Source organism: Melanostigma gelatinosum (assembly GCF_949748355.1).
Source record: "Melanostigma gelatinosum genome assembly, chromosome: 2".
NCBI classification, from domain to species: domain Eukaryota; kingdom Metazoa; phylum Chordata; class Actinopteri; order Perciformes; family Zoarcidae; genus Melanostigma; species Melanostigma gelatinosum.
Window position 1 is genome coordinate 13,521,145 of NC_136635.1, and position 144,179 is coordinate 13,665,323.

At 41.8% G+C, this 144,179-nt stretch overlaps 4 protein-coding genes and 1 long non-coding RNA gene across 8 annotated transcripts; all 5 read left to right on the top strand.

The window, feature by feature from the left end:
* Positions 1-9,996: 9,996 nt before the first annotated feature.
* Positions 9,997-30,759, top strand: LOC306791539. The gene is made up of 3 exons (XR_013772760.1): positions 9,997-10,068; positions 28,396-28,457; positions 30,709-30,759. It is a non-coding gene; the product is annotated as an uncharacterized lncRNA (long non-coding RNA).
* A 10,764-nt stretch (positions 30,760-41,523) lies between these two features.
* tcf12 (transcription factor 12) lies at positions 41,524-63,971 on the top strand. Of its 3 annotated transcripts, none has more exons than XM_079295048.1 (13): positions 41,524-41,731; positions 46,124-46,223; positions 46,507-46,646; positions 47,184-47,325; positions 47,515-47,585; positions 50,471-50,615; positions 54,599-54,672; positions 56,736-56,927; positions 59,269-59,383; positions 59,479-59,641; positions 59,980-60,224; positions 60,784-60,936; positions 61,564-63,971. In XM_079295048.1, the coding sequence occupies exons 1-12, from the start codon at positions 41,663-41,665 to the stop codon at positions 60,924-60,926; spliced, it is 1,599 nt and encodes a 532-aa protein (XP_079151174.1). In that variant the 5' UTR covers positions 41,524-41,662; the 3' UTR covers positions 60,927-60,936; positions 61,564-63,971. The 3 variants fall into 3 exon arrangements, with proteins under 3 accessions (XP_079151174.1, XP_079151175.1, XP_079151176.1); XM_079295049.1 differs by having other exon boundaries at positions 59,995-60,224; XM_079295050.1 differs by lacking the exon at positions 56,736-56,927.
* Positions 63,972-72,471: 8,500 nt separating this feature from the next.
* On the top strand, positions 72,472-100,479 carry cgnl1 (cingulin-like 1). The gene is made up of 19 exons (XM_079283751.1): positions 72,472-72,587; positions 75,296-76,970; positions 77,146-77,240; positions 78,977-79,082; positions 79,573-79,674; positions 80,129-80,265; positions 81,000-81,138; positions 81,702-81,914; positions 90,728-90,934; positions 91,076-91,180; positions 91,267-91,419; positions 92,390-92,560; positions 94,870-95,031; positions 95,120-95,209; positions 97,775-97,858; positions 98,072-98,196; positions 98,590-98,698; positions 98,794-98,957; positions 99,072-100,479. The coding sequence occupies exons 2-19, from the start codon at positions 75,348-75,350 to the stop codon at positions 99,223-99,225; spliced, it is 3,939 nt and encodes a 1,312-aa protein (XP_079139877.1). The 5' UTR covers positions 72,472-72,587; positions 75,296-75,347; the 3' UTR covers positions 99,226-100,479.
* Positions 100,480-105,967: 5,488 nt separating this feature from the next.
* myzap (myocardial zonula adherens protein) lies at positions 105,968-124,088 on the top strand. 2 transcript variants are annotated; one of them, XM_079287792.1, is made up of 14 exons: positions 105,968-106,090; positions 106,777-106,851; positions 115,773-115,865; positions 116,591-116,755; positions 116,853-116,945; positions 117,048-117,161; positions 117,253-117,417; positions 117,792-117,917; positions 118,680-118,808; positions 118,890-118,984; positions 119,645-119,750; positions 120,948-121,031; positions 121,255-121,361; positions 121,465-124,088. In XM_079287792.1, the coding sequence occupies exons 1-14, from the start codon at positions 106,019-106,021 to the stop codon at positions 122,267-122,269; spliced, it is 2,229 nt and encodes a 742-aa protein (XP_079143918.1). In that variant the 5' UTR covers positions 105,968-106,018; the 3' UTR covers positions 122,270-124,088. The 2 variants fall into 2 exon arrangements, with proteins under 2 accessions (XP_079143918.1, XP_079143919.1); XM_079287793.1 differs by having other exon boundaries at positions 117,265-117,417.
* A 1,521-nt stretch (positions 124,089-125,609) lies between these two features.
* polr2m (RNA polymerase II subunit M) lies at positions 125,610-129,670 on the top strand. The gene is made up of 4 exons (XM_079287821.1): positions 125,610-125,925; positions 126,705-127,295; positions 127,430-127,652; positions 129,020-129,670. Exons 1-4 carry the CDS (start codon positions 125,816-125,818, stop codon positions 129,161-129,163), a joined length of 1,068 nt encoding a protein of 355 aa, XP_079143947.1. The 5' UTR covers positions 125,610-125,815; the 3' UTR covers positions 129,164-129,670.
* Positions 129,671-144,179: the final 14,509 nt, after the last annotated feature.

The window sequence follows — 144,179 nt, forward strand, 5'->3', positions numbered from 1 at the left end:
ATTCAACAAATTCATACTTGTTCAATCTTATTTATTTTATTAAAAAAAAAAAAAAAGAGTGTTACATTTGTGTTTAAATGTTACAGAATGAGCACAATAGCAAGGTGTTTCTAATATTTAGTCTATCCTCAGTGATTTTAAATCTCCATAAAGTTGAATCAACACCTCTCTCAACAGAAATAGATCATTATAACCTTCGTGACAGCAGGATTTATCGCTGTACTGTTGCATTAGTTAATAGTTTTTAGAGAGATGTACCTAATAAACTGGCAGACTGAGTGAATGCTCCTCAGATATTCAGCAACCTTGTTTACTAGTTTGGTGCTGGGCAGGTTGTGTACATTTGAGTTATCTGAGCTTTTCATGATGCTGTGTAGCTGCCTACACAGACCATCGACTGAATGTGTGGCTGTAAAACCAAAACAGTGAGTTGCTAAAATAAGATGAAAAGCTCAGTAGAGCTGCAGAGTTGGGTAATAATTCTTTGTGGGGGGATTTTAAACATTACGCACACATTGATTGTTCATATATAAATATTGATTGTAGCTTTGAGGATAATGTGTGAGAAGGGAATGGATACCATGTTTCCTGATGTTGTGCATCTTTGCCACAGAGTACCGAACAGCAGAGCAGCACTGGTTCTCCCAATTCATTAGACCTAAATTACAGACATTGTCTTTGTGTTTCAGCCTTTTGTCTCTTGTGAGTAATCTTATTGTGCTGCCTGTCTGTGCTCGGAGAAGAGAGGGGACCCTTGAGCCGCGGTGGGAGATGCTAATTAGACGAGATGACAGCCAGTGGCCCAGAGAGCAAACGCTGACCATTGTTGCATTCAGTGTGTAAAAAGACCTCGGTTGGGCTACAATATGTCACATCGCTGTTGTCACAGCACCATTTAGACCCATGTGCTGTGAGTAACACAAGTAGACGTTAAACTTGTAATGCAAGTTTCTCTATTGCAGTAAATACAGAAAGTGAGACTATTGACTATATATTTACCATTAAAGAGGAAATGAATCTGCTGTGTGCGAGCAGCAAAACAACTTGAAACTTATCTAACTGGAGCAGGATTGCTGGTTAGAGAAATGTCACGGACTTTCTGGTTAAGTATATAATTCGATTTCTTAATGAGAATTGATTGGCAGCATGACAGTTGAACATGTATTAATAATAATATAAAATTGTCACCTGCATTGTCTACAAACTGTGTAATTGATCACATCTCAGATTGGGCATTGTTTTCCCTTCACAGATACCTGAAGGCCCCATCATGCTGCTTTTTCATCATTTTCCTTTGGTGCTGAAGTGCTCAGTTTGAAATGAACAGCCTTAGTGACACATACGAAGCCCCCGTGAAGCTGCATTGAACCTGGTCAAGGGGAAATCAATAGCTATCGTCTTTCTGTTAAGCTGTTTGCTGAGCTACACTTTGTCTTGAATCAGAGAACTAGTCCCCGTGTTTTCATCTGTAATCCCAGGCGTGTGCTGTGCAGATTCTACTTCTGCTTTTACTGGAGTTGTTTGTTTCAGTCGTGTTTCTTTAGTTTTTCTATGCCGCATGGAGCCACCTCAGCGCATATCATTTCTTAGATTTTAAGATACTTTTTTTTTTTTCTTGATATTAAAAAGTTGTTTGTTGCTTGCTGTATTATTATTCTTCAGAGCATACACAATTTCTTCAAATCTGATATTTTTTTATTTGAATTTAGAAATGAACATGAACACGGTATTGCATTTTACTGAGGCAGATGAAATTACAACAGGGACAATCAATAGCTAACATTATTGTTTCAAACAGCAACAACAATTGAGGCATCAAATATTTTTTCAGACTACAGCTCATAAATCAGATTCCAAAGATCAGATATTATACTTTTCAATATATGCCAGATGGTCTTTGCTGTTGGTTGGAGTTATTAATTTAATTTGTCTTTATTTGTATCTGTCTGACTTTTGAAGGGTAGATGTTTTCTTTCATTTAAAAATGAGTTTTTTTCAAGTTTTGGTGCTCAGCTGCCGAATCAGGAAGTTGTAACTTGCTTTTTGGTACATTTAAGCGCGATAAACAGTGTTTATTGTGAGTCATGATTTATATAAAGCAAACTAAATGACACCATGGAAAAGGTTATTTTTCTCTATAAAACTTAACCTTTGAAGAGCAACTTCTAAACTGGAAAATACATAGTTAGGTTGTAAAATTCTGCCCCTATTTAAGACAATATGTCATTCAACATTTTGTACTTGAATTAGACATTAATCAAACTTTAGATATAACGTAAGCCTCCCCTTCTGATTATCTGTTGCAGTTTTTCTGTCAGCTTGTATGCAGATCACTTCTAAAGAGTGTAAGTCGATTTCAGGATTTGATTTATTTGTCAATTAGGGCAGCAAGTAATGATTCTTTTCATGGACTTTTTTCATCAATTAACCCAGCAATTATTTCCTTGATTAATCCTTTGTTTGTTTTAAATGTCACAAAATATGGAATTCACATCTTTTTTTGGCCAACCAACAATCCAAACTAATTCTCAATTATATTAAACACATTTTATTTTTTTGCTTGACTAGTGACAACTCAATTATCAATATAATTAGTGTAGTAATAAGTCATTTTGGCAATTTTCACAAATTTAAAAATATTTAGTATTGTAAAAAAGGTCATTTTTTGACTCCTTTTCTCTTGCAAAGTGACATTCAGGGAGCAAAACACGTCTTTGTCTCAAGTGTAGGATTTTCTATATTTGATGTTTTAAACTGAAAACAGAATGTGAAACTCAAATAACATTGACACTGCATAAACGTGTGTATTTAATGACCAGCATTGTATTTGTCATTGTGATGCAGTTGTTGTTCTTCATCGCGCCTCTATCTGAGACAGAAGCAGAGAATGTAGATAAACTGTATGTACATTGAACTATGTGAGTAACCTTTACTTGCTGACTGAGGCGTCCATCTCTCTCTCTGACAGGTATGGATGAGCGGACCAACCAAGCATCTTGGGCCCCAGGTGGCGAGTCCAGTCCCTCCTACGAGTCCTCCCGGGTAAGATGACCCTCACCTTAACGCCTCTGAATGCCTTCTGCTTCACAGCACATCATTTAACACTTATTACATCAAACCGGTACAATCACAATGTTTTAGTCTCACCTTATCCAGACTACCAGTCATGTTGTATGACTTAAAATAGACACATTTCTCTGTGACAGCAATGACTTGTTAATGTTCTCACGTAGAGGTCTCTCTGTAGACATTACAGTAAATTGTATTTGTCAGTGCAAATGGCACCCAGTTACTATTTGATGGCTCTTATTAGATTCAGTGTAACATGGTTCCACCCTCTTCACTATATTAAGAAAACTGATGCAGCCAGAGGCAAATACTGTATATATATATATAAAAGACAGCAAGAAAAACATTCAAAAATAGTGTTTAGACAGACAAGTATGAGTATATATATATATAATTTATTTCATTTTATTCAGCAATATGCTAGGAGACGGTTTGTCTTTTGTTCACCCTGAATACTTGACCGCAAAATTGACCGCATAATGCAATGTGAATTGTTGCTATTGACCTAAAAAAGCTTTATTTTATTGAACAGGCACAATGCACAATAAAATGATCGCACCAAAAAGTGCGAAAAATGTGTAATGCATGTGTATAATAATAATAATAATGATGATTGAAATTGATGACGAAACTGTGCATATTAAACTGCATCTCTGTTCTATTAAAGTGAGAACATCTCACGGTTTGTGTGAGCAAGTGTGAACAGCTCTCTCCCTGTTTGTTTGTCCCTCACACATTGGTTGTTCTCGATGCCCTGTATGAATTTCATTTAATGTCAATCTCCTGTCACTTTCAATTAGATTTCAGTTAAATGTCAGAGCCACTCGGGCTGCGTTACCTTGTTTATTTCTCTGTGCCCTTCCCGAATGAACATCTACAGGCTATGGTAACAAAGGCAGCTTGATTTGAATTATAAGACAGAGGCGCTTGAGATATCTGTGCTCCAGGTGCATATAAATGAGTGTTTCTGACATTGCAAGGCACCGCATCAGCCAGCAGACAGCTGTTTGCACCACATAAGGAGCACTAAAACAAGCACATGCCACATTCTCACACACACGCACGCACGCACGCACGCACGCACAGACACACACACACACAGACACATACACACACACACACACACACACACACACACACTACATACACTTATATTATAGGTGTTATATTATTATATTATTGATATCTAATTGGTTTATATAGCCTACACATTATGACATACTGTATATTCTGAGCTGCATTTCTTATGCACCTCATAGTCTACAATAATCAGTTTAAATCATTTCAGTCTTTTCAACGGAAAATGCATTTTAAGACTGTTTTATGAAACAGATATGATGCCGCTTTACCAGATACACTGCAAAATTATATTCAGAGAAAAGCATTTTATTCCCATTATGGTTGTCAATCATTAACTGATGACCATTGGAGTTTTGTGTGACAGTAAAAACAAGCCAGCCAACAATATAATGACTTTTACTCACGCGATCAATGGATTTTCTTTCATGTAAATGTCATAATTCAGTTCATACTGTCTGCCTACTATATTTATACAGAGTTTATAAAGACAACAAACATAAAGATAACATCTAGTACAGGTATATGTGTCAAAAATGACATGTAGTCATTGTGAAATGTTTACTATAAAACCTGAACAATTATTTATATACACACAGTTAATTGATGATTGTTTGATGGTGCAAACCTTTCATTTTTCGTTGGAATGCTCAGAATGCGAGCATCATGTCCATCTTGGTATGAAAGGTTTGAAAGCAAAAAAGCCCTCCATGATCCATCCATTATCTGCAAGCACCACTTATACATATACAGGGTCGTGGGGGGCTGCAGCCAATCCCAGCTGACAATGGGCGGAGACGGGGTTCACCTTGGACAGATCGCCAGACTATCGTCAGCAAATATTCCGTATTTTTTATCCCTGTAAAAACTTTACGTGAACTGACGAAACGTATAATGATGTGTAACGTAAGTGGGCAGACTGGCTTAATACAAACCTGTGATAACACCGTTCAAGACGACTTTCTGTATTGCGAAATGAGCATACGTCTTGTGCTGAATTGCAATTCCAAACCATGTTTTCCCCCCAATTTATAAAAAAGAGGGGGGCTGAAAGTTATTGCTGCACACTTTTGGCAAGACGCTCAAATTTACACCAATCTTTAATCGCAATATTAAATCGCCATTTTAATCAGATATATTTGAAAGAACTAATCAAAACGTGAGAAAGCTAACTCCTAAGGACACTGTGCTGTGAATGCTGGATGTTGAGAAGCTGACGCTCATCTGAATTGCTTGCTTGAACAATATTGAATAATCGGCCCATAATGTTTGAACGATGTGGAACATTGTAGTTTTGAATTGAGTTTCCAGCTAAAAGTATGAATAGGTAGAGAAACATGTTATTTATGTCCTGTATGTGTGTGTGTGTGTGTGTCAAACTGCACTAATTAGCTCATCTCAATCAGCTGTGTGTCTCCAGCTGCAATCAAACGTTGCCATGGTGATGGTAACAGCTAAGTGACTCCTGGGTCAGACCATTTTACTGAAATTATGCTGAGGCGCCCCTTCCCAAAACATATTCTCATGAGCCAAAAATGGCGCCATGAGACCAATTTTATATTTGTTAGAAAACTGTCACTTTCTGCTTTCTGAAATTTCTGGTCTCAGTTTCCATGGAAGTCAATGCGTGACATCCTTTGCACTCCTGTCAGTTTCAGGCTCACAGTGCCAAATGTTTAAGTCTGTTTGCTTCCATAGCTACATTGTATGAAAGAGAATATAATTTCCTACCGTTTGAAGCTAACATTATGAATGAAGGGTAATAATTGTGGGAATGAGAGCGAGATCATTTTTTAAGATCGTAAGGCTCCTCTAGCACTCTAAACATTCCATCCCACACAAACAAATGTAAACAACTAAGATAGTTTTATTAAGCGTCAAAGAAAGTTGAATAAAACCCAGAATGTATAAAAGATTTGGACATTTTTAAGGTTTGAATGGGGTTCCTACTGTAGCTGAAAGTGTGAATGATAAGGATAAGAGTGACTGGATAAGAGTTGAGAATGCATGAAGTGTAAAAATGTTTCAGTTCTGAACATTGAGTCCATTCATTTGAATGTGGAAAGTTAAATGCATTCAGTAATAATAGAAATAGCTGGAATGTCCTAATTAAGCTGAATGTTTGATGTTTGAATTAAGTTTCTCTGTTGAAAAATACAGAAGAATATAAGTGTACTTTCAGCATTCACGCCCAATGAAAGCTTCTTGTAGATCTACTTTTGCATATTTGCAGAGGTGATCGTGTCCCTGAGACTTTAAGAGGACTTCTTCTCACTCTCTTCTCCTTGATTATGAAAGTGTCTGGTAAAAGGCTAACAGTGTGTGTTACATTGCGGAACAAGCTTGGGCATTACTCTCGTCTGTGGTGAAAATATTGCCCTTAGTCATAAGGCGATTTTAGGAGTTTCATTCCAATGAGAATCAAATAATTGATTAAAAAATGAGAGCTATTTCACAAAATATACTCTATTCACAATATCTGTCCAAGGCTCTCGGAAGAAATCAGTGCTTTATCTTTCAGTCTGTTACGAAGGGAATTCAGTCTTGTCCCTGAGCTTGTTTGAGCGGGTGAGCTACGAGTGTGTGATCAGTCAACTGTGAACAGTCCCGAGCCCCGCCGCGCTGACCTTGGCTCCCCGCCAGCCGCTGTATCCTGGGCAGCTGTGGCTGTAGGCTGGCGGTCTGACAGTCGGGGCTGTGCCCACCGCCACCGCACGACAACCCCCACTTCCCCAGTGCCCAGCCCCGACTTGATACCCGACCCCACGCGCATCCATCAAGACCATATCATCACTTCCCAAGCTGCCACATGCAGCCACATGCTCACCTGGGACGCAGCGCAGAGTGTTGAAGAGATTACTTTTTAAACGTCGCGGCGAGTGATTGGGGGGAAAAGGCCTGCACGCTGCCACAGTAATCTGACAGTTATTTCACCAATAGTGCCAACGTTGCCCTGTGGCAGCGATGACAGCGTGTGTTAGTGTCTCAGATGTAGGGCACTAGTGTTTGGGAATGATGAGGGATCTGTTATTGATGATCCAACAGTCCCAGATGTTTGCATTGACACACACACACACAGACACACACACAATGAGCCTGGATTGACAGTGGTGGTCATAACAATCGAAGACTTGTTGGTTCATGATCAAGTGGTTTGACTTTTTGGGAAACACAGTTAGGTGATACAATTAATTACCACTCTATGATTTGTCTAAAGGCTATAGCCAGGGCTAAGAGTGAAAACAAGGGGACACAGCCAGATCTAAAACTCACTAATTAACACGTTATATGTTTGTCTAATCTGGAAAAGAAATGAAGCATTTAATGTCAATTTGGCATTTTATTTTTTGGTTGAAAGCAGTTGCCTGGCAAAAAGCGGAGGCACATAACCCCAGTGAAATGGCAAATTCTTGTTTTTTTGCTTTTGTACCTTTTGTAAACAAAATATAACATGTTAATTAGTTAGCTTTAGAGGTGCTGGTTATAGTGTTTTTGGTAATCGTTGGGGAGAGCCAGGCTAGCTGATTCCCCCTATTTTCAGTCTTTATGCTAAGCTAAGCTAACTGGCTGCTGTCTCTAGCCAAATGTTTAATGGACAAATACAAGAGGGGTATCAATCTCCTCATCTAATTCACTGTCAGAAAGCAAATATGTGTATTTTCTAAAATGTTGAACTATTCCTATAAGTCTGTAGTTTGAGATGTTTTTTCGCCTGCTTACGTCAGCTGTGTAAGTCTGTGTGTGTTAGTTTGCTAGAGCCTCCCTCACAGAGCTGTTGTTGTTATTGAGTCTGTTCATGGTGTGATTAACAGTGTGTGCGGCCTGGCAGCAGCACAATAGGGAATCTCTGAGGATTCCCTCGACACAGCACAACACTCCACTGCCTTTGAAATTACTCCATCACCATCCACTCACAAAAAAAGATGGATCATAAGATTTACTTTTTTTTTTACTGTATGTTGAATGCAAAGGGTATGAGTTGGTGAACATAGCTCTATAGAAATGCAAGCCCTCTGCTCCTCGGTCCCCCTGGTGGGAGTTAATGTAGTTTGGGGAGATGTATTTGACTGAAGCACAGGAGGATTTTCACAGGGTTTGGGATTAGCACTGTAACAGACTATCTTTTATTACATAGGACCCCGAGTTTCAAAAACCATACTGTGACCGATATTTAGACCTGAGCCCCCGAAGCTGATAACTGTCATGAAAAGGCTCTGTTAAGCTGAAGGAGAAAAAGACAATTTCTTTAAACTGCAGGTACCTGGGAATGATATGGGATTGCATCTCTCTGTTTATTTCTCTTCTATGTAACAACACCTTCTTATGAACTGGTGATATATATAAACCTGTTATCGTAGAGATCAAATCGTAGAATCAAGAAGAAAACTCAAATGTCAACACAACTGAATTTTCAAGGGTTAGATGTTTGTTTTATAGACGTATTGTTCAGTTGTTTTCTAAGAGCTAAAAAACAGCACAAATATTTACATCACCCTCTTTATTGGTGCTGATATGTTGTTGGCAATATGAAGTTCATATGCTGAAGAATTTAGTGGTAATGTGTTTTAATTCCAAAACTCGTGATAGTTGGCCAAGAGATGGTTTTACTATGGTGTAAAAAACAATCTGTCTCTTTTAACAACTAGCCTATAGAACCTGTGTCAACGTCATGATAACATCACTGTGTTCACCGGATGCAAAACAAAGGAAAGACTGGATACAAACACAAATCACATCAGAGTGGTAGGCTACAGTCACACATAAAATGTCATCGTGTTGTTGGGTGCCAGAACCAGAGGAGTAAGGCTCCACCTTGAAATGTTCTCAGATACCTTTGTGATGAAAAACTTCGATTTGAGGCTCTAGCGAGCTACAATATCAATGTTGCTAATAATTGAGCTTTACCTTCTGCTTACGTCAGCCATCATGACTGCTGCACTGCAAATGTGAGCTCTCGCAGAAGGCCAAACTATTTGAGAGCTGGAGAGAAAATGTTCAGCTAGCGGTAGCCGCAGCAGTGAGTCTTTGGCTGCGGTTAGCAAAAGCCAAACTATGAGCAACATTTTCTCTTCATCTCTGAAACACTTGGCCGATATTTGTCAAATTCTCGTTTTGATAAGTCTGTCTCCCTTTTTTGGGTTGCTGTGCAGTGTAGGCAGCTGTAGCCAATGCTGGAATAGCAACTGTTTCTGCGGGATAGTTATAGGCATCCAAAGATGTATGCGCCCTCAGCTTCTCTTTATCATGCATGCTTTGATTTCTCTATCAGGTGTGTAAATGTCTGGCCATTGAGTGAGGATATAAGGGTCAGCCAATCTGGTCCCGGAGAATGACTGTACACATTCAAAGAAATGTTTCTTCAGCCATCATTGAAAAACAAGCCAACACAACTTGCTCCCCAGCGTTAGCTAACGTGGTGAGAGAATTATTCTGCCTCCTCCAACACTCCCAACAAAAAATGGGAAATAATAATAATGAATTCATATCAGCTCAAAATACTTTACAAAATAGTAAGAGGAGAGAAGTAAAATGATATGATAAATATTACAAGTTAAATAATAGAAACAAACAATTCCACTGAATAATTGTCTCTACATGGCACATGATGGGGTCATAAATGTATACGTGTTATTAAAGTGAACCAACAGGGAAAATGTCAGTCACAGAGATTTAAAGATCTGTTTTTCTTTCCTGGCTCTTTAAATGTATTAGCATAACTAACCAGTTGTGCTCTCCTCTTCCTAATTAGTGCAATGCCATCTCACTCAATTAGTGAAGTTGCCCGATAATGTGCTTAATATTCTGATCTCTTTCCCCAGGGTTTCGCTGACAGCCCTCATTACGCCGATCATTTGAATGACAGTCGATTAGTTTCCCATGAAGGATTGTCCCCAACACCTTTCGTGAACTCGAACACAATGGGTAAGTAAGTGATTCTCTTCAACTCACATGGCCTTTGGTAGTGGAAAGACATTCTGTTTGAAAATTGCCTGATTGAGGTTAAGGCACATCATGCATCTGGAGGTAGCAGTACTGAGGCTTGCCAGGCTGCAGGGCTATTTTTTTTCCATCTCCTGCTGTCTTTATTTCCTCCCTTAATCCCCCCCTCCCCCTCTCTCAGTATCTCCCTCTTCCTCCTCCTGTGATGACCCTCCCCCAGACTAGAAATCACGCCATCAGTATAGCTTTCTGTCATAAGAAGCCGTCTCCGAGACATCAAAACCGCCCTCAGCATCTTCTATTGGCAGCATGGTGACTTTAGGGTGCAAGGTTAAACAGTCTGTTGTAGCAAAGACCTTTCTTAATATTAAACATTTTAATGTTAAAAATCTAATGTTGAACATTATGTTTTACTGTAGATTATTTAATGTTCAATATTTCTTGCTTGTCCTTATTGTTTGCTTGATTGAACCACCTTTTAGTTTCCTGATATAAATGGGAAGAATTCTATATCTGCGTTTTATATTTAATTTTCAGAGCAGCAGTGATTCCCTTTTATTGTAGTGTTTTCTTCGATAAGTCGTCAAGTACCCTTTCATCAAAACCATCCGTCAAGGTCCATAGTTGTTAGTTATTCGTGTAATTATATTCGTTCATTATATAAAAGTGAAAATATATTTTTCTTGCCAGACATAATGATTCTGGAGTTGTCAATGTTTAGGCTTGGTCTGTCTTTTCAGTATTGTAGGTTTGGTCGAGTTAAATTCTTCCATCATTTTGAGTTGCAGAAGCTGCCTATTTTTAGCCATTTAACCGTCACTTTTAAAGCGATCTATTTTGACTTCTCTGCTCTCTGTAGATCTAGTTTTCACACACGCTCAATTAGAACATGTGGTGTTCAGGTGTAACAACTGACTCAGGTTGGCGGAGGTGTGGCTGCTGGTGGTTTATTGGCTTTTGTGACAATAACCACACAAAAGATTGCCTATTTGTGTCTTTATTTCCTCCTCAACACACATATGTGGATATTCTTTTTTTTTTAACATAACTTCTATTTTGATAATGATTACAAAAATACCACTTGCAGCTACATACGGTACTCTGGTATTTCTGACTGAGTTCTCTTATAATAACAATTAAAAGCTGGGCGTTATCCAGCTCTTTGGCCTGGGATCATTGTGATGTGTAACCACTCGACAGTTTTATGGCCGCTAACGACATCTCAGCTCATTATGCAATGACCCTGGAGACGGGATTCCAAGAAAAGCGATTCGTTCGCAAATGGTAGCTGCTGATTTGAAACAAAATGTTATCTTTCTTGTAATTGATCACAATGTTTCAGACACAAACGCACACAATGTAATTATACGTTATACATTAAACAGCTGCAGAATATGGATGTGATCTGTTGCAGTGATATGTCAGATTTAGACAGCGTGATTGTAAACTTGGAAATGCCTGAGCTTCTCTCAGGCTCGGAATTCAAGATGAGTTTGGTCTCAATACATTTGTTTTCCACAGTGATATCGGGGACTTGTGTAGATTCATGGAGTTTTCAGCACTTTATTAAATCGTGTCTGAAGTGTTGTTCCTCATAGTTACACAACAGTTATACTTTAATTTATCTTGCAGTAGTGATCGCAATGGTTGAATCCAGTGAGTCAATACAGTTTATAAACTGCATCTCAGCATCTCTGGTTGTTGTTACACAGCATACAGGGTAGTTTCTGAACCAGTCGTTCCGTCAGGCGTGTGGAAATTGTGGTTGAGATGTTAAGCAAGTTGTTTTTCCCTGAGGCTGTATGTGTTGGACGATGAAATACTTGTACTTGATTATCAGGGTTTTTCCCAGCTCAAAATGAGGCGGAGGTGGTACCATCCTGATCATGTGCACACAGTGTGTGCGTACAGTGGCAACATGCCTTCAACTGGCTCAAGCAAATACATGACCACAATTTATTCTGCTGAAGAAAAATAGTATTTACACAGATAGATCTGCCCCTGTGTGTGAAGCATGTACAAATGTATTTTAAAACAATAGTATTTTTAGTCATCCCCTCACACTATCACTATCATAAGACAGTGTCTTGTAACACAATAGAGTAGGAAACAAGTTGAATAAAAATACTACGTTATTTCCTTACATTTCACTGGTGGCGTTGTAGTTCAGGCGCATGGAGCGGCAGGGAAAATGACTTTTGTTGTCTTTTAGAGATTTCTTTTTCGCTGTGGTTGCAAAGAAGTTACCAGTGGATACACTGTCGCGCCCGCTTTGCTGTGGTCCAGCCGAAAACCAAACAGATGGCTCTTTTCTTCCTCTCTGGCAGTTTTAGCAGCACTGTGCTGATTACAATACAGCGCCAACACAACGGCATGAAGACGCAATTGCAGTTACAAATGACAGAAATCCAACCGAGTGCAACACTTGTTAGAAAATAGCAAAGACACCCGTCAGAGTTTTGTCAAAGGCTGGAGGTTGGACAAAATTAGTTGGAGACGATCGCCTCATAATTCTCTATGCAGGAAAAAGTTACTTTGTAATTCTGTTACTTAGTACACAATCCTTGCCCCAAAGGATAAAATGATGTCATGTCATGATAGGACTTCCTGGTGTTTCTCCGTCTCACATATGTACAGCCCCTTAATGCTATTAACACTGTATTGTTTGTTAGTAGATGCAACTGTAAATTATATTTAAATGTAAGCATTGGAAACCAATGTAGAACATGTTGGATGAACATGTAAGGGTGGTAGTGGCCGACAGTCAGCTTGGTGTGTCAGGGCCCTTAGGACCCCTTCCTGTTTCTTGCCACCTATTCAATGTATTGTTTCCTGAAGGGAGATGCTCAATTCATAACCCTAATGACATACTTTCCATGTTTACATGGTTTAGTTCATCAGCACAGTAGATCTAAACTGTGATTTGTTCTTAAAAAAAATGCAATGCTGATGAGAAATTTTCTTTGAGAATAAATACTAAAGTCTATCGGTCCTCATTTCAGTGAAGTCATTTATCTCCTGATGATCAAATAATACTGCTACTTGGCCAAATCGCTTCAAGATTGAATAACATTTTTATTTAAAGATGTTTTTATTGAACTTAAGCCTGGAAAGAAAAAAAACCCCACTTCTTGAGATCCAATTTGAAAACGGACCTCTGTGAAAGTCTGATCCTCTGTGCTGCATCTAACATGTGCCCACCAAATGTCAAAACAATCGTAATAATGTAGATCAAAGAAACCAATATGTAACTATGTAGTGTTCTGATCTTGTACTGTATATTATGGTTTGCATCTGGTTTAAATGTGGTGTAGTCTTGAAACACTAGACCAACAGTGGACCTCTGTACTGCTAAAGCTCTCAGCTACAGCTCAACATCTGGAATAACACCTGCTAATAATACCCGATCATAAAAACACTGGACAATATCAATAGGCTTCTCTGTGTCTATCCTTGTGGTAATGCAAAGCTAATCATCAGTTTTTGTATAGTATGTGGTTTGAGTTTGAAGTATTGTACATGCATTCATTTATAGAGTGGTCTCACCGATGTCACGATCTCCTTAGTTACGAGGTCTGTCCGCCATGTTGGAGTACATACAGATCCTACATGGCGGCGAGTAAACAAGGAAGTGCGGCGAAAATACCATACTTTGAATCACTGGATAGTGCATCAAAGGTTCGCTGCCTGGCCAAATTGAAGGTTATTGGTAACTTGGATCCCTATACGATGAGTGCAGATCGTTTCAGTGCCGATCCTACTTATCTTCCATCGGTAAACTACGCCAACATCTACACGTATCTCGTGAACACCCCCAGTCCTTACACAAGTAGAATATGGGATGTGTGATTCTATAAAATGGTATAGAATTTGCAGGGTTGAGAAGTCCGGCAGTCCAGTATAATATCTCACTTTTTCATCATTATTTTCGAAACATTCTGAATCAAACATGGATCGTTCATCGGAAAGTTCCTTTTTCAAATTCAGATTTTCCGAGAGTCGGCGCTGCATCTCAGCTTGCATTGCTGCAATCGTAGCCCCACCGAGGTCTGTCTGGTTGGCTTGGTTATTCTTATCCTCGTCCTCATCCTCTGCTGCTGGTGGGCTGTCATATGCATGATCCGACGTTAAACTCATATCAAGCAATGCTGAGGCTGCGTCTCTGTGTTTCGCCTGTTGTACACGCTCGACACGTCTCTGGTACCGACTGCTGTCACGGGCCGATGAAGCTTCGGTAACCTTCTCATGTCCAAGTTTTAGAGACGGAGACCAGTCTGGATTATCGGCATCTTGGAGAGTAGAGGGTTTACCTGAAACAGTTTGTAATAAACATTGAAATACAAGTTTACCGAAGTAGTCTTATCGGATTCATTTATATTTCCTTCATTAAATACTGTTCACAAACTAATTTGTAAATAAAATCACTGACCACTTATAAAGTGATCCGCACATACTCTAGTGTACGCCAAATTCCATTCCTTTATATCTCGAGAGATGCGTGACAGCCATTTCTCGCGACGTCGCTTAGATCGCTCCTTCGTGTCATTTCCTTGATGTGTAATGACCGCTGGCAAACGAAAGAATGATTTCTTGTCTCTATCAGCTCTGCTGCCACAACCAAAGACAGCACAAAAGTTCACCACCGATAGGTTATGCGACTCAGCCGTGCATGCCAGTGGCTTTGTGTGTACTCCAACATGGCCGACAGCTAAAACTGTGACGTCACACGAGACCACTCTATACTGTCAGTATTTTTGAATGTGCTCAGAATGACGTGACTCAGACACGCTCACATGGGACAGTGAAAAACATGACTCACATCAGTGTGTGTGTAGCTACAGTACAAACATTTAGTCAGAAAAAGACAGCTCTCGGTTCTATGGGTTTGAAGGGGTTATATAGTCATCGCACTGGTAATACAAAAGGGGCTCACAAGAGAAGAGTGAGATGCTGGATGAGGTTTTGGGTGAATGCCGGGAAACCACCGATCTGCCCCTGATGACACTGTGCTCACCAGGGGCCGACTCCCATGTTAGTACGAATCAGCTGGTCTGGCCCTCACGTGCATCTTAGCCCCGCCCTCTTGTGCCACAATCCTCTTACTAACCCGCACGTCATCCCCTGCATGCTGCCGGACAGGTGGCAGCCACATTGTTCCTGCTTATTATAGGGCACTCTGGAACATATTTTCAGTCTCAGCCATGTGCGTTCCTCTGACTCAACCGCTCATTAGGGCTGCACGATATGAGGACAATGTGCGATAACGAACACCCTACTTGTGCAAAGACAGACTCAGGCAGAGCAGAGAAAAGTCTCGGAGTGGAGCATAAGTAGCAACGTCGCTTGCTCTCGCTCAATATTGCAGTCTTTCGCGATGTGTTTATCGCACAAGTTGACGTTGTGATGACAAGGAAAAAAGATTCAGGGCAGGGTCACACATGTGCAAATATATATGCAAATGTGGGCAGTGCCAAGTGGGGACAACCGCATATACACAAGTTCACTAAAGTTGAACTCCTTGTGATGCAAATTTGTGATATTTGTGAATTTGCTTTGCCACCGGAAGCAAATGTTTTATTGATGCCTTCCCTCAGGGCACGGGTTCAGTCAAAGAGACAGATAGACAAACAAGAACTTGTCCACCTCCAGATGTACAGTCTTAATTATGAGAAGCAATCGGTGGGGAAACGACTTCGATCAGAGAGAAAATCAAAAATCGGCTCGGCCTTTGTCTGCTCCCCTAAAACATCCTGTAAATCCACACCAGCTGAAATTATATTACAATTCTACTGTAATCGTATTGATATTGTAGTGTGACTGAAGTATTTCTACGTAACTGTTGTACATCACTGATGAGCTATTTAAATTCCCATTATATGACTTGAAACCCTGATTCGGTCAGACTCTCAGACACACCTCCAACTGGTTACACATTTATCTTTTAAATTCCCACAGTTGTTTGTTCTTCCCAATTGTTTCATGTTACTGTGCAGCTGATGACTTCAATGGATGTAATTCACTGAACCTCTCTTCCTTCTAGGTGGTAATGCTTGACTTAAGGTCTTCTGCAGGTCTTGTAGGGTTATTCCTCACTCAGTTGTTCTAATTGTGAAGCCACAGGGAGAACCAACAGTTCACAGCCCTGACAAGGAATGGATACATCTAATTACCCGCTCAGATTCTTTCTTGTGGTGTTAGCTCGATGAGCAGAAGCCAGTGGGGGAGGTTGATTTCAAGCAATCTGGGCAATTAACACAGTCGATGAGCTGAAAGAGCTGAAAGAGCTGCACTCTGCACTTTTACTTCTCGCTGTATTATGACTGGATGTGTGTGCGTGTGTGTACGCTGCATATTTGTCATTATGTACCAAATGGACTGATATTGTTTTCTTCCAAGTCTAGAAAGCCTTTTGATTCTCAGGCCTGTGCTTTAAACGTTGCTGTAATTAGCAAGACAGGGTTGACATAGCTTTTCACAGCTGTCATCAGACACAGTTTGTGGCCTTTTGTCGAAATAAGTAGGATAAAGTCTTATTGGGAGATCAAAAGACCTATTATTCTTCCATTTGATTTATATTTTTTCGGCAAAAATGAATGCCTTTATTTGAATGCGTACATGTTTCAAGTCACCCTTTCTTCACAGACTTGCTCTCTGTCTACTGCAAACTCCTCTTCATTTCAACTTAAAAACCGAAAGTGTGAATCACTTTCTGATCACTTTTAGAAGTTGCAGGAAAAGCAATTGTCTGGATTTCTTTCTTTCTTATTCTGTGACACACAAACACACATTTTCTATTGGTCCTCATGAAGTTCAGGAGTGAGAGATATAGCCTCTGTCTCTTGTCTATTACATGCCCTCTAACATGCCCTTTTTAGTTCACTAAATATAAACAGATGGTTGTTTCATGTTGTTTCTCACTTCTTGTCATCACTCGTGGTGATCAGTTCTTTCCAGCCATGCGACTGAGGGCATATAAAAACTGCTGAGTCGTACTTTCATCCTCATGTTTCTTTGTTGTGCTTCATATTACTCATACAGTTTTAGCCCTGCATGAAAACTAATCAGCGTAACGCTCTCGCCAACACACGCATGCAGCCGCACGCATCCTGCTCCCACCCGTCAGCATTCACACGTGGCCTTAATGTGACGACCTGTGTTTTTCTCTCACCCACCGCTGTAGATCACTTTTCACTGGGTGTTGCCATAGCCGACAGTAAAATATTTCCAGCTTTAAAGACTCTACATGCTTATACAGAACATTGAGAGTCTCAATGGACTACTTTCTGTTATTGCTATATAACTGCTGCATTGCTGTGGTCTTAATTACCATCAGTCAGGTGGAGTTTTCTGTTCCCATGGAGCTGATTATTCATTAAAAAAGAAATGTCTAGACAGCTCAGTTCTGATGTTGCAGTTCTGATACATTACAGACAAACTTGTGTTGTATTATAATGTATTTCAGACGTCATCCTACCTCAGTCTCATGAGGGCCTCATTGGAAAATTTAAAATTAAAGTCAGTTTAAGCTGTGCATTTATGGTTTATTTGACTATATTTGTCTAAAAAATATTTATTTACTGAGAAGAACCAGAGATGTGTCTCATGTGACCAAATAAAGGATCCACAATCTGTGTTAATGTTGCATTCAAGCGCTAGGATTGGCCAGGCGTCCGTGCTCGAGGTCAATACCTAACCTTAAACAATAGTTTAGGTGTTAATATGACTAGCATGCAACCTTTCAGGAGTCTGTGCTGCTTTGTATCTTGTGTTTTTACAGTTAAAAAAAATCTTTTAAAAAACCTCAGAAAACTTTATTTTGTAATGTTTACTTATTTCTTTCATTGCAGTCCTTTTGTTGTTGTTTTACTCGCAGTATGCTCCTAACCAACATGTTAGTCGTAATATGATGCTTTTGCAAATACCTGATATCCATATTATTTGCCTGGATTGATATCACGGATGTCCTGAAATGGTAATCACATGTTGTGTATTTGTCTGTGCTCTCTTGGTAGTTTAAAGCCATAATGCATGCTGCTAAAGGGAGCGTAATAATACCCTGCGGGAACCTACAATTTGCATCATATTAGCATTCCGTAAGCGTTCGATGGTGCAGTTGATTCCCCTCCTCGTTTGCAAAATGTATAAACAAAAATCTTTTGTTTTCTGTTGGTTTTGCTTCTTTTAATACTTTGTGGGGTTGTTTCGGTGACATTGCATTTTTTAATAATACAAAAAAGGCATCATACAAGCATGCTACATTGGGTAGTCTTTTGCACTAGAACAGAATTAATCTCTTTTTCATTTTTCATTTCTAATTGTTCCTCAAGGCTTTTGGTGAAGTGTGAAATCCCACATCACATTGGCATCCCCAGTGTGTTTTTACTGGGGCAGGTGTCATGTGCTAATGCTCCGTCCCGTGGGGGAACCTTCTCAGAACCAGGCTGTGATTGTGGCCAGGTGCTGTTCAGGTGTGCACTCAGTTTTCTTTGGGTCACAGGTGCTGCCAATGCTGCTCCCTCTCCCCACTCTGTCATTCACTCCTGTACACACACACACACACACGCACACACACACACACACACACTGCAAGTTTTCACAGTAGGAGCCTGATACTGTACTAACTTTTTGCACATTCACTTTATCAAAAGTGAAAAAAGGTGATATGTATATGTGCGGTTTACAGAACAGTGAGCAGAGATGGAAAGACGAGGCGATGTACAGTTTAGTGGATGGAGCCGGTCATTATGCAGAGCTGCAGGGTGTGCTTATCTATTACCGCGGTCAGTAGAGCATGAAGCGCTGAAGAAGCTGAAAGGGTGCAAATCCCTTTTCTTCATCCACATGCCGCCCACATCTCCCCACACATCCCAGCCCTCCCCGCCCTCTTCCTTCTTTCAGCCCGCTTCGGCCCTGCCCAGCCCTTGCCTTGCCTTCCCGAGGCCCCGGCCCCCAGCATGCGACTGCCGACGCTGCCCATCTGCAGAGGATCAGCTGTAGTCTCTGGAGGGCTGTCTCCCCAAAAAGGAAGGAAGAGCCTGGCTAAGGCCAAGCTATGATGACATAAGAATTCATCATGCACCACGATTGTATCTAGAATCAGGCGTCCCTGTGTAGAACGTTTGACTGCATTTTACGAAAGAATGTCTGTTATGTATATTGATTTATTTTAAGGTCCAGGATAAGTTAATTGTGGATAATTGTGTACATGTGCATCTGCAGATGTTTGCACATCAAAAAGAGAGACAATTCTGTCTTTAAAAATATATATTTGTGGCTGAAAATACATTTTTGAGTAATGGTTAAACGAAGTTAAGATAAATCCAAGTTGGCCTACTTGTATATCCCACATCTCGCTCTCTTTTCCACTCTCTTTGGTTCTTTCTCCCCTCCCCCTTTTCTCTCATTTCTCTCACCTCATGCTGCCTGCAGCTGATGCCAAGAAGAATATTAGAGATTATTTAATACAAGTGCGAAGCTAATAGGGAAATGATTCATTCAGAAGAATTACTGTGAGTGGAACAATTAGAGTCTGCTGACTTCAGCGCTTGCCGCTGGCATTGCCGACAGTTTTGAAAATCTATTCTCTGCGTAGCTCCGATATACACCAAAAAAAGCCAGTGACCATTGATTCTTAACATTATCTGTCTTCTTTGCAGAAAGCAGTACTTACTGTATAGAACTGTAAACACAATACCTGTGAGTATGTGTGACTCATTTGTGGATGGTTGGAGACATGATCTAGCAATCGTATTGCAACTTTGATGAATTTCGCAGTGTTAGCACTGACTTTAATACCTCTGGAATTTCCAGATGTTGTGTTGAGAGCATTAAAGCTAGGCTTTAAGCTAGTCCGTAATCTTACTGCATTACTGTACACACCTGTTGCACTTTACAGCTGATCCATAGGGCGTTTATAAGTGGTTTCTACTTTGTGAATTCCTTTATAGATTAGTGTTGTTGGCCTTTGTGCAAATGAAAAAAACACTAAATAATCATTGAAAAATCACACCACCGACTGTCTTTTCAAGACGGAGGCACATTATTGGTTCTCCAAGATGTACATTATATAAGAGGATAAAAGAGAACAGTATGGTGTGAAATAAAGAGATTGATATGTACAGAAGTGTATGAAAGTTTTTGCTGTGAAACACAAAGTTTTTGCTGTGTCACCGTGAAACACAAAGTAAAAGCATTAGGTGGTGGTCTGCTTGCATGTTTTACAAATGCCAACTTCATGACTCATTTATTTTACAACAGTCGTGGTGTGAACCCAGGTTGAGCACAGATGACTGGATCCCTCTTTCTTTTTCTTGACACGGAGTAACTCTACTACAACATGGAGAATACATGAACTTGACCCCTGAGTCCTGGACAATCTCTGGAACATGGACAAGTCAGGTTTTAGGGGAACTTTGTCGAGTTTCTCTCACCTAAGGCATCGACTTTGAAAACACATCAAAGGTTGAGTCCTTTGAGAAGAGCCTCAGAAAACATGGCCAACAGTTTTTGTTTAATTCTCGTGCTCACCACTCCTAACCCCCGCCTCCATTTTTTCCACAGTCACAACTGCTCTCCCATGGCGTCCTGTGTCCATGCTGGGTGTGCTGGCAAACTAAACACTATATAATGTTACACTTCTTTCTTGTTGCACTGGAGTGGATTGTGATTGGTTAATGAAACGCAAACACTTGTTTCGCCTTTACTCCAACTTGACAATGCCTGGCACAGCCCCCGAGAGCGTGATGTGTGGGAAGTGTAGAGAGAGGCACGGCTCTGTGAGACTTTTCCATCACAGCCAGGAATATGGGGGTGGGAAGGTACATTTATTTTTGTCAACTTAAAATCAACAAAACTCTTTTAAATGGCTGCTATGCTTTTTGCCCACATACAATGACATCCCCACCGAAAGCACTCATCAAAAGATTTATCCCCTTCAGGCTGTTTTGGTGTTTTATTTAGTGCAGGCTTATGTACTTAAAGGGTTTTCTGTGTCAGGAAATATGCCCACAGTGCTTGGAGCTGGATCAGCATTCCTAACCCATGTGTGTATCCTTTTCTTGTCCTTCACCTCTGTTGTTTCACTGTTCAACAGTTGTTTGGCATCTATTAACGAACACACCACGCCCCTTTGATGTCACACACTGACTTGATTCCAATATCCGACTGGGGGACATTTCTTCAGCTTGTTAAATGCGCTCTTGTTTCCAGCCTTCTCTCAATCCGAGAGGGACAGTGCTGGTGAGCTCACATGTGAATGTGTGGGGGAGCATGTTGGGGGAGCATGTTGGCCCGATCAAAGCGGCATCCATTACAGTGTTGGTGCTCACATGGTGGGAGACGTTATTAGGTAGCTCATCGCCTTCCTCCTCAGAGAGAATGGATGTGTGATTATGAAGTCATCAGCCATGAACCACTGAGGCTGCGGAGGAGCACCCCTCCTCATGGGTCCTCAGGGTGTCATTGATTGGTGACCATGTGTTTGTGCCTGATAGACTGTGAAATGGTGTGTTGCTGCACGGCTGTGTCACACCTGCGTCCCACCAAGGTGATTGATTGGTTTGGTCATGTGGAATGTTCCCATCTGGTCTGCAGTAATGCATTTTTTTTCTTATTCGTGAATAACAAGCGCTGGCAGCAGAATCGTTGGGCTCGGAAAAAGGCAAAGGCCGAGCAAAAACATTTCCCCCTTTACACCTCCCCCTCTTTCCTTTTTACCGACTTTGAAAAAAATTCAAATAGACCGAGCCATGGCGCCTGATTATCCCGGGAGGGGATAAATACAATCAGGAAACCCACATCTCTTCTCTCACACGGAGATGGATTTTAGGAGAAAATAAACTGTTTAGTTGGTGCGAAGGGCAGCAGCTCCTGATTTTGAAAGTTTTACTTCAGGGCTAAAGATTGTGCAGTAAAATCTTTAATATATTTGATCCCTTTCCAGATTTCTAGTCTCATCTAAAAGCAATGGAGGTAAGCGTTCCCTCCCCCAAGACTTATGTGTTATTTTGTTTCTCACTCCTGCATTCCTCTTGGTTTGATTTCTCTTAATCATGGTCCCTCTCCTTTAATTGATCTATTTATTCCACCAAATGGCTAATTACACATCAGGCTGCATGAGCAGATGCATTTATCATCATAGAACATAATAATCAGTGACATTTCAACAAAGAAAAAAATAAATATGCAAATAAGAACTCATTAACATTTGCTCTTGCTGTTTTGAATAATGTCACTGCTGACAGGGCTGTATGCAGAAATTAATGTCAAGCTCAGGGCAGGGGAGACATGTTTCCTCCGTGTTTTGTGGCTCCATCATGTATCTCCGTCCTATACTGCTGTTCCTTCGGATGGGCTGTAGACATTCACCCCCAGCTAGGGAGGGAGGAAGCTGATGTGGTGCACTACCTCTCCTCCCTGTTTCCTCATCTACTCTGACCTAACCTCTAACCCAGCCAGCTTTTATTTACTGTCAAACAGAACCTGGTGGAAGCATCAAACAGCTTTGACAAGATGGATGTACACAAACTCTTGAGAAAAAGAAACAAAAGGAGGCATTATAAAAGGTACGAGGCAAAAGTGAGTGAGTGTACATCTGATTTGTCCGTGTGCTGTTTCTTGTTAGAGGAATGTATTCGTAGCCATGGAGGCTTTACTTCCAAAGTGTAAACTTGATTTTTTTATAGGGTAGAGTATCCTGTTCGTGATTCGATTATCACAGAATCAGGGCCTTGTATTCCCTCCTTTTCATGGAAATCAACAGAAAAACAACAAAAAGCTGTGTGAAAGTATTTAAGTCTTAAATAAAGATTTAAATGAAGATTTATAAAAATGTTTTTCTTTTTGCCATAAATTAGTGCTGATAGGGGGTCCGGTCCATTAAGAAACAGGCTCTTAACTTGATGGGATTAATGTTTCGTGGTTAGGTGCCATGGAAGACGTCACATGGGAACACGGACACACAACAGCAAACACATGTGATCATTTCACACGGTTTCTAAACAACATTTCCTCATCCTGTATCATGAGTTTGTTTTCACGGTCTCATGACTTTCCTTGGAGCGAGATAAATGGACTTGTTTTCGGGATGGAAAACAAGTCTCTTGGAATGCATCGGAGAGGCGGTGAAGCACGCTCACTAATTGGCTGTTTTTGTGGCGAGGGTTTTGAATTGATCCCTGGAGGTGCTGGTCACTACCTCTCACATTATCAGAATAAGGGGCTGCACTGCAGCCCTGTGATCAATAAGGATGCACACTACCAATGACTTCACTAACCCAGTGTGTTTGTGTCGCTGAGGTTGAACTAGATTGAATATTTGAAAGGAAATTTGTAATTATTTTAAGTAAAAATTGGATTGAGGATTTTTCTACAAATGAATTACTTATTTGAATTGAATGGTTTGGTTTCTGCAATTAGATATTATATATTTATTAGTTTTACTACTACCAATTGATGTTGGATACAACAGACTAACAAATTCTCTTACATTTTATCTGAGAGCTTGTCTGACACACGCCACTCATGAATTCTTATTGAAATAATTGTTCAACAGTAAAACTATCATATTTTGTACACACCGTGTTAATAAGTAAGTTAGTGGACACGTTACAATGATAAACTATTGCAAATCGAACAGGTGCACTGGTGCTTTCTATGTGCTCGGTGAAGGGCCGTGTGGGGTGTTTTGTATGTTTGGTGTGAGTTGAACAATCTCAATATTAACAGTTCACATTAACACCAAAGTGCTTTTGCTGCAGAGTTTGTTGAGAAGATGCTCACTGAACAATATGTCAATCGTGTGGTCTTAAACACTTGTATTTTATATGTGGTTACTGCAGAATAAACGCATGGAAGCTTGTGTCTGTAAGGTTTTTGGTTAAAACTTGTGCAGTAGAAGAAAACATCTGGGTGAAGAAACAGTGCTTCTTTATGTTAAAACTGTGGCTTCGTGCAAAGCACCTAACCCCCATCCTGTGTCGTGTAGCTGTGTAACGGGTGTGTGGGACGGTTGTCAATGTCAGTATATGTGTATATGTAAGTTTTGCAAGAGCTCAGCAGGTTTCATCCTGGGAAATAAAAAAGTGGAACAAGAGACCTGGAGCTGCTCATCCCAACCAAACTGAGCAAAGGTAGAGATACCCAGAACATGTCAGTGTAACACTTGTACAATTTGTGCTGTATGGCTAGAAACGAAGAAGCATGACAGCAGTCTGGAGTATGGAGAAAACAATGAAAGACTAAAAGCACGAGATTCTTTGGTCTGGTTAACCAACAGCTGATGTCCAATACAAAGTGTTATATTTAGCAACAACTGGGCACAGCGCATCAGTCAGATGTCACCAGGTTGTGCTGACCAGACACACGGCCATTGTTAAGTATCCTGCTTCAGAGTGCCTTAAATTGGGGCAATAATTTCTGTGCTAACAAAACCTTGACCTCAGGCATTCTAGGCTTAGTGTTTTATCAACACTGTATGTGAAAGTCCTTGAGTGGCACAATAACAGCAATGCTTGGATGCCTTTAAAATCGATGGATTTACTTCACGATAGCCGTTCACAGACGCTTCCTAAAAAGCTTGACTGAGCCTCTGCCAATGTAGTGACAGTGAGAGAAAACCTGAAGCTAGAACTGCTGCCAAAAGTTTCAATGTACTGCCTCGATATAAGATACTTTATATTAGGTATTTCACTTGGGATTGGCGAAACATTGTGTGATTAACTTGACACTCCGATCTTTTTCCTTTTTTGATTGTTTGAATGTAGTTTGCACGTCCCTTTTGTCTGATATTGTTTTTCTCCTGTGGAAGATTAGCAACTAATGTGATCCGTCCGCCAGGAATAATTCTGTTGAATATAAATACTTCTGCAGTGAAATGTTTCACAGTCAGTTAAATTGTCACACCTCTGAGTTATATGCTAATTAGCAGCTTCACAGAATATTTTAATCAGAATTTATGGAATTTCTTCCCTCATTAGATAGATTTTTCCTTGCATTGGGGTTGTTCTGTGTGTACTTAAATTGATATTACTGATGGTTCAGTAATTAAGCCACTTTGCTCATGATGCTTCTTTTCATTTTGTGTCTTTTGCATGCATTGCTGTTCTAAGGCAGATAATGACTTTTGCTTCCACTCAATCACTGCACTTTAGACTCATTAGTAGGCCTGTGACACAAAAACACACCCGCTTAGACCCGTGTAGCCCTGCTCAGAACAAATGGGCCTACTCAAGAAATAATGATAACAATAATAGTGTTGCTCTTGTTGTGAGGCTGTGATCACACAGGCCTGCTCAGAGGAGGGAAAACAAAGCATTTGTAATAACAAGTCTGGAACTCATAAAATTAATTCTGCTTTTTTTTGTTTCGTTTCTCCTGCCCTCACAGTAGGAACCGTCTTTGATTCATAACCTGGTGTTGCAAGCCTAACGACTTCAATCCGGGAAATTTGTGATTGAACAACTTGTTTTAAGGTTGTTTTTTGGGGGAAATACAGTGACCTATTTTCCTCACAATGAGTTACCGTCTGTGTGCGTCAGAGAGGAGATTGTGTCACTGCATGATAAGGGTATATCTTATTCAGCTAATTTAGGCTCCTGGCTTCAGAACCGACCAACCCAGCAATACCTTCCACTTGATAAATCACTTTGTTCTACTTTATCTCACCAACATAAATATGCATTCTCCTGAAATTTGAAAAGCAGTCCCGCCACGTAGTTGCAAGCTGTAAATTTCACAAGCAGGGGTTGTTCTCGGGTCGTTTCTTTATTGTTAAGTTTAAGAGGCTACAGGATTTAAACTGGGGGGCAGCATCTGAATGGGGGGGCTGCCAGGTCACACAGGTGTGTGAGGAGATGGCGTTTTTTGACAGACTTTTCCCTGTGATTGGATACTTTGATCTGGTATGCTACCCCAGCTATGAACTTATGGTTTCATCTTCTTCGAATCTACAAATCATAAGTAACACTGACCTTTACTATACCACATTTAAAAGTAAATACAAGTGACTATCTTTCAGAGACATTGTACGTAAATTGGGGCATCAACTTTCCATTCATGTGGATAAGGAGCCTTTCAATGCTAATAGCAGGCTTTAATCATGTATCAGGCTTTAATCAGGCTTTAATCAAAGAAAATGACTTACAGTGGTCTTGATCGATTCCTCTAAATACACGAAATGGACAACAGTAGCTCATTACAGTCATCATTTTAAAATTTGTATTTGTGCCTTTTAACACTGTCTGTCAAATTGTAAATGCTCTCTCCCCTATTTAGCAAATCCAGACTGGTTACCAGTAGAGGAACTTGGTTCAGCCAGTACTTTAAATGATAACAAATATAGTTTTATTACATTTCAAGTCTATTGTGAATTCTTGGAGAGATGTATGCATGTGGGAGACAGTAAGGAAGGACATATAATAGACATATAATAGACTGAATCAAAGCTTGGACTTTGCATCCATTTGCACAGTGATGCCGAGATACACTCAAAGCTTTGTTTATAAAAGAAACAAGTTAAATTTATACATTGTTGATGACTCTCTGTTGGAGGAAAATGTACAGCATCAGTCATAGCAGATGACATGTCATATGTGACATTGTTGCATGAACATAAGCAATATGATGGCTGCAACTGTTTTTCTCTGTCATTTTATACGAGCATTTTCCTTTTGTAACCAGTAGTGTCCTAGAAGATGCATTGGCAAGAAAGCGGCCGTATCGCAATGCTTACAAATGCAGTAACTATTTACGCATGATATTTTGCTCAGTGGTTCCTCGGTTATACTGTGCATTTCTGTGTATTTAGGCCTCAGTGCTGATTGAGTGATTGAGCGTCTTCGTGGACTTTCTTTTGTCAGGCTCCACTGCTCCACTGGCTGCTTCTCTGTCTCATAGAGACATTCTTTCACAAACACATCTGTCTGCCCCGGTGGGCCCTGAAACTACAACAGTGACCATCAATTATTCACACAAGACACAGTGTGTGTGACAAAACACATGCTGCCAATGAAAATTGAACTCCTTTTCCTGAGCATACATGTTAGGAGTGAAAATGAATTCCACTAAACCACCTTTAGATATTAGACCTAAATACAGAAATTAAAATTCTCTGTCAAAGGAGATGTTTCATCATGCTGCCACGATAGTGAAGGTTGGTGGTAACCGACAACCTAATCCTATTTCCTTTTGCAAGAGCGATGGCTCAGAACTGTATCACATTATTGTTAGAAGAGAAGCAGCTTTGCCAGTTTAACCATCTCCCCTGATTTCCTCAGCTTCCTTCGTCTCTAGAGACGGTCTGCACAGATGCAGAACAACTGTCTCCTGCAGGACTGCGCGGATAAGCACAAGTGAATTCTCTTAGATGTGCCTCTGTTCACCTGCGCTTGTCAAAGCAATGTTCAGATCACTCATTGTGTAACAAAAGATACAGGCTATGCAAGCATGAACTCACATTTCTTTTACATTTTCCCCAGAGTAAACAGAATTTAGTTCTGACGCTTGTGTCTGTGCTTGTAATATTTGGAAGTCTGACAAAAAATAATGTCCAGCGCTGGTAAAGTTATTCATCATTGTCCGCGAGGAGCTCTCATTTATTTGTTTATTTGTTTTTCCAGGGGAGTAAAACTGCTGAGTTTGAATATTGTGATGTGTATGATTCATGTGTGTTGTGTGTTGTAAGTTTTATTTTCAACATAATGGCTGCTCGGGAACATTCCTTTGAGGTGTGCACATCGAATGTGACACTTATAGAAGGACTCCTTGACAATTATCACTCTGTATTTATTGTTTTCTATTCTTATCATATTTATGGGGTTTTTTTGCATACTGACAACTTGGTGACAAATAACACAGTTTTACAGAAGTGCAGGATTTGTTTTTTCGCTTTTCTTAAGATTCAACTTAAGATTCAACTACTTTGTTGGATATTTAGTATGTAATACATTGTTAAGGGATCTGAGGGAGTCGCATTTCTATGAAATGCGACTTATTTTCCCCCCTTTTACTTCTATCCAGCATCAGATGATATCCAAGTGAAAGAAAACAAACAAAACTCAGTAAAAGTAACCACAGTTCTTAGTTTTTACAATGTAGTTAAAACACTCCAGCCCCACAGACACAATGCCGTACAAATAGTTGTCAATAAAGTAGAAAAAATTTACAACAGCAAATGAAATCTTGCACCAAGCATTGCAAAACAAAACAATCAGGACTGCATGTGGTCTATTGTTCTGTGTTAAACCAGGTGCGTGTTCAATGTCATAAAAGTTCAAACGATTGCTGTTTACGGTCCTTTGTGTGTTTTTACAGGTAAATCAGAGAGGGCTCCATTTCCTGGCTACGGGAGGAATCCTGGAACATCGAGTGGCCAGGTGAGTTCAAAGCTGAGCGACAAGCAATTTTGATGAAATAAATCAGCTTCTGTCTTCCCCAAAACCAATGAAACTGGTTCCAAACCAATCAAGCAACATGTTCTAAATTGTTCTATGTAGTCTTCTCCTTGCATCAGTGTATCAAAAAGAGGGTCTAAACAAAGCGCAACAGATCCAACACTTGAGGACACTATAAAAAACATGAATTTACCCCTCAGTTTTGACTGCTTTTAAATGTTGCTAAAATTAGACCTTGCCTCTCTTCTGCTGATTTCAAAAAGAGAATCCATCCTTTATTTAACCAAGGTTGGATTACGGTTCAACTTGGGGCTGCAGATCTTCATTTCAAAGAGTTTACAACGCTCATCAAGATGTATTCCCACTTGAAATGTTTGAAATACCTTTTGAGAAACTGAAAGTGTCTTGAACCCTTCAGGTATTCATACATCCACCATTAAACTAAAGGGGGCAGGGATTCTTCAGTCATAGCTCCTCAGATCAATCTTTATAAATTTCCTATAGTATAAATTTCAGTTTGTTTCATGAAAATGGGTTTTTGCAATTCATTGTGAAATAATCTTACATTACACTACTTGATCTCACATCGTTAGAACATTTGAAAAGATACAGTGTAAATATAATAAAGACACTTCTTTTTGATGAAGGCATTTTTAGAGGGAATGCTATTTCAGACTCTTTTAAGAAGATTTTCAGTAGGAACAGAGGGGGGGGGGGGGGGGGTGTACAGATCAGCAGCTGCAGAGATCTGAGATTAATGGATATTCTCCGGTCATAGAACACAAACAGGATGACGGAGAAGCATCGTAAACATGATCGTCACTGCACCACATTAGTACCAATATTGTAAAATGATATTAACACCAAAGTGTACAATTAAATACAAGAAATGGATGAAAGGAGAAAATCTGCAAAGAATGTGTGCTGGGAACAGCCACAACATTATAAGGATGATATGCAATAACCAACAGAAGAGTTACACAGCACAACATTTTAAACTTTGTATTGTATTATTGCCTAATAGCCCTATTGATTTAATAGACAATATTAAATCAACAATATAGTAATATATAGTTAAGCCAAATAAGACAACAGACTTGTCAGGTAAAAATATGTCAAGATCTTTACATCACAACTGCAACTTGCCTGATATATTTCTGAATATTGGTGTCTCCTACTTAACAAATGAAATCTCAAGATGCAAAGGTTTCAAGCTGCTTCAATGAATGACAAAGTCTTTGATCTGCAAGAGTTTGATTCTCTGGTTCTTGCATGAATGAAACTAACGCTGAAGTGTTCACAAAGAGAGTCACAAGTATGGTTCGTCCCTGTATCGCTACAATAGTGTAAAAGAGGCCAGAGCCAGTGTTGCTGCAGGGATTCAATATCATTGAACAAAGGCAACAGCAGAAGTGGGCCTGTTGTGTCATGTGAATGCTGTAGCACCAGTGACACATTCCTGAACCTGACCTGATTCATTTTAACATTACATTTGTGTCATGTTGCCTCTGACAGTTTTTCATGACCTACATTTTAGGTCAGAGAAACTATTTCTTTGATAGAGCATTTCATACATGTTCTCTTACACTGAATAGAGTTTATTTTTTAATTGTTTTGGTCTCGGGGGTTACTGTGTCAATCCTCAGCCTGCTGATTCCGACATGGGGCGAGTTTACGAGCCAAATACTTCACATCGCTCTGCTCGCTCACATGATCCCTGCTCTGCTGGTCTGCAGCCGATTACACTAATGAGACCAAGCTCTTAATTGGACTCTTAGCCCAGTTTGTCGGTGTTGCAGAGGTTAAGTAGATATTGGTGATAGGATGCTGCGGGGAGTCCGTCCTGTGACACAGAATACACAAGAGTTACATGTCACATGTCACCTAATAAGTGATATGATGTCAATTAAAAAACTATTTGTACATCCATTGCAACAATGTTTCATGTCTCATGTTTTATTTTGATATTCTGATATTTGCTATTGACAGTAAACACACCTGTGCCTGTGTGCTTTGCTACTGATGTATTATTTAGGACAAAAATGTCTTTGAAGTTGAATGTAGATTGCATGATATAAATAGAGACAATTAAAACAATGTAGTTGATGGGGCTTGAAATTACTAGCTGACTACAAGATTGTTATTTTTTACGACAAACAACTCAGGTAAACACTCTCGAAAGCTGGTTTTATCCTTTCATTTTAAGCGTTTGTGTTTTTGTTTTCTCCGTCAGTCTTCTTCTGTAAGGTCAGACGTCTCGTTGGCAAAGCCTAGTCCAGTGACTCCATCAGGGAAGTCAGCAGCTCCTTTCTACTCCTTCACTGCAGCCAATCCTAGAAGACGTCCCCTGCAAGATCCTCCACCCACCGGTCAGTGCCATCTCGATTATGATCAGAAAGATGCCCTGAAAATGATATCATATTGTTTTCTCTTCAGGGACAAGTGTATGCAATATTCAAAATATTCAGAACCTCACAAACAAAATCTAACCGGATACTTCCTGTCGACCCGGTTTCACTCAAGTCTTAAACTTTCTTTTAGACATGAATGAAAAATGACAACAATATGTTCGCAGTCATATGTAGTCGTATATTAAGTGGATAAACTTGCTTTTACCAAGTGCCACTCTAGATTGAGTCTATTGTGGCATTCACAATTGGTATCTGAAGTTGTAATTTTCTTTTAAAGGTTGTTTATATGACGATTAAATCACAAATAATACTTTATACAGAACAATACCACAAAGTAGGTTTTTGAAAGTGATCTATGGCTTGTTTACAACACATTCATAGTCACCTGTTTTTTGTTTGGACAGCGAATGACTGGATGTGCTTTCATCTCTCCACAGATCCTCTACAAACAAAGAAGGTTCGCAAGGTCCCTCCTGGCCTGCCTTCATCTGTGAGTGGAAGATCATCTACCTCTCATAGAAATAGATTTCACAGTGAGCTTACTTAAGCAAACACATCTATGCTATACTTACGCGCCCTCCCTCTCCACACTTGCACACAAAGAGCGCTCTTGACTTCAAACCCTCACTTCTTGGATGGGAATTTGGTTGTTTGTGTGGCTGTGCAGTGACACCAGAGCTGCCTGATAATCTAAGACTGACCCTTTATGCTTGTTGTTTAACATTAGAATGAACACGTCTCTGTAGGGCACATTTTTGTCCGTACAGTTGTTGTCTTTGTACGCGTGTTTGTGTGTACATGCATGAATGTGTGTGCACGCGGTGATTGATTTTCAGTGCTGCCCTGTCACAGTCTAGCCTCCTCACAGCCTCTCCTGGGAGAAAGAGAGGCTGTCAGAGCAGATCCCCAGCTCTGCTCTTTTGATGTTTAATTAGTCATTACGCAGCCGAACAGGAGGACAGACAGAGACTAATAGCACAGAATATCTGAAATTTCTATTGGTAATGATCCCGGTGGAGCAGAAACCATTAGGATGCAGAGAAGTGTGGAGCTCAGCTTGCATTCGCTTAGACAGGGGGTATTGGAGTTCAGTAATATGCATAAATCAGTAAGTCAGATGTTCATTGTTAAAACCCTGGTGGATTGGCAAAGGTTTTATTAAGCCTTGCCTTAAATTCCTAGAACTGGTACCAGACAATGATTTTTTTCTTTTCTTTTCAATAAGAAGCAACTGGTTTACCAAAATCCCACCGTTTTATTTTCTAAAACAATGAAAGGGTTTTTCTTTTCTTATTTTTTTGTTGAGGGAGTCTGAGACAGGATTTGCCTCTCAGAGCGTTGATAATCGTCACCTCTGCTGCTGTTCCTCTGAAATCAAATATGGAACAGGCCGTGCAACATAAAAGGCTGGCATGTGTTCTGTTTCTGGATTTGTATTTGAAAAGAAGTTTGTCAGAGCATGAGGGAGAGAAGCAGTCTCTGACAGCAGCAGGAACGTGTTCTGCCTTCCTCTTAAGTAAGTGATATATTTGCGGTCTTGTCAGACGGAGGGAGGGGGGCAAAGAATGGTTGCCTCACGGGTTACATCTCTTTGTTGTGTAAATGTCGCTGGGCTTTTATTTGACAGTACTTAACACATGAGCGCAGGTGCTGTTCTGTGACTCATAAGAGTACAATCAAGCAGTACAATGCTCGATGGGGAAAAACAGTGAAGGGGCATGGGATAAAATGCAGCTTCTTCTTGTCACTCAGTGCTGCTCAGGAGATAAAGCCTGCAGCTCGGAGGAATTGTCCCAGTTAGTCTTTGATCCCATTTGAAAGAAAAAAGGTGGTGGTGTTGAATAACGGGCTATAGGTCTCTTATAACCTGCCGACAGAGAAAGGAAAGCATAGAGCTGTTTTTTTAAAGGTGGTATATGTGGAAAATGTTTGAGTGGGAGGTTGTCTGGCAGCTTTTAGGAGGTGTTAGGATATTGGTATTAGAGGCGTAGGTGAGGTATGGTGGCATGAACTATTCGATGGTGTAAAGAGCTACTTGTGGCCCTTGAAAATGTGTAAAGTGACTGTTTCAGATTGCTGTATGTCTAAGGATGGTTATCAGCCAAGACCCATGTTTCTGTCTCTGGCACCGACACTGGAAGCAGTGAGGGTGGTGTTGAGGTGTCGAGGGAAGGCGCACCTGGAGTCAGAGCATACTTTGCCCGAGGCAGCTGTGTGAAGAGCCTGCAGCGTACCTGTAAAGCATGAATGCAGCTGCAGATGCCACTGAAAGCTTCTGCTTGTGTAAGCAAGCGTGAGAGCCTCACCAGAGACCTGAATAGATACTTGATTTAAAAAAAAAGAAAAAAAATGTGCTTCCTATCATTATGTCTACTGCTGGGAATTTTCTTATTTATTTATTTCAGTCTCAAATCCCCCTTTTTCCTCCAGCTTGTATTCTCGCTTCTCAGTCTAAAAATAAATGTTGTCGTTTTGAATCAGATGAGCAATGTAAGTTGCAAGCCCAAGCATGATGTGTGTGTGTACACTACATGATGGAGCTGAATCAAAATATTTACGGGAGCGCATCCTCTGTGCATTTAGGATTTGACACTGCAGTGCACCAGGATGTGAAGGCTATCTAGACAGCCCAGCTGGCAGATTGCAAACATTTAAATGTTTCTTCAACTTATATACAGATAACACAGCCACACAAATACCTTCCTCTGAGGTCTGCTGGATATGTGCTTGCAGACATGGGATACTGAAGTTTTGGTATTAATTGTGTGACGCATATGCCTAACAAATCCTTGTTATCCGCCATTATTCTAAAGATTGTTTAACTTAGTTTTTCCACCATGCCAAATGTAGGAGTGGACCATTAAAAAAAACGTTGCCAACAACTTTAGAGTATAGCTTAACATCTCGGTGTGACAGACAAACGTCTGAAGGATGCTGATGGGCAGCTGCGTGGGCACCTGTCTGACGGGAGGACTGGAGACGGAGAGAGAGAGAGAAAGAGAGAGAGAGAGAGAGAGTTTTGTGGCTTGTGGGGGAAAGTTTCATCTTGTAGGATATTTATGGGAAGCTGCAAGGGCATGGTGTGTGTTTGTGTGTCAGTTTGTTTGTGTAAATAGTGTTTTTTTCCCTACAAACCCTTGTCAGAGGCGCAGCAGCTTGATGTGACACTTCCTCCCTGGCTGTGGCGATGATATGGCTGCAGGATGAGAGAAAGAAAGTGGTGGGCTGAGATTCAGCTGCCCTCAGGGACTTTTGCAAGCGAGAATCCTGCGTGTCGATGACAAAATAGATTGACATTTGCTTTTGACAGATCACTCAGACACCCTTGTTTCTGAGAGATTTGTACTGTGTGAGCTGTAAGAAAGGAAGCCTGCTTTAGGCTAAGATGTTCCTTGCAACGCTGTCTGGTGCATGACATTCAAGAGATATATTTTCTCTCTCTCTCTCTCTCTCTCTATCCATCTGTCTGCAACAGCTCAAAGAGAAGAGATCATTTTATTGTACTACATCAGTAACCTAATGTCCCTTTTGATGTGGAAGCAGCTCTATTTTGTTTCTTCTCTTTGAACCACAGCAGGCCAGAACATAGTATCAGGGCTTGGTGAATAGACTGTGGATGAAATGCATCAGTAAAGCCCCATGTAAACAGCCAGGATCACCCCAGGCCTCTATCAGTCTCGAAGCAAACTTTGATTTTAGAGCCAAACAGCAGAATGGTGTAAAGCTGCACATACACACAAATTCATAAATGTACATGCACGCATTATATCCTGGAAAATCCACACATTTTTCAAAAAAAGTGTATTTATAACTGTTAATGAGTCACGAGGCAGAGTCTCCAGTCATTATTTCACAGTGCAGCCAGTTGAGCAGTGAGGAGAGGAAACATTAGGCGATGCAGTTTTTGTGAGTTCAAGGATGTTATACTGTTTTGAAACAGCAGTGCATGTTCTGTCGAGCAACAGATTGTTCACAGTTTTTATTAGGGCTAACCTGGACCACAGACATTCTTTGTTCACTAACACTCATTATTCACTTGTGCTTAATTTGATCAAAATATGCAGAGAAGATCAGTTAAAAGAAAGTTGAGAATGAGAAGAATGCTCATTGTACAAATGACATGTTGTGTAGTTTGGGTGCTAATATCGGAGTGCCAGAGAAACCTGATATTGACAATGAAACAAATGTACGGTGAAAGAGTTGCTCATGCTGCTGAAACACACTGAAAGTCTCTGCAGCTTTGTTTTTTATCTGCCTTTAGATCAGTGTTTTTGTTTTTTCTGCCCCACTTCCACTGAAACCATAGGCAGCAAACAAGCGCAGACAAGCCAAGTATAAGCTTCCTGCCCAGTTCAAGATGACACACCGGACATGTAAGTGAGTGCTGGGTCTGGATGTGTAAGGAGGTCCCAGACAGTGTACATAGGCTGTCACATAGTTGAGCCCTTGTACATGACAGCTGTTATGCAGAACTCAATTTGTTGTTTTATTCATTGAAACTTAATCATCTGTAATGCTGCTGTAAATGATTTCTAATTCATTTTAGGTGTGTGTGTAAATTCTTAGCTGTGGTGTGTGATCTATATCTAGAGGAATAGGTTCTTTTTTCCAAATGTACTGTTCTACTTATTGTATGATGTGTGTTCTACATGTTATTACTGTTTGCTCTGCCTGTGCAACTGTCAGGGGACAGTACTTTAGGCTCCGACCTGACCCGAGTTAGTGAGCTCCCCAGAGATGGCCTCATCAGATGGCTGATTAGATAGACACCCCTGGTTTGACAGGGATGATGCTGAACAGTCGCGGCCACCTCTGGGACCCTGGCCTTTGTGTTTATCTTTGTTAGGGTTGCTGAAATTTACCACTGACATTAGAGGCTGCAGATAATGGATCAGGCAAACAAGCCAGAGGCCTGACCCCTTTCATCTACCAGGAGAACAAGGAGTTAAAAGGACAACGAGTACGACAATAATGCGCAGATTAAAGCCATTATACTCACATTCTGGCCTGTTGTAAATTACTCATGTAGGGCTTGCGTGAGTTTACAGCATTAATGCAAACCTTGATTTCAGATCGCTGGCAGGCTCAAGAACACAGCCTGTCAACAATCGGTAGAGTGTTTGTTATTTAGAGACCATCTGAGCCAGGCTGCTGCGACCTAGAGAGTACATCATCAAACCACAGGAGGTTGATGCCGTCCAGGAGGTTCTTAACTCCAGGGTGGTTATGTGTGATGTGATGTGTGTGAGGGATGAATCACACCAGTCCAGTGTAATGGTGACAAAGTGATGGTGGCAGTGGGTGACCATCCTGCTCAGTGCAGGATGTGTCAGTTCGTTGTTTCCCTTGTTTTGCTATTGCCCAGTTCCTCTTTTCAAATATACATTTTAACAGCGCCAGTGAACCATTGGAGCATTTTCATGTAGTTAAATTTAAAATGGTTTCATGAAAACAGTGTTCGTGTCTCTGATATGAATAGATAGAATATAAATAGATCACGCAGACATTTCTTTAACATATTCCCAGGGGTTTACATTTGTGCTCCACTGTGCTTAAGTACAGTACATAACTGTACACACGGGCCTGACAGGAGTACAGAGTTGTGAGCAGCCCGAATGAGCTTGTCGTCAGAAGATTCTGTAAAAGGCCACGAAAGTGATAGAAAGGTCAGGTCTAATTCACCGACAAAGGAGATGAGAGAGTTTATTCAAATGGAAGGCAAATTCATCAAGCTTGAACAGTACATGACTTCATCATATGGACTTCAATACGGTGTTAGTATCACTGGGTCTTTTCTTGAATCAACCTGGCCATTGCTTTCCTCACTGCCCTGCCAGGTCACTGCCAGACCAGAACAATCACTTCTCATCATTTGAGGTCAGCTGAAATTAAGCCGTTGGAGATCCTCACTCTCCCACAACTGAATCTCCATCTCTTTCTTTCACATGTCTCTTATGCCCTTCTGTTTTTCATTGTCACATTTAATTCTACAATGTGAAACAATGGAAATATGTTTTTGTGACTATGAGAATGTAAACAAAGGGAGCTGTTTGTCAGGAAAAGTAATGTTTTCAGGGTTTTTAGTTTTTCCAGCAAATGGTTTAGGACAGATGTCCACCAAATGTGCTAACTTTTATTTCTGACAGCTTGGGGGATGAAAGCAGTTGGTAGATTTTTTACATGAATTTACTGCCGTCAGACTTTAAGAGCACTTTAAATAGCCATTGTTTGAAGGTTTCTGTGCCCAATTATTAATCTGTGTATAGCTTTCTTGCAGTCTTTTAAGTATGATTTAAAACATAAATGCATGCAACATGTACACCAAAGCAAAATTATAACTGGCAGGAACGGGAAAATGTTGCTGCCTAATGAATGCCACCATCAGTACTGTCATTTTATTTTTATGGCATTTGGACATTTTTAACCAAAGCGTTTCCATTGTGTTTAAAACTGTATAATTATATCTATATATATCTATATATATATAGATATAATTATTATTATATCTATATATATATATATATATATGATTAGAACTGTATTTCTGTCACAAAACCCATACAAAATAAATTCAGTTTTCACATCTCAAAAAGTTATTTGTAAAAATCAAACACATGGAAATAGGAAACCTGTGTTTCTTGTTAAGATGACAGAGTAATAAATAATATCATGTAAAACAAATGAAAGTCATGGAAATTGGTTCGATTTGTTGGTAAAAGTTGTTTTCTTTTTCTCCTGTTGCCTGTTGTTAAGCTGAACATGTCATTTCAAACGCAGGCCCCACATCCCAGAATATACTTTTTTTCTGCTTACTCTCTTACAACAAACTAACGGGCTGGGTCTGCTTTATGAGAGCAGGGAATAGAAAGAGGACGTTGTGTTTCAACTCTCAAGGAGGTGGCTGTCACTGAAGTTCATTTCAATTTCATATTTATTAAAGTTTATTAAAGTAATGGCGTGTATGTGGATCCAAACAAGCTCAACATTCTCTCTGTTAGTTCTCATACGGGGAAGCTTGTCCACATCAACCACCGTTAGTCAGTCAGTCAAGAGTTTAGTAGTGGCAATGAATTTATCGTTTACAGCTGTGACACCGCTGCATTCTTCCACAGCAGTCGTGTGTAAACTCAGATACCAAGTGATGCATTATGGTCCAGACAAAGAGGTTTCCCTTTCTGCTTCTTCTTCTTCTTCTTCCATCACAACATCTCCATGTCTACTCGTGGAGAGAAACAGTGTTGTAGATGTGTCACACGGGAGTGAAGTCACAGAACTGTTAGTGATTGAGTCTCTTTTGCATGAAACAGTTCATGATCCTAGTGATTATGTCCATGACATCTTCATGTTGCACTCAGGGCCTGTTGTAAGGTGTTGAAGTCGGTCTGGTGCATCCCTGCACTGTAGCTTAGGGGTTAAGACGCCAACCATGAACCTCAGCATCCGCGGTTTGAGTTTGCTTTGTTACATCCCTCTCTTGTGTTCCCTCTCATTTCCCAACTGTCAGAAATATTTGCTTAAAAATACAAAAAACAAACAAAAATATATGTGACTCAGCTGCATCTGATGCACTTTTACTTTGATTACAAAAATTAACAAAGAAATCAAAATCCTGAAACCTTTTCACTGACTTTTATTGATCAGCCATTTAGTAATTGGTGTTAACAATGTGAGGCACATTTGAACAGTGTTATTTGAACAAGTGCTTTTAATAATACAGTTTCATCATTATTTTTAAACTCTTTTTGTTGTACAGCGATGAGGAATTTCAGTAATCCAGACTCACTGTTCAAAGATGAGGCGTTTAACAACACTGTCAGCTCATCGTCTGGTTCGATACATTCTACTGGACTTAAGGTTCAATATTCAACATTTCTGATAAAGATCGAATGGAAAACAAACTGGAAAAAGCATCTTCAGCCATGAAGTAAGCAAAGACTGATTTACAGGGTATATCATTATGATCTTTTAAATAGTCTCATATGTTTTAGTTGAATGTGCAAATGAATATGAATGAAATTAAAATATAAACATAAAAAGCGACAATGATTAAACATTTAAGAAACCTTTGTAAGAAACACTTCTAGATGAGACACTTAGAAAAACATTATGATCTGATCACACAAAATTTCATATTGCAAGACTTATTGAACTTCGATCAATTATTCCTCTTTAATTGGTTAATCAGTCTATTTTTCAAGTTGTTATTGGAGCTTACTTTGGCACGTTGGCTGTTAAGCAGGTATTAAATGTATTATATGTGTCATTAAGAAGGTCTTGAAAAGTCTTACATTTGGGAGGGTGGGGGTCTGAATTCCCCATGTATCCCCCCCCCCCCACACACACACACACACACACATACACACTCTCAGATGCAGCCCTCTCTAATTAGAACCAGTTTCTTAGAGGAAACAATCTTCCTGTCTGATGAGATCATCCCTAAATCCAGTCCTGAGATGGGGGTGACCTCAGCCTGTGGATTTGCTCTGTGTTTTTCAACACCCAAACAAATCCCAAGAAAAGCACCTTGTGATGACTCGCGTGTCTTGAGAGAGGCTAGTGTGAACAGGTGGGTGGAGCTGAGCCCTCCTCTCCTAGACAAGAGGTAAAATATGCCCATGAATAAGCTATAAGCAGTTCCTGTTTGCAATGCAACCATGGGTGTACAGATTGCTATCTCTGAATTGCAAAATTGCAAAATTGCAAAATGATAATGATTCTCAGAAGTTATGGAGTTATAAGGAGAGTCTTCTTTCCTTTGATTACTAAGGGGATTTATGGATGCTAATCTGTGACGGACATCGGGGATAGTGACATCCTCGAAAAGTCCCACTAAATCTAAACATATGTTCATCATGTCTGTGTGTTAGACTGCGTTATGACTCTGAGAAGGAGTGCAAATGTTAACGCAAATTGTGGCAATCGGGTGCTGGTGGTTTTAAATGACCTGACCGGCCTCTATGCGCGTGAGTGTCACAGCCGCTGCTGCCGCTCCAGCTGCTGACTGTGTAGGTAAACAGGCCAAATCAGCGGGCCAAACGACAATAACTACGACTTCCTGTTGTTTTCACAGCACTGGCATGCACCTGTCCCTCTCCCCTCACGCACTATCTGTGCCTCACAGTCTGAAAAACTCCAGGACTGAGTTTTCTGTGAATTGTGTTATGATCGTTGATTCGTTCAGTTTAATTACTTTAAACCTTTTCACTACTCGACAAAGTCCACTCACTGTGTCTCCTGCAGAGTATTAAAAGAAATGGGCTGCCAGTGTCCTGAGTCAGCCAGCACTGGAATGAAATGTGCGCATCATTTCCCAAATGAATGCCCATCTCCTCCTGCTTTCATGTGTTTTCCTCACAACACATGGGCTGTTTGTCTGGACTTGTTTTAGGCCCCTTCAAACACTTCTATCATGGCCATTTTCCTGAAAGCATCAACTTGAAACGGCGCAGGATATAAAGCAGTAACCGCATGTAGAGCCAGTGTTTTGGATGAGTTTAAAAGAGTCCTAGAGAAGAAAGGGGGATAAATAATGACAGTACTAACAGGTAAAGCATAATAAAGCTCTAGTTTTCTTAGGGAAGTGGAAGCTTTCATCTCTCTATAACAATAATGTTCTCAATGAGTCTAGGTCCAGGCCTGTGTTTAGTCCAGGAAGCTTCGAGTGGCAGACTTGAAAGGCTCCAGTCAGACTGTACAGACCTGGCTCTCACTAGAATATGGTATCTATCCTCTCCTCCTCTCCTTTCTTCTCCTCTCCTTTGCTCTCCCCCTCGTCCCCCTCCTCCCACATGATAAAGGTAATGTGGAGCTCTGTGGCTTGCAGTGACAGTAAACCACGGTAAAATGGCTGTCGATGCTCGGCCCCCCATAAGGCCCCCTGGGTTTAGGAAATGAAGCATTATTTTCATGTTTCTACGTCACGAGCCAGCCCCCTTTGCAGCTGTTGCCTGCTTTACAACTCTGTGTTTAGCACATCTCAGCTAAAGCACTCACTGTGCCAACACTCTCATATTTCACATTTCATAAATACAGTTTGTTCATCTTTCTTTTCTCTCTCATTCCCTGGATTTATATTCATGGATATTGTTTTTTGCCATACATGTTGAGCCTTCACTTTCTCTCAGTTTCCTACTTTGTGTGTGAGCCATGTGCGAGAACAGGGATCTTACAAAAAGCCATATTTTTACCTCCCTGCCTGTAGACTCGTTTAGTCATCACAAAAACAAAAGAGATTAGATGCTCTGGATTAAAACGTGTGGAAGATAACACTTATTTATGCACTCATTTGGACGCCTTTTAATTCCACGTATTAATGAAATCCGGCTTAGAATTTAATTATTTTAGTTCCAGTTTGTTGGGGTTCCCCTGCAGAAAATCTACAATTTTTATGCTTGGAATTAATTTTCCCCCCTCTTCTTCTTCTTACTAAATCCGCTCACACATTTGTTTTCCGTCCCGCCCACTTCCCTTTATCTTTTCTACACCCACCTCCCCATCGCCTCCCCTCCCCCCCGTCCTTTTCCTCTTTGCCTCAGCACTTCGAGGCTTAAGAGAGGGACGTACCACATGGGTACCACTCCCTTCTGACAGCCACCCCTTCCCACAGTGTGGAATGGCACAGTCCTGCTTTGCATAAATTTCCTCTGAGTGGGTCGTGGTTGGAGGCCAGTACTGGAAGAATTATTAAACCCTTTTGAACGGCTTGGATGTATGTCCAGAGAGACAGCTAGCGTGCCGCTGTAGTGTATGTGCATCACTTAAACTGTTGAAGATAGAATGTATTGCGCCTACCCTGTCCCAGGAATGGGCAGTAACTCTTTAATGTATTACTACAACGGAAAATCGGTGAGTAGTCTCTTTGGGAATGTGTGTGTGTTAGACGGAGAAGAGCTGGAAGAAGTGTGTGTGTGTGTGTGGCTGTCGGTGTCAGTGTGCTTGTCCATCTGATTGATTGTCCATGCCTCTATAATTGTAGTTTTTCATTTATTTTTAACATAAAAGCACTGTGTTCCTGTCTATGTGTGCATGTGTGTGTGTGAATGTGCCTGAGGCTCCCCTCTCTGATTTTCCATTACATCAGTTAATGCTGTGTGACAGTACAATTTAACTTTGTTTTAACCTTATTCTAGCACTCTTTTTATATATGCTGCTTTATAGCTGCGTACAAGCAAGTTAATATGCTAGGCAACACATTCAAAAAAAAAGTTATGCCATTTTTAAAAACTTTTTCTCATACGCAGAAATAAAACCTTTTGGCAGAAAGAGCCTTGCATTTATTTTGACTGGCTTGTTGCTTCAGCTCCGAGACTGTTGAAATAATAACAAGTGGGATTCTGGGAATGATTTAGGGAAATAGGCTGCCTGTTGAGGTTCGACTTTCCTGTTTGCAGATTGAGCTTTAAGCACGAGTGTTGCTGTTATTCCATCTGTTTTTAATCACATTGGCATTCTTGACGCCACAGGGAGCCTAATGGGATTTCTGAACTTCTCTTTTATTTTTGTTGTTCTGAAAATGGTCAATGTAACTGTTAAAACCAGTGGGCTTACAGTATGAATCTGCTCAAGGACACAGTTCTGACGATGACTGAATGAGGTCTGTAGTGCATTTCAGTAATCCTTGTGATGATCCTGTCCTAAGCAAACTACACAGACAGATTTCCACCTGTCATTGCCTGTGCTGCTTTTGTTACATAAAGGGCACATGAAGGAAAAATGAAGAGCAGTCTTTTTAAGTTATTGTATTGAAAAGATAATCTTACTCATGCTTGTTTTTCAACTTTTCCTGATAACCTGTTATGCTATTTTCTCTTTGTTCCCGCTGCATAAAAGATGACTTTGATCTTTTTAATACTAAGTATTAACAGGCTTGTGTTATAGTTGATGATGTGGAGAAAATTGATAGCATGTGGGAAGAACGGGCAAACTTAATGATCAAAAGCACTTGTTAAATCACTTTTTTTGTTCCTGTTCTTTGCGAGGAAAAAAGAAAGGTGCCGCTCAATCTTTGCATCAACTTGAGCCACATTCATTTGCTATAGTGCAGAGGTGCATAGCGGGCTCACCATCTGGAGCACTGGGAGAATTCACAGTGGGCCATTGGCTTGTGAGCTGGTGGCACAGAACCAATACAGATGGAGCAGCTCATTGATCTTTGTTCCATTGAGAAAGAAAGAAATGTAATGAAAGCCCTGCAGAGATGTTAGGAGCATGTTATCCTTGTTTTGCTGAACAGAAACAGAAGGAAAGTGGAATGTCATACAATTTGATCTGAAAAATGCAAAAGAGACAACATGTGTTCTTTGAGGCGCCTGTTGTTGTTTTGTAGTGCAACAGGTTCACACTCAGTGCCTGAAGCTAATCCTTACGTGTGTTGCACATGCACTGAAGCATGCATGCTTATGTGCATGTGAAACACAAAGTCGGTGTGGGGGTGTGTGTGTGTGGGGGGGGGGTTAGTGTGGTGGTGTGTTTGCGTCTCTGTGTTTGTGTTGGCCTATCATATACTCTATTCTGTATTTACACATCACACATGTTGTAAGTGGTGAATGAGGTTGCATTGATGCCAAAACCAAATTTTTGTGGTTTTAACGACTGGAAGGCGTTATTCTGCGAGCTGGTTGTGCTATTTTTAGAGTACCAGCTTCAAAGAAACTGCTCTGCTGTCAGAATGTGCAGTTGGTTCAAATATATTACTGCTTAGCTTAAGATACAGAAAACCATACGTGCTACTACTTGTTTGACTACAATTGTGCATCCAAATACATATTTATGTGCTTTGGCTTTGGTTAGTAAGATATATTATATATCGTTACATTAAATATAATTTTCTTCTTGTTCTATTTCTACTTGTGAGCTGTCTCCTACCTGTGGTTTAATGTTTACTTGTTAAATATCTAGATCTAGTCATTTGTTTTTGTGTTATTTATATTCCAGTTCCATGTAAGTACCGTAAATTAAACAGGGTTTTCAAATTTGAAATAATTGTAATTTCAAGAGCTCTATTATTATTATATAAGGTATTGCCTTTCCTTACGAATACACTTTTAGGACAGTAAGATTTTTTGAAGTGAAGTAAAAAAAAATAAAAAATACACGTATAGCATTGGTAACATCTGCATAACACATTATTCCTCATGTCAAATTAACTTTATCGATCAAAACATCTCACTAGTGAATGTTGGTCTTTTTCAAGGCAATAGTTTTAATGTCACAGTTTAACCAGTTTAACCAGTTTAACGCAATACTGAGCCCTTTTTTTCCAGATAGAAATGGCAAGTATTACACAAATGTTGGGCAACGCCCCTCCAAGCAGGCTGAGCAGAGCAGTTGTTTGAAGAGGCGTTGTGTCTGTCGTGCATACTAAGCAAGTGTGTGAGATTTGGACTTGAAACTAAATTCCCCCGTGTTGTGGTTCGATTCCAAATAATGACATACAGCACTTTGAACTCTTCTCTTTGAGCTTCTTGGCCATATGCCTTATTTTCCTAAGTTTTACTTTTTGGGGAATATCCCTTCTTTTCCAGTTATTACGTTACATCCTTAGTGCAAGTTGACAGCTAGTGTTTTAACACTAAATATTTTGATCAGGGGACGAAGGTGTACAGGATATATTCACTTCTCAGCCAAGAACTGAACAAATAACTCAATACAGCATCTTTAATCTGAAGCAGGTTCTTTTTCACCAACAGCTCAAACTGTTTCTACCATCACTAACTTCAATCACAAGTCCTCATCATGTCACATTCACTTATCAAGAGGGGGAAATGATTACCCCATTGTTTGCCTTACGAATTTGTTAATTCGGTGTTGTGTAACACAGGGATACTTGTTATACTAGTGAGCCTGAGTTTAAGAAATGTGAACTGGGTACAGAAGGGAATTTATTTTTTAATAAAACAATACCCGCTTATGCTCAAACAACTAGTGTAGGTCTGTGTTGGTGTGCTGATCCGTGTGAGTGACAGCTTTTAATTAATGGTCTTGTCAAAGGAAACCCAGGTGGGCCGTCTCTTCCATAGGCTGGCCGAACGAGGCACCCAGTGTTCGGGGATGGTTTATTTATGCTTTGACTGGTTAGCCCAGGGTAAAAAGGACAATTAGCATTATCCACCGCCATATGCTGCACATTGAGCTTCTGACAGAGGCAAAAGACAAAAGCCCGGGCTCCTGACCTGAGATCTCCATGGAACTACTATCAACCCTGGGCACATGTGTAAACCAGAAGACCCATGAGAGCTCCAGCCCTCCCAGAGCACTTTAATTACACTCCCAGGCAACAACACGCTGGAGTCCAGCTCACTCAGCAAAGCCACACAGCACTGCGTCTCACTCAGGCTGCACTCTGTATTGATACTGTGTTCACATGTGTGCTGCGTGTGCGAGCAAATTCATTTATATACTTTGGTTTTGTGGCACATTTTCCATCAGCGCTGTGTCATAAAACAAGTTAAGCAAGTAAACAACCTTTGTGGCCGTCATCACATCCGCAGCCATTAGAAACCAAACTCTCTTCCAACGCGGGCTGGAAATGTGCAGGTGGAATCGAGCTGGCAGGTCTGGCTCTGATTAGGGTCATCCAGTCCCGTCTGTGGGACGATGAGTTTGTTTAGACCTTCTCTCCCGCATGCTCCGTCTTTCTCCCTCACCCTCCCTCCCTCCATCTGGAGTGGATGAAGTCAGGGACCACATCACTGGTGTTTGGCCTCCAGTCTCTTTGATCCTCCCGCCTTGCTTGGCACACACACAGCTGTACCACAGCATGCCCATTGTGCCTCTCCTCACACTGTACCACCACCAGCTTGCAGGTAGAAATAAGAGGAAAGCAGAGCAGGCTGTTTTTGTAGCACTCATTTGATTTCTGCCTCTCTGGGAATGCTGTAATTTGTCAGGCATTTAGTCTACGCATGTAAGCGGGTGTCATTATATTTCCATTAGAGGTTGCTCTGAAATGCAAATACCCGTGATAATCCTCTCCTCCTCTCCCCAGCTTGATTGCTTGCTTGTCATTAAAGTGTGTTTGTGGGTTTTAGAGCTGTATATGCAGTACATGTTTTTATCACATACTTTTATGTACCCAAAATCTTAATTGTGATATTTAACATGAATTAAGATTCAAAACACGACTTGTTTTTTTAAAGGTTTCAGCATCATCATTCTTCACAATGGTGTTACATTATGGCGTCACTGTGTGGTGGGCCGTAGGCTATCTTAATAATCACATTTATGTTCTCACGGCAGGTGTACGCACCATCTCCAAACTCAGAAGACTTCAACAGAGATGCACCTTCCTACTCTTCTCCTAAACCCTCCAGCAGTATGTTCGCAAGCACGTTCTTTGGTAAGTTCAAAAGCATGTTTACAATCCGAGTCTTACACCACAGGTCTCAACAATTCTACTCTTATATTCCAATATTTTATCTTTTTGTTTTGATTCGATTAAGTCTTTGTGTTACTATATAAAATTGAGGTCTATGCAAAGTATGAAGTTTTTCATGGGGCTTGTTTCTGAGAACATCATTTGTAAATTTGTCATAATTTCATCATCCGTGTCAGTTATCACAGTGACATGCAAAAGGCTAGTTTACAAAAATAAACTGAAATGATTCGTGTGTCATCTTCAGATGGCACCCACAGTTCGTCTGACCCTTGGAACTCGTCCAATGGGATCAGTCAGCCCGGCTACGGAGGAATGCTCGCCGGATCTTCATCTCACATGCCACAGTCAGGACACTACGGCAGCCTGCACTCACACGGCCGTTTGGTAAGCAGCACCTCTCAGCTGGTGACATAGCTAATATTGTAAGCATATAAACGCAAGTGATAAATGATTGTTATTGACTTCATTTTGCATCACATTAACAAAAGAGATCTAATGTGGACAGCATGCCAATTCTTTTTCAGCCCTCCACCCGCTCGCTAATGTAGAGTGTGTGTGCGTCTTAAGTTGTTGTCTGGATGTTATCAGTGAAGACACTGCTGACCCTTTTTGTCAGTGTTTGATCTCCGCCTGCCTGCCTCAGCTGGCTGGGCATCACAGGGAGCCTGCAGATGCTGCCTGCCCTCTCTTTATCTCTGTCCCTCCTCCCAGTAACTTTTGCTTTATCACAGTGCGGGAGATGTCAGGCTGAATATACAATTCAGGGAATAAATAAGCTCTCTCTCTCTCTCTCTCTCTCTCTCTCTCTCTCTCTCTCTCTCTCTCTCTCTCTCTCTCTCTCTCTCTCTCTCTCTCTCTCTCTCTCTCTCTTTTGTGACTGAAAAAAATAGCTTTTTTTATACATTTTTTTTAATCTTCCAGAATTACCCTGCACACTCAGTCTCTCCAGACATCAATGCCAGTCTTCCTCCTATGTCCAGCTTCCACCGAAGCAACCCCAGCACTTCACCATTCGTCACCGCAGCGCACACCACGTCCGTCAATACAGTCGATGTAGTCATGGGTAAGTTCTCGTGTTAACAGCTCAGCTACCTGCGCACTGACTAATTCAATGCCCCCGATGTAATCGACACTTGAACATCCATTCTGTGAAAGTAGTGAGTCAGGCAGTTGGACAGCTGCTTTGTACACCGTGACCACTCGTCATTTGTCTGAGTTTGCTGTCACAAAGCCTCCCTCTGTGTTTTCTTAGCTGCTGCAAACCGGGGGACCACCAGTGGAACCTCACAGACTGGAGATGCATTGGGCAAGGCTTTGGCCTCGGTGAGTTACAACCTCACATTTAACTTGGACTTCAGTTTATTCCTTCATGCCATCAATGAGTGTGTTTCAAAGCGCACTGGTATCCTGGTTTTGGGTGTTGTCCTTGTTCAGGATATGATGTTTGCATGGAACGAGTGGAACCTGGTGATTCATATCACTATGTATGTGATTCTAACAGTATTCAAGTTTCTGATAATCACCATCTTAGTCATCATGTTCAGCACCAACAAAGAACATATCCTGGTTTATTTTGGAGTTGTCCAGGTAATCAGGTTTCTCAAAACCAGGATGTGGGGTTTACATTGGCAATATGTGACAGGCCTACTCAGAAAAACCTGATCATAGCCAGGATACCCGAACACATGTAAACACACTCAATCTGTCTTCAGCATTTGCTGTCAACCACACAGAAGTCTCTGCACCTCAAGTCTGACCTGCTCCCAGAGTCTCATGTCTTCTCTGCACTTCCCTCAAATTATTTTGGATTTCTCTGCAAAATAAAATAATGGTCCGTTTTCTGTCTCTAAAGAAGTTGACCTCAGTAATCATGCAGGGAATTAAGTGCTATACTGACTGCTGATTAAAAAAACGTTTGTAGTTGTCTTTTTGTCCTAAGCCTGGATAATTGTGGGCTTAAACTAAGAGCATCCAAGAAAGGGAATTGTACATTGGAAATGCTCTTAAAGCCAGTGGATTACACTTCACTTTGGAAAACCAGCCCTGAATATCTGTGACATCCTGTCATGTATCGTATTAAGTGTTTCATTTGCTGTAGCAAATGTGTCTCGCTTACTTGCTTACACACATCAGCTGATCGATTCAGTCTCTTTCATGTACAACGGAGCCCTAAAGCTCCATCATATCATAGTAGCAGTATAAGAGAAACTACGGTATTTAACAATATACTCGTTTCTAAATATGATTGGAGAGCGCTTCAGTCAGTCCTCATTTTCCACCTAAGATGGAAATTTGCCCATTTATTAAAAAGGAAATCAACAGTTTTAACATTTAACCTTGAACCTAAATTTGAGTGAACAGGTATGTGTGACAGAGCTGAGACACAGGGAGTGACTCTTTGAACTGATCAAAATTACAACGTCTTAAATTGTATATAAATGTAGAACGTATCCTTGAAGTTAGCATAAAATAATGGGCAATACTTATCTTATCCCAGGACTTGCCTTCACAGGTCCCCAAACGGTCTAATTGGAATAATATTCTGTCTCTGGGATTGTATTTGTATTTCTTTCCATATATCAGATTGAATATCAGATATATCAAATTTGTTTTAAATTCCGCTTTATTACATGCTGCTTCTGAATCTAAAAGTCTACACTTTCAAACAAATGTCCTTAGATTCTGTTAAACACAATAATAATTAAGCGTAGACATAATTTGTGCATTGACACTGGTATTGGATTTTGCAAAATCCAATACCAGTGTTATTTTTTACACGCCCCAGTAGAAGAAGCTTTACGTTCAGGAGGGATATCTGTCATCAGTGTAAAGACAAACTATGAGAGTTTGGGGATGCTAATAACAAATTAAGTCCTTTATATTTGCAGACTCAATTCTATTAGCATGACAAAGCGGGAGTGAAATGGACCCGGTTGGACTGGGGTGGGGGTGGCTGGATGAAGCAGGGGGCACAGGGGAGTTTATAACTGCTGTGGCTCAACTCCACGGGCCGCCCTTTGTAGAGCTTTTGTTCTTCGCCCTTTTAAATTGGCCGTGCTTATTGGCCCCGTGCCGCCTGCGGGAGCGTGACTGATGATGAGGCGGGGCTTTCATTTATTCCAGTCAAATAAGCCATGTTTCATTTTGAATGCAGCGTTAGTAGCCAGTGCGTGAAAAGAATAGAAAGTCACATATTGTCGGGTCAGAAGTCGCGGTAATAAACAGCTGGCTTTTGAGAAACTGAGAAATATTGGGATATATCTGTTCTCAGAGTGTAGAAGAGCAAAGATAGTGTTTTCTCCCTTTCGACAACAGTCAATCCCTCCTCCTCTACTTCAATGTAACCTCCATCCTGATTCTCCAAGTTGATTGAAAAAGTTAAGCCCAGAGATCAAGATTGAATCAGGAGATTATTAACAATGAGTGCATTCTATCATCCCCGCAGAAGTCAAACGCTTTCCTGCGAGCTCAATTTGATCTTAACTTGGAGGAGAAATCTCTGTGGATCTGCGTTTTTTTCTCTCTGCTAATTAGTCAGGATCCACCAGTAATACCCTGAGTTCTCTGAGACAGGACCCATTATGGCACAATATCCTCTTATTACAGGAGGGGGGAAAACAGGGATGTGAGGGATGTGTTTGTGCTTTAATCCAGCATTTGTTTAAGCAAGTGAAATCCCTGTTCAATCTCCTCGTTCCGTTGTGATTCACATATCATCCTGAAACTCAAAGCAGCAAAGGATGCAACAACGACGTTAGTGTAGAGAAAACACTGAAGTAACTCAACCTTTACTTGTGGCAGAAAACCAAGGCATCTGCACAGTTGACCTCTTTATAGAGTTTACAGACATACAGAAATACATCATTTGAATCATACTAGATTATGATATATGGTTGACAATACAGTATCTGGTGCAGCCCTTTAAGGTTTACTGTCATTGGCTGAACAGGGTAACAACCTGTTACATTTGTTTATTTACTGAATCATGAAGATATGAGCATTTCAGATACATTTATCTTTTTTCCTGTAGTGATGAGGGGGATTAAACATTATAAGGAGTCGCTGTAGTATTCATATGTTACATGCACAATACTAATGTTTTTTTATAAATTGACAGTAAATGTTGACTTGAATTAAAAAGACTGTTACACATAAGAAAAGCATAAATGACGAATGCTGCTTTTCTCCCTTGCTCTCTGCTCCTACAGATCTACTCTCCTGACCACACTAGCAGTAGTTTTCCATCCAACCCGTCGACACCTGTGGGTTCTCCTTCACCTCTGACAGCCACAGCAGGTGCCGCCTCAGCAGGCACTGTGGGGACTGCTGCCGGCCCCCCGTCTGGAAGGCCAGGTAGAGCACCATTGTCGGATTTTAATCGCATGCACACCTCCTATGCAGCAACACCGGATATTAACAGTAGAATAGAACATGTACTTCTCTAAAACTACTTTATAAGTTTCAGTGACAGACAGAATTACTCGAGGCCTCGACCTGGAATAGCCAAACTAATTCAGAGGCTTTCATGAAGATTGCTTTCTATTAATTTAATTACTTTTACTATGTGGTGCATTAGTTGGATTAATTAAACCTAAGCAGAGTAAAGTGTGGAGTTTTCCCTAAAACTTAATTTAATACCCCTTTTAGTTGTGAAGGAGCTCTCATCATTCTCTACTCATTCTCAATGCTTTATCTATGCCAGGGCAGTTAATGGCCTTATAAAAAAACAAAAATATGAATCCATTGTAAAAGAAAGCTTACATTCGTCTGACAAGTATTTGAAATTGTACAAAAAACTACGCTTTTTAATTTCATTAAATGTATTTGTTGTATGCACAACAAACATTAATCTCACGCAAAGAGAAGAGATGCTTTTTTTAAAACTTTTTTTTGATGAATAACAATTCAGTACATTTATATCTTGTATTTATTTGTTGTATTTTATTTGACAAAGTTAGGAAAGCAGTGTTTAAGTCAAGCCTGTTGTTTCTGCACACATAAGAGAATGATCCCAGTCTCTTCCACACAGTGAGGCATACAGCTGATTAATTAAACTCGGAAATCAAATCGGTGCTCGGTATCATCCGATACCCAAATCTCAGGTATCGTAAAAGGTCGGATGGGTGCATCTCTACTTAATACCAACTCTACGTTGTTTAGGCTACTTGCTGCTTTCTATCTGCAGTCCCTGAGCTCACAAAGGGATGAGAGTTGCACTAAATGCATGAAATTCATGTTGAAGGTAAAAGTTACACCTGCACCTTAAAATTGGCTGGTTCACTGTCCACAACACAAATCTTTATTTTCCTGACCGAGGGAGCTGCTCCGCAGAGACACCCTGTGACATCGTAGACCAGATTTGGCTCTCAGATTTTTGGAAGGTCCTTGTTCATGTTCATGAATTAATATCTAGCTGAAGTGTTTTTGGAATAACATTTAAGTGTTGACTCAGACAGGACTTTGTTTTTAAGTGGTGGGAATTAAGTTTTAATGACAAGCCCTGGAATGACAGTGTAAATTGAAAAGACTGGGGCTGTGGCTTTGACGGTGCATAAGGATTGTAAAATGTTGTAAAAAGCTTTTGAGATGTATTTTTGGTGGTAGATTTATTATTACATAATCCTTTTTTCCACACAAGTGCTTGGCAGTTTGTGTTTTTTGTCTGCATTTTTGAGGATGGACACGCCTCCGTCTGAATTTTATTTTTTATTGTTCAACAAATGCAAGAGGACAAACCCATACAGTTCAGAGAGCAGAGGAGGTTCCTGTTTGTGAGAGACTGGGTTTTCACAGTAAGAAGAGACATGTATTAGAAGAATATGGATTGTCAGACGTGTTGACGGAGGTGAGAGAGTAATGGAAAGTGAACGAGGGGAGACAGTAAGGGAAAGCCCAGCGTGTTGTTTTAACGGGCAGTTGTGTCATGTGCTGTAATGGAGTGGTGACAGCTGTCTCTACGTATGCCCCCCCTCATCCTCAGCTGTTGCCCTGCCCCACGGACAGCTGTTGTCCCCACCACACACACACACACACACACACACACACACACACACACACACACACACACACACACACACACACACACACACACACACACACACACACACACACACACACACACACACACACCATGCACACAAGCACCCAGACCAGGCTGCAAAAGGCCTCGTTTATCTGCCAATGGATGAAGAAGGGTCGCTGTGACTCAGCTGACGATGAGGATTATGACGGCCTCACCAAGGGAGATCCCCACCTTTTGACCTATTTACAGTACAGCATGCCACCACACCTGGCAGCAAAACAATATCATTTACAGTCCAGTTTATGTTGTTGTATGCAATGTTACTAGATGTTCGAATCAGTGTTTTTATTTCACATAAGTAGTCAAGTTCAGTGTTTATTTTAATTAATGTAAGAAATGGGAAAACACATCCTGCAAAATGAATACTTCTGGGATCGTAGGAAATGGATATTGTGTCGCTAATTATTCACTCTCATTATGCTTCTGGGGTTAGAAAAAGAACGATACTTTAAAATTGGCACCACATTTTGGCTCGCTGTTGAAAATCCATTCATCATTAGGATTACGCCAATAAACAGAACATAACTCAAGACTGGTTTGTTCAATTAGCCCTCTCCTGTGCTCATGGGAAACGGAGAACAGAGCTCATTTTTCATAGCCGCCAGCCAGCCGAGGCTCATGTGAAGCTTCTGTCTCACTCACCTGGGAGAAAGCTGATGTTTAATTTCCTCTGTCAGAGTCACTTTTAATAGCCTGTTAATTCAAGTCTGATTTAGGCTGTGAGTGTAAAGAAACATGAAAACTCCTGTACAGAAGTTTAGTGCGACATTTCATGGGAAAGAATTAAGACAAAAACATATTTCAAACCATTTCTTGAGTTTGTCAAAAATATACATTTGCTTTGTTTTTATGTCAGCGTTATTGTGCTGCTGTTGAAAACCATGGTGTTATGTTATTATGGGTTTTGTCTGACTACATAAGCCTTAATTTGTCAAAACAAACAAACATTGAATTCGTCTGCGCACACATGGAACCCAAATACCATTCTACCCTTTGTAGCCTTGCTATTATAAGAAGAATGAGTTTTTTAAATTTACCCTACAGGATAGATAACCAAAAGAAAATCTCCATCTGCAGAGTGTGCTGCAGTTGAGTCCATTTACCGGGATGTAGGTTGGGTTTGGCATCCCTCCAGCATTATAGACACAAGAGGATCTCTGTGTTGGAAAGATCCACACACATCCTATCCTATGAATAACCTGGAAAGGTGCATTGTTGTCCGCTGAGGTTATTTGATTGTATAATGCATTGCCTCCTGTTGCACATGGCAGGCAGGTTACATAGACGATTGAGCTTTCGAAAAAGAGAATGAAAGAAACTGGAAATGTGATGAGCAGATTAGATTCCGTGTCCTTTGCACTACTTTACACCAGATCAAATCAGCTTGATTTGCTTTCCTGTTCTCGCCTGTAGATTTACTTTTTGGCTCAAATAAATGAACAAAATCCACTGGGAAAGGGAAATTGTAATTTCAAGAGCAGAGTGCCTTATACTTCTCTATATTTAAATTACATGATTAAAATGCAAGATTTTTCATTTTGAATGAAAAGAGGAAGAATTCAGCAGAATATTTGGCTCAATGGGATGTGTTGTTATAAATGAAATAATGGAACCCAAATGTTTCCAGATGTGTATGCTGTAAAATACATTGAGACCAACTGACTGGACTGCCATTGCATCACTGGTCAAATCAGTGTTTGACTGACAAAAAACGAACTGGAAAATGTTGTGGAAAACTAAGAGCTTTATTGAACCCAGATGTTTGGCATATTTCCTTCATCAAATCCCCTGATGAAGGCCATGAACTGAAAGAATACTCAACCACACCACATTTGATGTGTTTCGAGACTCAAACTTTCCTGGAAAGAGGGAGTGTGAAGGAAAACTCGTGTCTAAAATCAGATCTCTCAATTTGTTCTCATAGCTTTGCTTATAAATGTGCAGATGCAGCGTACATTTCAGGGTGGAAGTGGGTATTTAAACAAACCCTCCGCTGGCTCGCGTGTCAGGATGCAGTCCAGCCATCAGGAAGTGATGCAACTGAGTCGTAAAAGATCAAAATATCCCACATACAACAACAAGAACCCAGAAAATCAGGATGTCAGTGTGTTATGACTGCGTATTATTGTGTGTGTCAGTTCGCTTTTGTCTTGGTGTACCCAGTGGAGCAGGATACAGCCATCAGCCATGTTAATATGAAACTGCATCAGAGGATTGCTAAAGCTTCCTTAAGATCTCTTCCTCTCTTCATCAGGTACCAACCAGTGGTCCCGTGCCGGTGGACAAACACCCTCCTCTCCAAATTACGAGAACTCTCTTCACTCACTGGTAAGCTCCCTGTCTGCCTCCCTCTGATATGATGGATGCTCACTTTGGATAAGTTACATGGGAAGGACTGAGCCAGCATTTCAGGCAGATTCCTGCTTGACAAATGTTTTGCTGAGGAAGGTGGGGGTAGAGAGATAACCAAACTGAACAATACCTGTCCCTTGGGGGCTTGCCATCTGTCCTCCACTCCGTGGGCCAGGACTAGGATGACAGTTGGGGGATGGGTTTAGTTCAGGTTGCTGGTGTTGGGGTGGCAGCTGTTTGCTGAACAATTTCTCCGGGATTCCTTCGCTGCCATGCGACCAGAACTGCAGATCACCTTTCATCCAGCCTACTACCTGATGCAAATGTCAGGCATTTACATTTCCTGCTGGGAGGTTTATTATTGCTAAACACATATATGCTATAAATGTAGCAATACAGACAAATAATACAAAACTGTGTTTGTTCCAAACCACCACCATGGTCTCAGTCAAAGCAAGATTCAAGGTTATTTTCTAAATGTTCTCATTGATCATTTAACTTATTAAGCCATGTGTTTACTACAGTAAACATATTAAAACCCATACAGGGTTTTTTTTGTTTTGTGCAATCAATTAAAAGAGTTTTCGGGGACATGCTGCTGCAGAATCCACGCTCATTGTTTGAGACTGCCCAAAATGCAGAACACGACACGACAGTTATGTCCCACATGGTCCCAGTCAAACAGCCAATTGCATGTGAAGAGGGCATTGAACATCACCATGTATCTCCAAATGTTTAGTCCGGACAATAGAATATTCTTTTATTTTATAAATAACTTTATAAAAACAAAACTGTAGATAAAAATAGTATTTTTCAGTTACCATTTTTCTTTCGGTTACATGAAGCTTCCAGTATACTGAGCAGTTTACTGCTTGTTATTTGTTAGATATAAACTACGGTAAGCATCAACTTCTTGCTTGTTGAAAAACAACAACTTTTGGATAGGTGACCCTAAAATCTGAGTGAAAATCACTTTATATTTTTCAAGTCTAAGCTGTAAAAATGGAGTGGCTCGTTGCTTCATTTCACGTGAGTGAAAGGTACAGCTTTATATTATGAATATAACAATGCACAGTAATATTATGCATGATATTTCTATCACCTAAGGGTGATACTGGACAATAGTGAAGGCAGCCTTTACCAACAATGACATTTATTTCAATAGAGAAATACAACGTTACACTTGGGAGCCACCGCTGTACATTTTTGTGATTTGTATTAATATAATGTGGAGGATGTGAACTTTGTGTAACACCTCCTACAAACCCCCCAAAAAGGGGAATAGACCAATACTGTAGACGTGGTTATTAAATATGCAAACATCCTTTCAAAGAGACTGGTCAGCATCTGTTTGCTTCCTTCCCAATCCTGCCCTTCTTGTCTGTGTGTCTTTACAAAAACAATCTCTATCCACAGTGTGTTTCTAGTATTTATAGAAACTGATCTTTTTTTCATAATCCTGTCTTATTCTTATTTGACTTTGCCAGAAAAACAGAGTTCATCAGCAGTTACATGAGCATCTCCAGGATGCCATGTCTTTCTTAAAGGATGTATGCGAGGTACTCCTCCGACAGAGTCTTTACTCATTACGTGTCCCATGCGTCTTTGCATTCCTCATTTTGTTTTTGACTTGCAGTCCACTTACCTCACTGTGTAATGCAGTTTCATCTTTATTGCCTTTGTTGCCGTATTGTCATGGTAGCGGTTCCAGCTTGCAGTAATCAGCTTAAGTTATTCTTAAATATTAAATTCTAAATTAATTGTTGAAGCACCCCTGATGTGCATCTGTCAATTCTTCAGTTTAACAGAAATGAAGGCATTTGTTTGACTTTTACAACTCAAGCTGAAACAGCTCAATTGATCTTGCATTTGAATTGCCTTCTTTATCTTGTGTTTCAGATGTTTTTTTAAGTCCACACCATACAATCAGTGTTTTCAATGTTTGTCCGAATGTGCTTATACTAAGCTTCGCTCTCCTTCTTTTCATCTCTTCTCTCTCTCCCTAACCCATCACTCTTCAATCCCTCTGGTCTTCCCAGTCTCGAATGGAGGATCGTCTGGACAGACTGGATGATGCAATCCTTGTTCTGAGGAACCATGCAGTGGGCTCCACCGCCAGTCTGCCCAGCGACATACACAGTCTGCTGGGACAGGCACAAAATGGGCCAATAGCAGCCCTCGGAGCAAACTTCCCTGCTTCTGCATTGGTTTCAAGTCGGACAGCAGCGATGGTATGAGAACTTCCTACAAGTGTTTACATCTTTATTTCTGTATAGATATTACAAAACGCGAGGGAGAAAACATTGGTGTAATCCTTCATGTTATTTCAAACTTCACAACGCCACCTGCTCAAAACAGGTCCGCTGTGTAAAAACTAGACATTTTCCTCACTTGAACAGTTGAATTTACCCTGACATATTTTCCATAAGTGTCATGGCCGGCCTGAGGCTCACCCTGCTCTTGAGAGGAGCTGTATGTACAAGGGGGAAATAGAAATGAGAAAAACAGGCATAATCGAGTACAGTTTGGTGTAGGAAGTGTATATATGTTGCTCTAAATCTCTTGAGAAACAGGAGAATGCAGGTCTTATTATGAATCATGACTTCATCTGAAGTATTTCATTCTAAAGAGCCAAGAGATTTGAAAACATCTGCTGTGGAAATTAAAATGTGGCAGCTGGTCCAACTGTAATCCAGAGGTGATTGGAAATAATTATTTTCACACACAAACAAAATCAATGCTGAATCTGTTCTAAAGAGTTCAGATTACGTATCTGGAAAGACACTGGATGGAAACGATGAAAGAAAAAGGTCATAGAAAATGAATCATAAACATGAGGAATCATTTTTATATCACTCATTTTAAGTCCTCTGGTGAAAACGATGTCCTCTAGTTTTGCTCTTAGACAAAGATAAGCAGCAACTCCTTCGACTAGGAAACTGTAACCAGAGAATATTTGGCATTTTTGCTTGAAAAGTTAATTAAATGACGCAGATTATTAATTTGTCAATCGATTTCTTTCAGCTGTAACACTGTTATATTTTCCCTTTTAACCCAGTCCAGGCATTCAGCTGATGAATATAGATATTTTCTTCTGATGTCCAACTAATTTAGTGCAACAAAAAGGAAGAATGAATCGTGTTTTCATTGAGGCATAAAGATTTCTTTGTGTTTTGTTGGCATGATCATCAAAGCTGCACTGTATTTTGGTCCGACTTTTAATCAGGATGTTTTATGTCCCTCTCTGGTCTGTGGTCTCAAATCTCATTCGTCAACTTCAATATATTTTGAATCCAGTTTATTTTGAACACGGTTGAATGTTTTGTTGTAAGGCTCTGTGTTTTCACTCTGGTGCTAAAGTTGTTGCATCTTTCAGAGTGACTTATTTTGTCCCCTAACAAGAATTCCCCTGTGGTTGTCAGAAGAGCTCAGTTTGATGTATTTGTTACCGAGAGCTCGGTTGTGGCAGTGATGTTGACCGACTGCGACTGTGAGATAGAACATACTGTGTCTGCACTAACACAGCGCTTCTTGTGTGGGAAGAGGTCCACTCAGACAGAGCTCACCAGCCACGGCACAGCCACAGGCGTTTTACTCCGGCTGACACCCTACCCTCTACCCCCTTCCACCCCTTTTCATCACTTCTTTTTAACAACCCAGGAAATCTGAATTGCTGGAAACGTGTGTCTGAACCCGCAGCCTCCACCCAAATAGAGGTCCTCAGCTGTATGGTAATCAGGCCCGGCCATGAAAATGGCAGCGTTCTTTTCTTGCCAGAGCCCGCTTTCCCTCCTCCTCCTCCTGCAGACAAAGGGTTGTTTGGACACCTGTTGAGAGCACAGCAAAGATTAGCGTAGTGCTGAGGAAGGGGAGGGTCTCGGGGTGGCGGGGTTAACAGAGGCCAACAGTGACTGGGGATCACATTCCTTTAAGAAAAGGAGGGGACACCCTCCACCCTCAGTGACAATTTCCCCGCCTTTCTCTGGTTCTCAGAGGGGAAATCAAATAGCTCAAGAACATGTGCTGAACCTCAGGAAGGAGGGACTTTGTGGTACAACTCGATGGGAGTTGACCATTTTTATCTTATGAATGTGGACTAAATAAGTATGAAATATTCAGACTGCTGAGTGGGTTCAGTTGAAGGATTTGTCTTATTTTAAACGTGAGAAACAGACGTGGTTGTAGTTGTGGTTCCAGAGAGCTGAGCCTGAGAATGCAACCCGTGGTTATGTTTTCTACAACATACATGTGAAGCAAAGTGGTCAAGCAAGTCACCAAAGCAGCAGTGTTGGGAACAACATGCTTTCATGTACTATTAGACACTGAACATTTTGTTTGCAAAATAAATTCCAATATATACAGGCTGTCAAATAGTATCCTATCTAAATGTTAAAACTCTTAAAATCCTTGACTTGTGTGGATCTACTTTACTACAGCATATCTATCAGAATATTATCTGCCATGGCACCTGAGGTTTATTCATCTTTGGCTCTTACTAATCGCTGTTCTCTTGCTCAAAATGATAGTTTTATGCATTGTCTTACAATGTCCTTCCTGTCTGTGTTGCAACAGGGTGGTGCCCACGCTGACGATGCTGCCAGTCTGAACAACAGTCATGGAGGTCTTCCCAGCGCCGGCTCCACATCCAGCACAGAACTTTTGGAACACCAATTGGAAACCTTCAGAGGTCCAATGCGCACCCCTCAGTCTTGTCAACTCATTATATGACTGACAGTTTATGTGTGTGATGTCTTACCTTTGCGTTTACATTGTCTACCGCAGGTCTTGCTTCAGCCCTGGCTGGCCACTTGCCTGCTGCTCTGGAGCTGAAGCTGGAGAAACAGAACAAGGATGACATGCATGATAACCTCTCTATCGATGACAAATCAGCTGATGAGAGTGACAGAAGAGATATGAGGACACCCAGAGCAGGCACACGTACGAGGTAAGAACATGTTGAGATACAAACAAAGTACTTCTAACTGATGTTTGGTTTATTATTGGACTTAAAAAATGGCTTAAACCAGCACAAATCTTGAGGATTTAGTTTTTTTGTCCAGCAATTTACTTTGATGTTTTCTAAAGATGAAAAATGCAAAGAGAGGATAAGGCCTGAGCAGTAGCCCCGACATTGTCTACAATCAGTGACATGAATCTGTTCAGATAGGGCATTACATACTATGGAGATTTAGTACTTTTTATCTTCAGACTTCTATTCTCCTTAGTTTGTCGTGTACGTATATGTTTGTTTTTTGCTGTTGCGTGATTTTAACTGTAAATCAGTTCTTTCTCCCAAAGTATCACTGAGGACGAGGACCTCAACCCGGAGCAGAAGGCCGAGCGTGAGCGCGAGAGGAGGATGGCTAACAACTCCCGTGAGCGCCTAAGGGTGCGAGACATCAACGGGGCCTTCAAGGAGCTGGGTCGCATGTGCCAGCTGCACCTGAAAAGCGAGAAGCCCCAGACGAAACTGCTCATCCTTCATCAGGCTGTGGCTGTCATACTTAACCTGGAGCACCAAGTCAGAGGTCAGCGTCCAGCTAATGGAAGCTTTTCCGTAGCAATATTGCAAATAACTGAAATGGCCACGCTACATCACATTTACTCAACACTGATTCTTTAAAATGCTTCACATAATATTCCTCCAGGCAGTAATTCAATTGTAGTGTCACATCCAAAAGAGTATGCTGTAAATATGGAGGTATAAATAGGAGAACTGCAGTAAACAGCTGCACTCTGATTTCCAGGGAGCTATTTCGCTGACATAGCTGCCAAATATGGATAATCAGCCAAGATATCACAACACTAGAGAAACTGCTGAGAAGCTGTTCAAGAGTGAAAATACGCTGGCTGATGGCATTCTGCTTTGCTGTAGCATTATATTTGTAGATATTAATATTGGTATGTCAAAAACGGTGTCACAATAAAGCCTGTTAATGCTACATTCATTCACTGAAATGCTGGATGTGCATGTAACTGTTTACACTTATGATGTGGTATCAAAAACAAAAAAAGAAACGGATCAAACTCTCACTATTTTCAGAAAAGTGGCAGAAAAGTTTGATTTCTGTCTCTCTGAACCCACAGAGCGGAATCTGAACCCCAAAGCAGCTTGCCTTAAGAGAAGGGAGCAGGAGGAAATGTCCGGGGGCACCGGTGAGGCCCAACAAGCCAACACAGGGCTCCATCCAGGCCTGACTGACGCATCTAACCCCATGGGCCACCTCTGAGCAGCAGCAGGTACTCTCAGCCCAAGGGCTGCAACCAACCGTTGTTCTCAATGTTGATTCATTTGAGGATTGTTGTCTCAAACAATTGATTATCAATCGTCAGTCATTTTTACCTGATACTTTCTGTTAACTGATGGAATTTCTTGTAATTTGTATTATTGTCTTGTCTTTAGCAAAACAAATTGGATTTTATAAAAATGTTTTGATTCCGTCATAAAATGGTAAAAACAATTGTCCGTCACAATTTCTGGACAGTGTCGTCTTAAAATTGCTTGTTTTTTCAACCAACAGTCCAAAACCCGAAGATATCCTGTTTACAATAAACATAAACCAATAAAAGCAGAACGTTTTTGAGAAGCTAGAACTTGGTAATATTTGGCACTGCTGCATGATAACAACTTGTGATTAATCAATTAGTTGCAGGTAAATTCATGGTCATCGATAAAATGGATTAATTGACCAATTGTTTCAGACTCACCTCTTCTATAAATATGTGAAACAGCACCAACTGCACTTTAGAATCAACCATTGGTCATACTTTTGAACCTAAGGTATATGGAAGTTGTTTTGTGCCTTGTCTGATTGTTGATGTGCACCTTCACCTCTGATCAGCGTATTTCCCCCTTCGTCTCTCCAGATCAAAGCGATCCACATCATTTCTGTCCCGTTTGAGTCGGTGACCTTGCTTCCCAGTGACAGACAGGACTCACAGTTTGTGACACCAATCGAAGGAGACAGACCACTTGAAGCAAATCTACGAGACTGACACAATCGAATCCAAAAAAGATTGAAGAAGAGCCAAGCGTCCAGCTCCCTGTGACCAGTTTCCATCTGCAAATTTCTCCCCACCTCAAAGATATAAAATCCTCAGCACATATCACTGTCTGCAAGAAGAACAATCCGAGACTTCGCGATCTCCTCCAACCGTTAGTGGAAATTGCCTTGTGCCTAAACTGAATTGACAAATGCATTGTAACAGCAACTGTTTTTGTTTGTCTGTTTCTTTTTTTTCTATTTATTATGTTATTGAGCTATAAAGTGTACGTCTAAAGGGAAAGTTGAGCAAATTTAAAGAGAAGTATGGTGCTTTTCAGTTGATCTACAGTTTGCCAGGGTCACCATTAATACTGAGCACTCCACCCTGGTAAATATTTGGCGAGTCCGAGATGAGAGGAAAAATATTTAGGCACTGAGAAGATTAATTTATTGGCCAGTTGAGAGGGATATTGATACCCAACTGAAAATTATCATTAGTTGTTAAAAATGAAGACGCACGTAAAAAAAGGAGGATTTTATTTATATTTATATTTTATTAATTCTGCCACTGGCCACATGTGTTACCAAAACTACCTATGATTGTTTCTGTGTAGTTTAGATCTGCTTCTGTGCTGCTAACCAGCAGAATAATTGGCCCGACTACGTAAGCATGAACAATATTGTCTAAAAGGTGGCGGATGGCAAACTCAAGGTTTACTGAAAGCTCAGATGCAGGCGTGGTCTTTTTCCTTGGTAGTGAACAGTGAAAATAAAGTGAGCAAACTATTTGCAAACCTCAGCATTCCCTGCATATTGTTGGTGTCTGAACTAAAAGAAAGCGGACTTCTTTCCCCGTCCCTTTGCCATATAGTGTTAAACGTAAGCCGCGACATATTTGAGCAGATTCTTGTCTTTGTTCGGCCTCATTTACATGCTCCTGACGTCAGCACTGAATTTGCTTGTTTTTGTCATTTTCCCGCCGCCAGCTAATCCGAGATTGCTTGATTAGTTTAAAATGAAAAAACCAACGACGACCACACTTTCTCCTGGCCTGATGAACACGTCACTTCTTTTTCTTTCTGTTAATATTTCAAGACCCTACAGTTCAAATGCAGTTATTCAGTAGAATTGTATTGATGCGTATTTGTCTTGTTACAAGTTATGTCTTAAGGCTTCCAGCATTATAATGTCCAGTTTCAGTGGAGAGAACGTTTTCATTTATGTTTTCATCAAACATACAATAAGCCAGACTTGATATTTATATGCATTTTGTTGAATATCATAGAACCGTAGCACAATATTGAACAAAAACACTTAATAGGTTTGTCTTTTTTTGTTTCAAGACATCATTCATATCTTTAATTTGTTTTCCTATCTGGGTGCATGCTTTATGTTTGTCTTTGGTCTTAAGACTTGCTTTATATTCCATTTATTCCTTTGTATATTGTCTTCTATCATTATCTACACCTTAAACAAGGTTGCCACATTCAGAATTAATATTCTGTACAAAAAATGACTTAAATTAGAATAAAGGATGCCACATTAAGAGTTTACACGAAAGATTTATGATTTAAAAACATTTTTGTGAAGAAGAAAACAACAAACCATGTTGATGTATTTTCTGACTGAATGTGACCTTGTTCTTCACTTTAGTATTCATGAGCTTGTGTTCATGTTGGCAGACTTTGATTGAGGGAATAGTCACTTCCTGCTCTTATTCTTAATTTCCTGTTCTTGCGATGTTTCTTTTGTCCTCTGTTTGCCGAGTTAGACTTTGCTGTATTCCAAGATGCTTTCCCTTGTATAATATACAAGAAAAATCAAAAGAAAAAGAAGAAAAAAATTGGCTTATTTTTCACTGTAGTTAGTCTTTTATACAATAATACTGTAAGAATATTTCTTGAATTCTAAATATTACTCTTTCTAGATTTTTGAAAGCAAAAGTTTTGAGTAAAAAGTTTCTTATTTTATTTTACTATATTAGATAGTAAAACGTAGGGTTATTTACAATAGCCTGTCCATTATTACAATAAATATACAAATGGCATCTCAAGAACAAGCTGAATTGTTGCTCGTAGTCTAGTCCTTCAAAAGGCTTCCGGATTCCTAAAACGGCGACCGTCATCTTATTTTTCAGTCTCTCGTTGTTGATTGATAAAAGATTTGTTCTTGTTTCAAATGAAAAGGTATTGTCGATGCACATCAAAAAAAACTGCGGCAACGAGAATTTGAATTTTCTGTCTTTTTCAACAGAAAAACAATGTAAATAACATTTATGTTGCAATAAATGTGCCATCTTTTTAAAAGTTGTATGTCCATTTATTTCTCTCACTGACAAAACACATTTTTTCTGTTTCTGCTCCATCTTTGCATTTTTCCTCTCCATAGTTTTATTTTTTTTAAATACACAGGAAGGTTAAAGTGGGATGAGCTCAGAAACGTATCGGGTTAATTTAGACTTCCACATTGTTTTTATTTTTTTAAGACATTTCTACAGTGGATCTCGGCTAAATTAGTGTTTTTTAGGATGTAACTCATTTTTGAAAATAATATCAGTGGACCATCTGTATGACAAGTACTATGAATATATGTTTCTATTTTTAATAAAGTGTGATAGCAGCTTACTGAACATGTGCTGTGGTCCTACTTTCATAACATTTAGATTCATTGGGATTGAAGAACAGCTATGGACAGGTCCTGTATGAAAGCTACTCCAGCAAAAATGCACCAAGATTCAAAAGGGGAAATTAAATGAATGTTTAGAACACTTCATATGTTTGTTAAGTAAAGTTTCTTTTAGAGTGTTCATTTTATGTTTGCTTATTTTTTACATCTGTTTTGACGTACATCATGTTAATACAGAGGCAATAAACACAAACATAAATAACAAATTGATGAACTGAAACTAGAGTGGAGGTATGGCAGTGATGCAGACATTATGAAAATAACAAACTATTGCCTTATGTATGTTTTTGGTGGAAGAAGCTTTCAGTCGACTGCAGTTCTCAATCTTACTTGTGCTTTGCCTGAATTAATGAATCCCAAAAATGCTGCTCTAAACCTGGAGGAGAGTCGTGCTGTAAATCTCAGACCCCCGTTACATCTGCACAGAATTATCCTTGCATGCAGATGTGAGCATGAGAGCACTATTAGTTTTAATATGTAGTACAATCAGCTATGTACTACAGTGGTATTATTAGTTTTACTATGTAGTACAATCAGCTATATACTACAGTAGTATTATTAGTTTTAATATGTATTACATCCTGAGAGGTCTGATTCCAGCTCATTTTGCTGACAGAGGTGACACTCTGCCGACTGCTGTTCTGCTTGTGGTGAGCTCAGTGATGCAACATAAATCATGCATGTCATTTTTCAATATTCTCTGCAGGAAGAAACAGAACGTGTGAGCGTGTTGGGCTGGTGGTGGAGGGTGGGCATGTTTTCTGTAGAAGTGGGACCACCATGTCTGAAGGCTGACTTCCTGTCATGGCTGCTGGGCCAGCTGACAGAGAGTCCTCGGCTCACATCCTTGAAGCTCGACCAAAGAGCCTGCTGCTCCTCCTGCTCTCAACAGTAAGATCATCCGCCTCTCTGCTAATCTCAGGATGCATGCTGCACTAAACATGCTTTTTGTCTTCTCTCCACTTTGTTGTTTCGATTTCTTGATTGAATAATCACACGGGTTAAAAATTAGCTTTTCTTCAAAGGACATTCCTATTTTCTCTATACTTATTATTTTTTCATGGGAACTTCTGAAAACTAGAATGATAAGAATATTGCAGACCGGTAAAATAAAGTGTTACCCTTTTGTTTTTGTTTTACTTCCTTTATTTTACAGCTGCATAGCAAACAGAGGCTACAGTAACATTTCATTCAAATACAGTCAAATTAGCAAAGCAAAGTGTTAGTAAAGCTCTGTTTTTAGAACCTGCATCTCAGGCTTTCTTTGATGGGTTCCTTGAATGTTGTGTTAACTGTGCCGTTGCATTTTGTGTAATATCTGTGCAGAGGAGCGTCAGTGTGGATTTGTTGTTGCAAGAATCTTTGGCCAGGAGTCGCCTCTCTCCATCTCCAGTGTGAAATAAATACGAGATCAGGTGCAGTTTTCCGAATGAACATCAGCATCTGAGAGTTCTGGTTCACCTGCAAAATGTCCACTGAACGAGGCACAAAAAGACGCATCTCTATCAGATGTCTTAGTGGAGGGGCCTTCTACATGACAATACCCAGGGGCCCATTGTCTCATAATCTCATAATACAATCACAGTGTCTTTTGGACAAGAATAGTAACAGTATTGGTCGTTGTGGAGTAAAGGACATAAACAGCCTCTTGGTAAGTGCTGTTGCTGAACCCAGTTCTGATATTTTTCAGTGTTTTAAAAGAAAGGAGGAAGTTAAAACGATGGTTAGTGGGGTGAGTCTTTAAGACTCGTTTGTCCCTTTTGTCCAGGGGACAGTAGCTCCTTGCCTATGGTTTTTTATGCATTTTGCACCACTTTGTTCTGAGGTGTTGTACACATATACGGTGAGGATGCTCTTAGTACCAGCATAATGAAATTGCATTATACCATAATTAGTCCAGCGGCATAGTAACAAATACGAAACCAATTGTTCAAATTGTTCTAAAAGCACCAAAATTGGCACACAAGTAGATTAATACATTCTGAACAATTTTGGATATGGAGGCATTCAAGATTCTCCCCGTAGCACATTTGGCGGCCATTTTTCAAAATGGCCGCTATTTACCATTAGCGTCATTGAATATGTACCATAATTTGTCTTTTTGTGGATGCTAGAGGTGATAAGTGTGCTAGAGGTGATAAGTATTGTACAATTACACATACTTGTGTGCTTACCAATTAGAATGGCTACCATTTTACAAGAAAAATGCATATGACCAGTACAGCACCACCAATACAGAAGATGATGCGCACCCTGGAAGCTTCGAAGACTGGTGCAGTCAGAGAGAACAGAGTTATCCGCAGTTTCAGTACTGGTCAACAGTCTTGGCACTGGAGCTGTCCACTCTGATCTATGTGCGATCTCTGAGAGAAGCCAATTTTAGCATGTACGTGGATGCTCTGACAGAACTGGTTCCGTGGTTCTTCGCACTAGACCACACGAACTATGCCCGCTGGATACCAGTGCATCTGCGGGACATGGCAGAACTGGCAAACAAACATCCAGATGTCTTCACAGAGTTTAGCAAAGGACACTTCACAGTCCAGAAGACCAAGAGGATCTTTTCAGCAATCCCTATTGACCAAGGACATGAGCAGAACAACGCGTATGTCAAGGGTGATGGAGGAGCCATCGGTCTCACAGACAATCCAACTGCACTGAGGCGCTGGATGGTTGCCGGACCAGAGGTTGCTAGAGTGATTGTGGAATTTGACGACTTCAATCTGCATCCACACGACCAAGAGGAGAAACGTCAACACGAGGAGACACCAAGTGTGCAGAAGACTTTTGCCAGAGATGTGCGCTCACTCGTGGCCGTCATTGAAGAGCTGGGCAACCCTTTCGAGGAGGACAGTCAGGACTTGCTGGTGCTCGACACAAAGGAGATCGCAGACCCTGCAGTCATAGAAACAGTCCGTAACGCCAAGCAGATTGGCCAAGACCAGTTTGAAGCATTCTCAAAGGAATGCATCGTGGACAGAACCAAGTCCATTGAGGTGGCAATCCACCGGAACAAGCTACCATTGTTTGCGACCAAGAGAGGACCCAAAATAACCAAAGGAAAACAACAGGTCAAATTTCTGAAGAATGATGTTGCGCTCTTCGCACGATTATATATCAGCTGCCAGACCCGTAAAGGGAATCTAGAAGAGTTCTTCAGGCATGAAAACCAGCAATGCCCTCCAGCTTTATCTGACGGAGGGAGACTGTACCTAGGGAGCAAGAGTGACTTGCTGGTGTGCCTTGAAGGCCATGCTGAGCCTCAGTCTGAAGCGCCTACTGTCACTGCTGTTGTCCTCGATGGAGCAGTAATCGTACAGATGTTGAAGCCGGGTACTGCCAACACGTTCGAGGAATATGCACAGCAAGTGTTCATCCCATACGTTGTACAACAGCTCCAACATGTATCACGTCTTGACCTTGTGTGGGACAGCTACAGAGCAGATTCCCTGAAGGCATCAACCAGAGAACACCGTGGAAAGGGAGTACGTCGGCGTGTTGTCGACTCGGCAGTTATACCAGGAAATTGGCAAAGTTTCCTGCGAGTTGATGGCAACAAAGTGGAGCTCTTCAGCTACCTCTCCACCATGCTTGCAGAGTCCTTTCAAGAAGAAGGCAAGGAACTGGTGGTCACTGATGGGGAGCAGGTGATCTGTGTTCCACACCAAGAGGACGTCAACTCACTCGCCCATGCAACCAAGAAGAGGCAGACACTCGCATGATGCTACATGTAGCACATGCTGCACAACATGGTCACCACCAGATACAGGTTCGAACAGTAGACACTGACGTCGTGGTCCTAGCAGTGATGGTAGTCCAGAAACTACCAGCTGGAGACAAACTCTGGGTAGCCTTTGGGACAGGCAAGAACTACCGCTACATTGCAGCCCATGAAATAGCTTCCTCCCTTGGTCCAGAGAAGACATGTGCTCTTCCAATGTTTCATGCCATCACAGGGTGTGATACTGTGTCAGCCTTCGTCGGACATGGGAAGAAATCTGCCTGGGCAACATGGAACACGCTGCCAGAACTCACTGATGCCCTGCTGAGTCTGGCAAATGCACCCACAAGCATCCAAGAGGATACAATGCATGTCATCGAGAGGTTTGTAATACTCCTGTATGACCGCACAAGCAAATGCAAGGACGTCAACAAGGCGAGAAAGAAGCTCTTTGCAAAGAAGAGCTCTGTTCAGAACATCCCGCCAACCTACGCTGCTCTGGAGCAGCATGTGAAGAGATCTGCCCTTCAGGGTGGTCATGTCTGGGGCCAGGCATTGGTACCAGAGCCCGTGCTCCCTCCACCAACAGACTGGGGCTGGCATCGGAGTGATGATGGGCCCTACACACCACTCTGGACCACACTCCCTGAGGCATCCAAGACCTGCTATGAGCTGGTGTCTTGCGGATGCAAGAAAGGCTGCAGAAAACGCTGCAAGTGCAAGAACGCTTCACTGCAATGCACTGGTCTGTGTTTCTGTGAAGGCGAATGCCAGTAGATTAGGACAGAAAACTTGTTAGCCAACATTATGATCTGTAGACATTCATAATCCTGGTGACCAGATTTGAAAAGTTCAGAATCATAGTGTGGCAAAATCTACGTTATTGTATTACATGTATGTACTGCAGGATTACACAATACTGAAAGTTATTGTATTGGCAACTGTTTATTGTGTCCACTTAGATTTGTTCATTTATATTAGATCTATCCATAAATGTATAACTGTAAGTACTGTGCCTAGAGACGGCTTCTGGTCGACTATATAACTACAATTTGACCATACTGTAAACTCCCCGTACTCTGTGTATTATTTTGACTACCATTCCATTGCAATTTTGCCAGCAATTTGAAAAAAAAATTGAATTTTGAAATAAAGTATTGAAATCTTCATCAAATGTCTACTTTTTCCACAAAATGGCGGCAAGTTTGGGAGCCATTTTTGAGAAGATTCATCTAAATATCTGTTAAACAGTTATTGATGTTAATTCTGATGTAAAAAAAGGAATTATGTAAAAAAAAAGGAATATGTAAAAAAAAAAAGAAGGTAAATGGCGGCCATTTTGAACAATGGCCGCCATATCTTCCACATGGCTAATCTTGAATGCCTCCATATCCAAAAATGTTTAGAATATATTAATCTACATGTGTGCCAATTTTGGTGCTTTTAGAACAATTTGAACAATTGGTCTGCTATGCCGCAGGACTAAATATGGAAAGATCTCCAGATGTCCTAAAAAGAAAAGGTCTATTGCTGAAAAGAAGAAAAAGAGGAAATTGTAATTTTGTTGTACTCCCTCTGTTGAATTTCCTGACCATTGATCCTGAACATATGGAGGTCCACGACCACTTTCATTGTTTCGGAAACTTGTTGGCTGCACACCAGTCCACAGGGATGAAGCCTTATTTAGCTGCCTTATTCAAAATAAATGTAGACCCTCTAATGGGTTTCATCTGCAATCTTAAACAACTTAACAGACTGAGAGAAGGAAATTCAGTTATTTCTCCACCACATTGTCTTCAGTGGTGGCTTTTGCCTGTCACACTGGTGCAGAGCCAGTTGAGATAAACCTTTCCAACATTTTCCTGTCATAAATCAACAACGCAAAAGATGAAATCTCATGAGGTAAACGTGTGCCTCTATGACATCTCTGGTGCATGTCGCTGGAAAGCCTGCAGTCCTTCTTACAATCAGGATAAGACTGAGCTGTGTACTGAGCATGCCCAGAGGTCCCAGCCGTGGCACCTCATCGGAGTACAGAGCTCTCATTGTGTGCTGCTGTGACCCAGCACAGTAGCAAAGAGCTCAGATTAAAGGCTGCGGTGCTGCGCGGCCTCTCTGCGGACACAAATATAAACAAAGCTACAAAGTTGATGCTGCAGTGACGAGGTGTATTACTGTAAAACATTCAGTTTATCATTGCTTCAAAATCTGAATGTCAGAATGAGCATTACTAACTCATTTTCTTTGTGCTGTTTTGAGCTTGAAAGTAATTACATTTTGCTATACTGTACTTTAGTACAATTTGTAGGTAAATGCACTTTACATGTATATTTTCATTTTATGCTACTTTATACTTCATGGGGAAATACTTTTATTGCACTACATGTATTTAACAACTCCAGTTAGAAGTTCCTTTGAGGATTTTTCATTCGAAACATTTGATTAATTTACTGTATAAAATACTGTACAATGCATCACTGCAGATTCAACTATCCAACAGTGTGTAAAGTAGTATTTTGAATAAACATGCTATTTTTATTTATCTGTATGTGGTATTGCTGCTATTTTTAAGCAGACACTGAGTGCTTTACACTGGACTTTGTATACAAATATCAGGCTGAGATCGTGAAAGTAGGAAAACTGTGATTGTATGAAATATTGTCTGTGAAATTAAAGGTACTTCTATTGGGTCATTTCCTCCAATATCAATGAACATGAATGGCCAGAAAAAATAAAACTATTTTGTTTCCAAAATGTTCTGAGTGTATTGTTGTCTGAACACAAGCAGCCATGCAAGAACGTGCAGGAACATCACAAAAGTATTCAAATTCAATACACTGACAGGTGTTTCTAATGTTTTGTCCGCCTCATATTCATACATCGAACAGAAAAAATATTAGAAACACCGTACAATATCATGCAATCAGATACAACACCACAAAGTACAGCCTCCCAAATCCCTGTGGAGTTAAATGAACGTCTTTCTGACACATTGTCAACAATAACATATTACCATACGATATGTATTACGGGACTGTGGGCTTTCATGACATGTCTTACAGGTGTTAATGACTTTCTGGTAACTCAGTGTTCAGCTTGAACTGTAATCTATTTCTTGTAAGAGTAAAATACTGACAGAAGCAAATTCAGTTATTATTATCAATCAAGTTGTTTTAATGGTTTGTTTAATAAAACAGGTTATATAAAGTATAGGGGTATGGTCCTTTTAAGATGCTGTGAAAACTAATATCACATATTGTTATTGTTCTGTAAGATATTTATATACAGTATACGTCTCTCAGTGCAGCTGACTGTAAACCCTCCTCCTGCTTCGACCATATTTTAAGCCATCATTTATCACTGCTCAGTGTTGTTTGCTTCGTCTTGCACTTACTCTTAAAGTACACACACACACACACACACACACACACACAGCGCAGGGACGTTATTTCCAAAATAATACCCATTCTCCAGTATATGCAAGGCATTTTTCAACATTTCTTCATCCCACTCAGCATAATATCTGCCTCTTGTTTGCTTTTACGATGTATTCCTGGACTCCCACCGTCACGCAATATGTTCATTTATATCTATGGTGATGCATTTACTTCCCTCTCCCTGTGTGGGTAACATGCATGCTCCATTATACCACCACCACCACCGGTTCTCACTAACTAACCACTTTCAGGACAGCTTTCTATCCACTAGATGACGCTCTCGGTTTTTAAAGACATGCAGCTGCAAATTGCATTTATGCAGAGAGTGTAATTAATAATTAAACTAACATCGAGTTTGAGCGGAGCACATACGTGTATAATTCTCCTTCTTTGTGTTTGTGCAAACAATTAATATCCATGTAAGTGTGTAACTTGTTATTTAAATCTCCCAATATTTCTGAAATATTTCAGCAGGGTGAGTTTGGCTTATTCGTGCAGTATTTCCCCCAAAGCGATGTCTGCTGGGTCCACCCATGTCCTTTTTTCCCCACATAGCCAAAAAGAGACTTGTACCCATAGACTGTATGCTTGTACCTTAAAATGCATGAGCTCCGTCATTTAGGCTCCTTTGGTTATGTGTGATACGTTTTTATTATTATTGTGTTGGCCCAGCTTCATTGCTTTCTCTGTCGGCTTAAAGTTTATGATTTGGTTTATTCATTTAAAAATGTTTTATAATGAGCTAATAAGGAAGATAATTAATGTGTCAGGCCTCGTCTACAACTTGCGGTTTCGAAATCTGTTCTTGGACCAGCCGACTGTTTGTGAGGGGGGGGGGGGGGGGGGCGGGGGGGGGCGGGTTTGTGCGCTTGTTCAGGAGGCGGAGCGGCCCGGAGGGTCGGACGTCCTGTAGAAACTGTCCTGTCTCCCAGAAAACAACACAGAAGTTAATAAGTTAGCAAGCAGTGGCGTGGGCACTGTGCACAACCGTTCATCTCTTCGAAAATCATTTGAAACAAACGCGTATGACCTGCGATCACTGAACGAGAGAGAGCGACGCTGGTGAGTAACTACGTTACGTCCGCTAACAATGTTCATTGTAAGGTTACATGTCTGCTGTGAGAGCGCTAATAGCCGTTCAACTCAACAGCAAAGCTGAAGAATTGAACATTTTAACAGCAACAAGGACCACTGACGTGCTACAAACTTGACTTGCTGAAGTGAGTCACGGAAAAAAGAAAGAGGTTTTAAAGTAAATCTCTGGCTTGTGATTCATGCCACCTGTTGCTCTGAGCAGCGATGAAAGAGTCCAGAAACTGCGTCAACTCACTCGTTTCTTCACTTCTGTCAACTAACGTGAACTAATTAACGACTTCCCTCTAAATCACTGTCTGTCACGAACACATTCGTGTTGTTGTAAGTTGGTTTTATTTGTACGCTCCCGTTGCAGCTACCTGACGCTTCAGACGCTTCCATTCATGTTACGTCATAATATTTTCCCACAGTGTAAATCCTCGCTTCACCGTTTTACATTCGCTCTTTCAAGGTCGGCTGCTGTTAACCGACGTGTTTTCTTCATGTAGTCATGTGAGCCGCTGCAGCTGCAAGACACAGTGTCTCAACTCTGTGACACAGAAAACGAATCGGGTCACACGAGGAGATACAAAATCTGCTTTTGTTAAATCTTTGCAGAGTCTCCCCCTTTTGCACAGATCAAAGCAAGGGCCTTGATATCCAACCTGTGGTTGATGCTGACCTCCCTGCTCGGCGGCACACAGGGTCATGAAGGCAGCACTGCCTCAGTGAAGGATTCCTCCTTTTGCAGTGACAAATACAATGGGAGGAAGACAGTTGTTGGAACATACATGTGACACTAAGGATGAAATAATCTATTGTGCGTCATCGTTAGCTTTAATCCTTCCTTGACAGCAATCTTCCTCATGCACGGGACACTTTACCGTGGCTTCCATCTTCCCTCCTGTACAGACTGAAGGGTAGGATGCTGACTGATTCTGACTAATTGAAGCACCAGGATCAGACAGTCAGCATACCCAGTTGACTTAACATCATCAAGCTGAGGTGAATTATTCTCATGTGGTGCAATAGGAGTGGCCGACATCGACAAAATAAGTGGTTTCTGTTATGTTTTATGGCAGAGGCAGGCCACCTACTATGAAACAAAGACCGTCTCTGCTAATACAAACATATTAATACACTTTATTGAAATTCAATGTTACCCTTGGGGGGGGGGGGGGGAAACAGCAGAGGTGCTATATCATGCTGTATATTCTATATATTTTACAAGATGTGTCAGGTTGGCACCGTGTCTAACTAATTTCCTGGGGAAACCATAAATCTTCTATCAGGGTACATGCACTTTTGATACATTTTGTGCTATTGATATATACCCAATATAGTACATTCTGGGGAAAATCAATTCAGAAAATGTTGCAGAAAAAAAATCAGCCTATTTTTGGCTAATCCAGCCAATTGAATACATGACAAATATTTTTCATATCGAAGCAAAAACAATAAAACAAAAACTCCAATATTGATGTAAAGCCATCCTGCTCATTGATTTGTACTTGCTACTTTTCCCACAATGACATAATGAAACCCAACACAACCAGCATGGCAAGCCTGCGTCAGTTAACCAATGTACATCTTCTCACAGTGCGTATTGTCATATCTCCAAACCTTACATGGTGCTATGTTTTCACCAAACAGGCTCAGTTGGGCTCATATGGCGTTTATTGTCTGCCTTTACCTATTTCATGCTAATGTGATATATCCTGCTTGTGGCTTTGTTGCCTGTCTTATCAGTGTCCTTCTTCCAGCCCCATCTCGGCCGTCTTTGTATTGTAACATCAGGAGGAATGGGACGCTATCAGCAAGGCAAACAGGAACCTGTTCAAAGCCCATTGTCCAAAGAAACACATGTTTTCTGCTGATGGCTTTGTCTTCACTGGCTTTCCAGGCATAAATGTGTCTAAAAACATTCGGGAGCTTACTTTAATGTTTGTACAGAGTTCAATATTTATTGCCAGCTGTGTTCTCATGGTCGTGGCGCAAATCAGTCAAACAGCCCCGCATTTATTATAAATGTGACAAAATTGAGCCAAATAAGATTTTGTTGCTCTCTTTTCATGGCACATCCCACGAGCCTGGGCTGCAATTACATTGTCATTTACAAGGATCGATTACACTGTGTATGCACACACACACACACACACACACACACACACACACACACACACACACTGCACACTCTAACTCTAACACCCTTCAAAGTTGTGGAGAGATGGCAGAGCTCTTACATTTCTCTCAGGTCTGACTGACTCATATTCAATTATTTTCTTTCTGTTAATACCTTTCTCTTAACCTATTTAACCTATATTCTTTGTCATGCATGGCAAACAGTCATTTTGTTATGCCATACCTGTTAGTCACACACCTGTCATGCTTTTTTAAACACTACCTGGTCATTTTTGCAAAAAATGTGGCTGATGTTGACTCATATTTCCAGAGATACGATGTGTTCTGACTGAGACTTCATAAACAACACAGGGACCTCAGTGGAGAGCAAACGGAACATTAAGACTCATGCAAAACAAGAAAAACTAATTAAAGCGGAGAACATAATTAAATGCAGTGAGGCTTTAATGTTTCATTAGTGGCTGAGTGTGGCACTGGGAAACATTTGTGGATATTACTGAATTATGTAGTGTCTCATCTCTGACTCATGAACCCGTCTGAATCTTTGCTTGCAGAGGTGGACCACCTGATCCAGGGAGTGGGATTTATTTTCCTTCTGCATTCCTGATGGAGTCATACAGAGTGACAGGCATTCCTAACAGTGGACCACAGCGGCGCCACACTCAGCCGTCCCGCCCCTCCAGGCCACACAGCAATGGAGCTGGTACATACGGTCTCAGCATCCGTGTCCAGGGTATAGATGGACACCCATATGTCGTTCTCAACAACCAGGACAGGGGTCCTCAATCCTTTATGGACCCGAACAGTAATGGGTACATCGACACAGAGGGCTCTTTTATTGAGAACTACCAGGAGTATGATTTCAGGGGAGGAAAGGAGGCTGGATCCGACAGCCCCTTTGTGGACTACAGGTCTCAGAAGATAACCCATTACACTGGTCCTCAAAATGGCATCGCAGATTCACAGGGAAAGAAACACTCCTCCCTTCTGAACTTTCAGAAGCACCCTGAGATACTGCAGCCGTATGATCCAGAGAACAACTCCCTGACCCTTGATGCTTTCCACAGTCTGCATTCAAGGCCTCTTCCTCTGGATGAGACTGAGAACCAACACCAGAGTTCCTCCTCCAAATCTGCTGTACCTGCGCTGTCATCAAGCCTGGACAGGATCAAAGCTCCTGCGCATCAAGAGAAAAGGCAACTTCCATCCCAGAGCCTGAGTGACACAGCCCTTTTTAAGCCGAAGTCACAGCCCCGGTCTTTGCCTCCTACCCAGCTGGCTCAGTCTCAGACCAGGCCACAATCACAAGTAGCTCAGCCGCAGTCCAAACCTCATCTTGCCAACCTGAATCCACCTCAGTCCAAGCCAGGCTCTAAAACGCAGCAGCAACCAGTGCTTCCAGCCGAGCCTCAGCCCTCCACCGTGTCACGTCGAACAAGTGAGCAGAGCAAGACATCATCTCGATCCCCCACTTCGATGAGCAGCACCAGCTCCAGCCTCGAGCGCACCCACCGAGAGCCTGATGTCCTTCCTCTACGCAGGACTGACTCCAGCGGTCCAGTCCTTCAGTCCTCATCCCGTTCCCGCCACTCCTCCTCATCTTCCACCTCTAAAGCTCGGGTGGAGGAACAGATGGACCCCCTATACGCAGACACCATCAATCGCCACGAGAACCGCCGCTACATCCCTTTCCTTCCAGGTTCAGGCAGAGACATTGACACAGGCTCCATTCCTGGTGTTGATGAACTCATTGAGAAGTTTGACGGCAAAGATAGCAGCCACCAGCGCAGGGGCCGCAGGAACAGGATCAATCCAGACGACAGGAAGCGCTCACGCAGTGTGGATAGCGCCTTCGGCCTAAGAGATGGCTCTAGCTGCGTGGACGGATTTAGCCGCCAGCGAGGCACATCAATGGAGCATGTCCTGCGGCCCTCACAGCTACGGCTGCAGCAAACAAGCGGCAGTCAGGACTCTTGGCTCGCGGCTGTAGATGGTAAGGGTGACTCAAGGGCTTCATCTCGTGTGGCCAGCGCGCCTGGCTCCCCTCAGAGCACCACCTCTAAAGGTGTAGGCTCCATACAGGGTTACAGCAAGCCACAAACTCGCACCTCTTCACTACCATTCAAAAGCGTGGACAGTGCCTTCTCAGCTGGAAAGGTGCCGTCAACATCGCCATCCAAGCCTTCTTCCACCGCCGACAAAAAGCCCAATACAGAGGCAGATGCTCAGGTAAAAAGGAATCTATGCTGAAGCATTATGATTGGATCTTACCTATTCAATGTGAAATGTCTTTTTTTTAACATGTGTCTTAGTTTACTTGAATTATAAGAATATTCTCCAACAGATGATCGTCTGTTCTGTCTTGTAAAAACTTCATTAAGATCTCCTTTCCTGTCATTGCTAGGCGACACCTGATCTTTTGAAAGGTCAACAGGAGCTTTCACAACAAACACACGAAGAGACAGCAAAACAAATTCTGTTCAATTACCTGAAGGATGGGTGAGTTATCTTGAATATTTGTTGCTGTATCTTATAAATGTACTTTTTTAGCTTTATTTGCTCATATTAATTTAAAAAAACTGAATGTTGTCTCAATTCCTTGGCTGTTCGTTGAATCATGACCTGAGCGTATTGTTTACTCTAATACCTAAATGTGCCATGTTGGCACCATAAGGTGATGCATCATGAAGGAAGAGACTGTTCTGTGTGTTTTTATCAGAGTTGGACTGTTTGTGATAAAAGTTAAGGAATGTGCTCATCTTACCCTCCCATCCAGGCTGGGAGAGATCCAGCTGTCTGGAGTTTGTTTCTTCACGGAATCCCACTTTCTCTCTCTGTTTTCTCTTTGCTGCAGTGTGAAAACGTTCTGTTTGCGTCTGTAATCGGACACTCACTGCCTGTCAAGGAAAGGCATGTTGGGTTAAAAGGTTAAATGTGGTTCAGGTTTTAAAGCAGCCAGATATGATGGTGTATGCATTCGTTACAGTCTTTTAACTTGTAGTAGGCAGTCACTGTCAAGTCTTGTTTTTGGAGAATGTGTAAGTGAAGCACAAATGCCAGTTAAACTGTACTCTACAGCAGTTGAATCAGTTGTGCGTGATTTCACAGTTAAAAAGAGTTTGCCAGTTTTTACAGTTATTGCACATGTGCCACAGACTTGTGATCATGTAGAAAGAGAGCAGGAAACTGCTTGGGTGTGCCGGGCCACAGGTCAGGAGTCACAGGACAAAGGAAAGGAAACACAGATGGAAGTGGGGCTGAAACTGAGCTACATTCCCAAGGCCTAAGAAGACAAACATCCACCAAGAGGGGTGATAAAGCTTTAATGAAAATCATCTGTATGAGGAGAAAAGAGGGGTTCTTTTGGGGGGGGGGGGGTGAGTTGTCTGTCTGTGTCAGCCATGTAATCTATTGAAATAGTGAATCACTGCTGCCATGTGAAAGTGGTATAACTCCAGTTTAGTGAATTCTGATGTTTTCACTTTAACCGGAGGAATCATTGTTCCTCTGTGGGTTGAGTAAATCCTCCCATCTTTGATCTTTCACACGGCCGGGGAGGAACTCAGAAATGCTTGGTGTTTAATGACCAAGGCAAAGCTGCTTTTCTTAGCTCTGAAAATGTTGTTGTTTAGGTTTACGAAGGTTTTGACTGAGCAAAACAATACTGTAAATGTTTGGCACTTTGTTATCTTTTAGATATAGGACATGAAATATGTTTCCACCAGAGAGAATGGGCGCGAGGCAGAAACTATGTGGGTGTGGCTGGTTTTGGGACCAAATGTTGTGAATTCAGGCTTCTTAAAAAACATCTGTTTTTGTTTCAGTAACTAATAATATGAACAATGACTGTAAATGTTTACTACATCATATACTTGACATTCCAGTAAGCATTAGATGCCTTAGACGTGGTGATATTTCTTAACCCATGCATTGATTACTGCATTTTTAAACATTTTTAGCTCTGGCTACTAGTTTACCTGGCGATGAAGTGAGACTATGCAGCAATCCATTAAACTGCCCATATGTTTCATTCTTCGCCTCAGAGTTTATTGGACGGGTGTAATGAAGCTGTTTGTGATGTGAGGTGACACATCAAAGCAGCTTGATCCTTCCTGACCCTTTCTAAGCTGGGAATGACTTACTCTGTTCCCAGAACAGTCTGCAATTTATTCTTGAGCTCCCAAACACTGAGAAAAGTTGTTTTTTTATACCTTTAATAACCTGTGTGTGTGCAGAAGCACAGATAATGATGATACGACGAAGAGAAAGGTCAACCTTGTCTTTGAGAAGATACAGACGTTGAAGTCTCGGGCCACGGCGAGCGCACAAGGCGATAACAAGGTGAGACATTGTTATATCATTGTAATTGTGCACCACTAACCACTAAAGTTTGCCACTTCTCCCCTGCAATGTTTGGCACATGTTTGTATTCGAATCATAAACTCGGGTTTGTAAAAGTGCAGTTTTACCTTCGTGATTTAGTTATCGACCAGTGAGGGTGAGAGATGCGTGTTTGGGGTTCAGCTTCCCAAAGTGAAGCTGAACTGGTTGATAAATACAACAAAGTTATTTGTGTCCACAGTAAATTCTTCTTTAAGATCCTGTTTGATTCAAACCAGTGAAGAAAACTGAGAGTTTTGGGGCTTTTTAATAAGACTGTGCACATATTATATCTCTGATGCTCTGAGGCATAGCGGACGCTGTCAGCTATTGAATATTTACCCTTTACTTAGTAACCGAGTGCTAATGCCAGAATATTCATCTTGTAATTTTATTCATAATGGATTCATAAGAATTAAGCAACCCTAAAACTTCTGCCTTCTTCTGTCAGTCTCTGGACTTTGGTGCACAGACCAAAGCTCTGCAGGAGCAGAATGAGGAACTGGGAAAAGAAATGGCCGAACTGAAGACACAACTTGAGGACCAAACCACGGTAACAACAGTCAACTGTGCCTCCAACACCAGCCTGTTTATGTTGCCGATCGGTTTACAGCTAAACTTGTTCTTTGAGAATATCCTAAAGAGCATTTTGGGACGACTGGTTTAATCTAGAATTGGCTAAGTTCAACACAAAGGCACGTTTAGAATAAACAGCCTCCTCAGCATCTTGAAAACCTGTAATATTGTAGTGAGTGGTTGTTTTAATAGAGTAAATGTAAATTCAAAACACTGTTTGCTATGCATTTACTTTTCAGTTCATTTTTCCAACACATTTTTCTCAGATTCCCTCAAACAGATAAAAAAACGACCATGACTTTATGTTTTTATCAAACAGATCAGATCAATTCAATCCAAAGGCCGAACGCTTGTTGCAGTGGATGTAAAAGACTAGATATGTGTCCTGAAACTGAAATGTCAACAGTAATATGTGTCTGTTTCACCAACAGAGGAATCAGGCTGACAAGAGGACAGTAGCAGGTTTGAAGAAGCTGCAGCAGGAGCTGGAGCGGAGTGCAGAGGAGTGCAAGCGTCTGAAGGAGAAGCTAGCCACAACAGAGTTCGAGCTCCAGGCCACAGTGGAAGAGTAAGTGCAGCGTGACAATTCTGGAGAATGACAGGTCACTAATGATCGTATTAATCAACAAGCGTAGCTCTGTTGTGTGCCAGTATTTTAACTCGTCAGGGTGGTTCAGTAAGTTAAGTTCCCTTCACTGGTATCTCCATCCTGGTTGCACGCTCCAGCAAACACAACTGGCAGTGTGTGGTGTGGTGGCAAGCTGGTGACGAACCACGATCTTGTCGCTGCGCGACTGATCTCTAATGATTTGTTGAGGATTTGCACACAGGCTGGTGGGAACAGGGACTTTATGCCCTCCTTGGGAAGCTCCTTGTTGACAGGTGAAATGAAGAAGTGGTGTATCAGAAGAACCATGTTGCTGTTAACACCTTCCTCACCTTCCTCACCTGTTAACATCTTCCTCAGGATGAATGACCCAATACCAACCATCATTTAGTTTATTTGTACAGCAGGAATATGCTTCGATCTACATCACTGTGGTGATTTGTTTGAGGTTCCTCGCATCACTTATCACCCTCCTCCTCCGTGCTGTCGTGTAGAGGCAGTTTACACATTATTGCTTCGCCGTCGTTCAGGTATTCGTTTTAACCCCTGTTCTCTCTCGGCCTCACATTAAGACCCAGCACAGGTGCTGCCATTTCTATGTGTGAATTAAGGTGCAGGTGTGCGGGTGTGTATGTGCATATGCAGTATGTAGAGTGCCTGTACTGTGTGTTGTGACATGTCACATGGTTCGTCAGGCTGTTCCAGGTGAAGATGGAGAGGGAGCAACACCAGACAGAGATCAGAGACCTGCAGGACCAGCTGTCAGAGATGCATGACGAGCTCGACTCAGCCAAGAAGTCCGCCGCAGATGAAGAGAGAGACATCGCTATGGTGGTAATGCAGTGTTCATTGTTCTAGAGAAGAAGGTTTTCTGCTCTAAGCTTGTAGAACATGTGGCTACCTCACTAAAACAACCGTGAAAGATAAAATGATGTAAAATGAAGTGTTGGAGTGCGTTAACATTAAGGTGCAGTTTCGCACTGTAATGCAGCCAGTGTAGAGACCAGCCTGTCTGGAAGAGGCTTAATGATGTGTACCATCCTATACTACAATGCTGATAGCGATTATCACACTGACATAACACCAAAGGCATTTTAGTTTTGCTGAAAACATTTCTGTTGTACCTAAGCAAGTCAGTGTGGTGACGGCTTTATCTGAAAGATTTGTCTTTGGAAACGCTACAGACTAAACTATCTCATTTGTTGTTATTTATATTTCCAAAAGGCCCACGTTCACATTCATTTTTGATCTATTAACAGTGAAATATAAACCGTTTCAGTGAGAAACATCTATGTAACCAAAGGCAAGAGCAAACTTAAGGGCCACGGTGAACTCCAGTCTGAATCTTCAAATTCTGAAGTGATAAAATGTTTCCACACTGTCTTCCTTTTCCACAGGACATGATGCATCTGAAGGTGGAGATGCAGGAAGTTCTCCTAGCCAAGGAGGAGCAGGAGGAGGTGCTGAGGAGGAGGGAGAGGGAGCTCACTGCTCTGAAAGGAGCCTTGAAGGAGGAAGTGGCCGCTCATGATCAGGAGGTGGATAAGATGAGGGATCAGTATGAGAAGGAAATAAGCAGGCTGCAGACATCTCTGGTGGAGGCCAAGCAGGTAATCAGCCTCCCGTTTGTTTCTCCTCCCTCCCCTCTCCTTCAGTTTGACTCTTGTGTTCCCTCCTCCTCACTTCCTTAGCTTTTGCCCACCCCCACTCCAGAAACACACCCTGTCACAGAGGAGAGTCAAGATAAGCAGCGCATCGGGGGAGCTGTAACTGTGTGTGTGTTTTGCATTTCAAGTTATGCCATATGTTCATCACCAGGGGTTGGGGCTTATCTGTAGCACTGAGTGTCAAAATACTGAGTCACTGGTTCTATAAGCGGCAGGATATACTGTTTCAAGAAGCATGGCACTTTAAATCTGTATGACTTTATTTCTGTGGAAAGGATTTGCAAGAATAGCAGGCAATGGAGGCAAAGAGGCCTTGTTTTATTTGTCTCTATTGCAATTTTAGAAATGTTTAACATGAGTAAGATGAGATATTTTTTTATATTATACAACAAAAACTTTGAAATATTATCATTCAACAACATAATTCCACAGACCCATACTCGGCATAATACTTTGGTGACTAATAGTTTCTAACAACATGCCTCAGTAGCACCAAACTAGCTTCATGTACCTGCAGTTGACTAATCAATATTTAAATTTCTGTTAACCCCGTAATACTTGTACATGCATAGATTCATGATTTCACAAGCACATGGCTTTGTGCTGCTGCTGCGTTAGTCATGAATCATAAATCATGAATTGTTTTTGTTTATGATAAAGAGCTGAAAAACATCCGGGTTTTTAATGGTGACGTCATCGCAGTGTATAAACAAAGTAGCTTAAACACTCTGATCAGCACATAATGAGATATTCACCTCCTGCAGTTTGAAGCTGTACGATGTTTTTCAGATGACGCAAGTGGAAATTCAGTTCAGCTTGAGTTGACACACTTGAGCTGCATCAACAGAGCAAACTGATAAAAATGAAACACGATGTAACAGTTAAATGTGGCTCGTAATCATTGTTCATGGGAGTGTGGAGGTGTTGTCTTATCTCAGCTTGTCACTGTAGGGAGGAACATTTTACAGGAAGAAGGATGATTAATAATAACATTTAGAGACATTTATCTGTAGATTCATATTTACAAGGTGTCTTGTTGGCATGTCACTATTGTAGCTTAGTAGCAATTCTCAAACAAAGGCCCTGTTATACTATATATATATATATATATATATATATATATATATATATATAGTTCTGTTTTTACTATATTAACGAGAAATAAACTTCTGAAAACCTGAACATGAAGATCTATAAACCTCCTTGAACTGGTGATGAACCAGCCATCATTTAAGAGTGAATGATTGAAGTCGATTTCTGGTAGAGCAGCAGAGAGCCTTTTTAAAATGGAGGGAGGTGAGTTAAGATAAGAGGAGCAGCAGTGCATGGCAGGAGACGGCGCACTGAAAGGACTGAAGACACATTGTTTTCAGTCGGTCGCTGTGTGACTCACGTGTGTCCTGTTTGCCTCAAAGAGTGGAAGTTGTGCTTGTTCTCGGCTTCCTGCAGCCCGGTGGGGGTCCACAGCAGCGCTCTGCAGCAACAGTCTATGAGAACACTTCCTTTGGTTGAAACAGAGGTACTGCTCCCCTGATGGAGTATGTCATCAGGGCTTTACCCTCAGTGCTTTGTAAACACTTGACAAGATGAAGTCATTGTTTGTTTCCCTTTTAAGATATGAAAGAGTTCTCAGTCATTTATGTCCTTGAATTAATGTTCTGTCCTCAGGTTACACCGAGGCATTTAGAGATTAGAAAACTCTGCCTATCAATCATTATCATTATCATTATGCAGAAACATGAACTCAAATTCATCTATACAGTTGCACTTTTATGATTTCGCTGTTTATATATGCTGTTTATGTCGGGGCAATGTGAAAACAGGTAATAAGATCGGACAAGTTAGGACATAAAATACATAATTTTGTCGTCATATCTACAAAATAAGCATATTGAAAGCATGTGGGTAATAAATACTGTTAATCTAGACATTGTGGTTTTCTGTGTAGTGAGAATACAGCGTGATGTGCACATTCCAAAAGAATAGCAAGCACGCATCACCATGAAACCCAAAGCCTTTTGGAGCTCAAATGGTCACAGCATGTGGCCAGTATAGGCTGAGCTACAGGTTCTGAGAAAGCCTGGCATTAAAAGGGAAAGCTGTTTATTATCTCATGTACGCTTCTACTTTGTATGAGGCTGTCATACAGAGGAGAAAGAGAGCCACAGTGAACTGTGCATCTTTTATTTTTGTGCCCCCATCTCAAACCGACCCCCTCTGAGTGGCCCTAACGTTTGGGTTGACCAGAGCAGTCCATGCGAAAGAAGAATGCTGGAAACGGGAGCACTGAGTTGTTCTGTATACGAGTTAATTGCAGTGGCAAGCCATCGCTAATCTAATGAGCGGCCGTTCCCGAGTTGCGTCGTGTCCCCTCTTCTTTCTGTGCCCCGAAAGAGTGGGGGTAATTGCGGACCTCAGTCGATGATGAATGATGAGTTTGTTTCACACAATAATAGCAGCGGGGGTTGGGACATGCTGAATAAGTGGGTCAGTGTGCTGTAGAAAAAGGGATGCGTGGCTGACCCCCTGAAAGGAGCGGGGGGGGGGGGGGGGGCTGTTTTGTGTCTGAAATTGAAAGCTGCATTGTGTTTACAATGAGCTGAAATCTGTGGGATTTCAACAGGGTTGATAAATCTCGGTCATACTTTCTTAAGAAGATATGAATTTGCTTATTTTTACTTTTACTTACCCGAGTTCTCAATGCTCTGCAGCAAAAGGCACATTTTGGAAGTGGATTTGATCTTGTGTGTCAGTGTGTGCTGGTATGCAAAACATGTGGAAAGATGAGGTGTGGTGAGTAGAGAGAAGGGTCTGTTTCCAGGAATGTCGGGGTCGAAGTGGAGACTGTGCACCCTGCGGACCTCCTTTTTCACTCAACTCCACGGCCTTTTCATTTATGCCTCTTCAGGGTGCTGCAGTTGCATCTCCATCTCCGCAGCACTCCGGATTCTCAGTGTTAGAAGCTTTAATAGGTCTCAGCTGTACTCTTCCTTCCTAACTGTAAAGACAGAGCCTTGTGCTTATCACACCATTTCCAGCTCTTGTTAAGTTTCACCTAAGCCCCGAGGCACAGTGTGTAACACGGCCACATTGTTATCACGCTCTCATCTGTAACCTCAATCCCAAATGCCGTATTTTTTCATTTCCTAACTCCACAGTTTCCACACAAGACTCTGCAGTGATCTGCCGCTCACCACAGTTCATTTTCTTGCCTGTGCCATTCTCGCTGGTATCTCAGCCTGCCTTTTGAGTAATCTCTGCCAGTGTGTGAACTGGAGTCTTACTGTCTGATCATCAAACTTATGTGGCCCACAGAAGAGTTCCCCCTCAGGCATGTTTTGAAAGTAAGGACTCCCGCATACGTCTGTGTGTTTGATGATAGCACTGTATTTCCAAGCGTAGCTTTAGGAGCTGGTAGGAGATGCAGGGCAGTGAGTGAGGAAGGAAACGATGGAGAGTTTCTGGATCCTGACCGAGACTGCAAGGAAGTAGCCGTTTATCCTTGTTGGTCTTCAAATGGCTTTAATAATAACTTTATAGATTGATGACATTAAAAAGAAGAATTAAATACAGCAGCAGTTCAGTCAGAAAAGGTTTGGTTGAGAAAATGTTGCTGCACGGCCATATGAGGGTCACGTGCGTGCGAAGTCAGGCAGTTGCTGGATTTGAGTGTTTGTTGTTCCTTTACCTCGCTGCCTGTGAGCGCTGATGTGGTGGGAGCCTAGCCTGCCAAAACAACTCGCAGGTGTCAAGTTAAATATACATCTCCCATGGAGATGACCAATAACATGTGAGACGAGTGGTTAGAAGCTGAGAGTTAGCATTCATCAAGCATTGCTTTTAAAGGCAGGCAGTGTGTTTTCTTGGAAACTTGTCAGGGATTGTTCATTTTATGTTCTATGTTCTGCCTTCTTGTGATCCACATGACCATGAAATATTGAATCAGAACCAGCCTCTTGGAATTTTAGATTACATTTTGATCTTGTATTTGTAACTATGCCAGCTGACCTTTTCAGAACATAATGTTGGACTTCACTGTAACTGTGTAAAGTGTGGGTTGAGATCTCCCATGTTTGAGTTGTTAGTGTTGTGGGGGATGTGGATTTTGGGCGATCCTTCTCTTGCTCACAAGTTTATTCAAACCTCGTCTTTTTTGGCCTTAGGCCTGGACCACTGGAACAGTTTTTCAGAGCAGCCCTGAGATCATGAAAACCTCACTTCAGGTCGTGCGTTCACCCTTTCTTTCAGAATTATTTGTTTTCATCTTGCAAGTTAGGTGCACTGTGATGAAGGCACATCACAACATTTCCACGTCTTACAGCAATGCTTGTTTCATTGACAATTGCAGACGATAGTGTGTGTGATGTCAACAGCTGTGATTTTTAGGAAGCCATGTTCTTTCAATACATCTAATATCAAAATCATCAAGTCACTCAGAGCATCTGCATGGTCACAGTCTCACTAGTCTCAATAATGCCATGTTGTATCCAAACACCCCTGCAAGCTTGCACTTTGGCTTTGCACAGAGACTTTAAAAGCTGGTTTCTGTATACATTTCTCAGAGGACAAGATTTGATTACGGCCCTCCTTTGACCAAAGAGATGCCAGTGCTTCTCAGCTGTCACATTTCAATTTCTACTTCAATCCTTCCTTTCAGTCAGGCCTTCTGTTCCAGTTAACCTCGGGTCTGGGTAACTTCTTTAATGAAGAATTATATTGTATGTGTAACACACACTTTGTGCTGGCAAAGGAAATCAGGGCTTCCACACTGCCAAAGATGTTTTTTTAAAGTTCTCCTGATAAGAGGATTAAGTTCAGATAAGGTGATATACCACACAGGTATGACCTGTACTCTAAATGACTTTGGACAGTTTTATTTAATTAAGTCAAGTTTGGATTTGAAGCCTCTTCCGTCAAAGGCAACAAATGCATTTGTATTTGACACAACGAGGCTACAGCACTTTAGCTGTCAAAAAGCTCAAACCCACAATCAGGAAAAACAGGATTGGTGACATTTCATCTCCAGCTATCAAAAGAGTAAACGCCTGAGTGGCCAATCAACCTATAATGCATGTCTACAACATCTTCATAGCATGCAGGCTCAATAATATAGCAGGAGGCTTCAACTTTTACAGAAGCAAATCACAGTTAGCATGTTTTTGCAGCTGCTGCTGCATTTTAAATGTATTACTGCACTGCATGTTATATTTTGCGCCACTCTGTTGGGTTTTGTGGAACAAATGTTTTCACAGTTTGTTTTTCAAAGATGGCGCTCTGGCAGAAGTCATTTGGGATATTATGGTCTTCAAAAAGAAAGACAAAGCACAGGCAGAGAAACGTTGGGAATGGGGAGGGGAGAGCAATGATAACATGTAAGCAGCTGGCTTTGTGGAAAATGACTTCATTTGGACAAACTACCTGTGTGTTTACAGTGATTGTGATTGATTTTCAGGCTACCTTTTTACCCGCTCATAGTGGGTCTCAGAGTTGCATTTGAACTCTGCCTTTGGTGACTTGTTATTGAAATGTTTCTATGAGAGTTGATGTGCAGTATTGTGAGTTGTAATGGTGTTACCTGTATATCTGATAAAGGGGTTAATCCTGCTGACATTTATTGAAAATACAGTTTGTATGAATATGGACTGAACTAGGAAAACATTGTACCCTGTCGGGTTGTAGATTTCTGTTCTGCAGGTTACTTGCAGCTGTGTTTGTCTTTAGACCATCAGCTCTTTTGTTATGCTGGAGGCTTATTTGGTGGGAACAACTGAGAGAGCCCGGATTTCACCACAGCACACGACTTGGGACACATAATTCACCGCCGCATTTGTGGCGCGCTTCAAAGACTGCACAAAGTTAGTTAATGTGCAACTTTATGCAAACAGTTTGAGTACACAAGAGAGACCAAGTCAAACTTTGAGTGAGTGTAGAGGAGCGGAAAAAGACAAGCGGAATGACATTACCTCATATTCTTTTATGATATTGCACTAATACTCTGAACCAGCTTGTGTTCTTAGTCTCTTTGTTACATTTGTATTTAAAGAGGTGATAAAGAATTGTATTAAATGGACAAATTAAACAAATCATTGTCTAATAGCTGATAAAGTGATTGTTGTCTTAGCACTAATCCTTCAGTGGTTGTTAGGTAATCTTTAATAACACTTTTAATGAGTGATTTACTTTTGTAGTAGCATACAAGTTAGTGAAGCCTCATGAGAAATTTAATTTATAAGATATGAGTGGGCAATATAATAGGCAATCGGCATTATTAATGGTTCTCAGGCACATGATAATTTGAGGTGACATTTATGTTGTTATGTTTTACAATTTAAGGAAAGTTGATCTTTCCACAAGCTCATGTTCTGACATAAATATACCAGATCATGATGCAGGTCTGTTGAAATCAGTCCAAATAGACGTAATGAGAGTTGCAGAATGGAAAGGCTGCTGAAAAAGAGGAAGGCAGCAGCGGGGTCTATCTCTTTCTGGCTGGGTGGCTTTGTCCATGTGTGTAACTGGTATGACCCAGTGTGGGAAGTGGGACAGGCAGGGTAGTATGAGGGCTGAACATGTTATATATCTTGTTAAAATGGAGCACTGACACACACTGTCAATGCTTTATTACCTCCACTGAAGAGGTTCGTTTTCTTAGTTTGTTTGTCAGCAGGGTTATGAAAAAACTACGAGCCCAATTTTCATGAAACTTGTTAGAAGAGGGTAGAATGGATCAAGGGAGAACCCTTTAACAGAATCGCAGGGCAGATACATGAATTCTGTTTCACTTTCATTACCATTGCGGGATAGAGCATGGCCTTGTTCTGCGCAGTGCTCATCTAGTTATTGTAGCAAAAGCTTTGTTTCGCCCGACATCCCCCCCAATCCCATTTGGCAACCAACACTTTGATATGTGAGTTTTCAAAGCAACGTGAGGAAGCTGCTGTAACCCAACATAACACAAGAGACCGCATCGTCTGGGCCCAAACTGCAGATACTTCAGTCCAGACAACTGCGAATGTATCGTTTGTTTTCTAACATGACCTCTTATTTGTCTTGAGAGGTAAAAACTCTGTATTTCGCAGTACTGTGTCTGTTCAAGGCTCCTCGCTCCTTTGAACAAGTGACCCAGTCAGGCAGAGATGAGGGCGGCTCTGTGGAGACGGGGGGAACAGGTCTTACTGGCCTGCTTCTACTGAAGCAGGGAGGCACCAGTCAACTCTCTGGTACAGGATGTGTCTGTATTCACGCATGATGACGACGGGACGACTTGATCAAAGAGTGCTTTTCAACTTAGTCACCAAGATAATAAAGGGGTGAAGAGTAATAGACTTTGGATTTCAGCAGAAACTCAATTCTGCATTTGTAAATAAGTAACCACCTTCAAAACCTCCTTCAACCGCCCAGTGAGACTAACGAGAGTGCTTTAACTCACAAAACTACACACTTTTGCCGGCTGCAATTAATTAATGACATATATATATATAATCTGCGGTGATAACTTGTTTATTTGTGCTTTTTAAAAGAGGCATGTGATGATTTTTTTTCTGATAAATAAATGTCAGACGAAAGAACCCATATTTCATGATTTCCTCTACCTGCTGATTGTGATGTAGGTACTGCTCGAGAAATAGAAACCAGTTTTTAGTTCTACCGTCTGTATTGATGCATTGTTTTGGACTGCCTTTCATCAGTGTTTCACCAGCTGGGTTACAATTTAGTTGATACTTCAAGTCAGAAGTGTGTGTGTGTGTGTGTGTGTGTGTGTGTGTGTGTGTGTGTGTGTGTGTGTGTGTGTGTGTGTGTGTGTGTGTGTGTGTGTGTGTGTGTGTGTGTGTGTGTGTGTGTGTGTGTGTGTGTGTGTGTGTGTGTGTGTGTGTGTGTGCTTTAACCTGCCTGTGCAGAGAGACAGCATTGAACTTTATTTACCCTTTGACACATTTTAACACCTTCAGTGTTAATTCAATGTAGCTAATGTTTCAGCTCGGTTATAAAGTGAAACAGTAACCACACACTTTGTAAGAGTCTTGTGTAGTGTTGTACCTCACTGTACTGAGATCAACAGGATATTGGCAAACCAGTTTTCCGAACATTCCAGCTCCGTTCCAAAACGTCAGTGGATGTCTTTTGTTTACAGACGCTGTTGTTCACTGGAAGGGTGTCATCACAACTGAAACCTGTTCTCTGTCGCACTGATTGAGTTGTGTGATTGTCGTCAGTATTCTTTGTCTCTGTCGCACAGAAACGTGTTTCCGTGTGTCTCCTGCTCTTTCTCTACTGCACAGCATTCCACCCCAAAATGTCAAACACAAAAACACAGTCTTCATTCACAAATGTGGGCACGGGGACATCTCACAGGACTCCCCATTAACTCTGTCCCTGCCACTGTACCGACACTGGTCACAACACTTGTCTAAAAAGCCATCTCACAGGAGTATGTCAGGTATAAAAACTCTGAATCTAGTGACACAGGAGACTAGCAGATCTCCTTTGTGTGGCCCTCAATCAACAGAGGCTAATGAATGCTCAGATTTAGTTGCCTTCATCTCTGCGTTATTATGTATTGTGAGAGAATTACAGGAGGACATTTTGACTCTGTTAGAGCAACAAAGGTTCAGTGAGAACCCCTTGAGGGCTTCAAATAGCTTTTGTTGCATGAGGCGTTTGAGAGATTTCCAAATGTTCCATCATGCATCGTTGTTTAGTGCCACAGACTGCTGCTTCCTTTGTACTGAAGCTTTGTGTCTTGCTGTGACCTGCAGAGCAGCGCAGCAGTGGTCCGTGAGAAGGCTGAAGTGGAGGCAGCCAAGGGTGCAGCGGAGGGCCAAGCAGGACGCCTGACCCAAGAGGCCGATCGGCTGCGCAGGCGTGCACAGGAGCTGGAAAACGAGGTGGCCAAACTCAACCGCATCATCGATGAGGCCAAGCTACAGGAGAGCAAGCAGGGCGACAGAGCTGGCCGACTGGAGGTAAGGGGTCCAGATGCATGAAGAGTGGTCAGTCACAGAACTGCTGCTAGTTTAATTATATTACTGGGTTTAGTTCTACACTGCCAACACATCATATTCCACTCTATGAGAGTCTTATATGCCACAATGTCTGCTTAACAGAGAGAGAAAAAGCAATTGGAAGAATCTTTGGATGAAATTAAGGAGCAAGAAGAGGAGATGTCGCGTGCCAATCGAGCGTTGACCGGTCGGTTGGAGGATGTGCAGGTGAGATCAGCGACACTGTGCGACACTGCATGTAGAGAAATGTCACAAGGACGGTTTGACATCTTTCAAATTGTGTCCTTCTACAGAGGAACTTTTCCAAAGTGAGCGCTGAACACAAGGACTTGGAGGAGAGGTTTCAAGAAGAGAGGACTCGGAAGGAACAGTTCAAGCGCATGAAGAACGACATGGAGGATGAGAGGACGCTGCTGGACCGCACAGTGGAGAAACTTCAGAGGGAGGTGAGTGGACTTGAGTCTATAGTACAGGGACATCCATTCTAGCAGGTGACGCATTAGTGGAGGTGGTCTCAGATGGCAGGCTCCATTTTATTCATCTTTGAGTCTAATGAGTCTCTTATCAAAGAGTTGAGTTGACTAGCTCTTAAATAAAGAGTTATTTAAAACAATGCAGAGGCCAAGTGCTCCTTGAGCTTCACATGCAGTCAGTTCACAGGACCTTACTTTGCTCTTGAAGACGAAAAAGAAAACTGGTCAAAGACAATAAACTGTTCTTCGGGCACTCTTCGAGAGCTAGGAGGAGTATATGAAAAGTGTAATTTAGTCATGCATGTTGGTTTAAAATGCCATCTGATTTTGACCTCACAGGGTCTTTTTCAGGGGGAAGAATGCCTGAAACACATTTTCTTTTTTGTACCATTGAAGTATTTAACTTTCCTTTTTTTAATTAAGGGATTCTAAAGGATTCAGGTTCGGATATGTGGACTCATTGCTTTTTTCCTCATATTTCTTTCTGTCTCTCGCCCTGTGCTCTCCCTCACTGTGCTCTCCCTCACTGTGCTCTCCCTCTCCGTGCTCTACCTCTCCGTGCTCTACCTCTCCGTGCTCTACCTCTCCGTGCTCTACCTCACCGTGCTCTACCTCTCCGTGCTCTACCTCTCCGTGCTCTACCTCTCCGTGCTCTACCTCTCCGTGCTCTACCTCTCCGTGCTCTACCTCACCGTGCTCTACCTCACCGTGCTCTACCTCACCGTGCTCTACCTCACCGTGCTCTACCTCTCCGTGCTCTACCTCTCCGTGCTCTACCTCACCGTGCTCTACCTCACCGTGCTCTACCTCACCGTGCTCTCCCTCTCCGTGCTCTACCTCTCCGTGCTCTACCTCACCGTGCTCTACCTCACCGTGCTCTACCTCTCCGTGCTCTACCTCTCCGTGCTCTCCCTCACCTTGCTCCCCCTCACTGTGCCTACAGATGAATGATATTGTGGTGGCGTCCCAGTCGTCCACGCTGGAGCTCCAGGAACAGATTGATATTTATAAAGAGAACAACCGTCGGGAGCTGACTGATCTGCAGATGCTTCTGAAGGAGCGAGGACAGGAGTTGGACAAGTGCCTACTGACTACCAAAACCCTGCAAGAAGAGGTACAGTGGGCTACGTCAGCCTCATCTGACGTAATGGGCCCTCAGCGATGAGTCACAGATTTCAATGCTGACCCAGCTTTCACGGTCAGAGTGGTCACATCAAGGCCATCATTAGTCAGCCCGTCTGAGCCCTCCCATGCAGAACATCAGATGATGAGCCATCGTTTTGTTTGACCCCTCCCACTAACATCATCCTGTCTTGATGTCATCACTTAGGTATTTCTGCTCCCTGCTGTCCTCTCAAACCCAAAAGTATTAAAGTGAAGCAGTTGAGCTGAGTAAAGCCATTGGAAATCTCTTTTCTTTATTAAATTAATGTTTACACTCAGAGTTAGAATTAAAATTGAAATGTGGAGAAATCCTTTATAATCCTTTGATTTGTGGCCACAACACCATGACGGTGAAACTTAACCTGTGACCACTCTGCATTGTTTCCATCCACACAATTCATCCTTGTCAGGACTTAAGAATGTGAAGAATGTTTTTGTTGAAGATAAGAACAGATAAAGGTGAATGATTTATGTTTGAAAGAGGATGGCTTATGTTGTTGTATTTATCGAACTAGACCCACACAGAAACATTGCTATAGTTTAGTGAAAGCAGAAATTCTTTAGGACATATATAATAGATATAATGCTGTTTAGGAAGAAGAAGGGCTATAGACACAAAGGAGCATTACACATTACATCAAAGGAAACTGGCTTCAGTGCCTGACACTTTCTGTTTTAGTGAGTTCAAAGTGAGTAGTGTTTGAGATTGGATGTGGTCGTGTAAAAAGAGTTTTCAATCACTAGTGGTTCTGTAAAGTAATGTAATGTTACATGACTGTGCAGTCAGTAATGTAGTAAAGTACTGTTGATTGCACAGTTGTTAGAGATAATGTGCTCCAAAAGGAAGCAATGTGCCAATAATGGAAGAGAAGAAAACTGTAAACAAGCCGATCCAAACGCTGCAGACTTCAAAACATTAGAAGAAAGGGCTTTGCAAATGTTTTCTGAGGTAGAAAATGCATTCGGTATGTTTGTACCGTAACTCTAACCCTGAAAACAAAGCCATGTCTGTTTATAATGAAAACTCCACTAGGCACCTTTTTATGAGCGGTTTTGGCGGGCTATGCCTCGCTCTTCAGCTCATGCGGCTTTATCGCAAAGAAAAAAGAAGATTATTGACATTTCCTCTTCTGAAAGGAACCATCTGCTGGAAACTGTTGTCATCGCTTTCAGCCTATATTTGACATGCTGCCATTAGATTTGACTGATTTACTCATCTAATTGTTCCTGATATGGACTTTAAGCAAGTGTGTATGTAAGGACGTGGTCAGTATCCCTTTTTTCCTGTCTACATCCAGCTGGTGCACAGGAAGAGGAGGATGTCAGTGTTGTGATATCATTGTTGTGAAAGCTGTGCTGGCAGGATTCACATCCTCCTCCACCTCTCCTGAGACACAGATTGCTCTGGACTGGGCCTAGTGAGTCCGCTTTTCCAGCTGCTCTCAAATACCTCGTCCGTCTCCACCCATGTGAACTTGGCAGACTATCACTAAAATCACAAGTGCAGGGCACATTCATGCGGTTTCTTTAAAAGTCTTTCTTTTCAAGAGGGAAGGCTGAATAAAAACAGCAGTGTGTTGTGTTGCCAAGTTTCAGTCAAGATCAGGTCATTACAGTAATTGATTCAGTTCTTGATTATTGATATTTAGGACCTGAGTGAGGATGCACAATTATCCCATTACACTTATTACTAAGTAATTGTATGCTTAGCTTAGCTCCATGGCTTATTAAGTATTTATTTACATGATGAAATATGGAACTATTTTGCACTAATGGCCAAATATTTGTTCTGGGTTAGACATAAAAGCAGATGATGATTTTTCATTGTCTTAGCATTAAGCAATGGGGGCAATATTCCAGCTGTGGGGGGCACAGCTGCTGAATGAACACAGGGGGAAACAAGCTGCACTGGATTCATTAGTTACTCAGGGGAGCCATATAATAATTTCCCTAGGCAGCAACTAAATTGTTGGTCATAGCTACAGTGGTGATACTTAAAATACTTAGGCGACCTAAGATAAGAAGCAAGATGAGATATTTAACAGGGATATGGACTTTCAAGAAGTATTCATCACCATGCTGAGGGTCCTTTTAATGAGACACTGAACCCCTACTACTCACTGACCGTCGGGGGCAAAATGAAATATTCTCTGTAAACAGATGTGATTTAGGTATTTATACAGGGCAATGAAATGTGTTTGCAATAAGCAAGTTTCAGTAATTTGTACGTGTGAAGTATATCGATTGATTTCGTTTTAGTTGTCACTCCGGAAGGAGGACCTGCGGCAGTGTCAGAGAGAACGAGACGAGGCCGTGCTCAGGGAGACGACTCTGGAGAAAATGGTTCGTGATCTGGAGCTGGATGCCGACAAGAAGGCCCAAGCGAAAGACGAAAAAGCTCGACACGTCAAAGTCTTAGAGGTGCATAATGATGTCAAATAAAGCCCCCGTTGACGAGTTAGATAGAAACACTCACTGACTTTACGGATGTAACTGCTTCGTTCTGCAGGACAGGGTCGCTCAGCTGGAGTTGGACCTGGATGAGGAGCGTCAGACTGGAGACCAGCTGATGAACAGGATAGACCGAGGAAGAGAGCAGGTAAACTCATTCTCATTATCAGTGCTCGCCTGTCACGGTGACCTGCTGCTGCTGTCCATGTCTACTTTAGTTCTCACAGACGTGTCTCTGTTCCATCTCAACCTGTAAATGATATCCAGATCTCCTGTTGCTTTGTCTTCCACCTCTAACATCATGACCGCAAACACTAATCTCTGAACAAAACGAACATATGATCCCCACAACACAAAAGTGATCCCGAAAGATTCAATTTACATGATTAAAATGCAGGTTGACGGGTTCGATCAGTGCTTTGGTGTACATGCTCACTCTCAGGTGTCTGTGTCTCTCCATATAATATCCACACTGCAACATTCCCAGTTTATTTCTGGTCTGGATAAAGTGGACTGGTTATTGCTTTGTAAGATGATCTTGCATAATCATTCAGGTTTGGCGGCCTGCCAGTGTGGTCTGAGAGCGCCGATCCAATTTTCATGCATCAGTCACAAAAGACCCCTCTCAATGCGCCGCTCCAGCCAAAATATGCGAGCTGCCAAATGTCTCAAGTTTTCAGGTTGGGGAGTTCACTTGGAAATTACGCTCAGTAATTTCCAAGTGAACTCTCCCTCAGTAATCTTGAGAACAAATACAGTTCTTGTGCTTGAAGTCAGTTTTTATATCCTAGCAAGCAAATGCTCCAGTTATCCGCTCTCCCTGAGAAAGCTGCTGACAGAAGCACTGTGAAGTCAGATTTATATAATGTGCATGTGCTTTTAGGATTGTTCATTGATTGTGGGAGAGTGCTTACTAATCAGAGGGAGGATGGTGGTTCTGGAGTTTTTGAAATGCAGTAACGCTGCTTCTTTGCAACCCTACCGGTTTATGCAAATGTTTATGTCTTGTAGTCAAAGTTTGCTCCTTAATATTCAAAAAGGCCCAGTTGGCTTTCTGCCACTTCCTGCACTGTGATATTCATTTATCTCTGTTATGTTTGTTTATTTTTAATTGTATTGTTTGAATTGTGCAAAATAAATAAAATAAATAACTAAATTAAATGTAAAACATCCAAACACAGGCCTGTAAGGTTTGGCTACAGGTTCCTCTCAGTCCGGAACTGACACAGATTCAAAAGTTGTGACCAAAAAGAAGAATTAATGTGCGTCCCGTAGCTCAGTGTGGTCGCGTAGAGTGTTTTAAATCTCGTGAAATGCTTTCCCTGTTTTAAAAACTCCTGGCAGCAAGTAAAGAGTGGCGTCGGGACAAAGTGGCGTTGGTTCAGCATGAGGCTGAAGTCTGTTGTCAAGGCAACACTTGAGCTTTGTGCACTCAGAGTGGAGTATGGTTGAGTGCTAGTGGTGTGTGTTTGTCAGTGCACACACACACACATGCATGCGGGTATACTGCTGGTGTGTGTGCTTTACTGTCTGGGAGGGGGGGGGGGTATATGGCTATGGGTTGGAGGGGTGGTGAGGTTGCAGCAGAGGCAGCAGGAAGAACACCTGCGTCTCTCCTGGCACCAGGTGCTCCTCTCCTGTCTAAATGAGAGTAATCTCCCCTCTCCTCTCCTGCCGTCTTTCACAAAGCAGATTAGTTTCGCTGTATGTTCCAGTCTGCTGATTCAGCTCCCTCAAGCACTGTGCTGGGTGCACCAGTTATAGGGGCCATCGTTCATCAGAGCAGCCCACTGTCACCCACTAATTGGCATAAAATATCACCAATTCTAAGCTCCCCTCACAAAGAAAGAACCATCACCACTGTATCGATTTCTTTTCATTCTTCGTTCTTTTAAACCAGGCTATCACTGAGCAGTCATGTTCATGCAGTAAGGCCTCTCCGGGTTGATGTTGTGTTCAGAGAGTGGATATATGATGACACCAGATTAGTATTAAAGGAATACTTCGACTTTTTGGGAAATACACTCATTCACATTCTCGCTGAGAATTGGACAAGAAGATTTACGTGTAGCGCTTTCTTATCTGTTTGTAAAATAAATATAAGGCCAGCAGTAACTTATCTTAGTTTAGCATAAAGGCTACAGGATGAAACAGCTGGCCTGGTGACAAAATCATACTGTATTCACATAACCCCATGTAAAAGCACAACTGTGCACGAACAATATATAACATGTCAGTGGGCTTCAGAGGTGCTGATAGGTGGATTTGGTCAATTAAGATCACTGCCTGCAGGTGGAAGCTTCATATTTTTCACATGAGAGTGGTATTGATCATAACTTTCAGCAAGAAATCGAATAACCACATTCACAAAATTCTTTAACTATTCCTTTTAATGTTTACACAAAAGTGTTGCCAAGTCCACAGCTATATTTTCTGCACATAAAAAGATGGTCAATGATTTATTATATATTTTGTTTTTTACTACAACCCTGTGTCACTGAGTAGACATGATAGAATGGTGCCAAACAAGAAAAACCAGATCACCAATTAACTAAAGCCCTTTGAGCATTAACTCTTCTATTGTTAAGCCTTTTGAGTCACCGAGCGCTGCGGTGGTTTTTGGTGTGACTGAGACACAGACATTGTCTGATAATAATTGTCATCAGACTGTTTGGAAGTGTAGCGATGACAGTGTCTGGACTCGGCTTGACAGGTGGAGCAGATGAGGAATGAACTCCTGCAGGAGAGGGCTGGCAGACAGGACCTGGAGTGTGACAAGATGGCTCTGGAGAGACAGGTACACACTCTCCTGTCTGGAGGAAAACAACTACACACAGTGTTGCTCTACACACTCAGAACAAAGCACCAACCCATTTCATTCACATGTCTTTTCATCATTTTCATTTGATTGTATCCATTCTCACATCAATTTCTAATTCATATTTTTGATACATTGATAATATGGGACAAACACACTCACTCACTACTTCTCTCTTTGTCATCTCTCTAGACCAAAGACCTGAAGAGCAGAGTGGTTCATTTAGAGGGCTCCCACAAGTCCAACAAAGAGGGCCAGCTTTCCCAGCTGGAGGACCGCATACAGGATTTGGAGGCGAGGCTGGAGGGGGAGGAAAGGTGAGATGAAGGCTCCGATGGGGAGTAAAGATGAGGTGTGCGGTGGTCAAAGTGATGGAAGAGGGAAAGTTGACTGGAAAGTAGAGAGGTTCATTAGGCTGGGTATGCAAGCCAGGTAGTGTCTTCCAGATAAAAGTTAGAGTTAAACTTAGACACTGATGGATTCAGGCTACAATGTTGGAGCCTATATAGGAGAACACATCTAGAATATTGATTTCAATGATGTAGATCAATTGGAATTGTGACAGTGACTTTAAAATAATTTCCTTATTGGGAGAAATAGTCCAAGTCTGGGTAAACAAACCTTGTGGAGAATCTGCTCTTAATACATCTAGGTGAATGATTTGCTGCACTACATGTACAGTATGCTGATGCACGGCGTATATGTTTCAGGGAGCGTGCCAACCTGCAGCTGGTGAACCGCAGGCTAGAGAGGAAGGTAAAAGAAATGATGATGCAAGGTGAAGAAGAAAACAACTCAATGCAAGATCAAAAGGATCAAGTATGTAACCAACTCAATTTACTACAGACCTTGAAGTAGATTAATAGCCACATGGTGAACATATTTGTTGATCTGTGTTTTGGTTCTTCTTGAAGTTGAATCTGCGTCTAAAGGCCTTAAAAAGGCAGATGGATGAGGCTGAAGAAGAGATCGACCGACTGGATCACAGCAAGAAAAAGCTGCAGAGAGACCTGGACGAGCAACAGGAGGCCAACGAGCAGCTCCAGAGCCAACTCAAAGCTCTGCGAAGTGAGATCAGGTAAACGCATAAAAGCAAGTTGTCAACCGTAACAGACTAAAAAAGGAAAAGGTTTAAATATAATACACAGACATTCTCAGTGTCCTAGTTATTATATTGTTTTGTGTCATCCAGGCGTAAGAGCACATCTGCTCCGCTGCTCAACACTCTGGACGACGACGACGACGACGATGACATCAGCACTGACGGGGAGACGTACTTCAGCTCATCACTGGGGTACAAGCGCTCCTCGAGTCAGGACAACATCTTGTCCACCTTCACTTTGTAAACAAACCCTGAGGTGGAGGATAAAGCTGCTTCATATGCGTCACTGTTGGTCTTAACAGCTGGAGATTCGGGCCATGTGCTCTTTGAAGAATAACTGTAGATATTACACCGAAACATCTGTGTGATTAATTATGTATACAATCTCACTGTCCATAAATTCCCTCAGTATTATTTGAGCAGCTTTGAGATTAATGTATGAAATCGTAAAAAGTTTGATGTTTTAGATTGTCCCGTAGATTTTAAATGTATATACTGTTTAATTTGGTATTTTTACATTCCCAAATGATGTAAATTTGCCAGTGTTATTCTGAGTGGATTTTCCTTTGTAATGCACTGTAAAGCAACGCAACCAGTACTGCCTTTGTGAACAATGTGAGGTTATTAACCCTCAGTTTTTATGCCTGTCAAATATGTTAAATTTACCTACAGTATATGGATATTAATTTTTATATCATTCAGTTAAATTAAATATATTTGCCTTTTTTTTTTAATGAATGAAGATCAAATCCAAGTGTATGAAGTGATGAGTGCCAGGATTATTTTCTTATTTATTCACGGCTTAATACACAATATCCTGGCTCATTGAGGGTTTTAGGGAACAGTAAATGAGGGACTTTGTACACATCTGTTTTTATACAGTTTTATATGGTTTGATACAAATAATAGATCCACAAAAATATTATCTGCAGGCATTTGTTTTAATTTTATCGGACACATTACTCCAAATATTAGTGAAATCACAGTATTGCTTTAATTTCATTTAACATCATGTGACAATTAACCTAAATTAACTTTCTCAAGTCTTTTCTCTGACTATTGATTCTGAATCGGACTTCTAGCTGTTACAGTGCTGAACAAGCCTTGCAATTCCTTGTACATGTGCAGACCTCTAATTTTCCTTGAAGTCAATAAGGGAATTTCTTCAGATGAGATAAACTGACAGTTGATGTTTTGCTACACTGATGATTTGCACTCTCTGTCGGCTCTGTGCTGAATACGCCCGAGTGTGACAACTGTGGAGTGGATTGATTGAAATTGCTGCCACTACCTCTCTGTACACATTTGTATGTTCATAAATCCTGCTGACACTAAAATAAAGTTACTTCCAGTTACTCTCACATGCTTTTCCCTGTTAAATAATTCCTGGCAGCTGATTTTAACATTTAAACATCCCTTCCAGACATGTTTTAAGAGGTGTTGAACTAAAGAACGAAGAATAATTTAACTAATAATTTGTCTGGTGTGGTTTTTTCCACAAAAGGTCCAAATACATATTTTCAATTTCTTAATACTACGTCTACTTATTTTCCGTCATTGAAAAATCTATTTATTAATGTGAAAATATTAATAAATTAAGATATGTGTCTATAATTAGTTTCAGTTTTCAGATCCCCTACTTGAGAAAAGAAAATCAACACCACCTAAAATGTTGACATTTTAAGTAAAATATTGTCAGCAAAATGTAAATAAGAGCTCCTTCTAAATGTCCTTTTTCAGTGTTTTAATAGATAACATTAAATGTTCATCACCTGTGTGTTACAATGTGTGCAGTTACTTCAATGTGGAGCTGATTTAACTATGTTATATGACGATCATTTTGTGTTTTATTCCTAAAAAATACGTGAATAAAATCTGACAGCAGTCGTGGAATAAAAAGAACAATAATTTTCTCTGAAATCTAGTAGAGTCGAGGTGTAAAGTAGGTTTCGACTGAGACGATTGGCTCAGTCGAGTGAGGTTTGTACGCTGACTTCATTCATCCTGCGATAAAATCTCTGCGGGGTCAAAGCAGCTGTGTCAATAGCGGCTCTTTATCTTTAATTTTGTACTCAGTGTGTCAATGTTTTTCCTGCTGGAACATATGAAGCATATGAATCCTGTGTTTGGGCCTGAACACCTTTCAGTGCATGAGCTTTGACCTCCTTCAGTCTCTGGGGTAAAACAAAACATAAAATCCTGGTGTCTAGTCGGAGCAAGCAGTTGAAAGTAATTGATGTGGGTCACATTGTCGAGATCTTCTTACACCTTGATATTAAAGAGTGTTTTTCTGTGACAAAAAAAGCCCCATTAATCTACTTTGATGTCATGTTTTAAAATGATAAAGCTGGAGGTGTAGAAAACTCTCTTTACAACCTACAGCTGATTACAGCAGAACAAGGAGGTGAACAGACGGGGCTTTCCTATTCACACTGGCCTACTGGCTATTGTTGGCAGGGCATGACCTTCATTTGTTGCTATTCCATGTGGAACAAACAAATCAACCTTTCGAGTGCGACAGTATTCTCTCTCTCTCTCTCTCTCTCTCTCTCTCTCTCTCTCTCTCTCTCTCTCTCTCTCTCTCTCTCTCTCTCTCTCTCTCTCTCTCTCTCGTGTCAAGCCAAGCAGTAAACTAACAGGGGCTGCAGACTGGACGGCTTAAGAGGGGAAAGTTGTGTATGCTTCACAAGGTGGTCATTCTTGGGATTCCTTTATGTGCTTGAGTGACTTCAACCAGAGAGACTGCTGAGAAAGAAAGAGGTAAGCAGCTGAGAGAGAGGCAACTGTGGGAGTTTTCTAATGTAGAGGGTATGAAAAAACTTCTCGTTTTCAGATGGAGCTCTCTATTTCACAGTTCTAGATAGGACACATACAAGTACAACAAGTCTTACAGGGATCCAGAGACAACTCTGGCGTTAAGTGTACGTGGACAGAAATACTAAAAACAGCTTGTGATCATTTCTGTTCAAATGTCACAGTGCCATGCTGCCCCCTAGCTGCAACAACGGTACTAGGTTTCATAGTTTTGGTTCTCTGAGTTCAATTATGTTTCTATAGGTATATACAGCATTAATTATGACGTGGTGAACAGTAAATGGTCTGTCAGTGGGAGTGGAAGCTGGTTATTATCACAGAGCCGAGCTGTCAGACCTCTGCAGACCCAGAGGGACATAAAGGGGGGAGTCTGTCACTTGTGAGTGATTATTATGATATTTATGACGTTTACAGAATGTAGTGCTCATAAGAGGTATAAGACCTTTTTCAGCAACTTTACATGCTGTGGTGCGGCCTAAATATATCCTCATATTCTCAAATCGTATTTGTAGATCACCACCCACAAAGTTGCATTGAGTTTTGGTGTCGAGTAAAACAAGTAATGCTGCTCAGGCTCTGTACAATGACACCAAGGTAAACATCCGCTCGACACCTCAGACGGTGAACACTTGAGTACAGGACAAACCTGCTTTCAGGCCTCGTGTGTTTTGAGTCACTCTCATGCATCTCAACTCTTTGTGTTTTACATGGCTGAGTCCATTTCTTAAAAAGTAGCAGAGGAAGATCTTGTTCAGAATTAAATCAATTATGTGGAGGAATTATTTTGGCAAATTGACATGTAGATTTTGATTAAAAAACCTGAAAGATGATCAGATTAGTGTCAGATTATATTTGTAGTTTTTGCAAGGTTCCACACAGCATTGTCACAGTATCAATCATCACAGGCCTGAGCTATAACAGAGATAACAGAAGAAGATCATTTATCCTCTATGGTCACTACTACTGTACAATCAGCAACCAGCCGGTCCAATGGGCTCCTCCCCTTTTGGTCACTTAGATCACTGAACAAGTGATTTATCAAAAGCTGTTGTCATTTCCTTTCCATTGGAGACACAAGGAGGGTTTTTCAAGCCTAGTTTACATCGGTGCAGGTCTATTTTAATACTTTCAGGCAAAAAAATCCACAGTTCTAATTTTGTGCCTGTTTTTGGTACCAAAATTCCCTCTGTGCTACTTTCCCTCAACGAGGAAAGTCTGTTTGTGGAAAGACAAAGAGGGAAAGTCTGGGCATCTGGAACTTGCTAAGGTTTCATATTAGCTTCAGCTGAACTTGAGAAGACATTTTCACACAGAATGAGGACTGTGCAGTATGTTCCTCATCACTTAACATGATTAATTGTTTTTAGAAGAAGAAGAAACCATTTTTATTGTCATATACATTTTACACATACACGAAATTTGACGACTGCATTTGACCCATCCCTGTATATAGGGAGCAGTGGGCTGCCATTGATCGGCGCCCGGGGAGTCGGGGGTTCAGTGTATTGCTCAGGTACACTTCAACACGTAACACGTCCCAGTCGGGGATCGAACCGTTGACCTTCCGGTTCCCAGACGAACCTCTTAACCCAGTGAGCCACAGGCTGCAAGCCAGCATGGATGTTAGTGTTGTTCTTTTAAAACAAATTATAAAAAAATAAAAAAATAAACCTAAAGAGCACGCATTTGTCTGTACAGCAGTAAGTAACAATATTCAGCCTTTAAAATTGTACTAATTCCATCTCTCTGGCTAACAGAACATAGCTATTTTTGAACAACCCTAAAATCAATGAATGTAAATTACAACTGTCAGTTGCTTTTTAAGGTTTCCACACATTCCGGAAAACAGTGCAGCATTGTGAAGCTGTGCCATTTCAACACAGACAGCACATTGTCTGTCAGCAGTCGTAATGGTGCTTTTATGTCAAGCAAAAACACAAGTCAACACAAATCTGAACAGACAAGTTACTGTCGTTGGTTTCAACAGAAACACTGCTCCCACACAGGAGAGAAGACCAAACACCTGACCTGCATGCAGCAACAAACAACACACGCGACTTACTCGTAATTATCACTTATTACGTACTGTCACTTATTACCTTCCAGTGGTTGAGAAAGCACTCAGTAGCTATACCCCACAGTAATAGTAAAATATTACTATTATTATAACACTACAAGTAAAATAACACAACACACAAAAGCACAAGCACCACTCGCAAATGTACTGCTAGTTAAAGTATCTCAAATGTCTCCTGTGAGTGTTGAACTATTATAATATAATAAGATTAATGTGTTTGCTGAATTGTAATGTTGTAGTTGGTAGAGCTCATTTTTATCGATTCTTTAGGGCTGCGACAATCGATTCATCACTAAAATATTCATAAATGCCCTTGATAACGTTTTGGCATGATTTAAACTGACATACAGTTGTTCTGTTTCAGTCATGTGTTCACCACATCAATCTGGTCTTATTGTAAGAAACAAAACAGTGAGACAATCAAAACTGGAAGTAAACATGACATGTTTATGGGAGAGGATTTCCACATGACATTGGACTTGGCCAGAGGCCTGGCTCACTGATTGCAGAAGTAAAGAAATACCATTTGTTTGACGTCTGGTTACTGATTAACCTGCTAGACCTGTAGAAATACCTCTGGTATAGTTCTGGAAATTTTTCTTTTTTATATTTATTAACATATATTTTGACATCAGCTAACAGCTGATCTTTGTTGAAAAATGAGAACAAGCACTTGCGTGGCAACTTTCAGCCTTTAAACTTGACTCTCCATTCCTCTGTGACTCCAGTGTGTCTCGCGTTTCTATTAAAAGGGAGTGACTGCAGTCCATTCACACAAGGAATGTGATCTGTCTCTTCGGATGATTGTCTGTCTGTTCCTTAAAGATGTTTGACAGAATGAGTGAGTGTAAGCTGACGAGCGTAAATTCATCATGTAAAACTGAGTGAAGTTGTAGTTTTGAGGCAGAAGGTAACAATAATGTTCGCTGTGTTGTCATCACTATCCACCATCAACAGCATCAATAATGTATTGGCTTAAGCAACTCCTGTATTACAAGACACCTCCTGTACCTATAGTATACGGTTATTATTTCTGCCTCTATTTAATCGGAAGAAGAGCTTCTCATTCTCACAGCGGCAGTGCTGGAAGACTTATTCACAATACCAATACAACACCATACAAATACTCCATTATGAAAAAGTCCTGCATTCAAATTTTTACTTAGTGGCAGCAGCAAAGTTTACTCAAAGGATCACAAGTAAAAGTACTCATAATGCGGCATGATCCCTGCAGTATCAGTTCTACATTAACTGGATCATAATTATTGATGTATTAATGTGTAAACACTTTTAGTTAGTCAGGGTGGAGCTCATTTTAACTGCTTTAACTACGCAGTGTTGGGTAGTTTAATCTTTTATAATACATTATGTGTTGTACGATTATCATCTGTTTTGTTTGTAAAATCCTAATCTGAAAAGTGACCATAACTAAAGCTGTAGAATAGTTCACCTCTGAAATCTGATGGACTGAATGTGTAAAGTAGGATAAGCTCAAGTGAAGTAAAAGTTCCTTAAATTTGTACTGAAATACAATACTGTGAGAGCATTAATAAGAATTTGCATGTACAGCCCTGACAGGTGTCACACTGTGACGTGAACAGTAAGGACCAACACCTCCTATTAGCCACTCCTGTTGAAACGAAGGGCTGCACCTGTTCCAGCCCAAGAAAGAGGCCCCTCCCTGTGAAAGGCATGCTCTCAGGGCAGAAAGGCACAAACCAGGGAGGCAACTGAAATGTGGACCGACAGGTCTGATGGGAATGCAGAGACACAGAGAGAGAGACAGAGACAGAGCGAAAGAGGCAGGGAGGTTGCTGATAGACTGACCAGCCTGTCAACCCGGTGGAGTTAGGAGCAGTCAGGCTGGAATTAAGACAATGACACAGTTGTATTTGTGTTGCTGAGTGTAGGACTGGATTTCACCTGATCATTTCACAGACGGAGAGGGAACCTCTGCCCTGTGGACTCCCACTATAGCACCAGACTTGACAGAGTGGAATTTCCCTCCTCTTCCCTGGCTGGAGCCGGGGGCAGATGGTCGCACAGAGAGTCTAAGCAGAACTCAGGAAGGAGCAGTGAGAGGAAGGGAGGGAGGAGGTCCGGAGAGGGAGAGGAAGAGAAGCGAGGAGTGGACAGAAGAGGAGACATGCTTCGCTACGGTGCAGGACGAACTGTTTCCACCACCAGAACAGAGGACTCTCCAGAGCCTTCAAGTGAGGTAAGAAGTCCGAGATGAGTCAGGACACTGAAACTCTCCTTCTGTCTCCCCCCTTTTCTCTCTTCCTTCTCCTCTGTGTTTTCCAACCAGTCCAGTGTCCCCCCCCCCTCTTCTGTTTGTCCCCCGTTTCCTTTTAACTCTTTAGCCACTGGTTTCTTGTCTGTATACAGTGAGTTACATTCTCCCAGTCCCAACAAACATGTTCTATTCCCTAATCATCTAACAGTTTGTTGTAGGATGTGCTCACTTGCAGGAGCATGTAATGTGAGCTGAGTGTGCAGGCTGTCATGTTTATTTGAACAGCTCTCTGATAAAACAGGCCTTTGTACTAAACAGGCCTTTAAACTTATTCCCATTGTTTTCTCACGAAGAAAGAACCTATTATGATTCAGTAAACTGAGTATGAGTATGTTCATCACTGCTTTTACGTTTTTTGGGGAATATCCAAACAAAGGGCTCATTGTGGTGTAAATTTTAAAATGTATCCACAGTTGTAGCACAGTTATGGAGCATTTACATAAACTTTGTTTACAGCTCTGTTCCATTGACTATAAATAAACACACCATTCTCTGCCTCAGTTTCAGTGATATTTCAATGTCAACTCTTCTGTATTTTTTCACGGTGACAACGTCAGTTTGTGTGCAGAACATCATTTATTTGCTTTTTGTCTGTTTGTTTTTCCCAGAGGAGGATCCTCAGGTTAACTCTACATGCAGGAGACAATGGACACAAGGAGCCAACAACCACAAACTCAGCCACAGTAAGTCGTATATAAATCCCTCATTGAAATTCTACAATTAACCATGCTGCATCCTGCCTATAAGTCTTGCTTGACACCACTATTTAGATTAAGGTTTAATGAACAGAGTTAACTGAAGCCACTCTCACCAAGGCACTCTCAAAAATAGTGATCTAGGAGAATGATAAGCGCTGAAAATACAACATTCATTCTTCATATAATACAAATAAAAGAAAGATGGTGGAGCCACTGAGATTGATGTGTATTTTATCATCTGGTCCAGTTACACAATCATGACAGATGGGTGTGTGTGTGTGTGTGTGTGTGAGTGAGATAATGCACACACAGCTGTTTCACATTTACTTCAAAGCTAAAGTCCAACTCTGTGTTGTAATCTATTCCATGCAATAAAATATATTCAAAATGAACGGACAATATATTCGATATGCCACATGAAACATCTTACATGACACAGTATGAAGACAAACGCTGGTAACTAAACAAACACGTTGAAGTGCGTGAGTACATTCTGTACAGTCTTCTTGTCTGTTAGTGCACATTGGGTGGACTATGATTGTGAGTATGCTGCAGGCTGTGTAGGTGTTTGCTATTGGTGGCTCTGCCTCTGCCTTTGTTTGCGGCCCAGAGGCCAGAGATCGACGGGGAGAGTGTGAGACCTGATTGTGATACTTTGCTTATTGTTGGCATTGAGAGGGTTTCTGGTCCTTAACGTGCTGAATCCTTACAGAACCCTAGTGGTGTGTTTTGTATGAACCTTGGGCAGGGAGTATGGTATTTGTCTAGTTACCACACCCCCACTGATAGCACGCTACCACAATCTCTGAATGGACTTCCTTCTGGGAGGGTGTGACCATGACTATTGGAACTGATGACAGAGGACAGTCTGGTCAAGAGTGAGCACGAAGTGGAGTAACAGCCATGTGCTCGATGATGACGTGTGCTTTAGTGTGTGTTTAGTGAAGATACAAACTCTGCACCACTGCAACTCATTCTGCACAGACCTGCAGCTCCAACAGCAGTGTGGCACTTTTACTTTTTTTTATTTGTTTAAGACAATAAACTGAGGCACTGAGGTGCAATGAAATTGGTGGTAATAAATGTAGAGAGTAAAAACACAATAGTAAGAAATGGCCTTGGAGGGGTAATAACATCGTGGGAAATGTACTTATATTCAGCCAAGAGGTGGCACAAAGACTGGAAACAGGAGGAAACAGCCTGGCTCCGTTCAATAGTAACAGAATATGCCTACCAGCACCTTTATAGCTTACAAATTATTATGTTGTTTCTTGTTTGTTTTACTGTACAAATTGCTGTTTAATGGCAGAGGGTTATGTGTGATTAATAAGCTTTAGAGGCTTGATAACTTAGGACAGGTCCAGGCTAGCTGTTTCCCTGTTTCCAGTCTAAGCTTAGCTAACCAGCTGCTGGCGATATCAATCCTTAAGAATCAGAAAGAAAGGGAAATACATTTATTCCCTTTCTTTAAAAAAAGGACAATTTAAACCACTGGTATAAGGTCCAAAAGTTTCCACAAACATATAATTGTGATGATGCTGGCCCACTCACTCAATATAACCTAATGTAAATTCACTGAAGTTGTATAACCATCTAATATGCTATAATGTGCATTTAAAAGTGTACAACAGTGTGGAAAAAAACATAACTTTGAAGCCACTTCAGGGGAAACTGAAGGAGAAAATCAGGGTCAAAGAGGTTAAAAGCTCACCTCTCTGTGTCCTCTTCATGTGCTCATTATGTATTCAGCGCTGAGCTTAGGGTTGTGACACGTAACTCTGTTGTTGTTGCAACAGCATTTAGTTTGAGTACCAGCACAACGTTCAAAAGTGGCACAACAGGAATGATTTACAGTCAACTTTTTGAATTCCTTCATTTACACGTGAAGCATTTACGTCCTTTTTAAAAAAATGTTGCCAATGTGCTTTGACACATTTCCACTGAAGTTGCTCAAACTTAAATTTTTGTTGCAATATAGAGGGAAGGTCAAATGTAGATCAGTTGCATCTTTTTGATTGTGTTTTTTTGTGGCTTTGTGAAAAGAAAGGAAAAATAGAAGGCGTGAACTTAATCAAGGAGGAAGGATATGACAGAAACATCCTCTGCTAAAGATATTATGCTTCAGTAGGAACGCTGGGTTAAGTGGTTATTCACCATCACATTAGAAAGGGTGTGTCCTGCAACCTGAAACATCATGGACACATTCCGACCAGTGACTATGGCCAAGATGAGATGCAAAACATCTGCACCAGGACACACACACACACACACACAGGACTTAGACACAGTTGCTAAGTTTCTACACTTACATTGAATTTCATCTCCACAACGGATGAAAGCCTCTTCAACGTGAACACAATTCAGCACAAAGAGATACATGAGAGCTAATCTAGTCAGTCGAGTCCTTCTCAATGCTGCCGTAAGACAAAGCAGTCAGTTAACAATTGACATAGTAAAATGTTTGACAACGACGTACAGTTATGTCAAAGGGATATCTTTGAGTCGTCTTTACATTGTAACAGCCCCGGGGTGGTCAGGGGTGTTACTGGACAATATGCAATACTTATAAAGACACGGAGACGTAAAGACGTGGCAATGAAATACTTTACTGGGATATTGGGAACGACACAGCAGCCACACAGCCAATACAGGTCCGTTAAGCAAGAGAAGGGTCTAGGTGCAGTTCCGGGGTCTGATACACAAGGCGCAATTCTCGTACGGTCCAGGGATGGGGCAGGGGCGTCGGTCTCCTCCAAGCAGGGGTCAGTAGCCGGGGGCAATCCAGTGGGGGTAGTCTTCCGTTCCAGGGTCGTTGGCTAAGTAGTCTCACAATCTCTCACCGTCTTGAATGGTTTCACCTAAGTTACTTCCCCCGACTTCACATCTTCCTTCTCCTTTTATCTCCGCCCATGAAGCTCCCCTGGCCGGCTCTCTCAGGTGTGCCTGGTTGCGCTGATTGCCTGCTGGCACTAAGGGGGCGTGTGCAAAGTGCAATCCATTTCTCTCTGGTAGTCTGTAGTACCTTCCTGCCATCACTACTCCCTGGGCTCGCCCACCCCGGCTGCCACACACCCCCCCCCTTAAATCTGACCTGGGGGGAGGACTGCTCCAGGAACACCAGGCGTCCCTGCGGGACAAGGCATCGGCGTTTCCGTGAGCGGCACCGGATCTGTGGACGACAGAGAAGGCATAGGGCTGCAGAGACAGAAACCAGCGGGTGACCCGGGCGTTATTTTCTTTATTTCTTGACATCCATACCAATGGGGCATGGTCGGTGACCAGAGTGAACTTTCGTCCCAATAAGTAGTATTTGAGCTCGCCCAGGGCCCACTTGATGGCTAGGCATTCTTTTTCCACTGTGGAATATTTCTGTTCCCTGGGCAAGAGTTTTCTGCTGATGTATGTTATCGGGTGTTCCTCACCATTTTGTACTTGGGCCAGGACGGCGCCTACCCCGGTCTCTGATGCGTCGGTCTGGACCACCAACGGTTTCTCAAAGTCCGGGGTCACCAACACTGGTTCTGAACACAGCACCCTCTTGAGGTTCTCGAAGGCCTCCTCTGTCTCTGCTGTCCACTGGATCCGCTCTGGCAGCCGGTTTCCTGTTAGGTCCGTCAGGGGAGCTGCAAGGGAGGAAAAGTGGGGGACAAATCGCCTGTAATAGCTCGCCAGTCCAATAAATGCCCTTACTTGTTTCTTGGTGCGGGGGCGGGGCCATTCCCGGATCGCCTCGACCTTCCCTACCTGGGGCTTGACGCAACCTCGCCCAATGGTGTACCCCAGGTAATCCGCATCTCGGAGGCCGAGGCGACACTTTTTGGGGTTAGCTGTTAGCCCCGCTCCCCTCAGGGCTCGGAGCACGGCGTCGACCCGACGCAGGTGGGTCCCCCACTCCTCCCCATGTACGACGATGTCGTCTAGGTACGCCGCGGCATACTCTCGGTGGGGCCGAAGGACTTGGTCCATCAGCCTCTGGTAGGTAGGTGGGGCCCCGTGGAGACCGAAGGGGAGCCGTTTGTACTGGTACAGCCCCTCGGGGGTGGCGAAGGCTGTCTTCTCTCGGGCCTCGGGGGCCAAGGCCACTTGCCAGTAGCCCTTCGTGAGGTCCAGGGTGGTAATGAATCTGGCACTCCCTACCCGTTCGATCATCTCGTCCACTCGTGGCATCGGGTAGGCGTCGAATTTGGAGATCTGGTTGAGCTGGCGGAAGTCATTGCAGAACCTGACTGAGCCGTCAGGTTTGGGGACGAGGACGATGGGGCTACACCACTCGCTTCTGGAGGGCTCGATGATGTCCGCCTGCAACATTTTGCGTACCTCTGTCTCAATGGCGGTCCTCCTGGCTTCTGGCACCCGATACGGCCTGAGACGTACCTTCTTCCCAGGTTCGGTATGTATGTGATGGTGGATGAGGTCGGTGTACCCCGGCTCTGGGGAGAAGACGTCCCGGAATCGGTCCACTAGCTCGCGGAGGTCTTGCTTTTGGCTGGGGGTCAGCTGCTCTCCCATGGGGACCTCTACTGCCTCCGTCTTTCCTGTGGTGGGAGGGGAAGAGAGAGAGAGGGAAAATAGGGCCTCACGGGCCACCCATTTTTTTAGCAGGTTAATGTGATACACCTTGGTTGGATGTCGTCGCCCTGGTTGTCTTACCCTGTAGTTCACTTCTCCTATTTTTTCCATTATTTCATAGGGTCCATTCCACCGAGCCAGGAATTTGCACTCAGATGTGGGGACTAATACCAGGACTCGGTCCCCCGGGCTAAATTCTCTGGGCTGGGTTCCCCTATTGTAGACCCGGGCTTGGGCAGTCTGGGCCTCGGCCATGTGTTCTCGAACCATCGGCCAAATTGTTGCCATTCTCTCTCTTACCTCTTCCACGTGTTCCACCAGCGTACGGTGGGGTGATGGCTGGTGTTCCCAGGCCTCTTTGGCCAGGTCGAGGAGTCCCCGGGGCCGTCTTCCGTACAGCAGCTCGAAGGGGGAAAATCCCGTGGAGGCCTGGGGAACCTCACGAATGGAGAACATGAGGAAAGGGAGCAGCTGATCCCAATTACGTCCGTCTGCCTCCATGGCTTTCCGGAGCATCCGTTTCAGGGTCTGATTAAACCTCTCTACTAGGCCGTCTGTCTGCGGGTGGTATACCGACGTTCTTAACTGGTTTACCTTCATTAGCCCGCACAGGTCCCTCATGATTCTTGACATGAAGGGGGTCCCCTGATCAGTCAAGATCTCGTCCGGGATGCCTACACGAGAAAATAACATCATTAATTCCCTGGCAATACCTTTGGTGGCCATGGTCCGAAGGGGAATGGCCTCTGGGTAGCGAGTGGCGTAATCCAGCACCACCAAGATGTACTGGAATCCCTTACTGGACCTTGGGAGGGGTCCCACCAAATCCATCGCAATCCTACTGAAGGGAATTGAAATAATGGGTAAGGGGATCAGCGGATTGCGATGGTGCGGCTGGGGGGCGACCCGCTGGCAGTCCGGACAGCTCCGGCAGTAGTCCTCCACCGTTTTTTTCACCCCGGGCCAGTAAAACCGGGCCTTGATTCTGTCCAGGGTTTTCTCCACCCCCAGGTGGGCCCCCAACAGGTGGGTGTGGGCCATCTGGAGCACCACCGACACAAAAGGGCGGGGCACCAATAACAACTCAAGGGGTGCCCCGTCCTTCATTACCACTTGATACAACAGATTAGCTTTAATGGCAAAGTGAGGGTAAATTAGTTGTCTTACCCCATCCATGGGTTTGCCGTCCACCACGGACACCTGTCGCAGGGCATTTTGGAGGTTGGCGTCCTCCAGCTGGGCGGTCCCGAAGCGTCCCGCTAGAGGGGCAGGCAGGGGTTGGTCCTCGGGGTTTAGTGGGAACAAATCAGCCCAGGCGTCCTCACTGGCCTGGCTTGGATCCCTTTCTTCGGGGGCTGGAAGAGGGTCCTCCTCCCTGGCTGGACGGATGGCGGCTTCCGCGGCCCGGACGGCGGCGCTGGCGGCGCCTTCTGAGAGGGGGGACGTGGAGCTCAGGGGGTCGGCCCCCTGGAACCCACACAACTTTCCTGGTGTGCGGTGTGGTTTTCGTGGTGGGGCTTTCTTCCCGTTGGCCAGGCCTCTCCATAGCCCCGGGAAGACAGTGGAGTCCCTTCCGATCAGGAGGTCCACCGGTAGGTCGGGTACCACCCCTGCCGGTCCGGTGCTCTTCCCCTGGGTGGTGTGAAGCTCTAGGATCGCGGTGGGGTAGTCTCTGGTCTCCCCGTGAATACAGGTGACTGATACGGTACTTTTCAGATAGGGTCGCTCGACGAAGTCGGGGCGGACGAGGGTGACGGCGCTGCCGGAGTCGACCAGGGCGGTCGCGTCATGCCCGTTCGCTCGTACTGGGGTGAGTGGGGCCAAATCGCCCTGTTGGGCCCAACAGGTGGTCAGTAGTCCACAGGGGTGACTAGTCTCGCTAGCTGTGGGCATGGGGGCGTCCCCCCGCTGTGGGCAGTTCCAGGCAATATGTCCCATCTCCCCACAGTCATAACACCTGCGGGTGTCGGGGTTTAACAGGGATCTGCGCTGGGGGGTTTCCACGGGAGGGGTCCTCATGGCCGGCTCTCGTGGGGAATCTCCATGTTTCAACAGTCGGGGCCGGGGGGATATTTCCATCTTGGGCGGTCTTCCCCCACGCACCAGAGCCTGCGCCGCTTGCCAGCCCTCCACTACCTCAGTCAGTTCCTCGAGACTGCGGGGATTTTTTTGTCCTGCCAATTTTTTTGCTTCAAACGGTAATGACCTCAGTAATTTATCCATGATTACCCGATCAAGGGGGGAAAAGGAGAGGGGCTCCGACATCAGCCAGGCGGTAGTGATCCGCGTGATATCATACAGTTGCGCCCTTGGAGAGAGGGTGGCATCATAATTCCACTCATGAAATCGCTGCGCTTTTGTCAGAAGAGTCACCCCGCTACGCTGAAGCACTTCCTCCTTCAGTGCTGCGTAGGTGACGGGTGAAAGATTGGCTAGGTCTTGGTACGCCCGTTGCGCGGTGCCCGTCAAAAAAGGAGCGATCAAGTCTGCCCACCGTTCCTCGGGCCATTGTTCACGTTTTGCCGTGATTTCGAAAGTCAGAAGGAAAGCTTCCACTTCGTCACTGGCTGTTTGTTTGACCAGGAAGCGCGAGGGATTCACTCGCTCCAGTCGTTTCACTTCCTGTTGGTTGGTTTGCACCTCCATATATTTTTCCATTTGCTGGTGGTGCTGGTGCTGTGTTTGCTGTTGAAGTTGCAGCATTTGTACTTGCAGCTGCAGTGCCTCTTCGTGCCTCCTCTGAGTCTCCGCATTGCTGGCTATGAGACCTGCGAGAAGCTCCTGCACAGGGTTGGGCGCGGACATTTTGATGTCGATACGACGCGTAATATAAATATTAGATATTGTCCAGAAGCGGGTTAGAATGCCCACATTCTCCACCAATGTAACAGCCCCGGGGTGGTCAGGGGTGTTACTGGACAATATGCAATACTTATAAAGACACGGAGACGTAAAGACGTGGCAATGAAATACTTTACTGGGATATTGGGAACGACACAGCAGCCACACAGCCAATACAGGTCCGTTAAGCAAGAGAAGGGTCTAGGTGCAGTTCCGGGGTCTGATACACAAGGCGCAATTCTCGTACGGTCCAGGGATGGGGCAGGGGCGTCGGTCTCCTCCAAGCAGGGGTCAGTAGCCGGGGGCAATCCAGTGGGGGTAGTCTTCCGTTCCAGGGTCGTTGGCTAAGTAGTCTCACAATCTCTCACCGTCTTGAATGGTTTCACCTAAGTTACTTCCCCCGACTTCACATCTTCCTTCTCCTTTTATCTCCGCCCATGAAGCTCCCCTGGCCGGCTCTCTCAGGTGTGCCTGGTTGCGCTGATTGCCTGCTGGCACTAAGGGGGCGTGTGCAAAGTGCAATCCATTTCTCTCTGGTAGTCTGTAGTACCTTCCTGCCATCACTACTCCCTGGGCTCGCCCACCCCGGCTGCCACAACATGTTTACCGGTACATGATTCTGGGAGTCAGTGACTTGTGCGGAGGTCATGCTCCTCAAAGCAACAAAACAAAACAAAAAAACTTCCACGAATATTACTTGGCTGCAGTTTCAGTTACATTGTCCACCACAGTGTGGGGTCAAGTATTTGCATTGTAAAAGTCAGAGCTGAAGTGACGGCACATAGAGCATTGTTATTCTGAGCTACAGTGTTGTTAAACCATAAACATGGCTTTTCTTATCTTCCATCTGCTGGAATTCGGATCCGCCTATTAGCATGCCTTCAACATTCCTCTGTAGATGAAGAGGTGGAGAAATATGAGGAATGGCTCTGTCCACACGACAACACTGGCGTCTTTGTTCTAGCTCCTCCTCACTCTTATCTCTGAGAGATGGGGAGACTGACACCTATCTATCTATCTGTCTGTCTGTCTGTCTGTCTGTCTGTCTGTCTGTCTGTCTATTTTGGCTGGAAAAAGCTTTTCAATTCAAAGTCTGCAACAGACCTTAATTGGTGGAACAGTTACAGTTCCCTAAAGGTCCCCTTCCTACACAGTATGATCTCCAGATAACTAAGTCAACATTGTCGCACTGACAAAAATGTAATATACACATACAAGTAGAAAATGATGCAACATATACAAATTAAGACGGAACGAGTGCAAAATGATTTAAATATGAAAGATAATAAAATGGCAAACATTTCCAAAACAGTTTGTTTGCCTTCATTCTTGGCACCTAGATGTGACCAAACACAATGACAGACTAGAGTGAATTATTGCAACACACGGTAAATTACAAGGTCTTTCAGTGCCGCAGAATGTGTACACAAAATAATAACACTTATTTTGAACATTTGTGTGAGTATTGTATGATTATTTGTGTCTTCTTTCTGTAGGCTGAGAGAGAGAAGGGTGTCAATGGGGCGTGGAAGAAGAAGAATGGGCTGATCCAGAGAGAGAGGCCGGCTGGCAGGGAGTCACCTCAGCAGGTAGACAGCCGCATCCAACACATGAATAATAGGCATGACACTGCCACTGCTTCAGCGACATCCTTCTGTAAAAACACCTTTCTGTGCATGCACCTTAGGGCTGTCATTAATAATGTATTCACGGATATTCAACATGAGCATATGCTTGTCGATGACTGTAACAAATTCCACGTCTGAAGTCTGTCTTTGTAGCTGTATAGAGATAATTCTTTCTAATCCCCAAACAAAGCATGTGCCCCTTGCACTATACGGTACTAAAATATTGATAGAAATGTAATCTCTAGGCTTCAGTTCTGTAATGTATTGGTGCCCAGGACTATAACTGTCATTTGTTATTTAGTCAGCGCATTGTTTAAAATGCTGCACTTCTTCTCGGCTGGTGTGCATCAGTCGCCTGGCTGCGAGAGGTACAATAGGCAGACACGCAGCAGCTCATTTACTGGGTTGCAGAAACATGACACCTTCAATACACCCTGCACTTTGTTTTAGCTGGTTGTTCCCAGCCTCCTGTTTCCAGTGTTCAGCAGCAGTTGTACTGGAAATACTTGATCAAGTGTGCATACGCAGGCATGTGCATCCACGCACAAACACACAAACATGGGATGCACTTGAAAGTGTGCATTTGTGCACATAAGCGAACACACAAACACGCGGTAGACGGTAGAAGTCAGCCTCAGTGCAGGGTGGCTGCAGAAACCTGACCGGTGCGTTCCTGTCTCCCTCAGCGCCTCAGCGACACGGCCAATGGGGCTCCAGAGACCGCGCAGGAGAATCAAGGGCCCAAAGTGTACGGCGTAGTGCAGAGCACGGGTTCGGGCAGACAGCAGGAGGTGATGGCACGAGAGTGGACGGTCACTCACCTTCATGATGAGATGAAGTACATCAGGGAGGTGAGTGGAAACTAACAAACAGCCGGGCCTTTACGTCATCTATGCAAGGCTGTGTGGGATGTAGTGTGGATAATATCTGTGTGTTTTGTGTATACAGGTGAGAGATTCGTTGGAGAAGGTGAGAGAGCGGATGTACGGGCAGTTTGGAGGAATGCAGCAATCAATGCAAAAGCTTTCACAGGAAATCAAGGTAATTAATTATGTAACACCGTGCTCCGAACTCCCTCATCAGACTTCAGTCTTTCAAGCTGTGAATAAATGTGAAAATGCAATGTGCCATGTGTGTATGCAGGCTGCCAATTCACATCAGAGGAGTCTGGAGTCAGAGGTGAGGGTCCGGACGACAGCCATGGAGAGCTTCGATCAGATGAACAGCTCCCTTATATCTGCGAACATCGGCCTGCAGGTAACAAATCAATGTCACTGCGTCTGTAAAGACCTGCTCCGTGACAGCTGCATGCCATCAAAGAGAGGGCTGGCTTGATGACTACAATAAGTTTCCTTTGCAGAAATCTCTTCTGGAGAACTGTCAGCAAAGAGTAGACACGAGAGACGAGGTGAAAAGTTTGCGGAGCACCTGTGACAAAACAAAAGACAAACTCAGAGACAAGGAGAACGAGCTGGCAGCCACGCAGATTGAAAACCAGACTCTGAGACTGCAGGTAACTACATCTCTTCTTCTTCATTCACACATACCCTGATGCATCCACACAACTCAATACATGACAGAAAGAAAACCTGCACTGGCACATTTATTGAAATGTAATCCACCCAGCAGGTGTTACAAGTGGCCTGTTCCAAAATGGTCTGATGAGTTAGTAACATTAGATGTGCGCTCGCTTTCCATTAGACAGCAAACAACCCCAATGTCAAAGATTTAAGACGGATGAGAATCAGCAGATGAAGTAGTACGCTTTGATCCAGCAGACTTGACAACAGATCAGCTCACTGCAGCACACTAACACATCAGCTGCATCTTCTATTCTACTGTCAGTATATGGAATAATCAATTTCTGCTGTGCTGTGAATTTTCCAGGTGGAGACTGCACGGGAGGCCAACAGCCAGGCGCTGCAGGAGCTCTCAGCAAAGCTACAGCAGGAGTACGAGGAGAAGCTGCAGGAGGAGCAACGGAAGCACAGGGAGGAAGTTGAAGACCTACAGGTCTGCATTCTTTACTCCTTATTGATTTACTAAACACGTGAAGTTTCAGTGCCAATAGATACCAGCATTTATGTTTCATAAGAACAGGATGAACGTGTGATGATTCCTTGACGCGTTTCACAAAGTTTGTGATGCGGTGAAGATTTATCTCGAGAGAAAATGTATTCTAACTGACAAAAATGTCGATGCTACATTCAGTGTTGTAGTACTCGAGATCGGTCTTGGTCTCAAGACCACTTTTTGAAGGCCTTGTGCTTGTCCTCTAATCGACCACCTCTTCATTCAGTCTCAGACAAGGAAGACTCTTGGATTTTATTTCATCACTAAACTGCCTGTGCAGATTTATTGTCATTGTGATTGCTCATAAACAAACGAAGGAAAATTCCGACACATAAAATTCACCTCTGCAGAGCCCTTTGACTGCTTTATCAAGACATTTCTAATGGTTCACTTATACATACGCACATATACAGTATAAGTGGCGATACAAGAGAGAGGAATAGTATTTGTATTCTGTTGGTGTTTTTATGGGAATGTGGATCTTTCGGATCAATTTGAAGAGTACCCATATGGTTTGCACGTCTGTTTTTTTTATCATAACTGTGTCATACATTGAGGGACTCGCACTGGTCTAGTTTTGGTCATAACTTGGTCTCGGTTCATGAAGTCTACACTACAATGCCACAACACTACAATGCCACAACACTGACGTTTGATGAGCCGTTTTAAATCTAATCCTCAAATGTATGTCTGCTCACACAGGCTCAACTCGATGAGTACATCAGGCGACTGGAGGAAGCAGAGAGTAACATTAGAATTGCAGAGGCCAAGATTGCTGAGAGAGACCAGAGGATCATTGAAGTGGAGCGCCTACTGGACTGTATGGGAAACGTAAGGCAAAATTTGAACATGACAAAGATACCACACTTCTTGCAGATATTCAAAATTTACAATGAAAACATATTTTCACAGGAAAAGAGTCAACTCGGCAAGAAGCTGGAGGAATGTGAACAGCGTCTCCGCTTGATGGAGCTGACAGACACAACTGATTCAACTGTTGTCAAAAGGTACAAAATAATTCCCACATGAACCAGTATGACGAATCCCAACTCGAGGTCAACTTAATAGCTTTTTTTCTGAGAATTTAAACTGTATGACACAGTCCTGTTGGAGGAGCTCAGCCCGACAGAGAGAGCTGTGGAAATGCTGCTTCAGCGTGATATTAAATGACACCAAAACATAAAAAGTACGAATGAAAAAACACCAGCAACGTCGGAGCTGATTAATACTTCAGTCTTTAATAATCCTGGGAAGTTTAATACTGAGTTTCGGTAGCCTTCCTCCAGATAATGTCAAATGTAATGTTGTAGAAACATGGCGGTGCAACATGGCGGACTCCGTGGAAGACGACCCGCTCCCTCCGAAGATAAAAAGGCTTTTTCTAAGCTAAATAAAACACAACAATTCTTAGTTTCAGGTCATTATACACTAATGAAAACATAGTTTTGTATATTATATTCCATTTCTGCCAATTAATCCCCCTAAATGTTACACATTGTTCCTTTAAAGACTGCAAATCAATCAGTATGCTGCAGTCCTTTTTTTTCCTTCTGAAGTTTGTTATCCTCGATCGGAGAATGGCTGAAGCGGCTGCACATTTCTAGAACCCCTTTTCACCAGCATGATAGCTTTATATGTGGGTTTACCTGGTTTCTGGTTCTGCTTAGGTCCAAAGAGCTGCAATCTGAATCTGTGGATCTCCGTGAAAGAATCAAACACTTGAACGACATGGTGTTCTGCCAGCAGAGAAAAGTCAAAGGAATGATCGAGGAGGTGAGGAGAGTTCATTTATCCGCGGCACCTCTGTTCTTCTTGTGTTTTCGTAATGGGTGTGGATGCGATGCAACGTCAGCTGAAGTAGAGGAAGTTTGTTTACCAACCAGTGTATGGATGACGTCAATGCACACAAGAAATATAACACATAATCAGAACCAAAGTCAATAAAGGGTGGAGCGTTGTGCTGGCCTATTGGTTTAGAATAGATTATCTAAAGATAAAGGTCTTTACTGGCCCCTCATGCGTTCATAACACAGTTTAGTTTTTCAAAAAGTTCCTCCTTGTATTCAGTATCCATTATACCAGTGGTTCTCAACTGGTCTGGCTGCGGGACCCACCATCACCCCTTAATGACAAGCCGGGACCCACCACCAAAATTATATATATATATAATCATTTATATATATATATACCATTTACATCATTATACATATCTATATTCAAGACGTCTAGTCTCTCCTAAAAAGAGAAATGAGTGTTTGAAGAATTCACCTCTATGAGTCAGAGTCTAATGACTCTGGTCTCTCTGGCCATTTCTGTCTTTTGGAGATCTTCCTATGATTTGACTTTCACAACCCACACCACAAATGCTGGAATAATTCCGCTGCATAAAAAATGCCCTTCAAAATATTTTTTTTTTTTTTTTTTTTTTTTGTCAGGCAAAACGGGTCCGCGACCCACTTTTGGGTCGCGACCCACCAGTTGAGAATCACTGCATTATACTGTAGCTAGCAGGAATATTCTTGAAGGGTTGCACTGTTTTTTCAACGGTAACGGTTTATTTTATGGGTCTTTCTTTTCTGAATCATTTCCAAGAACATTCCTGGAAATAACTATGTGATTCTTTTTGAATATATATTGAGTAAAATAAAGATAGTGTTCAATTAGTACACTTTTCAATACATTCTAATGAACTGCTAATGCAACTTAGAAAGTCAGCCAGACATACAACTATGTCAAATTTGTCTACAGGCGAGCGTACAAGTTTCCATTGATGAATGAATAATTAATGAATACTGAGTGGTTTAAATGCAGCTTTCCTTTCCATTGCTATTTTCCCTATAATTCGAACCAAATCACAGAGTTAGTTCCTGAAAGAAAATGATTAGGAAATCCAACAATCTATACTGCAGAGCAGAGAAAAGGTCCGACTGAAAACACATGATAATTGTTTTCAATCTTTAATTTGTGAAGGTTCAAACGCTGCGAGGTCGAGTTGCCCAGAAGGACATGTTCATCTCAGAGCTTCTGGACAGAATCGCGATAGTGGAGTGTGAGGTAAGACAAGTCCGTCGCTGTGTGTTCACTGTGAGTTTTTTATTTTGGTGTGGTGTGGTAATCTGTCTGGGCTGCTGAGCAATCGATCACCTGAACTTTTCGCAATGTCTGTGTGGTTTCCTCGCGTCACTGCACCTATCTAGTCACTTGCACATGTTAAGTGACTGCAGTTCTTTGCATGTACCTGACCTGACAGTGTTGTTTCCTGTTTCTTCTTTCCTAGAATAATGAATTAGAAGACAAGCTGAAGTATTTTATGTCCATACAGAATAGACCACAAGAGGTTTTGGAAACCAGGGAGATTGCAGTAGGCTGCGATCTGCTCCCCAGGTAAGAAGCAAAGTCAGAGAAACATATTCAGTAGCATCAGGTCATATTTGGTGCTTCATTTAGATGTGGTTTATTACTCTGATGTCTGACTGTGCATCTGCAGACATGAAGCAAAAAGGCATGAGGTTCAACTTCCTGTTCTGTATGAAGCAACTCATCTCCATCCAATTCAACACTCTCCACCTGTTCAACCACCACCAACAGTGAAACCTCCATCACCTGCTCTACCTTCATCAACGACTCAACCTCTATCTCTACCTGTAATACCCACTCTACCTTCATCCCCAACACAACCTCCACCACCCACTCTACCTTCATCCCCAACACAACCTCTATCACCCACTCTACCTTCATCCCCAACACAACCGCTATCACCCACTCTACCTTCATCCCCAACACAACCTCTATCACCCACTCTACCTGTAATACCCACTCTACCTTCATCCCCAACACAACCTCCACCACCCACTCTACCTTCATCCACAACACAACCTCCACCACCCACTCTACCTCCATCCCAAGTACAACCTCAGTTCCCAACACAACCTTCATCCCCTACACCTCCCCTTCAATATCCATTCCACTACCTAACAATGTCCATCCGACCAAGGACGTTCACGTCTAATAACCCTCCACCAAGCAGGCTGGAGTCCAGTTTACTGAAGTACACTCCTGGCCAGTACAGCCATTTCCTGCAGCGCAACCCCTCAGTATCGAGTAGGATGTTCCCCTCCACCCGTCCGTCTGAGTCTGAGCCTCCTGTGAGTCCAGTCCAGTCAGGCAGAGATGAGGTCGACGCAGAAACAAACACAGACACACCACCAAGTCCTGAGGAATCCTCTTCTTCTCTGCTCTCTTCTCGACCAAGATCAAGAAGCCCTCATGTTGATACACCGTTCAGGAAATAACGAAAAAGATAAACATAGAGTGATCTTGAAGTAATAGTTCGACATTTTGGGAAATTAAATTATTCGCTTTCTTGCCAAGAGTTGAATAAGAAGACTGATACCACGAACATTTTGGAATGTAACTGCAAAACTACAGCCAGCAGCTGGTTAGCTTAGCTTAGCATAAAGACTGAAAACGGGAGGAAAGAGCCAGCCTGCAGGTGTCGTTCAAAAGTAACAAAAAAGTGAAATTCACTATCATTCTGACCTGTTGCATCGACGCATCTAAGAAGCAGCTTGTTGACGTATTTTTGGGTTCTAAACCGTTTTGTCTGGAAAGATACGGGTTTGGTGACATAAAAAGCAGCTTGCTGCTCTTCAATGTCAACACATCTGACAACTCACTTGCTGGCTGCAACCCGAGTGGCCGTGGAGGCATCATGAATGACTGGATCTGCAGTGCAACCGTGTTCACTTTTCACTACTTTTCACCACACATCCTCAGAACCCTCGTCAGAAGCTCGTAAAAAGACAGATAAGAAAGCAGGATTTCATACAAGGATATGCAACCCAATGGCATTGTTTCGGGTCAAGATTTTCAGGATAATGAGTGAGCTGAACTTCCAAGTCTCACAAGACACATTGGGGATGCATTACACGATACACAAATTGGCTCAAACTTGACTTTTTGAAAAAAACTGACGGTCCTACTTCCTAAAGCTGGTGCGGAAGGGTACCGGTAACTGAAGTGCGTCGCCAATTCTCCATTTTACAGAGCGACTGTGGAGACTTGAGTCAAGAAATAGTCCGGTCCAGAAACCCCCATCAAATGGAAAATTGACATTTTTACACTTTTACACGTGCTGGTAGATGCATTTTGAGACTTGTTTCCCGTCTTTATGCTCAGCTAAACAATATGTAGCTGCAGTTATCTTAGCATTAAGCTAATCTGTACATCATGACTGTACAGTTCTGTGTTTCTGTGGTTAAAGCTAAGCTAAGTGCAGTCACATATTTACTGTAGTCAGTGGTATTGATCCTTTCCTCTGAAGAAATCAAAGAAGTGTGATCCCTAAAATGTTGAACGAATCCTTTAAACTCACTTGTCGTCACTCATATTTTTATTGTGAGTTATGTTTTTCAAAATCACCATTCATGACACATATGCATATTAGTTCTAACACTATCTCATATGTTTGAGTCTGGTCGGTGGTGTAAAAGGTCTTATGTAGGTTTTCAGTCTATGTTTTAACGTAGCACTATTAATGAAAATAAAATGTTGCTTGCTGAAGGGTGTAAATAATTTGATGCTCTGTATAGATATTTTGTAAGTAATGTACTATAAGATTTTATCTGTTTTGTTTACACTGAATGTAGCCTACTGGTGTTGCTCACAGAGCTATGAGCATTCAGTCTTACATGAAGGTTGATACAGTTATTATGTCTATATTCATATCATTTTATATTGGCACTGTACAAATTGAATGAATATTATTTAGTTTTTGTCCCATTATGTACAACATATTTATTAACATGCGTTGTGCCTTTGTGAACAGCTTACTATCTGATACTGGGGGTGGGATGAATATCTTTGAATTGGCAACAGGGTAATATAGTAATATAAGGTTAAGTCAATTTCTGTGCTGATGATAAGACTGTTCAATCACTTTAAAGATATTGACCTTATTTAGGTGACTGCCATTCCTGAGCCACAGGCACAAGTATTATCCAGCTGTTATCTGCACTGCCACAACTGTGTTTGAAAAAGCTTTATGATGTGCCTTTTCCTTACACATCATACTGCGACTAATGATAAGAGGCCAGCATATGTTTGGATAATAAAGACTTTGCTGTATAAGTACCAGACATCCTGATTGTGTCAGCGCTTTCATACTGTGCAACCTCATACATTTTTAAAGCCTGAAGCTTACAGTATATACGTCTGACTACTTCATTTTTCATCGATTCGGATCACTCTGTCTGAATTTATCTCGTTAGAAACACAAAATAAGCTTTAAGAATTGTTTAAGAATAAGAAATGTTTTGTATATTTCATCCATTGTAATGATTCAATTTCACATTTAATGTCATGCATAAACACTGAACTCCAGATAACCTTTATGTAAATATGCAAAACCTCAGTGACTACATTTTAGGAACTGTCTGTTCTGTATAGTTGGCAGATTTCAGATACTTTACTGGAAATTATATACAGTAGGCTTCGCAATGCAAGCTATTTCAGCTATTTCACCGAACCAAATCCTACTTGTAATTTCGATTCATATATGTTGTACAGTGATGATCGACCAATTCAGATTGAGGCCAGACATGGTGTTGCAAGAATTTGTTCACATCACTGACGTTGCAAAAACATTTGCAGATCCATGAAAAAAGCCTCTCCAAAGGTTTGTGTAGTACATTAAAACAAAAGGGTAAAATAGATGTTAGAGGATTACAGGGACAAAATCTAAAGCACAAAGTACACATGCTACACCTGTTTTGATTAGTTTGTTGGATTCTGATAAGAAAAGAGGATTATAGGGTACATGTGGAATAAACTACAAAATGTAAGAAAGCCATCAATGTTTTACAGTGTATGGTGTGATCTGACTTGGTACACTCACACACACACACACACACACACACACACACACACACACACACACACACACGTGTATGGAAAAATATATTTATATATATAATTGAATAGTAATTGCAGAATTGCGGCAGTGTATGGAATTGCGGCAGTGTATGGTTGATTGCGTGCAGCGTAATGTCTCAGGGAGACATCAATTATTGTTTCAATGTATGTTTTAAATCTCCTTTACTTTTTACGACTGAATTTTATTTCTTACACTGTTTCTTTAATTGTTTTTAAATCTCCTTTTATTTTGCCTTATGTTTTGATGCTTTTAATGGTTTTATGTGAAGCACTTTGAATTACCTTGTTGTTGAAATGTGCTATACAAATAAACTTGCCTTGCCTTGCCTTGCCTTGCCTTGAATGTACTGTGCAGCTGCAGCCAGAAGTTGAACTGACTTTGACTCTAAGAGGGGATAGAGAGGATACAGCTGCAGCCTCTTGGTTGAAGTTGGGTCATTGTTTGTTGGTTGGCACAGTGTTTGGATAACATCCGGACTGCGAAATGCAGCTATGGAAAATCTGAGTCTGAGGCCTGCACAACAGACCGACTGCACGAACTTGCTGCTGACTATATTTGGCCTCTAGAGGGCAGCAAATCCCCTTCACTGGCTGTGACGTGACGAAGTGGTGCATTACACTATCCCGCACAGTGGGGGCGGTAGAGCCACATCTAACATGTTGTATTTCCGCACACGAAGAAGAATAATCCCACTTTGAAATGTTGTTGTCTCGTGTGTTGAAGAAGTGAAGCTGCCGCCTTTAGAGTTTTCTAAATCTCTCTAACTTATAGAAGAGTCAGTTAACAGGTGGAGTTTTGAGCTGGTTAACAGTTAATGTAGAGTTTGTATGTACTGTGTTAAACTGAGACGTTAGCTGGTTGTGAATGGCTGTAGCTACTAGTTAGCTGTCACTAGCTAGCAGAGATGTCCTCGTCGTGGACACAGCCCCAGGGACAGGTGGGAGACCTGAGAAACCAGAGCAAAGAGGAGCTCCAAGAACTGATCCTGCGACAGGAGAAGATGCTCTCTAACAAGTGAGTTCACACTGCTCCAGTTTGTGCCTCCCGTGTTTAGGCTATATGGGAATGCTAAGTTCACGCGTGACTTGATATGTGGCGTAGTTTCATATACAGCAGTGACAGTATGACAGAAGAGACCGAGGCACACACAAAGTTTGATTAGTTGTGATGAGAGCTGCTGAACCACCCTGCTGTATTGTTGACCAGAGTACAGGATGTGGTTTGTCTTTGTCCTTTTTGGACTGATTGCAACAAATGTTTATGGTTGAAAACTATACTATACTACCATTACAACATAGCTTTATCCTTCAAACTGTACACATTGATGTCAGCATCCAAGCCCATTTCAAATGTGACTAATACGTCAATATGTCAACTTGTATTCATATACAACAGTTTTAGATCGCGTACTAATAAGAGTATATCATGGTATGATTATACAGCGATTTAAAAGTTGGATTCAACGTGACTTAAGCCAAAAGACAGATGCGTGAAGAAGAAAAAAAGCTGAAGAAATGAATGGATAAATGTAACAAATGCAGATCATTTCGTTCAGGGTCAGTGAATGGTTTCATGAATAAGAAAATGATGTGAATCCATTATTATATCAACTCAACTGAACACCTGTGGAGAGTTTGGATCCAACAAATTAGAGAATAACTTAAAGAAGGGTGTTCATTTGTTTGACTTTGACAAAGATATCTGTCGTTAGTGTTGGTTTGTTTGTCTCTCATCTGTATCTTGAATGATTGTTCTGAATTTAGCATCAAATTATGCGTTTGTGTTGTTTGTAGGAGGATTTTACAGAGTCTTCCTGACAAAGGGAAAAAGATACAAGAATTTGCGGCGAAATTGCGCCTTGCCATTGAACACCACGATGAAGAGGAGAGGAGACAGAGTTTGGAGTCTGTTGCCAGGACAGAGTTACAGTCCAAGTATCGGCAGGCTTTAATTTTGCAACAACGGGCTATCCCCAACACACCAGCAGCCTCACACCAAAACGGGCAAAGTGAGGCTGCTGCAGGCGATGTGGTACAGGAGAAGCAGACCTCACCTGTCTCAGCTCAAATGCTGGAGAACACTTTGGATGAGCAACGCGACCAGTTTGTCTCCAGCGCAGCTGCTGGTGAAACGATGGAGACGGACGCTGCTGGGGCCTCTTTGAACTCTGACGAGACAAAAGAGGGAGACCTCGTGGAGGCCTTGGGCAGGGTCAAACTGTCTGAAACTAGTTCTGGTTTTGAGTCCAAAGACCCATTAAACGGCACAGCAAGAGACAATTACTTTCTGGGAAAGGAGATGCCCAAAAAGCCCCACTATGTAACTGTCCTGGAAAGAACAGAGAAGACTTCAGCTCTCAGGAATCAAAGATTCAAACCAAATCAGTGAGTGGACTTCATGATGTGATCATTACTTTTGGAAACATTTATGCCAAAAACACTTGCATTAGTACGTGGATTTCATTGAGCAACATCATAGTTGTTATTATAAACAAACATCTTCTCAACCGTGTTTCCAGGCTGCCTCACAGAAGTGACATCTCTCCCTCAGGATCCTCGTCACCCAGCCGCTCTTCTGAAGGTTCATCGCCTCTCCCGGCACACGCAAGGCGGGAGCGGGACAGGAAACACCTGGATGACATCACTGCAGCCAATCTCCCTCCGCTCCACCACAGTCCGGCCCAGCTTCTGTCTCTGGACGAGTCGGCCGTCCTCCAGAAGGAACAAGCCAAGAAGCAGCAGGTTAGTGCAGCCGAGTCCCCCGCACACTCTCATCCTATAGATCCAGCGTGAACATTAAACTGCAGGCAGACTGACGGGGTCATAGATATCAATATCATAACGGTACTGTGATACGAGACTATATATTATAAATATAAAGATGGCATAAGTGTTGTCTTTTCTTGTTTCTAAAGGCTGCATATCAGTAAAGTGATGTCTAAACTCAGACTGCTCTAGCTGTTATATGTCTTTACCCACTTGGTCATTATATCCACATTATTAATGATTATTTGAAAATATCATTGTGTAAATATTTTGTGAAAGCCCCAGTGGTCAAACCGTACATAATCGACCCAATATTGATATTGAGGTATTTGGTGAACAATCATGTGATATTTGATGTACTTCATATCGCCCAGCCCTACTTTAAATGAAGGAATAATACTTCTCACTATGCTGGGTGGTATCATGTTGAGGGACAGTATTTTAATGTCTTCTGAGCCATCTGAGTTCAAATCAAAAACAGCTCTGTGTTCCAAAAAATATCCATTTTAATATAGGAACTCGATTTTGTTCAACTATGTGTGGACATACAAATCATTTAAAAAAGTGTTTTTCTCTCAATGTATTTACACATAAAATGTTTTGTATTATGAGAAAGGATGTCGCTCTCGGTGGTCGTATCAGCATCATTTTATCTATAGTAGAAATGTGACTAAATGATGAGCAGCATTGAGGTCTAAGTTGAGCAGCTTCAGCTGTTTTGCTGGAGTTCTCTGCGTCGGCGCCTCTGGAGAATGAGAGCGCTGTGTGCTTTCACACAGTCATTCTGAACATGGCCTTCATTTTAACTTCTGTAAAACCCTCACAGAAAGGTAAATATATGTGTCCAGTAATGACTAATATTTGTTCATACAGCATCATGATGTGCAACAGATGAAAGTAGCAACTCTTGAGTTTCTATGGAAATGTTTTACAACAATCTAATTTATTTACAGTTGTGAGTTTGGTGTTGATGTTTCACCGGGATGCAAAATATAAAAATGGAGTTTATACAATGGTGACTTATGACATGTTCTCATCCAATCAAACGGAGAATTAATTAATTATGAATCCAAGCATGAACTGAATGAAAGTCCACTATCAGATCCCTCCATCAGCTCTAGAGGGCAGTGCAGGAGCTGTGTATCACTTCACATCCAAAGGAATGACTTTAGAGCCAAACGTCAAACCGTGTGCTGCTGTCAGCCCACGGAGGCCTGTTAAGCTTATTATCAGTCCTACTTTTGTTGAGGGTTTAATAGCTATGGCTGTGCTGCTTTATAATAATGTGCTTGTTTTCTGTTAGCCTATTCATGTCAACGTTTTCTTCTGTGTTTTAATTTCAGGAGTTGCAGGCCAAGCTGGCAGCCCAGAAACTGTCTGAGGGATTGAAGATCTCTATGGGGAGCTACACTCCTGACAGTGGCCCCATGGCTGCCTACAGAGAGGTTCACGACGAAGGAGCCCAGCTCTCCTCAGAGGAGGACTGATCCTGGAAGGCCGGAGCTGGGGAAACCGCTTTGGCCTTGGCCCCCGAGAGAAACGGGCTTTGGACCTCGCAATCAGGATCCATCAAACAGGACTTTCACTCCAAGGACAAGAACTGTTAAGAGAGGAAAAGAGTCTTTGCACCGTGTAAAGACATAGTTGGTATCCCAGCCTCAGGAAATTGAATGGCGGGTTGAGAAACTAGCTTCCTTAATTATCATTCAGATCGTATTGGGTTCAGTTGTTTCTGTGTCCTGCGGGAATAATAACACCTGCTGTGGACTAGGAGTCTTGAATCTATATTTGAAGCATGTATCATGAGGGAAATGTTTCTCGTCAGTAAACTGAAGCCAATAATGTCATGGCTTTCTGAGCTTGAGAGGTTTGAACGTTAACGTCACTATTTTAGTGTGTTTGCACTTCTATGCATCAGCAGGTGGAGCAGACTGATTGAAAACTCTTGAAAGAAATAGGCAGATAGTTTCGTCAGATTTAGTTATTACAGAATTCAATAAATGTATCTGATTTCCCAAATTGTTGTGTGTGTGAATTACAGACACTGAAGTTCCTCATCAGCCTTTTCAGTGCAGATGCTTTATATAGAAAAATGAAACGGCTTCCTGATGAAAGAACATTGTTTTCTTGTCTGAGTGTTTAATATACCGGATCTATCTGCAGGTCTTTATATTAATCCGTCTGCCACCATCATACACTAGTTTTGATAATTGGAAGAGAAACCGTGTCATAATGTGATGATGTGCATCACACGGTAAGAGTGTTACTGTGTTGTATTTAAAGGGCTTAAAGCACCTCTTAGTTATAACAGTGTGTGCATTATGGCCCACTGAAAAGACAAAATTGTCCTTAAAGTTCAGGAGTTATGTGCTTTGTGACTCATCTGGATAAGGAAATATCAAGTCATTTCACATGACAATCGCTCCTCATATGCTTTCGATAAACTTCATATTTATATTTTAAACAATGTTGACATTTGGACTCTTGTACATTCAGATAAAATAAGACCCAGTTTATCCAAAGCAGATGATTTACTCTTAAGTTTCCCTATTTTCTGAGTATTAAATAGATGCAAACTATTTATGTATCTTTAGCTCATTTATAGGTTCCATCAGTTTCTGATGAAGCTGTGGTCGGCTGCAGGCACTGATTTCTTTAAACCCTGTGAGATGTTATCAAGCAGAGATCTGTGACACACTTGATAAGATGAATGCAGAGGTAGTGAAATATTGAATCTTGATGCCTGAGACATCTGGACTGAGTTTGGATCATGTTGCTGGGAATGGCAGGCGATGACGGGACGGCAGCAGGCTAATGCAACATGGCAAATACCATTTCTCAACTTTGCTAATATGCAGTAGATAAGAAGTGCCTGCTACATTCAGCGTCTTTCCAAACTGCCTTTCCCATCATCGCTCTTCCAACTCTGGCAGAAGGCTGCAGGCTATCTTCATTTAAACAGCCCGATTCAGGGATTTTAATGAGGAAGAAATGAGGCACATCTTGGGGGAAATGAGGCTGGGTTCATGTAGGTCAGACTGGTGGTAGATGCCCCTTGATAACCTTTGGTCATTTTTGCTGAGGTATTGGTGGGAGATGTTTTAGGGGGAGGCATCTGATTGCTGTGTGTTTAGACACTGTATCTGATGGGCTCCAGAGTGGCCCTGTGGTGACGTCCAATAACAAATACATGAGCACACTCCGCAGAAGATCCTCATTGTGCTGGGATTCATTACAGCCTACCTTGCTTACATAAATTCAGAGACTGTTACCACTTATGGGGCACATTTTTTGCTGCAGCTTTTCTCTGTGGTGTCTGGCGTCGATGCTAACTCTGAACGTATGTTGACGTTGTTGAGGTAGAACCAAGCGCACACACTCTCTAGCCGAAGCTTTAAGTTGTCCATTGATGATGAGGTTGTTTATACTACAACTTGAATCCCAGGCCCCTTGTCTCAGACTAATAAACTCCTCGTGAAGTAGTCTGCAAGTGATTTGCTCCAACTCCGAGTCCGAAATCACACGTCTCGCGGGAGTAGAAATAATTTGCTGTTTGGGAGGGGAAACTGGAATGTGATTTCAAAACTGCCTCTTCAAAGACCAGTCAGCTCAGCCTTGAATTAGATATACAGTATGATGTATAGACTGGCGTTAAACACGAGTTAGGCCCTCAGCAGAATGATTGGATTATATCTGCCAGGTTACAAAGTCTGAGGTCATGCTTTTTCCATTCTCTGATGTTTTTGTCATATTTTTTTCAGGGCACGAGATGAAATAATGCAGCACACAGCAGCTTTCTGCAGATAAGGTGACAGCCTATCTCCTCATCCCAATTAGAACCAGTGCTCCCTCTTACTGCACTGGGACCAGTGGTGGAAGAAGTACTCAGATCCTTCACTGCAGTTAAAGTACAAATACAACAATGTAAAAGTACTGTTACACGTTAATGTATTGCATTACAAATTCTACATAAGTAAAAATACAAAAGTTATCAGCTAAATATCCGTAAAATATTTGAATGTAGAAATACTTTCTCTGCAGTAAAATATCCCTGTGACAGTATAATTATATCTGACATTATAATACTGATGCAATAATGTTGAAGCAGAATTTTACTTTTGGAATCTTAAATTCTTGTCAGGTACAGTATTTGAGTAATTGTACTCTCCGGCACTGACTAGAACCGAGTCAAGAGAAACGTCTTTTTAAACATTTTGAAATGTGTTTTACTGAATCTTAACATGTGGAAGACAAACCTCACAGCAGGTTCGAAGAAAGACGACGCGGCTCGTTTGTGTTTTTCTAAAGTGTGACAGTTGAACAAATGTTTCATATGCAAATGCCTCGAGCTGTGAATAAGAAACTTTTGTTGTGTGTGTGTGTGTGCGTGCGTGTGTTCTCTTGACACGGCGACGAGGAAAGTAAATACTTTCCTGACAGGGCTTTGCTGAGGTCTCCACTTATCTCAACGTGAAATGTGTGTGTGAGAGGAAGCTCGCACATAGTTCATGTCATGACTGTTGACTGCCAGAGGAAGCATGATATGTGGCTGCAACATTCATGAGGGTCCTGCAGCTGCCTGCCGATAGGAAAATGTTGCCTGACTGGTGGGTGAATCTGTTGAAGGAAAGGAAAAGACAGAGGTGCCTTGAACTGAGTGCCGGTTGTAAAACATGGTCAGGGGAATGATTTATTGCATTTTTACATTCTTAAGATTAAGTTTTCTGATTCGTTTTGTTTTACATTCACCAGACGTGGCTAGCTTATTGCATATGAATGTGGTCAGAGCTTGTGTTTGTCTGTTAAATACTGCACTCAGACACTGGCATTACAGTATATTAGAATCAGACCATGTTCTGTTCCAAGTAGCCTGAACTGTACCAGGTGTTTTACACAGATTTAGTTCAAGTTGGATGCTTACCACAATGTGATCAGATTTGCAGATGTTGGGTCTTTGCTATGTGGCATTTTTGTTTGTCTTGCTGGTCCCTCTCTACAAAGATGTCACTGTGTAAGGTTTAATAACCTGTTAGATTGTAAATGGACCTCGATAGCAGCAGAAGGCTAAATATTCACCCAATCAAGAGCTTGAGTCTTCCTGTTCACTACAACATCCTGCTGCACACAAATACCTGTTCTATCAATACACTACTCCTTCCATGATTGTTGCGAATGCTAATTATTTACTACGTAGTCGTAATGTTTGCAGTATTTACCTGAAGAGTTTCAGGTTTCAATACAACTAAATTGTGCTCAAGTAGCACTTCAGTAAATATCCTTTGTTGCATTCCACATCTGGATGAAGAAAATTGCATGTACTGTTTCATATTTGTGCCTCATGTGTTTTTTTATTGAAAACTAAATTATTGTAGTAAATATAAATATGCATAAAGTTACTAGATTTCTGTAGTCCCTCGTGGTACACAGATTCACTCATAGTTTTCAACAATCAACTTTCTGTGAAGACAGTGAAAGTGTGTGTGGTCACTGGCAGCCGTATCCAACGTGTGCTTTTGTTTTTACACATGGTAAACTGTTGAGTGTGAAAATCTCAGCAGCCCTGCTTTATTTCACACTTTTAAATGTTGTTGAGCGCAAAGGCCCATTTCTCCGTCCCTAATAACAACAGCCAATGTCTTACATCCTTCTCAAGAGAGCCTCCATCATCTCCATCCACTTTTTAATGAGTTGGATTTATTAGGTGTAATCAACAATGAATTACAGCTCTAAGTGGAAGCACATGTGCTTCTAATAATCTGTAAAGCTCAATAAAATGCACATGCACTGTTATTCTACTGTACACACTGCTGTTTTGATTCTAAGACGTTTGTTTTATAAGCGTAGTGTTCCACCAACATGCCCCCCCCCCCCCCCCCCCCAATAGTAAAGCGACCAGGTTTTATATAAGCGCAGTAAACCAATGAGATAAGAATGTCACAACACACACGTGATGTGTTTCCTGTTTACAGTTCAAAAGCCATACAAGTGACCACGAATGGAAAAGGCTTTGTATAGCTGTAATGAGTTGTCCTTGTGCAGTCACGTCTACAGATGGGCTACGTGTTTATTTGAACTCTCTGCAGGTAGTTCTTGCAGTACACCACTGGGTGGCAGTAGTGTATCGTTGTTCTTCGCTTGGGTTTTATTCTCATGTCAACTACTTCATGCTAGATCTTTAAAAAACGGTTGTTTTACTGACATAGTGTCATCAGGGCTTTCTTCCAGTGCTGTTTTTAATTTGTTATTGTGCACATTATCAATAGATATGCAACTATAAGGAAAAGATTGTGATGAATCGTGAAGCCCTAGTCACAATCTCTGAGGATATCTGAAGGATCGACAGCTGTCATTTGTGACAAAGACCTAAAATTGTTGTTTGGTTCCAGATTGTGAGTCTCTGTGTTTCAAAGGTCTGGTGCATTTCCCAGGTGAGGCCACAGCCACGCACCTGGCTGCTCAGCCACAGATAACAGCAGCTCTCAGCCCGGACACTACATATCCCGCCATGACGGGAGATTGTACAAATATGATTTGGATACATCTGTGCTGGAAAAGAACTCCCACATCTCTGCTTGAAAAGCTTTGCATAACAATCCCGAGGCACGAGAAAGAAAGGGTGGACAGAGAGAGAGGGGAGGAAAACTAGGGGGAAAATGGGTTGAGGCCCGTGATGCATGGTCTGGGCCAAGAAGCTGCCAGCATCCCAGCCGCTCCATGTCTGGCCTGGCACAGCATTAAGCGGGCTGTGTTGGGGCCTGTCAAAAGCTCATCAAGGCAAGGAAGCCGTCTCTGTGGGGATGCTGCGGGGGTGCCAGGGCACGGCAGGGGGGAGAAACCAGAGACCCTGCCCGGCAGCTTGGTCATAATGAGGAGGGAAATTCTTATTCTTGTATCCCCATTAATGTTACAACAATACACTTTTGTCCAACTTTTTTTTTCTCTCTCCTCAAGCATTTTACTTCACATTTTCGTTGTTTACGCCCCTCAACTTGCATTCAGTGAAATTTGAGCCTTGAATCATTTTTTATAGTTAAATGATATCATATGCTTCCACATCCCGATAAAGGTACCTATTGTAATCATTAAAGTTATATATCTTGATACATGAATCTGCTTGTTCTTAGTGAACTCTTAAAGTCTGAGCCATCCTTTTCCAATACAAGTTGATTATCTCAGTGTATTATATTCAGTAAACGTCTGGTTGAAGGATTATAAAACTCTGGGTAATGTCAGTTGTGGCAATCAAGCAAAGTACCAGTTTGTGAAGGTATAATTTCATGGCCAGTGTTGTTTGTGACATCAATCTAAAGCTGTCCAGAAACAAGGGCGGACCAAAACAACATAATAATGTTTTTCATTGCTGCTTTAATGAAATCATGCTCCTTGATTTGAGAATATCCCGACTAACAAGCACCAGAAGTGTAAATTCAGCCAATCTGACTCCTGCCAAATCTTACAAATTTCAGGTTCATAATAATAATATTTTAAAAAAAGTGTTCATGCCAAGTCCTATTGTGTTGCAGGTGTGAAACAGACATGTGTGGGAAATCACCTAAAGCTGAAGGACAGTACACTTTACTTCCCATGCCAGATAGTCTCACAGCTCTGGTGAGTCAGCGTGGTACAGCTTTCTGGGTAATCCCGAATTGTTTGTAAAATTATGATCATAAAGTCTGTATTGGATGGTTCAGTCTGGCCCTGGGTCTTGTGTCTTACAACAACAGTAAAACCGTGCAGTAAAAAAAACAAACAGAAATCATCTTCAGTCCAACAATTATGGGGCCTCTATATGAAGTAGTTGGCTCGTTTATATGCTGTAATGTTGTGACCATTCCAAGACCCCAGGCCAGGTGTTTTTGATTGCAGTGCAGCACGTTGGAGCACAGACTCTGCAGCACGGCTCTGGCCCCACAGGATGGTTGGATACAATGATAAACCAGAGGAGTGGGAGGCCCAGACTGTTTTCCTTATTTATTTATTAATGTTTTGTTTTCTCTGAGACGAGCTGTCAGACAGACGGGCTGCTACGCCCTCCTATTAGATGACTTCCCTCACTGTGTAAATACATTCCAGCTGAGATGTAACATCCCAATGGTTTTGGACAAACTACAGACAAGGACAACATTGCATTTTATGGCAAAAACAGGCAAAAATCTGTTTCAGGGGCAAAAATCACAACAGACTAGACAGTGTAATGACTTCACTTTCACTCTATTGAAAACAATCTGTACATGTGGATGATTCTTCCTTCTTGCCCTCTCCTGCTTGTTGTTTTCTGTAAACATCTCAGCTGTCACTGCAATAGTTGTGTTTCTGGCTACATGGGCAGTAACCTGCCATCAAAATCCTCCTCTCAGCAATATACAAAAGTTAAACGATCCAGTGAATGATTAAGAGTTCGTTATAGCTGTGGGGAGAAAATGTGCGAAAGTATCGCCCTCTGGTGGTTGCTGTTCTACCTCAGGGAGAAGTGGTCTGTACCCTCCATGTCATTTTATTTAAAGAAATAGATATCTCGTGCACCATTTCAATATTACGGAGTAAGAAACCTGTCTTGTGTTCATAGTTTCTGCCAGTAGTTCTACATTCCTAAAGAGTGCGTAAACATTTGACTACTAGACTGAACCATTCAGTAAATGTGTAGCCATTAGATTAGACCAAAGAAATAAGCTAAAAGAGGCTGAACAAGATCCATTAAGCTGCAAAGTTGATTGGATTTTATTTTGTTGTTGGTGACGCCTTTATATGACGCATTAATTACATTTATTGTTAAAATGAGAAAATATGAGAAGCTCATTGTCCCTATTTTTCCAGCATGTGCTGAATGGGTTCCTGAGGTTGTTTAAGAGAATGTGAGTCTCTGAGCTGGTTGACTCTGGTGAAGACGCACATGGCATTGAAACGTTAGTCTTAAGTTTGTTGACTTAAATCAATGTGCTCCAGTGTACTTTGGTCCAAAGCTCCGAAGTCTCTCCTGATACAAGATTGTTCTGTTCTGTTAATTGCGTTTAACCTCCTCCACTCTTGAAATAGAAATATCAATGAGTGGACACCAGAAGTTATCGCGCTACATGTAACATATGAATTTATGCCACTTTTAATCTGTATAAAATGAAAACCTGATAGTATGATCAAGTTATCAATTTCTACAGTATCTCTTACAGCCACTTCAGCTGCGGTTTGTTGTTTGATGCGATAGACGAGGTTCAGACCACTGGTTCTGGACATGGAATAAAGCCAACTAATATATTCACTTTTTCAATTCTGTCTTTCAACATAATGTAATATAAGCTTCATGTACTGTATTGTTTCTTTAACTCTTTACACAATAAGGTAAATTAAAAATGACAGGCACTTTGATGTCAGTGATACCACAGTGTCGAGCAAAGGGTCCATGTATTTGTGATCTTTTTTAAATTAAAAAATAAAATGTTCTTTACATTACAAATGTCCCACCAAATTACCAATCAGATACTGAAATTCAAAACAATTACACCCCATTTACATTTCCTCTGACATAACTACAATCACATCCGTGTGATAGCGGGCAGAAGACTAATACTTTCTGTTGTACAGTGTCATCTACGCAGTACCTTAACTAAATTCTTCAAGGCTGTTTGTCTTCCTGTTACTCTTTCTTCTCTGTCAGCATAAAACATAACATTACAAAGAGGGCCATGACCAATGAAGAATGTATCACACTCTGGCAAACATTTACAGTCCTGGTTGCCTTGTGTATACATCCCTGTCTCAGCCCTACAGGTGCCACGGCACCAGAGTGTGGAGGAGTTTTGGGTGCAGGAAGAGGTGGAGGAGAGAACAAGGCTGCGCTTCTCTGTGACATGTGTTACATGCTGCATGGCGTGCGTCTTCAGACAGGTGCTCGTAGTCAGACTGCAGATATAACACCCCTTCAAGTTCTTCTTGCTCAGGACATACTGATTTGGAAAACACACTGTCACGCACATTCAAATATTTTTTTCTAATGCTCAGAATGATCTTTTATAAGTGTGAATGTCCTTCTGAACCTTATTTGTCACTGACTTTTTGCAGTTAAAAACAGCAACATTGAGATACAATGTGGTAAGTTCTGTCCATAATCGGTCCCGACCAACCTTCAGCTTCAGTCCTCTTCAGACTGCAGTCACACATATTGTTTTTAGATCAGATATTGGACATTAGAAAACCTTCCTTCCATTAGGGATTAATGATGATGAAATCTGATGACTGTAAATTATGGAAACTGCTTGAGGTAGTGGGAAATACTCAAAATGCAAAAAATGCTGCATTCATTTATACTCAGTGGCCACTTTATGAGGTGCACTTGTTCAATCTAATGCAATTAGATACAGACTATCAATAATCCTGCTAATAATTATTTATTGAGGTTGCAGTTATGTTGTACTGCATCATATTGAAAGGTGTTTCTTTTGCTGCCCTCAAAAATGGAAAATGTGAATAATTCATAGCAGAGCTGTTTCTATTGCATCACGTTCCAGGTGTACCTAATAAAGAGACCACTGTGTGTATTTGTACAGATCTTGTTTAGCCTGCTGTGTGGTCTTTCATGCCTCAGGCTTTGTGCTTAGTTTAGCGCTCATGGTTTTGTTCCTTTGTTGGACACATGAGGTTTTTCAAAGGACAGCCATAAATACCAGGTCATGACAAACTGCTTTAATCAAATCTGTTATCGATGCATTTTAGTCAATATCATCGTGATTTTCAAGGCCTTCGTTTTTTATGAGTTTTATCACAGAGCAGTTTGTCTGTGTTTTGCAGGTCTAAAGGTGATTACTGTCAGGTCTGACACTTGCTGGGATAGACAGTGAATGTAACATGACTCAACTGTGTAATCACCTTTGTAATTTTGATGCCACCGCTTCAAAGTCCTATTTCATGTGGTTTTTTCATTATTTTGCTCTTATACCACTCACACTGAGCTGGTCATAAAAATGTCCTGGGAGTCATTTCTCCAAACAGACAGTATTCCAAAAGCACATTCATGCTCCCAACCAGGCGGCAACCTCCGGTTCTGCTGAGTGAAGCCAATGCAGAAGTCTTAAAACTTGCATTCTCTCTCCTGACCAGCAGTGGGCGACTCCTCCGGTTGCAAAAGGAAGTCCGATTGCATGGAAGTCTGTGAGAAAATGACATGAGTTTATGGTCTCAATCACTAGTTTCAAGACTTCTTCATTACAGCATGATGTTTGTTTAGTAAATGATGGTCCCGTTTAGAGTAAAACAGACCATAAAGTATGCTTTAGGGCTTACTGTGATTGACAGGTTGCTGCCGCTACCAGAGTCGTATATGGCGTCTCTACGTCACTCTTCCACATTCCAAACATGGTAACTTACATTCATTGGTTGCAAAAAAAACAACATGGCGACGGATCTAATCCAAGATGGCGACTGCGAAATCACCAAACCCGAGGTTTCAAAACGGTAGTCCACAAACCAATGGGTGACGTCACGATGACTACGTCCACATAAACCTAAGTCTTCTGAACAATCCCCCTCCCCTCCCCTCCCACCCGCACTGTGTGGACTATCTCGCTCTTTAAACTACATCAGTTGCTCTGACCGGTCAACAATGACCCCAGTGGGTTTACATTGGAGCGGTGCTCAAATGATTTCTGTGTATGACATTACTTTAAAGGCCCTGCATGCCCACACAGGTGTTTTCACTTGTGCTGATTAGACAGGTTGAAGGTGGGCGGAGCCATGACTGCAATCAGATGAAGTCACTGCATGGACTCCATCTCCGGCGTAAATTGTACTTCACTCACAGGTGCAACGTAGCAAACAGGAGAATCACGGGCAGTGTTTGAAACGACTCCCTATGTAGATGTTTCAACAAGTTCACCAAACAACATATATTTATGTTTTAGTGATGATTAAGCTTGCTAGTGGCAATAGGAATTTTGACGGGAAGAAGTCGGGAGGGTACGTTGTTATAGAGCGACTACGTAGGGAGGAGGTCAGGGTGGTTTTTTGGGTCAACAGAGCATCAGACTTTAACATGGGAGAGCATTGTTCTATTTTTAAAAGCATGAGCACGATCATTCCGAAGCCTGAAACTTGTGGCAAGGCAATATATTGAATTTTTTAATCCCACTATGTACACCCAGTGATGCTCTTTATTAATGTTTTCTACCTTTAGATGGTCGGCTTGCATAGTGACGTGGATACAATAGGCATGTTCTCTTTTTGGCTGGAAATGGGTGCTAATAGTTTTTTGATGATGAGAACTGAGAGAGTCAACCATTCAGTCTGTGTGGACAAAACTAAACAAATGAACTATAAGAGGATACAATTGGTGTATAGCTGCAAAGTCTGGTGTTAATACTCAGTCGATGAGACAAGTATGCAAACATCTATTATATTAAATAAAAAAGATGGACAATATACACCAGAACACGTCCAGAAAGCGCCCATTGCGAGGAATGTATACTGAAGAAAACCTCAGACTCACCCTATCTAATCCCAGTGGATATCCAGTTTCCCTTTGGCCTTGCAGTAGTTGTGCTCATCACTGCTCAACAGCTTCATATAATACATTATAGTGGTTTTCGACCCAAGGTGGAAGGTAATTGTAATTACAACGTTGCCCAAGTGTGATACAACTATGGCTCTAAACACTCATTGTGCGTCAAACTTGCATGTGAAAGTATGTCTTGTACGTGCTTGGAACAGCTTTATACTACATACAAGTGGTCCAGCACTCAGCAGCCTGATCTGCACAATCTCATTTCACTGGCACACCTACGTACTAACCCAAACTCCTTCAACAAATTATATTTCCTTTGGTTTGCTTTGGTGTCAGTGAGGTTTTGAAGGGAACGTTCCTCCAAGTCTCATTGATTCAGAGTGATTTTGTTTCCACAATATTCTTCAGAGATCTCATAATGTAATCAAACTTGATTCTGTGTTTTGATAGGTAAATGGAATTAAAGATTACAGTGTGTGATGTTACAAATGATGAAATGCTCACGATGTTATTTATATTCACTAATCTTTTGTAATAAATATTTCTCACAGCACTTCGACTTGTCAAATGCAGGCAAAGTTATCAACATTAACGCTGGCTGCGCTCCATTTGGCAGCTCCAGTACCAAGGTCCTGTTAATGTGCATGCTGGCTCACCGGCATGTCTTTCTGGGGCACCGCAATGGAACAGAGCCATCATCAATGTTACTTACACCTGACAAGTCAAATTGTCTGGTGTGAGAAAGCTGTGGTCTATTTTACTCTAAATGGGACCATCATTTATTAAAGAAGACTTGGAACCAGCTAGCGATTGAGATCATAAACCCATGTTCACAATGTTTACTGAGGGAATAAATCAAGTGAGATATAGGGTAATGTTCTCATAGACTTCGATACAACCAGACTTCTTTTTGCAACCAGTGCCCCCTGATGGCCAGTAGAGAGAATGCAAGTCCATGGCACTTTCGCACTGGCTTCACTTTTCAAAGCCGGGGGTTGTCACCTGCTCACTGTACAGGAAAACTCTGTTTGTGCACAACTATGACAAGCAGGGTAGGTCATAGTTGAACCAGGAAGTTGATCTCTAAACCGTAATGGTTTCCAAAGAACAGTGCCTTTGTTTTTTTCTTCCGCATCAATTTATCTGACCTGTATGATCTTCTGACAGCCTGTCTGAATTATTTTAAGAGATTATTTAGAAAATAACTTTGGTGAATACAATATGCCTCATGCAACAGCCACTCATTAGGACAGATTTGTTCTTGTACGGGTCATTTATGATGAGTTATTACTTGCCGCATTAACCAATTGTTGATTGGACCACAGATTGACTTCAATATAACACATACTATGTTACTATAGGGGCGTTACTTATGTATCATGAATACACACTCATTCACGCACAGGTGGCATTCATCATGTTTGCGCTGGTCACTTACTCAGCTATGTGATGCGAGGAGCGTGTACTGAGTCTGACGTGGCACTCTCGTATGAGCCCACCGGACAAATAAAAAAGTATGAGAATGTTGCATGAGCGCCATTGTTATCATAACTGACAGAACTGATGGCCAGAGCCACGGAAATAACACAACAGAGAATAATGTTGTCAAAAACCATAATTGTCCTTGAAGGAATGGCCATTTACAGAAACATTTAAGGTGTTCTAGCTGTCGTTGATGCTGCCCAGAGAAGGGGGATTCTCAGAGGAAACATTATGACACATGTTGGTTCATTCTCAGTGAAGGCAGTCAGTACATGGGGCACCGTGATTTATTTGCTCTCTGCTGAGAAGTGACAGGTATTTAATGGTTCTGGCAAAACATGGTTCTCAGAAAGAAAAAAGAAGTCACATACCGTACTGTTTACTGACAGGCAGATATCCTAAACATCTTGGGATGGTTGGATCCTTTTGTTTTTAAAAACATCATTAGCTTAAAGGACTGCATCAGACTGTTTATCATTACTTCATGGCAAAGCTCCATGTACTGTGTTCTCAAACCTCTGGAGGTCAGCCATTCGTCCACCCCAGCACTGGTACTACAAGACCATCACACTAAACGGAAAACAAATGGCAATAAAGGACCTGGCAAAAGGAGAGAAGCAGCTGTGACTGTGTCTGTGGCCCAAAGTCCTTTGAGAGTATTCTTTAATCCTGACACCTGCAAACCATTTCATCATGATTTACAGTGGGGGAAATGCAGGCTGGGGGCAGGGAGGCCACCAGAGGGACTGTTTTCACAACAAATGATGAGGAACACACTGTTTTCTCTTCCAGTTCAAGGCATTTGTAGTGTGTTGTTCACAAACACATTGATAGCTTAATTTGACAGTGAAAGCATTTACGGAATAGGCTTCTCAGGAGACTGTGTGAATGCTCATTGTATTAATGTATTAATGTACTCACAGTCTCAAGTTTGAGAGAGAAAAGAGACAGGAGAGTAGAGTGTGACTGAATGAATAAGAGAGAGAGAGAGAGAGAGAGAGAGAGAGAGAGAGAGAGAGACCAAGTAAAGATAAATAGGCTGGAGGTTTTGGGACAGGATGTGGAGTTCACATGAATGATCATTAGCAGGATCCTTGCAGACCAGAGAAGCACCGTTTAGTTGTCCAGCTGCTCACCCATAATGTCTTGATATTATGGTATTGTTTACATCCATTCACTTTCTCATGTCATTACTTGTGTGTGAGTTCGCCACATGCTGAATTACTTTAGGCTTGGACATACTGAATGTGTTGTGTTGTGTAATGTAGCAGCAGTAATTATCTGGGACAAACACTGTTCACATGTGGTGAAAGGATTTAGCTGAGTTGTCCTATCCAAACAAACACAATTATTCCCAAAGACTGCACGGACTTACAGTAAAGAAATGTCAAGTTGGAAAATTCTTTTTTTTTTTAATCAACATACATTACATTTAATCATTGCCTCATTCATTATGGTTGAACATAATTGTTTTCTGCCCAGTTATAAATATGATTGAAATATGTTATTATTTATTGTTCAGTGGGCTCAAATAGGTTGTCCCAGGTTCTAAAAAATGAAAAAAACCACTCTAAGAAACTGAATTAAGAGCTTTACTCTCTCTGCAAAGCGTCATTTAATAGTAATCCCCAACCGTTACATCGACCCCTCCAAGTCTGCCCAGAAAAACACATAACGTGCAGAATCTTTTATTTGCCACTCGGCTCTCTAAAACCAGTAATGTGTGGAGGAACGAATGAACGGAGAGTGAGATCCTCATTGTGTGTCCCAAACATCCCACCAGCTCCGTCAAACTTATCTGCTCCAAAACTTTTAACCTCCTGAGAAGTGCACTTTTTTACCAACTTTGGCATGGTAGAAAATATCCTGATATTAACCTGATACCTCAACATATAGAAAAGCAAAACCATAGCAGTGCATGTCTAAATACAACAAGAAATAAGTGAGGACAAATCTGAGTTTTCTGACTTTGAACCAACCTTTTAAGAAAGTATTTCCACAAATGTTCATGCATAGCCCTGTCTCCTACAGAATTAAGTTATCGTAAAAATAAACTGCATTCTCAATTACATTTTGAGGAAAACGTCTTTTATCTCGGATTACACAGTCACAGGTTAAAACACATGGTTAACAAAGTGAAACAAAACGAAAATGCTACAAACTCACTGGGTTATGTTTAGGCAAGGTACTTGATAGGTTTAGTAAAACATCATGGTTTGGCTTAAAATAAGTATGTTTGTTACGTTCTTTAAGATACGGATGTAAATTAGAATAAATCAACATTGACTTTTGGTTTTCGCACAGGACACCAACAGCTGTCTCCTAGGTGAAAGTCTTGTATTTGTTTTACCTACCCTGACCTCCACGGACTATGATACAAATCTAGAATCAAAAACAAACGTAATCCGGGAGAAAATAGGTTTCCCTCAAAACGTTATTGATAATGCACTTTTGTTGTAATGTTATTGTGGCAAAATATTTTTTTAGCACACAGTTTACAAATCCAGACGACACACAAATCTACATAACTATGT

What these genes read in the sequence shown, in the direction of transcription:
- tcf12 (XM_079295048.1), top strand. Translation starts at nt 41,663, where the DNA reads ATGTATTGCGCCTACCCTGTCCCAGGAATGGGCAGTAACTCTTTAATG. An exon ending in TGCACTCACACGGCCGTTTG is followed by an intron (nt 46,647 to 47,183) that starts GTAAGCAGCACC and finishes TTAATCTTCCAG; the next exon opens with AATTACCCTGCACACTCAGT. An exon ending in TACAGTCGATGTAGTCATGG is followed by an intron (nt 47,326 to 47,514) that starts GTAAGTTCTCGT and finishes GTGTTTTCTTAG; the next exon opens with CTGCTGCAAACCGGGGGACC.
- cgnl1 (XM_079283751.1), top strand. Translation starts at nt 75,348, where the DNA reads ATGGAGTCATACAGAGTGACAGGCATTCCTAACAGTGGACCACAGCGG. An exon ending in GTCGGTTGGAGGATGTGCAG is followed by an intron (nt 91,181 to 91,266) that starts GTGAGATCAGCG and finishes GTCCTTCTACAG; the next exon opens with AGGAACTTTTCCAAAGTGAG. An exon ending in TGGAGAAACTTCAGAGGGAG is followed by an intron (nt 91,420 to 92,389) that starts GTGAGTGGACTT and finishes CTGTGCCTACAG; the next exon opens with ATGAATGATATTGTGGTGGC.
- myzap (XM_079287792.1), top strand. Translation starts at nt 106,019, where the DNA reads ATGCTTCGCTACGGTGCAGGACGAACTGTTTCCACCACCAGAACAGAG. An exon ending in AGATGAAGTACATCAGGGAG is followed by an intron (nt 116,756 to 116,852) that starts GTGAGTGGAAAC and finishes TTGTGTATACAG; the next exon opens with GTGAGAGATTCGTTGGAGAA. An exon ending in TACTGGACTGTATGGGAAAC is followed by an intron (nt 118,809 to 118,889) that starts GTAAGGCAAAAT and finishes ATATTTTCACAG; the next exon opens with GAAAAGAGTCAACTCGGCAA.
- polr2m (XM_079287821.1), top strand. Translation starts at nt 125,816, where the DNA reads ATGTCCTCGTCGTGGACACAGCCCCAGGGACAGGTGGGAGACCTGAGA. An exon ending in CAAAGATTCAAACCAAATCA is followed by an intron (nt 127,296 to 127,429) that starts GTGAGTGGACTT and finishes CCGTGTTTCCAG; the next exon opens with GCTGCCTCACAGAAGTGACA. An exon ending in AACAAGCCAAGAAGCAGCAG is followed by an intron (nt 127,653 to 129,019) that starts GTTAGTGCAGCC and finishes TTTTAATTTCAG; the next exon opens with GAGTTGCAGGCCAAGCTGGC.